Here is a 121,896-nt window from a genome sequence, read left to right on the forward strand (position 1 = left end):
TTCTGTATATATACACTGCAGAGTACCACTTCTCCTGTCCTGTATACTGGGTGTAATCCTCAGTACCTGTATTATTCTGTATATATACACTGCACAGTACCACTTCTCCTGTCCTGTATACTTTGTGTAATCCTCAGTATCTGTATTATTCTGTATATATACACTGCACAGTACCACTTCTCCTGTCCTCTATACTGGGTGTAATCTTCAGTGTCTGTATTATTCTGTATATATACACTGCACAGTACCACTTCTCCTGTCCTGTATACTGGGTGTAATCCTCACTATCTGTATTATTCTGTATATATACACTGCACAGTACCACTTCTCCTGTCCTGTATACTGGGTGTAATCCTCACTATCTGTATTATTCTGTATATATACACTGCACAGTATCACTTCTCCTGTCCTGTATACTGGGTGTAATCCTCAGTATCTGTATTATTCTGTATATACACTGCACAGTACCACTCCTCCTGTCCTGTATACTGAGTGCAATCCTCAGTATCTGTATTATTCTGTATATATACACTGCACAGTACCACTCCTCCTGTCCTGTATACTGGGTGTAATCCTCAGTATCTGTATTTTTCTGTATATATACACTGCACAGTACCACTCCTCCTGTCCTGTATACTGGGTGTAATCCTCAGTATCTGTATTATTCTGTATATATACACTGCACAGTACCACTTCTCCTGTCCTGTATACTGGGTGTAATCCTCAGTAGCTGTATTATTCTGTGTATATGTACACTGCACAGTACCACTTCTCCTGTCCTGTATACTGGGTGTAATCCTCAGTATCTGTATTATTCTGTATATATACACTGCACAGTACCACTTCTCCTGTCCTGTATACTGGGTGTAATCCTCAGTGTCTGTATTATTCTGTATATACACTGCACAGTACCACTTCTCCTGTCCTGTATACTGGGTGTAATCCTCAGTACCTGTATTATTCTGTATATATACACTGCACAGTACCACTCCTCCTGTCCTGTATACTGGGTGTAATCCTCAGTAGCTGTATTATTCTGTATATATACACTGCACAGTACCACTTCTCCTGTCCTCTATACTGGGTGTAATCCTCAGTATCTGTATTATTCTGTATATATACACTGCACAGTACCACTTCTCCTGTCCTGTATACTTCGTGTAATCCTCAGTATCTGTATTATTCTGTATATATGCACTGCACAGTACCACTTCTCCTGTCCTCTATACTGGGTGTAATCCTCAGTGTCTGTATTATTCTGTATATATACACTGCACAGTACCACTTCTTCTGTCCTGTATACTGGGTGTAATCCTCAGTAGCTGTATTATTCTGTGTATATGTACACTGCACAGTACCACTTCTCCTGTCCTCTATACTGGGTGTAATCCTCAGTATCTGTATTATTCTGTATATACACTGCACAGTACCACTTCTCCTGTCCTGTATACTGGGTGTAATCCTCAGTATCTGTATTATTCTGTATATATACACTGCACAGTACCACTTCTCCTGTCCTGTATACTGGGTGTAATCCTCAGTATCTGTATTATTCTGTATATACACACTGCACAGTACCACTTCTCCTGTCCTGTATACTGGGTATAATCCTCAGTATCTGTATTATTCTGTATATATACACTGCACAGTACCACTTCTCCTGTCCTGTATACTGGGTGTAATCCTCAGTATCTGTATTATTCTGTATATATACACTGCACAGTACCACTTCTCCTGTCCTGTATACTGGGTGTAATCCTCAGTATCTGTATTATTCTGTATATATACACTGCACAGTATCACTTCTCCTGCCCTGTATACTGGGTGTAATCCTCAGTATGTGTATTATTCTGTATATATACACTGCACAGTACCACTTCTCCTGTCCTGTATACTGGGTGTTATCCTCAGTATCTGTATTATTCTGTATATATACACTGCACAGTACCACTTCTCCTGTCCTGTATACTGGGTGTAATCCTCAGTAGCTGTATTATTCTGTATATATACACTGCACAGTACCACTTCTCCTGTCCTGTATACTGGGTGTAATCCTCAGTATCTGTATTATTCTGTATATATACACTGCACAGTACCACTTCTCCTGTCCTGTATACTGGGTGTAATCCTCAGTATCTGTATTATTCTGTATATATACACTGCACAGTACCACGTCTCCTGTCCTGTATACTGGGTGTAATCCTCAGTATCTGTATTATTCTGTATATATACACTGCACAGTACCACTTCTCCTGTCCTGTATACTGTGTGTAATCCTCAGTATCTGTATTATTCTGTATATATACACTGCACAGTACCACTTCTCCTGTCCTGTATACTGTGTGTAATCCGCAGTATCTGTATTATTCTGTATATATACACTGCACAGTACCACTTCTCCTGCCCTGTATACTGGGTGTAATGCTCACAGTATCTTTATTATTCTGTATATATACACTGCACAGTACCACTTCTCCTGCCCTGTATACTGGGTGTAATCCTCAGTACCTGTATTATTCTGTATATATACTCTGCACAATACCACTTCTCCTGTGCTGTATACTGGGTGTAATCCTCAGTACCTGTATTATTCTGCATATATACACTGCACAGTACCACTTCTCCTGTCCTGTATACTGGGTGTAATCCTCAGTACTTGTATTATTCTGTATATATACACTGCACAGTACCACTTCTCCTGTCCTGTATACTGGGTGTAATCCTCAGTACCTGTATTATTCTGTATATATACACTGCACAGTGCCACTTCTCCTGTCCTGTATACTGGGTGTAATCCTCAGTACCTGTATTATTCTGTATATATACACTGCACAGTACCACTTCTCCTGTCCTGTATACTGGGTGTAATCCTCAGTATCTGTATTATTCTGTATATATACACTGCACAGTACCACTTCTCCTGTCCTGTATACTGGGTGTAATCCTCAGTATCTGTATTATTCTGTATATATACACTGCACAGTACCACTTCTCCTGTCCTGTATACTGGGTGTAATCCTCAGTGTCTGTATTATTCTGTATATATACACTGCACAGTACCACTCCTCCTGTCCTGTATACTGGGTGTAATCCTCAGTACCTGTATTATTCTGTATATATACACTGCACAGTACCACTTCTCCTGTCCTGTATACTGGGTGTAATCCTCAGTATCTGTATTATTCTGTATATATACACTGCACAGTACCACTTCTCCTGTCCTGTATACTGGGTGTAATCCTCAGTGTCTGTATTATTCTGTATATATACACTGCACATTACCACTCCTCCTGTCCTGTATACTGGGTGTAATCCTCAGTACCTGTATTATTCTGTATATATACACTGCACAGTACCACTTCTCCTGTCCTGTATACTGGGTGTAATCCTCAGTATCTGTATTATTCTGTATATATACACTGCACAGTACCACTTCTCCTGTCCTGTATACTGGGTGTAATCCTCAGTGTCTGTATTATTCTGTATATATACACTGCACATTACCACTCCTCCTGTCCTGTATACTGGGTGTAATCCTCAGTACCTGTATTATTCTGTAAATATACACTGCACAGTACCACTTCTCCTGTCCTGTATACTGGGTGTAATCCTCAGTATCTGTATTATTCTGTATATATACACTGCACAGTACCACTTCTCCTCTCCTGTATACTGGGTGTAATCCTCAGTATCTGTATTATTCTGTATATATACACTGCACAGTACCACTTCTCCTGTCCTGTATACTGGGTGTAATCCTCAGTATCTGTATTATTCTGTATATATACACTGCACAGTACCACTTCTCCTGTCCTGTATACTGGGTATAATCCTCAGTATCTGTATTATTCTGTATATATACACTGCAGAGTACCACTTCTCCTGTCCTGTATACTGGGTGTAATCCTCAGTATCTGTATTATTCTGTATATATACACTGCACAGTACCACTTCTCCTGTCCTGTATACTGGGTGTTATCCTCAGTATCTGTATTATTCTGTATATATACACTGCACAGTGCCACTTCTCCTGTCCTGTATACTGGGTGTAATCCACAGTATCTGTATTATTCTGTATATATACACTGCACAGTACCACTTCTCCTGTCCTGTATACTGGGTGTAATCCTCAGTATCTGTATTATTCTGTATATATACACTGCACAGTACCACTCCTCCTGTCCTGTATACTGGGTGTACTCCTCAGTATCTGTATTATTCTGTATATATACACTGCACAGTACCACTTCTCCTGTCCTGTATACTGGGTGTAATCCTCAGTATCTGTATTATTCTGTATATATACACTGCACAGTACCACTTCTCCTGTCCTGTATACTGGGTGTAATCCTCAGTATCTGTATTATTCTGTATATATACACTGCACAGTACCACTTCTCCTGTCCTGTATACTGGGTGTAATCCTCAGTACCTGTATTATTCTGTATACATACACTGCAGAGTACCACTTCTCCTGTCCTGTATACTGGGTGTAATCCTCAGTACCTGTATTATTCTGTATATATACACTGCACAGTACCACTTCTCCTGTCCTGTATACTGGGTGTATTCCTCAGTATCTGTATTATTCTGTATATATACACTGCACAGTACCACTTCTCCTGTCCTGTATACTGGGTATAATCCTCAGTATCTGTATTATTCTGTATATATACACTGCAGAGTACCACTTCTCCTGTCCTGTATACTGGGTGTAATCCTCAGTACCTGTATTATTCTGTATATATACACTGCACAGTACCACTTCTCCTGTCCTGTATACTGGGTGTAATCCTCAGTATCTGTATTATTCTGTATATATACACTGCACAGTACCACTTCTCCTGTCCTGTATACTGGGTGTAATCCTCAGTATCTGTACTATGCTGTATATATACACTGCACAGTACCACTTCTCCTGTCCTGTATACTGGGTGTAATCCTCAGTATCTGTACTATGCTGTATATATACACTGCACAGTACCACTTCTCCTGTCCTGTATACTGGGTGTAATCCTCAGTATCTGTACTATGCTGTATATATACACTGCACAGTACCACTTCTCCTGTCCTGTATACTGGGTGTAATCCTCAGTATCTGTATTATTCTGTATATATACACTGCACAGTACCACTTCTCCTGTCCTGTATACTCGGTGTAATCCTCAGTATCTGTATTATTCTGTATATATACACTGCACAGTACCACTTCTCCTGTCCTGTATACTGGGTGTAATCCTCAGTATCTGTATTATTCTGTATATATACACTGCACAGTACCACTTCTCCTGTCCTGTATACTGGGTGTAATCCTCAGTATCTGTACTATGCTGTATATATACACTGCACAGTACCACTTCTCCTGTCCTGTATACTCGGTGTAATCCTCAGTATCTGTAATATTCTGTATATATACACTGCACAGTACCACTTCTCCTGTCCTGTATACTGGGTGTAATCCTCAGTATCTGTATTATTCTGTATATATACACTGCACAGTACCACTCCTCCTGTCCTGTATACTGGGTGTAATCCTCAGTATCTGTATTATTCTGTATATATATATACACTGCACAGTACCACTTCTCCTGTCCTGTATACTGGGTGTAATCCTCAGTACCTGTATTATTCTGTATATATACACTGCACAGTACCACTTCTCCTGTCCTGTATACTGGGTGTAATCCTCAGTATCTGTATTATTCTGTATATATACACTGCACAGTACCACTTCTCCTGTCCTGTATACTCGGTGTAATCCTCAGTATCTGTATTATTCTGTATATATACACTGCACAGTACCACTTCTCCTGTCCTGTATACTGGGTGTGATCCTCAGTATCTGTATTATTCTGTATATATACACTGCACAGTACCACTTCTCCTGTCCTGTATACTGGGTGTAATCCTCAGTATCTGTATTATTCTGTATATATACACTGCACAGTACCACTTCTCCTGTCCTGTATACTGGGTGTAATCCTCAGTATCTGTATTATTCTGTATATATACACTGCACAGTACCACTTCTCCTGTCCTGTATACTGGGTGTAATCCTCAGTGTCTGTATTATTCTGTATATACACTGCACAGTACCACTCCTCCTGTCCTGTATACTGGGTGTAATCCTCAGTACCTGTATTATTCTGTATATATACACTGCACAGTACTACTTCTCCTGTCCTGTATACTGGGTGTAATCCTCAGTATCTGTATTATTCTGTATATATACACTGCACAGTACCACTTCTCCTGTCCTGTATACTGGGTGTAATCCTCAGTATCTGTATTATTCTGTATATACACTGCACAGTACCACTTCTCCTGTCCTGTATACTGGGTGTAATCCTCAGTATCTGTATTATTCTGTATATACACTGCACAGTACCACTTCTCCTGTCCTGTATACTGGGTGTAATCCTCAGTATCTGTATTATTCTGTATATATACACTGCACAGTGCCACTTCTCCTGTCCTGTATACTGGGTGTAATCCTCAGTATCTGTATTATTCTGTATATATACACTGCACAGTACCACTTCTCCTGTCCTGTATACTGGGTGTAATCCTCAGTATCTGTACTATGCTGTATATATACACTGCACAGTGCCACTTCTCCTGTCCTGTATACTGGGTGTAATCCTCAGTATCTGTATTATTCTGTATATATACACTGCACAGTACCACTTCTCCTGTCCTGTATACCGGGTGTAATCCTCAGTATCTGTATTATTCTGTATATATACACTGCACAGTGCCACTTCTCCTGTCCTGTATACTCGGTGTAATCCTCAGTATCTGTATTATTCTGTATATATACGCTGCACAGTACCACTTCTCCTGCCCTGTATACTGGATGTAATCCTCAGTATCTGTATTATTCTGTATATATACACTGCACAGTACCACTCCTCCTGTCCTGTATACTGGGTGTAATCCTCAGTACCTGTATTATTCTGTATATAGACACTGCACAGTACCACTTCTCCTGTCCTGTATACTGGGTGTAATCCTCAGTATCTGTATTATTCTGTATATATACACTGCACAGTACCACTTCTCCTGTCCTGTATACTGGGTGTAATCCTCAGTATCTGTATTATTCTGTATATATACACTGCACAGTGCCACTTCTCCTGTCCTGTATACTGGGTGTAATCCTCAGTATCTGTATTATTCTGTATATATACACTGCACAGTACCACTTCTCCTGTCCTGTATACTGGGTGTAATCCTCAGTATCTGTATTATTCTGTATATTTACACTGCACAGTACCACTTCTCCTGTCCTGTATACTGGGTGTAATCCTCAGTATCTGTATTATTCTGTATATATACACTGCACAGTGCCACTTCTCCTGTCCTGTATACTGGGTGTAATCCTCAGTATCTGTATTATTCTGTATATATACGCTGCACAGTACCACTTCTCCTGTCCTGTATACTGGGTGTAATCCTCAGTATCTGTATTATTCTGTATATATACACTGCACAGTACCACTTCTCCTGTCCTGTATACTGGGTGTAATCCTCAGTATCTGTATTATTCTGTATATATACACTGCACAGTAACACTTCTCCTGTCCTGTATACTCGGTGTAATCCTCAGTATCTGTATTATTCTGTATATACACTGCACAGTATCACTTCTCCTGTCCTTTATACTGGGTGTAATCCTCAGTGTCTGTATTATTCTGTATATATACACTGCACAGTACCACTTCTCCTGTCCTCTATACTGGGTGTAATCCTCAGTATCTGTATTATTCTGTATATATACACTGCACAGTACCACTTCTCCTGTCCTGTATACTGGGTGTAATCCTCAGTACCTGTATTATTCTGTATATATACACTGCACAGTACCACTTCTCCTGTCCTGTATACTGGGTGTAATCCTCAGTATCTGTATTATTCTGTATATATACACTGCACAGTACCACTTCTCCTGTCCTGTATACTGGGTGTAATCCTCAGTATCTGTATTATTCTGTATATATTCACTGCACAGTACCACTTCTCCTGTCCTGTATACTGGGTGTAATCCTCAGTATCTGTATTATTCTGTATATATACACTGCACAGTACCACTTCTCCTGTCCTGTATACTGGGTGTAATCCTCAGTATCTGTATTATTCTCTATATATACACTGCACAGTACCACTTCTCCTGTCCTGTATACTGGGTGTAATCCTCAGTATCTGTATTATTCTGTATATACACTGCACAGTACCACTCCTCCTGTCCTGTATACTGGGTGTAATCCTCAGTATCTGTATTATTCTGTATATATACACTGCACAGTGCCACTTCTCCTGTCCTGTATACTGGGTGTAATCCTAAGTATCTGTATTATTCTGTATATACACACTGCACAGTACCACTCCTCCTGTCCTGTATACTGGGTGTAATCCTCAGTGTCTGCATTATTCTGTATATATACACTGCACAGTACCACTTCTCCTGTCCTGTATACTGGGTGTAATCCTCAGTGTCTGTATTATTCTGTATATATACACTGCACAGTACCACTCCTCCTGTCCTGTGTACTGGGTGTAATCCGCAGTATCTGTATTATTCTGTATATATACACTGCACAGTGCCACTTCTCCTGTCCTGTATACTGGGTGTAATCCTCAGTACCTGTATTTTTCTGTATATATAGACTGCACAGTACCACTTCTCCTGTCCTGTATACTGGGTGTAATCCTCAGTATCTGTATTATTCTGTATATACACTGCACAGTACCACTCCTCCTGTCCTGTATACTGGGTGTAATCCTCAGTATCTGTATTATTCTGTATATATACACTGCACAGTACCACTTCTCCTGTCCTGTATACTGGGTGTAATCCTCAGTATCTGTATTATTCTGTATATATACACTGCACAGTGCCACTTCTCCTGTCCTGTATACTGGGTGTAATCCTAAGTATCTGTATTATTCTGTATATACACACTGCACAGTACCACTTCTCCTGTCCTCTATACTGGGTGTAATCCTCAGTGTCTGTATTATTCTGTATATATACACTGCACAGTACCACTTCTCCTGTCCTGTATACTGGGTGTAATCCTCAGTGTCTGTATTATTCTGTATATATACACTGCACAGTGCCACTTCTCCTGTCCTGTATACTGGGTGTAATCCTCAGTACCTGTATTTTTCTGTATATATACACTGCACAGTACCACTTCTCCTGTCCTGTATACTGGGTGTAATCCTCAGTATCTGTATTATTCTGTATATATACACTGCTCAGTACCACTTCTCCTGTCCTCTATACTGGGTGTAATCCTCAGTGTCTGTATTATTCTGTATATATACACTGCACAGTACCACTTCTCCTGTCCTCTATACTGGGTGTAATCCTCAGTATCTGTATTATTCTGTATATATACACTGCACAGTACCACTTCTCATGTCCTGTATACTGGGTGTAATCCTCAGTGTCTGTATTATTCTGTATATATACACTGCACAGTGCCACTTCTCCTGTCCTGTATACTGGGTGTAATCCTCAGTGTCTGTATTATTCTGTATATATACACTGCACAGTACCACTTCTCCTGTCCTGTATACTGGGTGTAATCCTCAGTACCTGTATTATTCTGTATATATACACTGCACAGTACCACTTCTCCTGTCCTGTATACTGGGTGTAATCCTCAGTATCTGTATTATTCTGTATATATACACTGCACAGTACCACTTCTCCTGTCCTGTATACTGGGTGTAATCCTCACTATCTGTATTATTCTGTATATATACACTGCACAGTACCACTTCTCCTGTCCTGTATACTGGGTGTAATCCTCAGTACCTGTATTATTCTGTATATATACACTGCACAGTACCACTTCTCCTGTCCTGTATACTGGGTGTAATCCTCAGTATCTGTATTATTCTGTATATATACACAGCACAGTACCACTTCTCCTGTCCTGTATACTGGGTGTAATCCTCAGTATCTGTATTATTCTGTATATATACACTGCACAGTACCACTTCTCCTGTCCTGTATACTGGGTGTAATCCTCAGTATCTGTATTATTCTGTACATATACACTGCACAGTACCACTTCTCCTGTCCTGTATACTGGGTGTAATCCTCACTATCTGTATTATTCTTTATATATACACTGCACAGTACCACTTCTCCTGTCCTGTATTCTGGGTGTAATCCTCAGTATCTGTATTATTCTGTATATACACTGCACAGTACCACTCCTCCTGTCCTGCATACTGGGTGTAATCCTCAGTAGCTGTATTATTCTGTGTATACACTGCACAGTACCACTTCTCCTGTCCTGTATACTGGGTGTGATCCTCAGTATCTGTATTATTCTGTATATATACACTGCACAGTACCACTTCTCCTGTCCTGTATACTGGGTGTAATCCTCAGTATCTTTATTATTCTGTATATATACACTGCACAGTACCACTTCTCCTGTCCTGTATACTGGGTGTAATCCTCAGTATCTGTATTATTCTGTATATATACACTGCACAGTACCACTTCTCCTGTCCTGTATACTGGGTGTAATCCTCAGTATCTGTATTATTCTGTATACATACACTGCACAGTACCACTCCTCCTGTCCTGTATACTGGGTGTAATCCTCAGTATCTGTATTATTCTGTATATATACACTGCACAGTACCACTTCTCCTGTCCTGTATACTGGGTGTAATCCTCAGTATCTGTATTATTCTGTATATATACACTGCACAGTATCACTTCTCCTGTCCTGTATACTGGGTGTAATCCTCAGTATCTGTATTATTCTGTATATATACACTGCACAGTACCACTTCTCCTGTCCTGTATACTGGGTGTAATCCTCACTATCTGTATTATTCTGTATATATACACTGCACAGTACCACTTCTCCTGTCCTGTATACTGGATGTAATCCTCAGTATCTGTATTATTCTGTATATATACACTGCACAGTGCCACTTCTCCTGTCCTGTATACTGGGTGTAATCCTCAGTATCTGTATTATTCTGTATATATACACTGCACAGTGCCACTTCTCCTGTCCTGTATACTGGGTGTAATCCTCAGTATCTGTATTATTCTGTATATACACTGCACAGTACCACTCCTCCTGTCCAGCAGAGTGAAGGCAGATAGCCGTAACGTACATGACTGAGGCAGTGATAGATCCAGGAAAGGGTTAAGGAGTAAGGGATGGGGGTTTTTACCTAAGGAATGTGGTGGTGGGCGAGCAGGAGGAGAGATGGGGGCAGGGGCCATATAAGAAATAGGTCCCATGTTAAGGTGTCATTCCTTTGTCCTGGACTCAAAGACTGAACCAGCAGTATGGATGCCTTGCTGAAGAGCGTTCAGGCCGCGGCTTTGACATGTAGGCCCGAATGGATTCAGGCCCAGCTAGACGAATTGCTGAAGAATGCCCGGGATACAGCATCTGTCCCTTCTGAACTTTCTGAACATCAAACTCTAAGAAGATCAAGACCTCCTGAGAGACTAACTTCTGAAATGGCCAATAGGACTCACAATAGGATCATAAGTCCTTCCGTTACTTCTAGGAAAAGAGCAAAGCGCAGCACGGCCTCTGATCCTGCTTACAAACCAGGAAGGAAACTACAGAACCAGAATAACAAGGGACAGAGAAAAGAGCCCGACCATCTAACCAGAGAGACACCAAGAAGTGCAAGGAGAAAGTCCAGCTCTACTGATGTGCCAGCCAGAGAAGCAGCCACACAAGCTACAACTGACGTGACCACAGCCCACCATGAATCCATAGAACTTCCTCAACAAACTTTGCATCATTCTAGAGGACATCATACGGCCTCACCCCAGGAAATAAACCAACACGGGGGGATGGGCTTAGGACACACAACATTTCCGGATCCGGGTTCTCATTACACGAGGAGTGGTAGGAATCCAAAAAGACAACTGCGCAAAAGTACTTTAACCAGACAAAGACTTCTTCGGCCGGCTCAGGATGTGAGTCCGGCAAGAAATCTACAGCTACAAGACTCAGAAGAGATTCCAGACAATGACTATGACACAGATAACGACTGCCCACTAGAGGGCAGCAGCACGCAGCACTTCAATAATGGAGGGGCTGTAGAGACTATAACTAATACGTCACGGACGGCTGGTCAACCTAGGACGCAGCCAGGTATTGGTGAGAACACTTTTTCTTGTCGTATATCTAGTGTAACAACACCTGTAATGAATCCAGTGGGCGCAGTTGGGGGTACAGGTCCCGGCAATGTAGGATGGGATCTTAATTCAGTAGTACAGCAATTAGTGTCCGGGGTTAAGGAGGCTTTGAGTCAGTCTAGCTTACCCATAACCTCTTCTCCTATTGCTGCATGGTGCGGGAATGGTCGCCGGACACCGGAGGTGGTAAGTCAGTCGTGTGCTGATCCAGACACACAGGAGGACGCAGTAATTTCACAAGGGGTTCCATTATCTGATGCAGCAAAAGGAGAATTATATGTATGTTTTGAGGGTCCTCTAGGAATTCATTTGAAACAGGAGGTTAGGGAGAAGATTTGGGCCGACGAATATGTGGAAATATTTTCATTATTGCCCTTAGAAAAATATAACTTGGATAGAGTAAGGTTTGATGAGAGGAAAAGAGAGGAACAAGAAAGACGGTATTGTCTCATCCCCCAAACATTTAGCAATTGGTTCCATGCCTTTGCCATATTAGCAAGTGTAATAGGCCAAAAAACTCCTGAACATTGCTCTGCCTTATTTTGTTACATGAATTCTATCGGGGAGGCGCACCGTGTGTATGGAGGTTTAGCATGGCTGCGCTATGATGAGCAGTTTCGCCAACGAAAGGCTGGTCGCCAAGGGATTCGTTGGGATCACAAAGATATTAGTTTATGGATGCGTCTCATGACAGCGCCACGTGGGGTTAATCAGCCCTTTTCAGGGCTATGTCGGCAGATCATCAGCAATCGGATTGTCGGCAGCAAACAGAAAAGGTTGCTGCTGGCAGTTCAATGATAGCCAGTGCAGATTCGGAAACACATGCAGGTACAAACATGAATGCAGCTTCTGTAGTGGAAACCATAGCCTATCAAAATGCTTTACACGAAATAAAACCCCAACAGCAGAGATTAACCAAAAAGGGGGAAACCCCAATTAGACTCGGGGAGATGGTGGGCTATCTAAGCAGGTACCCTGATAGAAAAGCAGCACAATTGCTGGGGGAGGGTTTCTCAGAAGGTTTTAAGATCCCATCTACTTCAGGCCCATTAACCTGTTCTCGTAACCTTGCTTCAGCTTATACATATTCTCACATTGTCTCCACAAAACTAAACAAAGAAATTGACCTGGGCCGCATGGCAGGCCCATTCCCCAAAATGCCAATAGAAAACTTAAGGGTCTCTCCATTGGGGGTGGTCCCAAAGAAGGAACCCAATAAGTTTAGGCTGATCCATCATCTGTCCTTCCCTCATGGAAGCTCAGTTAATGATGGAATCGATCAGGAACTTTGCACAGTCTCGTATACTTCATTTGATACAGCGATTGCATGGGTTCAGAAGTACGGCAGAGGAGCTTTAATGGCAAAAACAGACATTGAAGCTGCTTTTAGACTCTACCAGTCCATCCAGAAAGCTTCCATCTCTTGGGTTGTCAGTGGCAGGTTTTATGTAGACTTGTGTTTACCGATGGGCTGCTCCATCTCATGCTCCTTGTTTGAATCATTTAGCACATTTTTGGAGTGGGTAGTAAAGAAGGAAGCCGGCGTGCGTTCTGTCCTGCATTATCTAGATGATTTCCTATGTATTGGTCCACCAAAGTCATTTGTTTGTGCTTCATTATTGGCAGCGATTCAGTCGGTTTTTAAGTGTTTTGGAGTACCGTTAGCATCAGATAAAACAGAAGGCCCGTCTACACTTATCAAGTTTTTAGGAATTTTGATTGACAGTGAAGCAATGGAGTGCAGATTACCGGATGACAAGGTCAGTGATCTGCTGGAGGCAGTCAGAGAAGCTAGATCTCACCGTAAGATCAGATTAAAGGATCTACAATCGCTGTTAGGGAAAATGAACTTTGCGTGTCGCATTATTCCAATGGGTAGAGTTTTTTGTAGGCGCCTAGCTGCAGCTACCTCAGGCATAACCTTTCCACATCACTTTGTGCGGCTGGCTAGAACATTAAAGGACGATCTGGCGGTATGGGAACAGTTCTTAATAGAGTTTAATGGGAGGTCATTGTGGATCAGACCACCGGTTTCAAATTTTGATCTAGACATCCACACTGATGCAGCGGGGTCAACTGGTTTTGGTGCATATTGTTCGGGACAGTGGTGTGCAGATAGGTGGCCAGAGAGTTGGAGAAACAATGGGTTAACACGAAACTTAGTACTCCTTGAATTGTTCCCCATAGTGGTTGCTTGTGAAATTTGGTACAATATTTTCCAAAACCGAAAAGTGAGATTTCATTGTGATAACTTGGGAGTTGTAGAAGTCATCAACAAACAATCAGCGTCTTCCCTGCCTGTTGTTACGTTGCTGCGTCATCTAGTGCTGCGCTGTTTAAAGTCAAATTGTCAGATTACAGCTGTGCATGTCCCCGGTGTGTGCAATTCTGTGGCTGATGCTCTGTCTCGTTTTCAGTGGGACAGATTCCGTTCGTTAGCCCCGATGGCAGAGGTACAAGGCAAGAAGTGTCCGGATTTTCTGTGGTCACTGCCAGTGACACTGCATACGCTCTGATAGAACGGTCTGTGGGTGTAAGCACATGGCAGAGGTACCAGTCAGCATGGAGGGAATGGGAAGACTTGTGTGCTCTAGTGGGACATGATGCCAGGTTACATGACAATGTTTCCTTGTTGTTATTTTACATTAGCAGGGCCTTTGTGGATGGTTCTTCATTGTCCAGTATTGATAGTAAAATGTCTGGATTAGCTTTTTGGTTTAAGTTGCACGACTTCACTGATTACACAAAGCATTTTTTAGTTAAGCAGGCTCTAAAGGGTTACAGGAAAAGTTGTAAGAAGACCAGAGATAAACGGCGTCCGATTTCTTTCCAGTTATTGCAGCAGATGCTGAGTGTACTAGGCTGAGTCTGGAGCAGTCCCTTTGAAGTGTTTCTCTTTAGTTGTGCATTCACACTGGCCTTTTTTGGCGCTTTTAGAATCAGCGAGTTGGTGGCGAGTAGCTCCACCAGAAGTGGGGGTCTACAAGACGAGGACGTGCATCAGTACACAGACAGATTAGAATGTTTTCTGGCAAAGTCAAAAACTGATCAACAGGGTAGAGGAAAATGGATCACATTGTTTCCTTTAAGCGGGTCCAGGGCCTGCCCGGTCATCTGTTTTAGAAACTATGTCTCAAGAAGGCCAAATATCCAAGGTTCATTACTAATTCATGAGGATTGTAAGTCATTGTCACAATTTCAATTCACAGCAGTTCTTAAAAAATGCCTGACAATATTGGGAGAGTCTCCAAATGCATTCACTTCACACTCATTTAGGATAGGAGCAGCCACAGAAGCTGTAGATGGGGCTTAGAGCCTGACATAGTTAAAAAAATCGGGAGATGGGAATCGAGCAGATTTAAGAGTTACATTCGATTACATTTATTATAAATGGCGTACATGTATATATATATATATGTGTACATTGTGGTAATCTTATAGTAGTTGTGTCTTCATTTAGACAATTGTGTGATAATTGTGTTTTTGTTTTTTGTTTTAGCTGAACAGCAATGCCTGGTTTGGATCATGGGACATTCATTTGTTTTTTGGGGGGCCTTACGTGCAGCAGTCAGGCCTAATGGCAAACAGTTGGGGTTGCCCAGTTCCTTGGCACGGGTGACATGGATAGGAAAGAGGGGAATGCAGTGGCATCAGCTGTTAAAAGAAATCCAGTATCATGTGGAGTTCTACCGCCCCCCGGACGTCTTACTTATCCATTTAGGTGGTAATGATTTAGCAATAAGAACATCAAGACATTTAGTTAGGAACATAAAGCTTGATATGTTGAATTTATGGAGGTCTTACCCAGAAACAGTGGTGGTCTGGTCGGATATAGTAGCTAGATAAATGTGGAGAACAGCGCGATCAGTGGCTCGCATCAATAATACAAGGATAAAGGTTAATAAAAAAATAACAAAATTTGTGTTGGAAAACGGAGGGGTGGCCATACGTCACCAGATGCTGGAAAATACAAAGGAACATTTTTGGAGAGATGATAAGGTACATCTTAATGACATTGGCATTGATATATGGATGTTGGGAATACAAGAAGGAGTAGAACGAGCCATTAAGTTGTGGAGGAACTCACTCTTGTAAGGTGTCACAAGAGCGAGTCTTGGCGGGATGTGGTTGTTTAAACCCCCTCTTTGTTGGTTGGAGAATTATGTTTTTAATGGGGTCCCTGGGCCAGAGCTCAGCGGACAGTGGAATATGGGTCCCTGGGGAGGAGCTCAGTGGACAGTGGAATAGATGGGTCCCTGGGGAGGAGCTCAGCGGACACAAGGAAAATGATCAAGGGGTATACCCAGATTCCCCCTTGAGCTAGGTGTACACGGCGGAGGGGGATATGGGGCTGGGATTTATAACAACCACATCTCTGGGCCGATAATCTTGTTTTTTCTTATTGATGTTTTTTCTTATTAAAATAAAGGGCTGCTGTGGCCAAAATTTTAATCCATGTCACGCAGTGTGTGGTGTCTTATTTATTAGATTACCAGGAGCGCAATTCACTAGTCCATCAGTCAAGCAGAGTGAAGGCAGATAGCCGTAACGTACATGACTGAGGCAGTGATAGATCCAGGAAAGGGTTAAGGAGTAAGGGATGGGGGTTTTTACCTAAGGAATGTGGTGGTGGGCGAGCAGGAGGAGAGATGGGGGCAGGGGCCATATAAGAAATAGGTCCCATGTTAAGGTGTCATTCCTTTGTCCTGGACTTAAAGACTGAACAAGCAGTTATTCTGTATATATACACTGCACAGTACCACTTCTCCTGTCCTGTATACTGGGTGTAATCCTCAGTACCTGTATTATTCTGTATATATACACTGCACAGTACCACTCCTCCTGTCCTGTATACTGGGTGTTATCCTCAGTACCTGTATTATTCTGTATATATACACTGCACAGTACCACTTCTCCTGTCCTGTATACTGGGTGTAATCCTCAGTGTCTGTATTATTCTGTATATATACACTGCACAGTACCACTTCTCCTGTCCTGTATACTGGGTGTAATCCTCAGTATCTGTATTATTCTGTATATATACACTGCAGAGTACCACTTCTCCTGTCCTGTATACTGGGTGTAATCCTCAGTACCTGTATTATTCTGTATATATACACTGCACAGTACCACTTCTCCTGTCCTGTATACTGGGTGTAATCCTCAGTATCTGTATTATTCTGTATATATACACTGCACAGTACCACTTCTCCTGTCCTGTATACTGGGTGTAATCCTCAGTATCTGTATTATTCTGTATATACACTGCACAGTACCACTCCTCCTGTCCTGTATACTGGGTGTAATCCTCAGTAGCTGTATTATTCTGTGTACATGTACACTGCTCAGTACCACTTCTCCTGTCCTGTATACTGGGTGTAATCCTCAGTATCTGTATTATTCTGTATATATACACTGCACAGTACCACTTCTCCTGTCCTGTATACTGGGTGTAATCCTCAGTGTCTGTATTATTCTGTATATATACACTGCACAGTGCCACTTCTCCTGTCCTCTATACTGGGTGTAATCCTCAGTATCAGTATTATTCTGTATATATACACTGCACAGTACCACTTCTCCTGTCCTGTATACTGGGTGTAATCCTCAGTATCTGTATTATTCTGTATATATACACTGCACAGTATCACTTCTCCTGTCCTGTATACTGGGTGTAATCCTCAGTATCTGTATTATTCTGTATATATACACTGCACAGTACCACTTCTCCTGTCCTGTATACTGGGTGTAATCCTCAGTATCTGTATTATTCTGTATATATACACTGCACAGTATCACTTCTCCTGTCCTGTATACTGGGTGTAATCCTCAGTATCTGTATTATTCTGTATATATACACTGCACAGTACCACTTCTCCTGTCCTGTATACTGGGTGTAATCCTCAGTACCTGTATTTTTCTGTATATATACACTGCACAGTACCACTTCTCCTGTCCTGTATACTGGGTGTAATCCTCAGTATCTGTATTATTCTGTATATATACACTGCACAGTACCACTTCTCCTGTCCTGTATACTGGGTGTAATCCTCACTATCTGTATTATTCTGTATATATACACTGCACAGTACCACTTCTCCTGTCCTGTATTCTGGGTGTAATCCTCAGTATCTGTATTATTCTGTATATACACTGCACAGTACCACTCCTCCTGTCCTGTATACTGGGTGTAATCCTCAGTAGCTGTATTATTCTGTGTATATACACTGCACAGTACCACTTCTCCTGTCCTGTATACTGGGTGTAATCATCACTATCTGTATTATTCTGTATATATACACTGCACAGTACCACTTCTCCTGTCCTGTATACTGGGTGTAATCCTCAGTACCTGTATTATTCTGTATATATACACTGCACAGTACCACTTCTCCTGTCCTGTATACTGGGTGTAATCCTCACTATCTGTATTATTCTGTATATATACACTGCACAGTACCACTTCTCCTGTCCTGTATACTGGGTGTAATCCTCAGTACCTGTATTATTCTGTATATATACACTGCACAGTACCACTTCTCCTGTCCTGTATACTGGGTGTAATCCTCAGTATCTGTATTATTCTGTATATATACACTGCACAGTACCACTTCTCCTGTCCTGTATACTGGGTGTAATCCTCAGTATCTGTATTATTCTGTATATGTACACTGCACAGTACCACTTCTCCTGTCCTCTATACTGGGTGTAATCCTCAGTATCTGTAATATTCTGTATATATACACTGCACAGTACCACTTCTCCTGTCCTGTATACTGGGTGTAATCCTCAGTATCTGTATTATTCTGTATATATACACTGCACAGTACCACTTCTCCTGTCCTGTATACTGGGTGTAATCCTCAGTGTCTGTATTATTCTGTATATATACACTGCACAGTGCCACTTCCCCTGTATACTGGGTGTAATCCTCAGTGTCTGTATTATTCTGTATATATACACTGCACAGTACCACTTCTCCTGTCCTGTATACTGGGTGTAATCCTCAGTATCTGTATTATTCTGTATATATACACTGCACAGTACCACTTCTCCTGTCCTGTATACTGGGTGTAATCCTCAGTATCTGTATTATTCTGTATATATACACTGCACAGTACCACTTCTCCTGTCCTGTATACTGGGTGTAATCCTCAGTATCTGTATTATTCTCTATATATACACTGCACAGTACCACTTCTCCTGTCCTGTATACTGGGTGTAATCCTCAGTATCTGTATTATTCTGTATATACACTGCACAGTACCACTCCTCCTGTCCTGTATACTGGGTGTAATCCTCAGTATCTGTATTATTCTGTATATATACACTGCACAGTACCACTTCTCCTGTCCTGTATACTGGGTGTAATCCTCAGTATCTGTATTATTCTGTATATATACACTGCACAGTGCCACTTCTCCTGTCCTGTATACTGGGTGTAATCCTAAGTATCTGTATTATTCTGTATATACACACTGCACAGTACCACTTCTCCTGTCCTCTATACTGGGTGTAATCCTCAGTGTCTGTATTATTCTGTATATATACACTGCACAGTACCACTTCTCCTGTCCTGTATACTGGGTGTAATCCTCAGTATCTGTATTATTCTGTATATATACACTGCACAGTGCCACTTCTCCTGTCCTGTATACTGGGTGTAATCCTCAGTACCTGTATTTTTCTGTATATATACACTGCACAGTACCACTTCTCCTGTCCTGTATACTGGGTGTAATCCTCAGTATCTGTATTATTCTGTATATATACACTGCTCAGTACCACTTCTCCTGTCCTCTATACTGGGTGTAATCCTCAGTGTCTGTATTATTCTGTATATATACACTGCACAGTACCACTTCTCCTGTCCTCTATACTGGGTGTAATCCTCAGTATCTGTATTATTCTGTATATATACACTGCACAGTACCACTTCTCATGTCCTGTATACTGGGTGTAATCCTCAGTGTCTGTATTATTCTGTATATATACACTGCACAGTGCCACTTCTCCTGTCCTGTATACTGGGTGTAATCCTCAGTACCTGTATTATTCTGTATATATACACTGCACAGTACCACTTCTCCTGTCCTGTATACTGGGTGTAATCCTCAGTATCTGTATTATTCTGTATATATACACTGCACAGTACCACTTCTCCTGTCCTGTATACTGGGTGTAATCCTCACTATCTGTATTATTCTGTATATATACACTGCACAGTACCACTTCTCCTGTCCTGTATACTGGGTGTAATCCTCAGTACCTGTATTATTCTGTATATATACACTGCACAGTACCACTTCTCCTGTCCTGTATACTGGGTGTAATCCTCAGTATCTGTATTATTCTGTACATATACACTGCACAGTACCACTTCTCCTGTCCTGTATACTGGGTGTAATCCTCACTATCTGTATTATTCTTTATATATACACTGCACAGTACCACTTCTCCTGTCCTGTATTCTGGGTGTAATCCTCAGTATCTGTATTATTCTGTATATACACTGCACAGTACCACTCCTCCTGTCCTGTATACTGGGTGTAATCCTCAGTAGCTGTATTATTCTGTGTATACACTGCACAGTACCACTTCTCCTGTCCTGTATACTGGGTGTGATCCTCAGTATCTGTATTATTCTGTATATATACACTGCACAGTACCACTTCTCCTGTCCTGTATACTGGGTGTAATCCTCAGTATCTTTATTATTCTGTATATATACACTGCACAGTACCACTTCTCCTGTCCTGTATACTGGGTGTAATCCTCAGTATCTGTATTATTCTGTATATATACACTGCACAGTACCACTTCTCCTGTCCTGTATACTGGGTGTAATCCTCAGTATCTGTATTATTCTGTATACATACACTGCACAGTACCACTCCTCCTGTCCTGTATACTGGGTGTAATCCTCAGTAGCTGTATTATTCTGTATATATACACTGCACAGTACCACTTCTCCTGTCCTCTATACTGGGTGTAATCCTCAGTGTCTGTATTATTCTGTATATATACACTGCACAGTACCACTTCTCCTGTCCTGTATACTGGGTGTAATCCTCACTATCTGTATTATTCTGTATATATACACTGCACAGTACCACTTCTCCTGTCCTGTATACTGGGTGTAATCCTCACTATCTGTATTATTCTGTATATATACACTGCACAGTACCACTTCTCCTGTCCTGTATACTGGGTGTAATCCTCACTATCTGTATTATTCTGTATATATACACTGCACAGTATCACTTCTCCTGTCCTGTATACTGGGTGTAATCCTCAGTATCTGTATTATTCTGTATATACACTGCACAGTACCACTCCTCCTGTCCTGTATACTGAGTGCAATCCTCAGTATCTGTATTATTCTGTATATATACACTGCACAGTACCACTCCTCCTGTCCTGTATACTGGGTGTAATCCTCAGTACCTGTATTTTTCTGTATATATACACTGCACAGTACCACTTCTCCTGTCCTGTATACTGGGTGTAATCCTCAGTGTCTGTATTATTCTGTATATATACACTGCACAGTACCACTCCTCCTGTCCTGTATACTGGGTGTAATCCTCACTATCTGTATTATTCTGTATATATACACTGCACAGTACCACTTCTCCTGTCCTGTATACTGGGTGTAATCCTCAGTATCTGTATTATTCTGTATATATACACTGCACAGTACCACTTCTCCTGTCCTGTATACTGGGTGTAATCCTCACTATCTGTATTATTCTGTATATATACACTGCACAGTACCACTTCTCCTGTCCTGTATTCTGGGTGTAATCCTCAGTATCTGTATTATTCTGTATATACACTGCACAGTACCACTCCTCCTGTCCTGTATACTGGGTGTAATCCTCAGTAGCTGTATTATTCTGTGTATATACACTGCACAGTACCACTTCTCCTGTCCTGTATACTGGGTGTAATCATCACTATCTGTATTATTCTGTATATATACACTGCACAGTACCACTTCTCCTGTCCTGTATACTGGGTGTAATCCTCAGTACCTGTATTATTCTGTATATATACACTGCACAGTACCACTTCTCCTGTCCTGTATACTGGGTGTAATCCTCACTATCTGTATTATTCTGTATATATACACTGCACAGTACCACTTCTCCTGTCCTGTATACTGGGTGTAATCCTCAGTACCTGTATTATTCTGTATATATACACTGCACAGTACCACTTCTCCTGTCCTGTATACTGGGTGTAATCCTCAGTATCTGTATTATTCTGTATATATACACTGCACAGTACCACTTCTCCTGTCCTGTATACTGGGTGTAATCCTCAGTATCTGTATTTTTCTGTATATATACACTGCACAGTACCACTCCTCCTGTCCTGTATACTGGGTGTAATCCTCAGTATCTGTATTATTCTGTATATATACACTGCACAGTACCACTTCTCCTGTCCTGTATACTGGGTGTAATCCTCAGTAGCTGTATTATTCTGTGTATATGTACACTGCACAGTACGACTTCTCCTATCCTCTATACTGGGTGTAATCCTCAGTGTCTGTATTCTGTATATATACACTGCACAGTACCACTTCCCCTGTCCTGTATACTGGGTGTAATCCTCAGTATCTGTATTATTCTGTATATACCCTGCACAGTACCACTTCTCCTGTCCTCTATACTGGGTGTAATCCTCAGTATCTGTATTATTCTGTATATATACACTGCACAGTACCACTTCTCCTGTCCTGTATACTGGGTGTAATCCTCAGTATCTGTATTATTCTGTATATATACACTGCACAGTACCACTTCTCCTGTCCTGTATACTGGGTGTAATCCTCAGTGTCTGTATTATTCTGTATATACACTGCACAGTACCACTTCTCCTGTCCTGTATACTGGGTGTAATCCTCAGTACCTGTATTATTCTGTATATATACACTGCACAGTACCACTCCTCCTGTCCTGTATACTGGGTGTAATCCTCAGTAGCTGTATTATTCTGTATATATACACTGCACAGTACCACTTCTCCTGTCCTCTATACTGGGTGTAATCCTCAGTATCTGTATTATTCTGTATATATACACTGCACAGTACCACTTCTCCTGTCCTGTATACTGGGTGTAATCCTCAGTACCTGTATTATTCTGTATATATACACTGCACAGTACCACTTCTCCTGTCCTGTATACTGGGTGTAATCCTCAGTATCTGTATTATTCTGTATATATACACTGCACAGTACCACTTCTCCTGTCCTGTATACTGGGTGTAATCCTCAGTACCTGTATTATTCTGTATATATACACTGCACAGTACCACTTCTCCTGTCCTGTATACTTCGTGTAATCCTCAGTATCTGTATTATTCTGTATATATACACTGCACAGTACCACTTCTCCTGTCCTGTATACTGGGTGTAATCCTCAGTACCTGTATTATTCTGTATATATACACTGCACAGTACCACTTCTCCTGTCCTGTATACTGGGTGTAATCCTCAGTATCTGTATTATTCTGTATATATACACTGCACAGTACCACTTCTCCTGTCCTGTATACTGGGTGTAATCCTCAGTGTCTGTATTATTCTGTATATACACTGCACAGTACCACTTCTCCTGTCCTGTATACTGGGTGTAATCCTCAGTACCTGTATTATTCTGTATATATACACTGCACAGTACCACTCCTCCTGTCCTGTATACTGGGTGTAATCCTCAGTAGCTGTATTATTCTGTATATATACACTGCACAGTACCATTTCTCCTGTCCTGTATACTGGGTGTAATCCTCAGTACCTGTATTATTCTGTATATATACACTGCACAGTACCACTTCTCCTGTCCTGTATACTGGGTGTAATCCTCAGTATCTGTATTATTCTGTATATATACACTGCACAGTACCACTTCTCCTGTCCTGTATACTGGGTGTAATCCTCAGTACCTGTATTATTCTGTATATATACACTGCACAGTACCACTTCTCCTGTCCTGTATACTTCGTGTAATCCTCAGTATCTGTATTATTCTGTATATATACACTGCACAGTGCCACTTCTCCTGTCCTGTATACTGGGTGTAATCCTCAGTACCTGTATTATTCTGTATATATACACTGCACAGTACCACTTCTCCTGTCCTCTATACTGGGTGTAATCTTCAGTGTCTGTATTATTCTGTATATATACACTGCACAGTACCACTTCTCCTGTCCTGTATACTGGGTGTAATCCTCACTATCTGTATTATTCTGTATATATACACTGCACAGTACCACTTCTCCTGTCCTGTATACTGGGTGTAATCCTCACTATCTGTATTATTCTGTATATATACACTGCACAGTACCACTTCTCCTGTCCTGTATACTGGGTGTATTCCTCACTATCTGTATTATTCTGTATATACACTGCACAGTACCACTCCTCCTGTCCTGTATACTGAGTGCAATCCTCAGTATCTGTATTATTCTGTATATATACACTGCACAGTACCCTTCCTCCTGTCCTGTATACTGGGTGTAATCCTCAGTATCTGTATTTTTCTGTATATATACACTGCACAGTACCACTTCTCCTGTCCTGTATACTGGGTGTAATCCTCAGTAGCTGTATTATTCTGTGTATATGTACACTGCACAGTACCACTTCTCCTGTCCTCTATACTGGGTGTAATCTTCAGTGTCTGTATTATTCTGTATATATACACTGCACAGTACCACTTCTCCTGTCCTGTATACTGGGTGTAATCCTCACTATCTGTATTATTCTGTATATATACACTGCACAGTACCACTTCTCCTGTCCTGTATACTGGGTGTAATCCTCACTATCTGTATTATTCTGTATATATACACTGCACAGTACCACTTCTCCTGTCCTGTATACTGGGTGTAATCCTCACTATCTGTATTATTCTGTATATACACTGCACAGTACCACTCCTCCTGTCCTGTATACTGAGTGCAATCCTCAGTATCTGTATTATTCTGTATATATACACTGCACAGTACCCTTCCTCCTGTCCTGTATACTGGGTGTAATCCTCAGTATCTGTATTTTTCTGTATATATACACTGCACAGTACCACTTCTCCTGTCCTGTATACTGGGTGTAATCCTCAGTATCTGTATTATTCTGTATACATACACTGCACAGTACCACTTCTCCTGTCCTGTATACCGGGTGTAATCCTCAGTATGTGTATTATTCTGTATATATACACTGCACAGTACCACTTCTCCTGTCCTGTATACTGGGTGTAATCCTCAGTATCTGTATTATTCTGTATATATACACTGCACAGTGCCTCTTCTCCTGTCCTGTATACTGGGTGTAATCCTCAGTATCTGTATTATTCTGTATATATACACTGCACAGTACCACTTCTCCTGTCCTGTATACTGGGTGTAATCCTCAGTACCTGTATTATTCTGTATATATACACTGCACAGTACCACTTCTTCTGTCCTGTATACTGGGTGTAATCCTCAGTATCTGTATTATTCTGTATATATACACTGCACAGTGCCTCTTCTCCTGTCCTGTATACTGGGTGTAATCCTCAGTATCTGTATTATTCTGTATATATACACTGCACAGTACCACTTCTCCTGTCCTGTATACTGGGTGTAATCCTCAGTATCTGTATTATTCTGTATATATACACTGCACAGTACCACTTCTCCTGTCCTGTATACTGGGTGTAATCCTCAGTATCTGTATTATTCTGTATATATACACTGCACAGTACCACTTCTCGCGTGTCCTTGGTATTTGGGAGGAGTCGGTGACTCAGCAGGAAATGAAGTTGTTGTATGGAAAGTATCAGAGAGGAGCTGTCAGGTCCAGAGACTGCAGGTCACAGACTCGGAGATTCCCGGAGAGCTGCGACTGAGAGAGGCACAAAGGAGCCTTGTGACGGTGACTGACTCCTGATCTCAGGTAAGACCGCTGCTGACAATCTCTGTTCTTCTGTCTTTTTTGTATTTTCAGGATGTCGGTGACACAAAACTGACACTCTGCTATGTACCGGCGACCCGAGCACAGAGGAAACCTGATAGTGCTATGTACACTGCAGAAATGTATATATATATACTATGTATACATACACTGTGTGCATAATTTTATATACATATACAGAATATAATAATATGGCCACCTTTCCCCTCAATGTGATATAGTAATATATACTAGAAGGTGGCCGGATTCTACGCATCGGGTATTCTAGAATTTACGTATTGTGTAGTTAATGTATGATTTTTGTTATATATACGGTATATATAGATGTTGTTGTGTGTAGTTACCAAGTGTTTGTGTAGGGGCTGTACATGTTCTGGGTGTTGTCTGGGTGTGGCGGGGGGGTGAGAGCGGTGTTGTTTGTGTGTTGAGTTGTGTGTGTTGCGTTGTTTGTGGAGCGCTGTGTGTCTGTAGCGTTGTGTGGGGTGTGTGTGTGTGTGTTTTGGGGGGAGGTATGTTTTGTGCAATGTGTGTGTTGTGCGGTATGTGCGTATATTTATGTATGCCGCGGTGTTTGTGTGTTGGGTGTTGTGTGTGTGCGGCGTTGTCTGTGTGTGTGGGTATCTGTGTAGGGCGGGGTTTGTGTTTCCCAGTGTGTGTGGTGTGTTGTGCAGTGCGTGTGTGGCGGTGTGTGTGTGTGTGTGTGTTTGTGTGTGTTTTGGGGGGAGGTGTGCACCCCCCATCGTGCTCCATCCCCCATGCTGCGCACCCCCCATCGTGCTCCATCCCCCATGCTGCGCACCCCCCATCGTGCTCCATCCCTCATGCTGCGCACCCCCCATCGTGCTCCATCCCTCATGCTGCGCACCCCCCATCGTGCTCCATCCCCCATGCTGCGCACCCCCCATCGTGCTCCATCCCCCATGCTGCGCACCCCCCATCGTGCTCCATCCCCCATGCTGTGCACCCCCCATCGTGCTCCATCCTCCATGCTGCGCACTCCCCATTGTGCTCCATCCCCCATGCTGCGCACTCCCCATCGTGCTCCATCTCCCAAGCTGCGCACTCCCAAACGTGCTCCATCCCAGATGCTGCGCACTCCCAAACGTGCTCCATCCCCCATGCTGCGCACTCCCCATCGTGCTCCATCCCCCATGCTGCGCACTCCCCATCGTGCTCCATCCCCCATGCTGCGTACCCCCCATCGTGCTGCATCCCCCATGCTGCGCACCCCCCATCGTGCTGCATCCCCCATGCTGCGCACCCCCGATCGTGCTCCATCCCCCATGCTGCGCACTCCCCATCGTGCTCCATCCCCCATGCTGTGCACCCCCCATCGTGCTCCACAGTCACACATCAGACAGTATACACGCACACATGTGATCGCATACACTCACACCCCACTTCTGCCTGTGCTCTCCGGTGTGCGGTCCCAGCAGCTGTGCTGCACGCAGTGCTCCTCTGCCTTCTGCCGACACGCACACACCCGATCGCATACACGCACACACCCGATCACATACACGCACACACACATTGACGATATTGCACATACGCGCTCACACTCACAACATCCGGAGATACCACATGCTTCCGGCCATGTGATCCTCCGGCAGGTCCTGGAAGGTCACTGCACGCACAGTATCACCGACGAGAAGCAAGCGATATCACTGGATGTTGTGTGTGGATGCGATCTGATGTGTGTGTGAGGTGTGTGTGAGAGTGAGTGTGATCTGATGTGTGTGTGTGTGTCTGTTCTTATGTGTGTGTGTGTGTGTTCCGCCGCTGCAGGACCTTGATGCGCTCACCTGGGAGCGGGTGTACGCTGGTAACCATGCTACACAATATTACTCGATGTGTACCATGGTTACCAGCGTTGCCCGCGCCCCGCTCGCACGGGAGCCCACACCAGCGTACGCCGGCAACCTTAGCAATGCGAGGGTATGTGTCGGCTGGGTTGCCGGCGTACGCTGATGTGGGCTCCCGGGGGTACAGCACTCACCTGGGAGTCGGGGCTCCGTGTCGGTTCGGGGAATGCGTGCGGGGGGCGGAGCCAGAGTGAGCGTGCAATGCGTGAGGGGGGCGGGGCGTGGCCGAGTTGCCAATGCGTGCAGGGGGCCGGGGCAAGAGGCCAATCCGTGTGGGGAGCGGAGCCTGGGCGAGCGGCCAATCCGTGCGGGGGGGCGGAGCCGAGGCGAGCGGCCAATCGGTGTGGAGGGCGGAGGCGAGCTGAGCGGCCAATGAGACGCTTGTCGCGGTAAGGACAGAATTTTGGAGCAAGACAGACAGACAGAATAAGGCAATTATATATATAGATATATAGTAATATGGCCGCTCTTCTCCTCAGTGTGATATAGTAATATATATATAGTAATATGGCCGCTCTTCTCCTCAGTGTGATATAGTAATATATATATAGTAATATGGCCGCTCTTCTCCTCAGTGTGATATAAAAAAAATTGTTTAAAAGAACAGAGAGTCCTCAGTGGTTGATACCTTTTAATGGCTAACTGAAAAGATGGTAATAATTGCAAGCTTTCGAGACTACTCAGGTCTCTTCATCAGGCAGTGTGATATAGTAATATATACAGTTAGGTCCAGAAATATTTGGACAGTGACACAAGTTTTGTTATTTTAGCTGTTTACAAAAACATGTTCAGAAATACAATTATATATATAATATGGGCTGAAAGTGCACACTCCCAGCTGCAATATGAGAGTTTTCACATCCAAATCGGAGAAAGGGTTTAGGAATCATAGCTCTGTAATGCATAGCCTCCTCTTTTTCAAGGGACCAAAAGTAATTGGACAAGGGACTCTAAGGGCTGCAATTAACTCTGAAGGTGTCTCCCTCGTTAACCTGTAATCAATGAAGTAGTTAAAAGGTCTGGGGTTTATTACAGGTGTGTGGTTTTGCATTTGGAAGCTGTTGCTGTGACCAGACAACATGCGGTCTAAGGAACTCTCAATTGAGGTGAAGAAGAACATCCTGAGGCTGAAAAAAAAGAAAAAATCCATCAGAGAGATAGCAGACATGCTTGGAGTAGCAAAATCAACAGTCGGGTACATTCTGAGAAAAAAGGAATTGACTGGTGAGCTTGGGAACTCAAAAAGGCCTGGGCGTCCACGGATGACAACAGTGGTGGATGATCGCCACATACTTTCTTTGGTGAAGAAGAACCCGTTCACAACATCAACTGAAGTCCAGAACACTCTCAGTGAAGTAGGTGTATCTGTCTCTAAGTCAACAGTAAAGAGAAGACTCCATGAAAGTAAATACAAAGGGTTCACATCTAGATGCAAACCATTCATCAATTCCAAAAATAGACAGGCCAGAGTTACATTTGCTGAAAAACACCTCATGAAGCCAGCTCAGTTCTGGAAAAGTATTCTATGGACAGATGAGACCAAGATCAACCTGTACCAGAATGATGGGAAGAAAAAAGTGTGGAGAAGAAAGGGAACGGCACATGATCCAAGGCACACCACATCCTCTGTAAAACATGGTGGAGGCAACGTGATGGCATGGGCATGCATGGCTTTCAATGGCACTGGGTCACTTGTGTTTATTGATGACATAACAGCAGACAAGAGTAGCCGGATGAATTCTGAAGTGTACCGGGATATACTTTCAGCCCAGATTCAGCCAAATGCCGCAAAGTTGATCGGACGGCGCTTCATAGTACAGATGGACAATGACCCAAAGCATACAGCCAAAGCTACCCAGGAGTTCATGAGTGCAAAAAAGTGGAACATTCTGCAATGGCCAAGTCAATCACCAGATCTTAACCCAATTGAGCATGCATTTCACTTGCTCAAATCCAGACTTAAGACGGAAAGACCCACAAACAAGCAAGACCTGAAGGCTGTGGCTGTAAAGGCCTGGCAAAGCATTAAGAAGGAGGAAACCCAGCGTTTGGTGATGTCCATGGGTTCCAGACTTAAGGCGGTGATTGCCTCCAAAGGATTCGCAACAAAATATTGAAAATAAAAATATTTTGTTTGGGTTTGGTTTATTTGTCCAATTACTTTTGACCTCCTAAAATGTGGAGTGTTTGTAAAGAAATGTGACATTTCCTACAATTTCTATCAGATATTTTTGTTCAATCCTTCAAATTAAACGTTACAATCTGCACTTGAATTCTGTTGTAGAGGTTTCATTTCAAATCCAATGTGGTGGCATGCAGAGCCCAACTCGCGGAAATTGTGTCACTGTCCAAAGATTTCTGGACCTAACTGTATATATAGTAATATGGCCGCTCTTCTCCTCAGTGTGATATAGTAATATATATAGTAATATGGCCGCTCTTCTCCTCAGTGTGATATAGTAATATATATATATAGTAATATGGCCACTCTTCTCCTCAGTGTGATATAGTAATATATATATATAGTAATATGGCCGCTCTTCATCTCAGTGTGATATAGTAATATATATATAGTAATATGGCCGCTCTTCTCAGTGTGATATAGTAATATATATATATAGTAATATGGCCGCTCTTCTCCTCAGTGTGATATAGTAATATATATATTTATATATATATATATATATATATATATATATATATATATATAGTAATATGGCCGCTCTTCTCCTCAGTGTGATATAGTAATATATATATAGTAATATGGCCGCTCTTCTCCTCAGTGTGATATAGTAATATATATATAGTAATATGGCCGCTCTTCTCCTCAGTGTGATATAGTAATATATATATACAGTTAGGTCCAGAAATATTTGGCCAGTGACACAATTTTCGCGAGTTGGGCTCTGCATGCCACCACATTGGATTTGAAATGAAATCTCTACAACAGAATTCAAGTGCAGATTGTAACGTTTAATTTGAAGGTTTGAACAATAATATCTGATAGAAATTGTAGGAATTGTACACATTTCTTTACAAACACTCCACATTTTAGGAGGTCAAAAGTAATTGGACAAATAAACCAAACCCAAACAAAATATTTTTATTTTCAATATTTTGTTGCAAATCCTTTGGAGGCAATCACTGCCTTAAGTCTGGAACCCATGGACATCACCAAACGCTGGGTTTCCTCCTTCTTAATGCTTTGCCAGGCCTTTACAGCCGCAGCCTTCAGGTCTTGCTTGTTTGTGGGTCTTTCCGTCTTAAGTCTGGATTTGAGCAAGTGAAATGCATGCTCAATTGGGTTAAGATCTGGTGATTGACTTGGCCATTGCAGAATGTTCCACTTTTTTGCACTCATGAACTCCTGGGTAGCTTTGGCTGTATGCTTGGGGTCATTGTCCATCTGTACTATGAAGCGCTGTCCGATCAACTTTGCGGCATTTGGCTGAATCTGGGCTGAAAGTATATCCCGGTACACTTCAGAATTCATCCGGCTACTCTTGTCTGCTGTTATGTCATCAATAAACACAAGTGACCCAGTGCCATTGAAAGCCATGCATGCCCATGCCATCACGTTGCCTCCACCATGTTTTACAGAGGATGTGGTGTGCCTTGGATCATGTGCCGTTCCCTTTCTTCTCCAAACTTTTTTCTTCCCATCATTCTGGTACAGGTTGATCTTGGTCTCATCTGTCCATAGAATACTTTTCCAGAACTGAGCTGGCTTCATGAGGTGTTTTTCAGCAAATTTAACTCTGGCCTGTCTATTTTTGGAATTGATGAATGGTTTGCATCTAGATGTGAACCCTTTGTATTTACTTTCATGGAGTCTTCTCTTTACTGTTGACTTAGAGACAGATACACCTACTTCACTGAGAGTGTTCTGGACTTCAGTTGATGTTGTGAACGGGTTCTTCTTCACCAAAGAAAGTATGCGGCGATCATCCACCACTGTTGTCATCCGTGGACGCCCAGGCCTTTTTGAGTTCCCAAGCTCACCAGTCAATTCCTTTTTTCTCAGAATGTATCCAACTGTTGATTTTGCTACTCCAAGCATGTCTGCTATCTCTCTGATGGATTTTTTTCTTTTTTTTCAGCCTCAGGATGTTCTGCTTCACCTCAATTGAGAGTTCCTTAGACCGCATGTTGTCTGGTCACAGCAACAGCTTCAAAATGCAAAACCACACACCTGTAATCAACCCCAGACCTTTTAACTACTTCATTGATTACAGGTTAACGAGGGAGACGCCTTCAGAGTTAATTGCAGCCCTTAGAGTCCCTTGTCCAATTACTTTTGGTCCCTTGAAAAAGAGGAGGCTATGCATTACAGAGCTATGATTCCTAAACCCTTTCTCCGATTTGGATGTGAAAACTCTCATATTGCAGCTGGGAGTGTGCACTTTCAGCCCATATTATATATATAATTGTATTTCTGAACATGTTTTTGTAAACAGCTAAAATAACAAAACTTGTGTCACTGTCCAAATATTTCTGGACCTAACTGTATATAGTATAATGGCCGCTCTTCTCCTCAGTGTGATATAGTAATATATATATAGTATAATGGCCGCTCTTCTCCTCAGTGTGATATAGTAATATATATATAGTAATATGGCCGCTCTTCTCCTCAGTGTGATATAGTAATATATATATATATATAGTATAATGGCCGCTCTTCTCCTCAGTGTGATATAGTAATATATATATAGTAATATGGCCGCTCTTCTCCTCAGTGTGATATAGTAATATATATAGTAATATGGCTGCTCTTCTCCTCAGTGTGATATAGTAATATATATAGTAATATGGCCGCTCTTCTCCTCAGTGTGATATAGTAATATATATAGTAATATGGCCGCCCTTCTCCTCAGTGTGATATAGTAATATATATATATAATAATATGGCCGCTCTTCTCCTCAGTGTGATATAGTAATATATATATAGTAATATGGCCGCTCTTCTCCTCAGTGTGATATAGTAATATATATAGTAATATGGCCGCTCTTCTCCTCAGTGTGATATAGTAATATATATATAGTAATATGGCCGCTCTTCTCCTCAGTGTAATATAGTAATATATATATAGTAATATGGCCGCTCTTCTCCTCAGTGTGATATAGTAATATATAGTAATATGGCCGCTCTTCTCCTCAGTGTGATATAGTAATATATATAGTAATATGGCCGCTGTTCTCCTCAGTGTGATATAGTAATATATATATAGTAATATGGCCGCTCTTCTCCTCAGTGTAATATAGTAATATATATATAGTAATATGGCCGCTCTTCTCCTCAGTGTGATATAGTAATATATATATAGTAATATGGCCGCTCTCCTCCTCAGTGTGATATAGTAATATATATAGTAATATGGCCGCTCTTCTCCTCAGTGTGATATAGTAATATATATAGTAATATGGCCGCTCTTCTCCTCAGTGTGATATAGTAATATATATATAGTAATATGGCCGCTCTTCTCCTCAGTGTGATATAGTAATATATATAGTAATATGGCCGCTCTTCATCTCAGTGTGATATAGTAATATATATATAGTAATATGGCCGCTCTTCTCCTCAGTGTGATATAGTAATATATATAGTAATATGGCCACTCTTCTCCTCAGTGTGATATAGTAATATATATAGTAATATGGCCGCTCTTCATCTCAGTGTGATATAGTAATATATATATAGTAATATGGCCGCTCTTCTCCTCAGTGTGATATAGTAATATATATAGTAATATGGCCGCTCTTCTCCTCAGTGTGATATAGTAATATATATATAGTAATATGGCCGCTCTTCTCCTCAGTGTGATATAGTAATATATATAGTAATATGGCCGCTCTTCATCTCAGTGTGATATAGTAATATATATATAGTAATATGGCCGCTCTTCTCCTCAGTGTGATATAGTAATATATATAGTAATATGGCCACTCTTCTCCTCAGTGTGATATAGTAATATATATAGTAATATGGCCGCTCTTCATCTCAGTGTGATATAGTAATATATATATAGTAATATGGCCGCTCTTCTCCTCAGTGTGATATAGTAATATATATAGTAATATGGCCGCTCTTCTCCTCAGTGTGATATAGTAATATATATAGTAATATGGCCGCTCTTCATCTCAGTGTGATATAGTAATATATATAGTAATATGGCCGCTCTTCTCCTCAGTGTGATATAGTAATATATATAGTAATATGGCCGCTCTTCATCTCAGTGTGATATAGTAATATATATAGTAATATGGCCGCTCTTCATCTCAGTGTGATATAGTAATATATATAGTAATATGGCCGCTCTTCTCCTCAGTGTGATATAGTAATATATATATAGTAATATGGCCGCTCTTCATCTCAGTGTGATATAGTAATATATATAGTAATATGGCCGCTCTTCTTCTCAGTGTAATATAGTAATATATATATAGTTATATGGCCGCTCTTCTCCTCAGTGTGATATAGTAATATATATATAGTAATATGGCCGCTCTTCTCCTCAGTGTGATATAGTAATATATATATAGTAATATGGCCGCTCTTCTCCTCAGTGTGATATAGTAATATATATATAGTAATATGGCCGCTCTTCTCCTCAGTGTGATATAGTAATATATATATATAGTAATATGGCCGCTCTTCTCCTCAGTGTGATATAGTAATATATATAGTAATATGGCCGCTCTTCTCCTCAGTGTGATATAGTAATATATATATAGTAATATGGCCGCTCTTCTCCTCAGTGTGATATAGTAATATATATAGTAATATGGCCGCTCTTCATCTCAGTGTGATATAGTAATATATATATAGTAATATGGCCGCTCTTCTCCTCAGTGTGATATAGTAATATATATAGTAATATGGCCGCTCTTCTCCTCAGTGTGATATAGTAATATATATATAGTAATATGGCCGCTCTTCTCCTCAGTGTGATATAGTAATATATATATAGTAATATGGCCGCTCTTCTCCTCAGTGTAATATAGTAATATATATATAGTAATATGGCCGCTCTTCTCCTCAGTGTGATATAGTAATATATATATATATAGTAATATGGCCGCTCTTCTCCTCAGTGTGATATAGTAATATATATATATATAGTAATATGGCCGCTCTTCTCCTCAGTGTGATATAGTAATATATATATATATAGTAATATGGCCGCTCTTCTCCTCAGTGTGATATAGTAATATATATATATATAGTAATATGGCCGCTCTTCTCCTCAGTGTGATATAGTAATATATATATATATAGTAATATGGCCGCTCTTCTCCTCAGTGTGATATAGTAATATATATAGTAATATGGCCGCTCTTCTCCTCAGTGTGATATAGTAATATATATATAGTAATATGGCCGCTCTTCTCCTCAGTGTGATATAGTAATATATATATATAGTAATATGGCCGCTCTTCTCCTCAGTGTGATATAGTAATATATATATAGTAATATGGCCGCTCTTCTCCTCAGTGTGATATAGTAATATATATAGTAATATGGCCGCTCTTCTCCTCAGTGTAATATAGTAATATATATATAGTAATATGGCCGCTCTCCTCCTCAGTGTGATATAGTAATATATATAGTAATATGGCCGCTCTTCTCCTCAGTGTAATATAGTAATATATATATAGTAATATGGCCGCTCTTCTCCTCAGTGTGATATAGTAATATATATATATAGTAATATGGCCGCTCTTCTCCTCAGTGTGATATAGCAATATACATATAGTAATATGGCCGCTCTTCTCCTCAGTGTGATATAGTAATATATATATAGTAATATGGCTGCTCTTCTGCTCAGTGTGATATAGGCTGAACGGAGCCAGGGCAGAGCTATGGGCGTAGTGACCCATGACTCACCTTTGCAGGGCAGCAAGGGGTTAATGTTTTTCTGTAGAAAGAGCGGGCTTTTGCGGGGTCAAGAGTTTAGGGGGGGTGGATCTATAGGGCCAGGGGAGGGGACAGGGTGGGGGCTGTATATATGTCCAGGGAGAAAGGGGGGGGGCACTACTTCGGCGCGAGGTACCATTACAGAAGGTCCCCGTGTCACCTCACCTTGTCTCCCCCTGATCTGATGGCATCGGTTGCAGGACTCCTGGAGCAGCTTCGGGCTGCTGCCGGCGGCGCAGATGGAGCGGCGATCAGGACAGCGTTGAGGGAGATCCTGGGAGGTCCGGATGCGGTGTCTGAAGCTGACCCCCCACCGCTCCGGAGTGGGCGCAGGGCGAGGGCACCGGAGAGGTTCTCGCCTGATGCTGCTCCTGGTCCTCAGCGGCGCCGTAGGAGCCCCTCCGGGGACCCTCCTCACCAGAAGAATCCACCTGCAGCAGCTAGCAGGAGCAGGCGAGGGAGGAATCCTGCTCGGCGTTCAGGACCTGCGGCGGTGGGCGGTCCCTCCAGGGGTCATGTGACCGGCTCAGCTGCCTCTACTGCTTCAGGCTACGACAAAATGGCGGCGGTCCTCCCTGGCGATGCTCCTGTCGGGGGGACTGCTAGACAGCATGGAGATGGAGTTTCTGCGGGGCCTCCGGGGCCGGGAGTGTGGAGTACGACCCTGCAAGGAGCGTCACCTGCCGAGCCCAGGATGGAGGCAGCTTCCAGGATGACAGCGCGCACTGGGTTCGAGGATACTGCCAGGAGTGGGGCATTGCAGCTGCAGAGATCATCGCCAGAGAGGAGGTCGCGGTCCAGGTTTCGGTCCCCTTCGACGCGGAGGAGCGGGTCGCCATCAGGGAGGTCAGCGACGGGGAGAAATTCGCCCGCACGGCAGGGGCCTGCGCCATCCCGATCGAGGTCGCGATCCAGGAGGAGGTCGCCTTCACGGTCGGCATCTGAGGGGAGTCATCCTGCATCTCATTATCCGGTTCGCTCCCGGGTCATCCGACCAAGGTCGAGCGCGGCGGGTTCCCAGGTCCCCCCTGGTCGAGCTGCCGAAGACGTTTCCGTGCTGGTCCATTCTGGAGGAGATCGTCGTCTGGAGTCAGGATTTTCGGCTGGTGGGTCTCATGTACCGACGCAGCTTGGTGAGTACTCCTCTATGTTGTGTGCGTCCTCACCTAGTTTAGTTTCCCCGGGAGTGAGCAGGGGCCAGGCGCAGGGCGTCATAGGGGGTCTGGGGGTCGCGGGGCCGAGCGCGGCGGGGTTTGATGTCGGTAGTCTGACCAATGTTTTGAAGGGTGTGCGTGATTTGTTGGCGCAGTTGGATAGGACGAGTCAGGGGGCGTCCGGGTCTCCTGTCCCAGCGTGGGTGCCGGATTCTGGGGCGGCAGCATCGGCTGTGGTTGTGGTACCAACGGGAAGCGAGGTGGTTGCTGGGGATAGTGTGGCGGATCCCGGGCAAAAGGAGAAGGAGAAGGATAAGGAGGGAGATAGGATTATTTTGGATGATAGGGCCAGAGGGGAGGTGTACGTTTGCTTTGAGGGCCCCCTGGGGGCGCATTTAAAGAAGGAAGTGAAGGAGAAGATTTGGAAGGATGAATACGTGGAAATTTTTTCCCTCCTTCCTTTGGAGAAGTTTAATTTGGATAAGAAAAAGAAGGATGATAGCAAGAAGGAGGAGGAAGAAAAGCGGAGGTGGCGGCTGATCCCTCAAACGTTTGTTAACTGGTTGCAGGCTTTTGCGATCCTAGCTAGCGTCATTGGCGAAAAGGCGCCGGATAATTGTTCTGGGCTATTCTGCTACATGGATGCTATAGCGGAAGCTCATAGGATTTATGGTGGGCAGACGTGGTTGCGGTACGATGAACAATTTAGGCAGCGGAAAGCCGTGCGACCCAGTATCCGTTGGGATCAGAAGGATATTGGTTTATGGTTAAAAGTCATGGCTCCGGCTCGTTATGGTCAGCCCTTTCACGGGGGGGCCGGGTCGGCCGGCCACACTACTGCTGGGGGTGCGGGGACCCAGGCAGGGGGTGTTGGAGCAAAGGCAGGTGTGTGCTGGCAGTTTAACGACAGCCAGTGCAAGTTTGGAAACTCCTGCAAGTTTAAGCATCAGTGCTCAGGTTGTGGAGGGTCCTCCCATGGAGCAGCTCGTTGCTTTAAGAAGGGTAGGCCCAAGGCAGGGGGAGATTTGGGAAAAGGGGGTGAGCCCGGTGAGGCTTCACGAGATGGCCCCTTATCTAGATAGATACCCCAAGCGGGATAAGGCGGTATTGTTGGAGGATGGTTTTCGTGTTGGTTTCAGGATCCCCCCCCCTCCTCATGTTGTTCCGTTTCAGTTAAAGAATTTGTTGTCGGCGCGGCGACACCCAGAGGTTGTGGCTAAAAAGCTTTTTGGGGAGGTTGCTTGTGGGCGGATGGCGGGTCCGTTTGCATCCCCCCCCATCCCCAATTTGGTAGTATCTCCGTTAGGGGTCGTCCCAAAGAAGGAGCCGAACAAATTTCGGCTCATTCAGCATTTGTCGTTCCCCAAGGGTTTGTCGGTGAATGATGGTATTGACCCAGACCTCTGTGCGGTGGTTTATACCTCGTTTGACGCAGCCGTCAGCTGGGTTCGGAAATGTGGTCGGGGAGCATTGTTAGCGAAGACTGACATCGAGTCGGCATTCCGCTTGCTGCCGGTGCATCCTGAGAGTATGCGACTGTTGGGTTGTTTTTGGGACGGTTCCTATTTTGTTGATCGTTGCTTACCAATGGGGTGTTCCATTTCTTGCGCTTATTTTGAAGCGTTTAGTTCCTTTTTAGAATGGGCAGTGTGTGATGTGGCGCAGCTCTCGTCGGCGATCCATTATCTTGACGATTTTTTGTTTATCGGCCCCGCTGAGTCGGCAGTGTGTCAGACGTTGTTGGGGACTATGGAGTGGTTGTCTGGCCGGTTCGGGGTCCCCTTGGCTCAGGATAAGACGGAAGGCCCGTGTACTTGTCTGAATTTTTTGGGTATCACTATTGATACTGTGTTGATGGAGTGCAGGCTGCCTGAAGAAAAGATCTCAGCTTTGCGGGCAGAGGTGGGATCGGCTGCGCGTCTTAGAAAAATCCAGTTGAGGGACCTCCAGTCTTTGTTGGGCAAGCTTAATTTTGCTTGCCGCATCATGCCCATGGGCCGCGTTTTCTCAAGAAGGTTGGCGTCGGCGACCGCTGGAGTGCGCTCCCCAAGGCATTACATAAGGTTGACTCGGGACCTTAGGGAGGATTTGGCGGTATGGGGCAGTTTTTTAGAGAAGTACAATGGCCGGTCGCTAATGATTACGGAAGTCTTAGATGATTTTGATTGTGAGCTCTTCACCGATGCCGCGGGGGGTAAGGGCTTTGGAGCTTACTTCGGCGGCAGATGGTGCGTGGGAGAGTGGCCCGCGGCTTGGCATGAAGCAGGGTTTACACGGAATTTGACTTTGTTGGAGTTTTTTCCAATTGTGGTGGCGTTGTCCGTTTGGGGAGAGCATTTCAGCAACAGAAAAATTCGTTTTCACTGTGACAATATGTCAGTAGTCATGGCAATTAATAACCTGTCGGGCGCGTCTCCTCCGGTTGTCCGCTTGTTGCGGTACTTTGTGTTGCGGTGCCTTTGTCTTAATGCGTGGGTTGTGGCAGTGCATGTGCCGGGGGTTGAGAACGCCATTGCTGATTCCCTTTCTCGCTTGCAGTGGGATCGTTTTTGGAGCCTGGCACCGGAAGCGGAGTCCGCTGGCAGCATCTGGCCGGCGGAGCTCTTGGAATTGGTGTTCGAGAGGCGAGTTCGTTGATCAGAGCATCATTGGCCCCTGGCACGTGGGCTGCATATGAAGCAGCTTGGATGGAATGGACAAATTGGAGGCAGGAATTTGGGGCGGGGGAGTCTGCCGAGGATTCTGTAGGCGCTTTGCTTTGTTGGATGTGCCGGATGGCTTCCGGTAAGTGGTCTTTTTCCAGGGTTAATCGGTTTATGGCAGGGGTTGCGTTTGGTTGTAAATTGCGGGGGATGGTTGACATAACAAAGAATTTTTTGGTTCGACAAGCTGTGAGGGGCTTGAGGAAGGGGCTTCATAGACTGGACAGTCGGAGGCCGGTGTCATTCCAGCTGCTGGAAGAGCTGGGTGTGCAGCTGGAGCGAGTGTGTGTTTCCTATTTTGAATTGGTTTTGTTTCGGTTGGCGTTTCCTGGGCTTTCTTCGGAGCTACGAGGATAGGCGAATTGGTGTCCCCAGCGTCGTCCCGTGGGGGGGGCGTTTTGGGAGAAGACACAGTTGATTTGGGAGACTCTGTGGAATTTTGGATCCGGCGGTCTAAGACGGATCAACTTGGTCGGGGAAGAAGGGTCACTTTATGGGCATTGGCGGGGGCCTTGATGTGCCCTGTCTCTTGTTTTAAACAGTACTTAGAATTGGGGCCTGGCCGTATGGGCCCGTTGTTGAAGCATCAGGACGGATCGTTTTTGTCCAGGTACCAGTTTGTGGCAGTCTTTCGGAGATGCCTGGAGAGGTTGGGGTTGGAGGCGGACAAGTTTTCAGCCCACTCTTTTCGCATTGGGGCGGCGACGGAGGCAGATAGGTGGGGGCTTCCAGCGGAGACAGTGAAGAGGATAGGCAGGTGGGAGTCGAGGAGGTTCAGGCTGTACGTCCGCCCCCATTTGTTGTAAAAGTCGTGGCTAGTCTGGTGTAGTGGTGTATTTATATATAAAAAAAAAAAAAAAAAATTTGTAATGTTGTTCTCAAGTTAATGGCAGTTCCTGGAGTGTGTCTGACTTGTGGTTGTTGTACCCTCCCCCCCCCCCCCTCTTTTCTGGTTTTGTTTCCTTTTATAGGTGGTGCGCCCCTGGTCTGGATTTTCGGCCATTCATTTGTTTATTGGGGGGCACTGAGAGCTGATGTGCGGCGCAATGGTCGGCAGTTGGGTTGGTCCAGAGACGAGGTAATCGTACGTTGGATCGGGGTGAGGGGCATGCGCTGGCGGCAGGTGTTGGTTGATTTTCACCGGTTCGCTCGATTGGATCGCACCCCGGATGTGCTGGTGTTGCACATTGGGGGAAACGATTTAGGGGCCCGCCCCTGTCGGGAGTTGATTCGGGATATACGGTATGACCTGCTCCGCCTTTGGTCAGTTTGTCCTAAGCTGAGGGTGGTTTGGTCGGACATTGTTCCCAGAAAGGTTTGGCGGGGGGCTCGGTCCCTGGAGGGGATCGACAAGACCAGAATAAAGGTCAACAGGGTGGTTGGGAATTTTGTGGCCAGGAATGGAGGAGTTGTGGTTCGGCACAGGGACTTGGAGTCGGGGGAGGGGAATTTTTGGCGATCAGATGGTGTGCACCTGACTGCCGTGGGTATTGATTTGTGGGCCTTGGGCATTCAGGAAGGTGTGGAGCGGGCACTCATTTTGGTGGGGTGACTCGCATTATGAGGTGTCAGGTAATGCTCGTGGTGGCGGTGGCGAGGGGGGTTCTTGGAGTCGGTGGAAATTCGGGGTGGGGGTGGTACATCGGATAGATGGGGGACCACCCCCCTTTGTTTATTCTGGTATGGTAATTGCCTGGCGGACTTGGGGGGGCTCTCCAGGTGTGGGGTCCCCTGAGAGTCGGTTAGGGACACTGTTTTCCGGCAAAGGTGGTGCCCCCGAGCTTGTAGGCGCGGCTGGGGGCAAAATATGCCGGATGGTTTGGTAACAATATTTGGTGTCCGCCAGGTTTTGGGGCTCCAAGAACCGCCCTTGCATTGGCAAAATGGTTATTTATTATCTGTTATAATGTTTGTTAATAAACCGGGCCGATTTGGCCAATTTATCCAAAGAAGGGTGTTGTGTTTTTATTAGCGGTTGGGAAAAAGGGGGGTTTGGGGTGGGGGATTCTGCTGACAATATGAAGAAAGCCTCTGCAGTAGGGCAGTCAAGGCTGAACGGAGCCAGGGCAGAGCTATGGGCGTAGTGACCCATGACTCACCTTTGCAGGGCAGCAAGGGGTTAATGTTTTTCTGTAGAAAGAGCGGGCTTTTGCGGGGTCAAGAGTTTAGGGGGGGTGGATCTATAGGGCCAGGGGAGGGGACAGGGTGGGGGCTGTATATATGTCCAGGGAGAAAGGGGGGGGGCACTACTTCGGCGCGAGGTACCATTAGAGAAGGTCCCGCCCTCCCGCCCTATACATATATGTTTAATCTTTGTCGGAGAAGACGGTGGAGTCGAGGTTCATTTAATTTTATATTGGGGTTCGAGTCATTTCGGCGAGCGGTGGCGAGGGGGGTTCTTGGAGTCGGTGGAAATTCGGGGTGGGGGGTGGTACATCGGATAGATGGGGGACCACCCCCCTTTGTTTATTCTGGTATGGTAATTGCCTGGCGGACTTGGGGGGGCTCTCCAGGGGTGGGGTCCCCTGAGAGTCGGTTAGGGACACTGTTTTCCGGCAAAGGTGGTGCCCCCGAGCTTGTAGGCGCGGCTGGGGGCAAAATATGCCGGATGGTTTGGTAACAATATTTGGTGTCCGCCAGGTTTTGGGGCTCCAAGAACCGCCCTTGCATTGGCAAAATGGTTATTTATTATCTGTTATAATGTTTGTTAATAAACCGGGCCGATTTGGCCAATTTATCCAAAGAAGGGTGTTGTGTTTTTATTAGCGGTTGGGAAAAAGGGGGGTTTGGGGTGGGGGATTCTGCTGACAATATGAAGAAAGCCTCTGCAGTAGGGCAGTCAAGTAATATATATAGTAATATGGCCGCTCTTCTCCTCAGTGTGATATAGTAATATATATATAGTAATATGGCTGCTCTTCTGCTCAGTGTGATATAGTAATATATATAGTAATATGGCCGCTCTTCTCCTCAGTGTGATATAGTAATATATATATAGTAATATGGCTGCTCTTCTGCTCAGTGTGATATAGTAATATATATAGTAATATGGCCGCTCTTCTCCTCAGTGTGATATAGTAATATATATAGTAATATGGCCGCTCTTCTCCTCAGTGTGATATAGTAATATATATAGTAATATGGCCGCTCTTCTCCTCAGTGTGATATAGCAATATACATATAGTAATATGGCCGCTCTTCTCCTCAGTGTGATATAGTAATATGGCCGCTCTTCTCCTCAGTGTGATATAGTAATATATATAGTAATATGGCCGCTCTTCTCCTCAGTGTGATATAGTAATATATATAGTAATATGGCCGCCCTTCTCCTCAGTGTGATATAGTAATATATATATATAGTAATATGGCCGCTCTTCTCCCCAGTGTGATATAGTAATATATATATAGTAATATGGCCGCTCTTCTCCTCAGTGTGATATAGTAATATATATAGTAATATGGCCGCTCTTCTCCTCAGTGTGATATAGTAATATATATATAGTAATATGGCCGCCCTTCTCCTCAGTGTGATATAGTAATATATATATAGTAATATGGCCGCTCTTCTCCTCAGTGTGATATAGTAATATATATAGTAATATGGACGCTCTTCTCCTCAGTGTGATATAGTAATATATATATAGTAATATGGCCGCTCTTCTCCTCAGTGTGATATAGTAATATATATATAGTAATATGGCCGCTCTTCTCCTCAGTGTGATATAGTAATATATATATAGTAATATGGCCGCCCTTCTCCTCAGTGTGATATAGTAATATATATATAGTAATATGGCCGCTCTTCTCCTCAGTGTGATATAGTAATATATATATAGTAATATGGCCGCTCTTCTCCTCAGTGTGATATAGTAATATATATATATATAGTAATATGGCCGCTCTTCTCCTCAGTGTGATATAGTAATATATATAGTAATATGGCCGCTCTTCTCCTCAGTGTGATATAGTAATATATATAGTAATATGGCCGCTCTTCTCCTCAGTGTGATATAGTAATATATATATAGTAATATGGCCGCTCTTCTCCTCAGTGTGATATAGTAATATATATATAGTAATATGGCCACTCTTCTCCTCAGTGTAATATAGTAATATATATATATAGTAATATGGCCGCTCTTCTCCTCAGTGTGATATAGTAATATATATAGTAATATGGCCGCTCTTCTCCTCAGTGTGATATAGTAATATATATAGTAATATGGCCGCTCTTCTCCTCAGTGTGATATAGTAATATATATATAGTAATATGGCCGCTCTTCTCCTCAGTGTGATATAGTAATATATATATAGTAATATGGCCACTCTTCTCCTCAGTGTAATATAGTAATATATATATATATAGTAATATGGCCGCTCTTCTCCTCAGTGTGATATAGTAATATATATATATATATATAAAACAGGAGAAAAATGAGTAACTTGCTTCAAAAAATATGTATTTTATTTTTATTATTTATATTTCATATACTTAATTTTAGTAATATTGTTATTAAACAAGTACAAAATACATATAACCGTATATAGATCAATAAATTACAACAATTTAGATGGCCGAGAGGAGGGGTGTTAAAAAAGGCACAGATTGATCCTGCCAAGCTCAGAATAAATGATGCTTATCAATGACATAAAGAGATATTTTACATGAAAGTATCCACGTGTTCCCACGTGAAAAAGTAATTTATTACACCACATCAAAAAGAGTAAAATAGCAATTTCCCCACTGAGGATTGTGCAGAGGGCTCAATACGCATATTGCACACACTGCTGCTCACATTGGTAAATCATGATCAGAATATCCTAGTTAATATAACCCAATATCCAAAAAGAAGGACCAATCAGTGGAGCAGTGTCAGCATATGCCAGAGCAGAGCCCATGCACACCTTACTAGAAAGGACCCAACGCTGGGATTCTATGTCAGAACCCAAGGTCTCACCAGCAGGGGTTGTCAATATGTACAAAAAGTAGACGCCTATAACTATGTCAAAGGAAGGTTGTGCATGACGCTCCAATCAGAGATTGCACATAATGCTGACCAACTGAGTTATAGAAGGGCATGCAAGGTAATCACCCAGCCACGGTACAGCAATATTAGCACATATCCCAAAGAGAGCACCCGCACACCTCATTAAGGGGATTCCAATGCTGAAAATATGTTAATGGTGAAGACAGTCATGCAGAGGTCCCACCCGCATAGTACACAAAATGCTGCAGGGATAGTCACCACATACTCCTGCCATCCAGGTGTCAGTATGCTGTAACAATCATGTGCCTAAGAATCCAACACAGCAGTAAATGAGTACATGCAGATAAAGGACCAACTACATACCGTACAATGCTGATGTCACGTAGGGAACACAACGGCAGGCAGGAAAGTTAGATGAGGAGGGGATTACACCCAAACACAGACTCCAACGTACGTTTCACAAGGAATATAACCACGCTTCATCAGGGAGTGATTTGTCCCAGTGACCGGCAGGTTTAAGTAGCCGGAAACAGCCCGTAATCAGCTCACGGACGCGGATACGTAGCTCACGCGAGGTCAGGCCAATATAAATCAAGGGACACCCACAAACGGCATAATATATGACGTTTGAGGTGCCACATGACACATAATCTCTGATCTGAAACTCGCGTGTCCCGTCCGCTGATGAAAATACTGAACTCCGCAAGACATTGCTGCAGGCCAGGCAGTGGCCACATGGAAAGCAGCCCACACGAGGATTCCTCGAACCCAAGAAGCCAGATATTGGTGGAACATAATGACTTTTCACAAGTACGTCACGAAGATTGGCCGATCTTCTGGCCGTCATCATAGGGTAGTCTGAGAGCGAGCCCTTCAGAAGTGGGTCAGTACTCAAAATGGGCCAGTGTCGGTTCAGGATGGCTCTAATATTATGCCATTCATGATTAAAGGTAGTAATGAACCTGACCACTGAACCATCTGATACATCTTTATGTCTCGTCACGAGAAGTTGGGATCTTGGAGTATTTTTGGCCCTAAGGTAACCCTTCTTAATACTGCGATTGCTATACCCCCTTTCCCGGAAGCGCGACATGAGGTCGGCAGCCTGTTCCTCAAATTTCTGGTCCGAAGAGCAAATTCTTCTCATCCTCAGGAACTGTCCAGTAGGGACAGCGCGAATAGTAGACAAGTTGTGGGCAGACGAGGCATGAAGTAGAGCATTGACGGATGTTGATTTCCGAAAAACATCAGTTTGGATGAAGTTATCCTCATCCACCGTGATAAGTATATCCAGAAAGTCAATGCAGGTTTTATGATATTTATATGTCAATTTGATATTAAATACGTTCATGCCCAGTCTACCCACAAAAGACTCAAGCTGCTCCGCCGTACCCTGCCAAAAAATGTACTTAATACAAATAATGTCATAGTGTATTTCTGTATCTCATGGTTATTGAATTACTTCTATCGTTGGTAGTGTTTATATAGATGGGTTTTATCTAAACTATGTATTCCTGTGTATCCTGTAATACCTGTCATGGATGGTGCGCGTGCGTGTGCTGTGCCTCCGGCCCGTTCTTCTCCTGACCGTCTCTGACTGGCGTTGGCGCATGCTCGGGAGCTATGGCGACGCGTCCCCGCTCTCGCGCATGCGCCGTCTCCATGACAGCCGGTGAGATTTCTGGGATCTGGGAGCGCCGCGCGCGCATGCGCCGTGATGATCCTTTGACTTAACACAGCTGATTACGGGCTGTTTCCGGCTACTTAAACCTGCCGGTCACTGGGACAAATCACTCCCTGATGAAGCGTGGTTATATTCCTTGTGAAACGTACGTTGGAGTCTGTGTTTGGGTGTAATCCCCTCCTCATCTAACTTTCCTGCCTGCCGTTGTGTTCCCTACGTGACATCAGCATTGTACGGTATGTAGTTGGTCCTTTATCTGCATGTACTCATTTACTGCTGTGTTGGATTCTTAGGCACATGATTGTTACAGCATACTGACACCTGGATGGCAGGAGTATGTGGTGACTATCCCTGCAGCATTTTGTGTACTATGCGGGTGGGACCTCTGCATGACTGTCTTCACCATTAACATATTTTCAGCATTGGAATCCCCTTAATGAGGTGTGCGGGTGCTCTCTTTGGGATATGTGCTAATATTGCTGTACCGTGGCTGGGTGATTACCTTGCATGCCCTTCTATAACTCAGTTGGTCAGCATTATGTGCAATCTCTGATTGGAGCGTCATGCACAACCTTCCTTTGACATAGTTATAGGCGTCTACTTTTTGTACATATTGACAACCCCTGCTGGTGAGACCTTGGGTTCTGACATAGAATCCCAGCGTTGGGTCCTTTCTAGTAAGGTGTGCATGGGCTCTGCTCTGGCATATGCTGACACTGCTCCACTGATTGGTCCTTTCTAGTAAGGTGTGCATGGGCTCTGCTCTGGCATATGCTGACACTGCTCCACTGATTGGTCCTTCTTTTTGGATATTGGGTTATATTAACTAGGATATTCTGATCATGATTTACCAATGTGAGCAGCAGTGTGTGCAATATGCGTATTGAGCCCTCTGCACAATCCTCAGTGGGGAAATTGCTATTTTACTCTTTTTGATGTGGTGTAATAAATTACTTTTTCACGTGGGAACACGTGGATACTTTCATGTAAAATATCTCTTTATGTCATTGATAAGCATCATTTATTCTGAGCTTGCAGGATCAATCTGTGCCTTTTTTAACACCCCTCCTCTCGGCCATCTAAATTGTTGTAATTTATTGATCTATATACGGTTATATGTATTTTGTACTTGTTTAATAACAATATTACTAAAATTAAGTATATGAAATATAAATAATAAAAATAAAATACATATTTTTTGAAGCAAGTTACTCATTTTTCTCCTGTTTTATATTGCTATCTGAGTAGCTCTGCACAGTGTGTGATATCCCCTGTGGGATTCACACATCTGTGCTCCCTGTTATTGTTGGATCTTATGCATTTAATATATATATATATAGTAATATGGCCGCTCTTCTCCTCAGTGTGATATAGTAATATATATAGTAATATGGCCGCTCTTCTCCTCAGTGTGATATAGTAATATATATATAGTAATATGGCCGCTCTTCTCCTCAGTGTGATATAGTAATATATATATAGTAATATGGCCGCTCTTCTCAGTGTGATATAGTAATATATATATAGTAATATGGCCGCTCTTCTCCTCAGTGGGATATAGTAATATATATATAGTAATATGGCCGCTCTTCTCAGTGTGATATAGTAATATATATATAGTAATATGGCCGCTCTTCTCAGTGTGATATAGTAATATATATATAGTAATATGGCCGCTCTTCTCAGTGTGATATAGTAATATATATATAGTAATATGGCCGCTCTTCTCCTCAGTGTGATATAGTAATATATATATAGTAATATGGCCGCTCTTCTCCTCAGTGTGATATAGTAATATATATAGTAATATGGCCGCTCTTCTCCTCAGTGTGATATAGTAATATATATAGTAATATGGCCGCCCCTCTCCTCAGTGTGATATAGTAATATATATATATATATATATATATATATATATAGTAATATGGCCGCTCTTCTCCTCAGTGTGATATAGTAATATATATATAGTAATATGGCCACTCTTCTCCTCAGTGTGATATAGTAATATATATATAGTAATATGGCCGCTCTTCTCCTCAGTGTGATATAGTAATATATATAGTAATACGGCCGCTCTTCTCCTCAGTGTGATATAGTAATATATATAGTAATATGGCCGCTCTTCTCCTCAGTGTGATATAGTAATATATATAGTAATATGGCCGCTCTTCTCCTCAGTGTGATATAGTAATATATATATAGTAATATGGCCGCTCTTCTCCTCAGTGTGATATAGTAATATATATAGTAATATGGCCGCTCTTCTCCTCAGTGTGATATAGCAATATACATATAGTAATATGGCCACTCTTCTCCTCAGTGTGATATAGTAATATATATAGTAATATGGCCGCTCTTCTCCTCAGTGTGATATAGTAATATATATAGTAATATGGCCGCTCTTCTCCCCAGTGTGATATAGTAATATATATAGTAATATGGCCGCTCTTCTCCTCAGTGTGATATAGTAATATATATATAGTAATATGGCCGCTCTTCTCCTCAGTGTGATATAGTAATATATATAGTAATATGGCCGCTCTTCTCCTCAGTGTGATATAGTAATATATATAGTAATATGGCCGCTCTTCTCCTCAGTGTGATATAGTAATATATATAGTAATATGGCCGCCCTTCTCCTCAGTGTGATATAGTAATATACATATAGTAATATGGACGCTCTTCTCCTCAGTGTGATATAGTAATATATATAGTAATATGGCCGCTCTTCTCCTCAGTGTGATATAGCAATATACATATAGTAATATGGCCACTCTTCTCCTCAGTGTGATATAGTAATATATATAGTAATATGGCCGCTCTTCTCCCCAGTGTGATATAGTAATATATATAGTAATATGGCCGCTCTTCTCCTCAGTGTGATATAGCAATATACATATAGTAATATGGCCGCTCTTCTCCTCAGTGTGATATAGTAATATATATATAGTAATATGTCCGCTCTTCTCCTCAGTGTGATATAGTAATATATATAGTAATATGGCCGCTCTTCTCCTCAGTGTGATATAGTAATATATATATAGTAATATGTCCGCTCTTCTCCTCAGTGTGATATAGTAATATATATAGTAATATGGCCACTCTTCTCCTCAGTGTGATATAGTAATATATATAGTAATATGGCCGCTCTTCTCCTCAGTGTGATATAGTAATATATATAGTAATATGGCCGCTCTTCTCCTCAGTGTGATATAGTAATATATATAGTAATATGGCCGCTCTTCTCCTCAGTGTGATATAGTAATATATATATAGTAATATGGCCGCTCTTCTCCTCAGTGTGATATAGTAATATATATATAGTAATATGGCCGCTCTTCTCCTCAGTGTGATATAGTAATATATATAGTAATATGGCCGCTCTTCTCCTCAGTGTGATATAGCAATATACATATAGTAATATGGCCGCTCTTCTCCTCAGTGTGATATAGTAATATATATAGTAATATGGCCGCTCTTCTCCTCAGTGTGATATAGTAATATATATAGTAATATGGCCGCTCTTCTCCTCAGTGTGATATAGTAATATATATATAGTAATATGGCCGCTCTTCTCCTCAGTGTGATATAGTAATATATATAGTAATATGGCCGCTCTTCTCCTCAGTGTGATATAGTAATATATATATATATATAGTAATATGGACGCTCTTCTCCTCAGTGTGATATAGTAATATATATATATAGTAATATGGCCACTCTTCTCCTCAGTGTGATATAGTAATATATATATAGTAATATGGCCGCTCTTCTCCTCAGTGTAATATAGTAATATATATAAAGTAATATGGCCGCTCTTCTCCTCAGTGTGATATAGTAATATATATATAGTAATATGGACGCTCTTCTCCTCAGTGTGATATAGTAATATATATATAGTAATATGGACGCTCTTCTCCTCAGTGTAATATAGTAATATATATAAAGTAATATGGCCGCTCTTCTCCTCAGTGTGATATAGTAATATATATATAATAATATGGCCGCTCTTCTCCTCAGTGTGATATAGTAATATATATATAGTAATATGGACGCTCTTCTCCTCAGTGTGATATAGTAATATATATAGTAATATGGCCGCCCTTCTCCTCAGTGTGATATAGTAATATATATATATAGTAATATGGCCGCTCTTCTCCTCAGTGTGATATAGTAATATATATAGTAATATGGCCGCTCTTCTCCTCAGTGTGATATAGTAATATATATATAGTAATATGGCCGCTCTTCTCCTCAGTGTGATATAGTAATATATATAGTAATATGGCCGCTCTTCTCCTCAGTGTGATATAGTAATATATATATAATAATATGGCCGCTCTTCTCCCCAGTGTGATATAATAATATATATATAGTAATATGGCCGCTCTTCTCCTCAGTGTGATATAGTAATATATATATAGTAATATGGCCGCTCTTCTCCTCAGTGTGATATAGTAATATATATATAGTAATATGGCCACTCTTCTCCTCAGTGTGATATAGTAATATATATATAGTAATATGGCCGCTCTTCTCCTCAGTGTGATATAGTAATATATATATAGTAATATGGCCGCTCTTCTCCTCAGTGTGATATAGTAATATATATATAGTAATATGGCCACTCTTCTCCTCAGTGTAATATAGTAATATATATATAGTAATATGGCCGCTCTTCTCCTCAGTGTGATATAGTAATATATATATAGTAATATGGCCGCTCTTCTCCTCAGTGTGATATAGTAATATATATGTCGCGGGCGGGGAGGAGGGTGTCAGCACACCGCGCTCACCCCTTCTGCTCGGGTCCGGCTGCTCAGGTGGTGGCTCGAGCCGTGGGCCGGATCCCGGGGGTTTCTCGAGCGGCGCTCCTCGCCCGTGAGTGAAAGGGGTTTGTTGGGTGCGGGGATTGTTATAGTTCGTGACGCCACCCACGGTTGTGGTGATTTCACCACCGCTGCTCAATGCGGGGGTCCCGGGGATGGTGATGCGGAGCAGCCAGGTGTTGTGTTGCCCCTCCGTGGGCAGGGGTTGGTGATCCCGGGGCCCGGTGATGGTTTGTGAGGTGCGGGGCCTGGTGGGCGCAGGGACGCGGGGGCAGCGCTGTGCCTTGCGGCACTGTGGTACTCACTCAGCCTGAGACACGGACACAGTTTGTACGGTAAACCATACGGCTGGTAGGACGGTCCCACAGACGGCTGCACCTGCACTCCCGGTAGGTGACGGTGATGCCCCTCTTCCTTGCACCTATGGTTGACTTGTGGTAGCGGTGGATTCCCTCCGGTTACCCGCTCCCCGACTACAATCTGGGCCGGAGGAGCTCTACACTTTGCCCGCAGGCGCTGGCCCTGAGAAACTGGTGCCTTGGCGGTGGCGGTGTCTCTCTGCTTCAGGTTGAGCTGTTGCCTTCAATCGGGACTTGGTTGCTGGGGGATCTACGTCCCCTTCACTGACGGATTCGGCAAATTTGGCGACTCCTAGCCTTGCCGGGGTCCGAGAGGCCCCTGCCCTGGTGCTGACTGTCTTTCGGAACACTGCTCCAGACCACCGGGCACACAGCCAACGGGGTCCTTCCAGGAACTTCCAAACGGTCCCACTCCGGACAGTCACCGCCGTCGCTGACCTTGCTGTTCTGGCCCTACACAAAGCTGGACCCTTCAGGCTTTTCTTCCTTCTTGTCACCTCACTTGCTTTCCTCCTTTTCCACTTTCACTACTTGTTTACTCTTGCCCTCCTCGGGCTACTCTCTCCACTCCTTCCACTTCCTCCTCCCTGACTAGACTGCCTGGTACTTCCTGCCTCCAGAGCTGTGATCTCCTTGGTGGGCGGAGCCAACCGCCTGGCCCACCCCCTGGTGTGAATCATCAGCCTCTGGAGGAAGGCAACAAGGATTTGTAGTTTAGCTGTGATGTGCCTACCTGGAGTGTGGGGTGTGGTGGTGTTGTGACCTGTGACCCCTGGCTTGCCCAGGGCGTCACATTCCCCCTTAGCAAAATGCAGACCGTCCGCGGGCTGCCGTCCTACACCGGTTTTATTTTTCTGTAAAAAGGGGATAACAGGGTTAAACATAACATAAGACATTTTTAATAATCTTCCCTTACGGGAGGCACATTTACTTTAACGTTGCAACGGTTTACGGTTACGGTTTCCGCTCTCTCCCACCCAAGTAACCTGGCCCTGATGCTGCCCCTAAAGCCCAGGCAGCACCCCTTGACCCACAGTCCAGCACACGGTACCCGAGCAGGATCTGTCCTTGCCCTCCAGAGGGTAGCCACCGGTTCCTTTGGTGGCTGGGCCCTGGCCTGCTCTGCTCAGGGCCCTCCCTCCAACCTGCCTCTCCGGAGGCGGCCTGCGGAAAACGGTAACGGTAACCAACATATTTACAAGCCACTAACGTCTGTGGTTGCCCTGCAAGTTCACGGGCTTGTCCATGGATAGTTCCCATGCATTTTTAAACGGTCCCCACGGGGACAACGGTGCCGGCTCCGGCCGGTTCCAAATCACTATAGACAATCAGGTAACTTCTTCTTGGATCAATCATTTTCATTTTCAACTTTTAACAAACAAGCAGGTGGTCCCAACGGGGACGGTGCTGCGGGCATCCATTGTATTTTCGTCCTCCTCACCCGGCTCAGAGTGAAAGGACATGGGCACCAGCCCCTCCAGCGCATAGCAAGCACGGCGTGGAAGGATCGCCCGATACCCGTTGCCTCCGGCTCGGGAAACATAGGAGGCCTCCATGCCAGGCAGGGCAGCGACCCCCTCTTCTTCCTCTGACACGGGCTCAGTGTCAGGCCCGGAGTCGCTATCTTCTGCCCCCGCCACAGTCACAGAGGGGTGCACGCCCGACGGGCCAGGCTCGGTACAGCGCGCGAGCGAGTAGGACGGAGGTAACACAGGAGCCAGGGGCAGACCGGGTCCCTCAGCCGCAGCGGCCGGTCCCTCGGGGACACAGGGGCGTGGGTCATTCTCCTGCTCCTCCATCACGGCCTCCACTCCATACACTCGCGCCACCGCAACTAGGGCCTCCACCTCCGCGGCCCACTGCTCCATCAGCCCGCCGATCCGACTCTGGTAGTGACGGCAGATCCCCGCCGCCCGGGCCCTCAGCCAGGCCGCCGTTCCAGACACCCGCTCGGTAGTCTCTGCAGAGCTAGGTGGGGCGGACATTGTTCGTTAGGGTCGGCAGACCGGGGGCCTCAGGGTGTTGGCTTGCACCGCCACACTTACATGCGTCCAGCCGCCATCGCGTCCCCCTTAGCTCTTTCCGGCCCCTCCTCTCTCGGGGCGGGGTTTTGGCCTTCGCGCCTCTACTGCTCGAGAAGACGCTCGAGCGGGAACTTTTCGCGCCAAAGATGGCGGCTTCTGAAATTTTTCTGCCGGATACCTCCGGCGGTAACAAGGCGCACCTCTACCAGACGGCAGAGCGGTAAGATCCTGTTCGTGACGCCAAGTTGTCGCGGGCGGGGAGGAGGGTGTCAGCACACCGCGCTCACCCCTTCTGCTCGGGTCCGGCTGCTCAGTGGTGGCTCGAGCCGTGGGCCGGATCCCGGGGGTTTTTCGAGCGGCGCTCCTCACCCGTGAGTGAAAGGGGTTTGTTGGGTGCGGGGATTGTTATAGTTCGTGACGCCACCCACGGTTGTGGTGATTTCACCACCGCTGCTCAATGCGGGGGTCCCGGGGATGGTGATGCGGAGCAGCCAGGTGTTGTGTTGCCCCTCCGTGGGCAGGGGTTGGTGATCCCGGGGCCCGGTGATGGTTTGTGAGGTGCGGGGCCTGGTGGGCGCAGGGACGCGGGGGCAGCGCTGTGCCTTGCGGCACTGTGGTACTCACTCAGCCTGAGACACGGACACAGTTTGTACGGTAAACCATACGGCTGGTAGGACGGTCCCACAGACGGCTGCACCTGCACTCCCGGTAGGTGACGGTGATGCCCCTCTTCCTTGCACCTATGGTTGACTTGTGGTAGCGGTGGATTCCCTCTGGTTACCCGCTCCCCGACTACAATCTGGGCCGGAGGAGCTCTACACTTTGCCCGCAGGCGCTGGCCCTGAGAAACTGGTGCCTTGGCGGTGGCGGTGTCTCTCTGCTTCATGTTGAGCTGTTGCCTTCAATTGGGACTTGGTTGCTGGGGGATCTACGTCCCCTTCACTGACGGATTCGGCAAATTTGGCGACTCCTAGCCTTGCCGGGGTCCGAGAGGCCCCTGCCCTGGTGCTGACTGTCTTTCGGAACACTGCTCCAGACCACCGGGCACACAGCCAACGGGGTCCTTCCAGGAACTTCCAAACGGTCCCACTCCGGACAGTCACCGCCGTCGCTGACCTTGCTGTTCTGGCCCTACACAAAGCTGGACCCTTCAGGCTTTTGTTCCTTCTTGTCACCTCACTTGCTTTCCTCCTTTTCCACTTTTCCACTTTCACTACTTGTTTACTCTTGCCCTCCTCGGGCTACTCTCTCCACTCCTTCCACTTCCTCCTCCCTGACTAGACTGCCTGGTACTTCCTGCCTCCAGAGCTGTGATCTCCTTGGTGGGCGGAGCCAACCGCCTGGCCCACCCCCTGGTGTGAATCATCAGCCTCTGGAGGCAGGCAACAAGGATTTGTAGTTTAGCTGTGATGTGCCTACCTGGAGTGTGGGGTGTGGTGGTGTTGTGACCTGTGACCCCTGGCTTGCCCAGGGCGTCACATATATATATATAGTAATATGGCCGCTCTTCTCCTCAGTGTGATATAGTAATATATATATAGTAATATGGCCGCTCTTCTCCTCAGTGTGATATAGTAATATATATAGTAATATGGCCGCTCCTTCTCCTCAGTGTGATATAGTAATATATATATAGTAATATTGCCGCTTTTCTCAGTGTGATATAGTAATATATATATATATATAGTAATATGGCGCTCTTCTCCTCAGTGTGATATAGTAATATATATATAGTAATATGGCCGCTCTTCTCAGTGTGATATAGTAATATATATATATATATATATATATAGTAATATGGCCGCTCTTCTCCTCAGTGTGATATAGTAATATATATATAGTAATATGGCCGCTCTTCTCAGTGTGATATAGTAATATATATATATAGTAATATGGCCGCTCTTCTCCTCAGTGTGATATAGTAATATATATATAGTAATATGGCCGCTCTTCTCCTCAGTGTGATATAGTAATATATTATAGTAATATGGCCGCTCTTCTCCTCAGAGTGATATAGTAATATATATATAGTAATATGGCCGCTCTTCTCCTCAGTGTGATATAGTAATATATATATATATAGTAATATGGCCGCTCTTCTCCTCAGTGTGATATAGTAATATATATATAGTAATATGGCCGCTCTTCTCCTCAGTGTAATATAGTAATATATATGTAGTAATATGGCCGCTCTTCTCCTCAGTGTGATATAGTAATATATATATAATAATATGGCCGCTCTTCTCCTCAGAGTGATATAGTAATATATATATAGTAATATGGCCGCTCTTCTCCTCAGTGTGATATAGTAATTTATATAGTAATATGGCCGCTCTTCTCCTCAGTGTGATATAGTAATATATATAGTAATATGGCCGCTCTTCTCCTCAGTGTGATATAGTAATATATATATAGTAATATGGCCGCTCTTCTCCTCAGTGTAATATAGTAATATATATATAGTAATATGGCCGCTCTCCTCAGTGTGATATAGTAATATATATATAGTAATATGGCCACTCTTCTCCTCAGTGTGATATAGTAATATATATATAGTAATATGGCCGCTCTTCTCCTCAGTGTGATATAGTAATATATATAGTAATATGGCCGCCCGTCTCCTCAGTGTGATATAGTAATATATATATATAGTAATATGGCCGCCCTTCTCCTCAGTGTGATATAGTAATATATATATATAGTAATATGGCCGCTCTTCTCCTCAGTGTGATATAGTAATATATACAGTTAGGTCCAGAAATATTTGGACAGTGACACAATTTTGGCGAGTTGGGCTCTGCATGCCACCACATTGCATTTGAAATGAAACCTCTACAACAGAATTCAAGTGCAGATTGTAAAGTTTAATTTGAAGGTTTGAACAAAAATATCTGATAGAAATTGTAGGAATTGTCACATTCTTTACAAACACTCCACATTTTAGGAGGTCAAAAGTAATTGGACAAATAAACCAAACCCAAACAAAATATTTTTTATTTTCAATATTTGTTGCGAATCCTTTGGAGGCAATCACTGCCTTAAGTCTGGAACCCATGGACATCACCAAACGCTGGGTTTCCTCCTTCTTAATGCTTTGCCAGGCCTTTACAGCCGCAGCCTTCAGGTCTTGCTTGTTTGTGGGTCTTTCAGTCTTAAGTCTGGATTTGAACAAGTGAAATGCATGCTCAATTGGGTTAAGATCTGGTGATTGACTTGGCCATTGCAGAATGTTCCACTTTTTTGCACTCATGAACTCCTGGGTAGCTTTGGCTGTATGCTTGTGGGTCATTGTCCATCTGTACTATGAAGCGCCGTCCGATCAACTTTGCGGCATTTGGCTGAATCTGGGCTGAAAGTATATCCCGGTACACTTCAGAATTCATCCGGATACTCTTGTCTGCTGTTATGTCATCAATAAACACAAGTGACCCAGTGCCATTGAAAGCCATGCATGCCCATGCCATCATGTTGCCTCCACCATGTTTTACAGAGGATGTGGTGTGCCTTGGATCATGTGCCGTTCCCTTTCTTCTCCAAACTTTTTTCTTCCCATCATTCTGGTACAGGTTGATCTTTGTCTCATCTGTCCATAGAATACTTTTCCAGAACTGAGCTGGCTTCATGAGGTGTTTTTCAGCAAATCTAACTCTGGCCTATCTATTTTTGGAATTGATTAATGGTTTGCATCTAGATGTGAACCCTTTGTATTTACTTTCATGGAGTCTTCTCTTTACTGTTGACTTAGAGACAGATACACCTACTTCACTGAGAGTGTTCTGGACTTCAGTTGATGTTGTGAACGGGTTCTTCTTCACCAAAGAAAGTATGCGGCGATCATCCACCACTGTTGTTATCCATGGACGCCCAGGCCTTTTTGAGTTCCCAAGCTCACCAGTCAATTCCTTTTTTCTCAGAATGTACCCGGCTGTTGATTTTGCTACTCCAGCATGTCTGCTATCTCTCTGATGGATTTTTTCTTTTTTTTCAGCCTCAGGATGTTCTGCTTCACCTCAATTGAGAGTTCCTTAGACCGCATGTTGTCTGGTCCAAAGCAACAGCTTCCAAATGCAAAACCACACACCTGTAATCAACCCCAGACCTTTTAACTACTTCATTGATTACAGGTTAACGAGGGGAGACGCCTTCAGAGTTAATTGCAGCCCTTAGAGTCCCTTGTCAATTACTTTTGGTCCTTGAAAAAGAGGAGGCTATGGCATTACAGAGCTATGATTCCTAAACCCTTTCTCCGATATGGATGTGAAAACTCTCATATTGCAGCTGGGAGTGTGCACTTTCAGCCCATATTATATATATAATTGTATTTCTGAACATGTTTTTGTAAACAGCTAAAATAACAAAACTTGTGTCACTGTCCAAATATTTCTGGACCTAACTGTATATATAGTAATATGGCCGCTCTTCTCCTCAGTGTGATATAGTAATATATATATAGTAATATGGCCGCTCTTCTCCTCAGTGTGATATAGTAATATATATATAGTAATATGGCCGCTCTTCTCCTCAGTGTGATATAGTAATATATATATAGTAATATGGCCGCCCTTCTCCTCAGTGTGATATAGTAATATATATAGTTATATGGCCGCTCTTCTCCTCAGTGTGATATAGTAAATATATATATAGTAATATGGCCACTCTTCTCCCTCAGTGTGATATAGTAATATATATATAGTAATATGGCCGCTCTTGTCCTCAGTGTGATATAGTAATATATATAGTTATATGGCCGCTCTTCTCCTCAGTGTGATATAGTAAATATATATATATAGTTAATATGGCCACTCTTCTCCTCAGTGTGATATAGTAATATATATATAGTAATATGGCCGCTCTTCTCCTCAGTGTGATATAGTAATATAATATAGTAATATGGCAGCTCTTCTCTCAGTGTGATATAGTAATATATATATAGTAATATGGCCGCTCTCCTCCTCAGTGTGATATAGTAATATATATGTAGTAATATGGCCACTCTTCTCCTCAGTGTGATATAGTAATATATATATAGTAATATGGCCGCTCTTCTCCTCAGTGTGATATAGTAATATATATAGTAATATGGCCGCCGTCTCCTCAGTGTGATATAGTAATATATATATATAGTAATATGGCCGCCCTTCTCCTCAGTGTGATAATAGTAATATATATATATAGTAATATGGCCGCTCTTCCTCCTCAGTGTGATATAGTAATATATATATATAGTATATGGCCGCTCTTCTCCTCAGTGTGATATAGTAATATATATATTAGTAATATGGCCGCTCTTCTCCTCAGTGTGATATAGTAATATATATATATAGTAATATGGCCGCTCTTCTCCTCAGTGTGATATAGTAATATATATATAGTAATATGGCCGCTCTTCTCCTCAGTGTAATATAGTAATATATATATAGTAATATGGCTGCTCTTCTCCTCAGTGTGATATAGTAATATATATATAGTAATATGGCCGCTCTCTCCTCAGTGTGATATAGTAATATATATGTAGTAATATGGCCACTCTTCTCCTCAGTGTGATATAGTAATATATATATAGTAATATGGCCGCTCTTCTCTCAGTGTGATATAGTAATATATATAGTAATATGGCCGCCCGTCTCCTCAGTGTGATATAGTAATATATATATATAGTAATATGGCCGCCTCTCCTCAGTGTGATATAGTAATATATATTTATAGTAATATGGCCCGCTCTTCTCCTCAGTGTGATATAGTAATATATATATATAGTAAATATGGCCGCTCTTCTCCTCAGTGTGATATAGTAATATATATATAGTAATATGGCCGCTCTTCTCTTCAGTGTGATATAGTAATATATATATAGTAATATGGCCGCTCTTCTCAGTGTGATATAGTAATATATATATAGTAATATGGCCGCTCTCTCCTCAGTGTGATATAGTGCTCTTCTCCTCAGAGTGATATAGTAATATATATATAGTAATATGGCCGCTCTTCTCCTCAGTGTGATATAGTAATATATATATATAGTAATATGGCCGCTCTTCTCCTCAGTGTGATATAGTAATATATATATAGTAATATGGCCGCTCTTCTCCTCAGTGTAATATAGTAATATATATATAGTAATATGGCCGCTCTTCTCCTCAGTGTGATATAGTAATATATATATAATAATATGGCCGCTCTTCTCCTCAGAGTGATATAGTAATATATATATAGTAATATGGCCGCTCTTCTCCTCAGTGTGATATAGTAATATATATAGTAATATGGCCGCTCTTCTCCTCAGTGTGATATAGTAATATATATAGTAATATGGCCGCTCTTCTCCTCAGTGTGATATAGTAATATATATATAGTAATATGGCCGCTCTTCTCCTCAGTGTAATATAGTAATATATATATAGTAATATGGCCGCTCTCCTCCTCAGTGTGATATAGTAATATATATATAGTAATATGGCCGCTCTTCTCCTCAGTGTGATATAGTAATATATATATAGTAATATGGCCGCTCTTCTCCTCAGTGTGATATAGTAATATATATATAGTAATATGGCCGCACTTCTCCTCAGTGTGATATAGTAATATATATATATAGTAATATGGCCACTCTTCTCCTCAGTGTGATATAGTAATATATATATAGTAATATGGCCGCTCTTCTCCTCAGTGTGATATAGTAATATATATAGTAATATGGCCGCCCGTCTCCTCAGTGTGATATAGTAATATATATATATAGTAATATGGCCGCCCTTCTCCTCAGTGTGATATAGTAATATATATATAGTAATATGGCCGCTCTCCTCCTCAGTGTGATATAGTAATATATATATAGTAATATGGCCACTCTTCTCCTCAGTGGGATATAGTAATATATATATAGTAATATGGCCGCTCTTCTCCTCAGTGTAATATAGTAATATATATATAGTAATATGGCCGCTCTCCTCCTCAGTGTGATATAGTAATATATATATAGTAATATGGCCACTCTTCTCCTCAGTGTGATATAGTAATATATATATAGTAATATGGCCGCTCTTCTCCTCAGTGTGATATAGTAATATATATAGTAATATGGCCGCCCGTCTCCTCAGTGCGATATAGTAATATATATATATAGTAATATGGCCGCTCTTCTCCTCAGTGTGATATAGTAATATATATAGTAATATGGCCGCCCGTCTCCTCAGTGCGATATAGTAATATATATATATAGTAATATGGCCGCTCTTCTCCTCAGTGTGATATAGTAATATATATATAGTAATATGGCCGCTCTTCTCCTCAGTGTGATATAGTAATATATAATAGTAATATGGCCGCTCTTCTCCTCAGTGTGATATAGTAATATATATATAGTAATATGGCCGCTCTTCTCCTCAGTGTGATATAGTAATATATATATAGTAATATGGCCGCCCTTCACCTCAGTGTGATATAGTAATATATATAGTTATATGGCCGCTCTTCTCCTCAGTGTGATATAGTAATATATATATATAGTAATATGGCCACTCTTCTCCTCAGTGTGATATAGTAATATATATATAGTAATATGGCCGCTCTTGTCCTCAGTGTGATATAGTAATATATATAGTTATATGGCCGCTCTTCTCCTCAGTGTGATATAGTAATATATATATATAGTAATATGGCCGCTCTTCTCCTCAGTGTGATATAGTAATATATATATATAGTAATATGGCCGCTCTTCTCCTCAGTGTGATATAGTAATATATATATAGTAATATGGCCGCTCTTCTCCTCAGTGTGATATAGTAATATATATATAGTAATATGGCCGCTCTTCTCCTCAGTGTGATATAGTAATATATATATAGTAATATGGCCGCTCTTCTCCTCAGTGTGATATAGTAATATATATATAGTAATATGGCCGCCCTTCTCCTCAGTGTGATATAGTAATATATATAGTTATATGGCCGCTCTTCTCCTCAGTGTGATATAGTAATATATATATATAGTAATATGGCCACTCTTCTCCTCAGTGTGATATAGTAATATATATATAGTAATATGGCCGCTCTTGTCCTCAGTGTGATATAGTAATATATATAGTTATATGGCCGCTCTTCTCCTCAGTGTGATATAGTAATATATATATAGTAATATGGCCGCTCTTCTCCTCAGTGTGATATAGTAATATATATATAGTAATATGGCCACTCTTCTCCTCAGTGTGATATAGTAATATATATATAGTAATATGGCCGCTCTTCTCCTCAGTGTGATATAGTAATATATATAGTAATATGGCCGCTCTTCTCCTCAGTGTGATATAGTAATATATATATAGTAATATGGCCGCTCTTCTCCTCAGTGTAATATAGTAATATATATATAGTAATATGGCCGCTCTTCTCCTCAGTGTGATATAGTAATATATATATAGTAATATGGCCGCTCTCCTCCTCAGTGTGATATAGTAATATATATGTAGTAATATGGCCACTCTTCTCCTCAGTGTGATATAGTAATATATATATAGTAATATGGCCGCTCTTCTCCTCAGTGTGATATAGTAATATATATAGTAATATGGCCGCCCGTCTCCTCAGTGTGATATAGTAATATATATATATAGTAATATGGCCGCCCTTCTCCTCAGTGTGATATAGTAATATATATATATAGTAATATGGCCGCTCTTCTCCTCAGTGTGATATAGTAATATATATATATAGTAATATGGCCGCTCTTCTCCTCAGTGTGATATAGTAATATATATATAGTAATATGGCCGCTCTTCTCCTCAGTGTGATATAGTAATATATATATAGTAATATGGCCGCCCTTCTCCTCAGTGTGATATAGTAATATATATAGTTATATGGCCGCTCTTCTCCTCAGTGTGATATAGTAATATATATATATAGTAATATGGCCACTCTTCTCCTCAGTGTGATATAGTAATATATATATAGTAATATGGCCGCTCTTGTCCTCAGTGTGATATAGTAATATATATAGTAATATGGCCGCTCTTCTCCTCAGTGTGATATAGTAATATATATATAGTAATATGGCTTCTCTTCTCCTCAGTGTGATATAGTAATATATATATATATATAGTAATATGGCCGCTCTTCTCCTCAGGGTGATATACTAATATATATAGTAATATGGCCGCTCTTCTCCTCAGTGTGATATAGTAATATATATATATATAGTAATATGGCCGCTCTTCTCCCCAGTGTGATATAGTAATATATATAGTAATATGGCCGCTCTTCTCCTCAGTGTGATATAGTAATATATATATAGTAATATGGCCGCTCTTCTCCTCAGTGTGATATAGTAATATATATATAGTAATATGGCCGCTCTTCTCCTCAGTGTGATATAGTAATATATATAGTAATATGGCCGCCCTTCTCCTCAGTGTGATATAGTAATATATATATAGTAATATGGCCGCTCTTCTCCTCAGTGTGATATAGTAATATATATATATAGTAATATGGCCGCTCTTCTCCTCAGTGTGATATAGTAATATATATATATAGTAATATGGCCGCTCTTCTCCTCAGTGTGATATAGTAATATATATATAGTAATATGGCCGCTCTTCTCTTCAGTGTGATATAGTAATATATATATATAGTAATATGGCCGCTCTTCTCCTCAGTGTGATATAGTAATATATATATAGTAATATGGCCGCTCTTCTCCTCAGTGTGATATAGTAATATATATATAGTAATATGGCCGCTCTTCTCCTCAGTGTGATATAGTAATATATATATAGTAATATGGCCGCTCTCCTCCTCAGTGTGATATAGTGATATATATAGTAATATGGCCGCTCTTCTCCTCAGTGTGATATAGTAATATATATAGTAATATGGCCGCTCTTCTCAGTGTAATATAGTAATATATATATAGTAATATGGCCGCTCTTCTCCTCAGTGTGATATAGTAATATATATATAGTAATATGGCCGCTCTTCTCCTCAGTGTGATATAGTAATATATATATAGTAATATGGCCGCTCTTCTCCTCAGTGTGATATAGTAATATATATATAGTAATATGGCCGCTCTTCTCCTCAGTGTGATATAGTAATATATATATAGTAATATGGCTGCTCTTCTCCTCAGTGTGATATAGTAATATATTTATAGTAATATGGCCGCTCTTCTCCTCAGTGTGATATAGTAATATATATAGTAATATGGCCGCTCTTCTCCTCAGTGTGATATAGTAATATATATATAGTAATATGGCCGCTCTTCTCCTCAGTGTGATATAGTAATATATATAGTAATATGGCCGCTCTTCTCCTCAGTGTGATATAGTAATATATATATAGTAATATGGCCGCTCTTCTCCTCAGTGTAATATAGTAATATATATATAGTAATATGGCCGCTCTTCTCCTCAGTGTGATATAGTAATATATATATAGTAATATGGCCGCTCTTCTCCTCAGTGTGATATAGTAATATATATATAGTAATATGGCCGCTCTTTTCCTCAGTGTGATATAGTAATATATATAGTAATATGGCCGCTCTTCTCCTTAGTGTGATATAGTAATATATATATAATAATATGGCCGCTCTTCTCCTCAGTGTGATATAGTAATATATATATAGTAATATGGCCGCTCTTCTCCTCAGTGTGATATAGTAATATATATATAGTAATATGGCCGCTCTTCTCCTCAGTGTGATATAGTAATATATATATAGTAATATGGCCGCTCTTCTCCTCAGTGTGATATAGTAATATATATATAGTAATATGGCCGCTCTTCTCCTCAGTGTGATATAGTAATATATATAGTAATATGGCCGCTCTTCTCCTCAGTGTGATATAGTAATATATATATAATAATATGGCCGCTCTTCTCCTCAGTGTGATATAGTAATATATATATAGTAATATGGCCGCTCTTCTCCTCAGTGTGATATAGTAATATATATATAGTAATATGGCCGCTCTTCTCCTCAGTGTGATATAGTAATATATATATATATATATATATATATATATATAGTAATATGGCCGCTCTTCTCCTCAGTGTGATATAGTAATATATATATAGTAATATGGCCGCTCATCTCCTCAGTGTGATGTAGTAATATATATATAGTAATATGGCCGCTCTTCTCCTCAGTGTGATATAGTAATATATATATAGTAATATGGCCGCTCTTCTCCTCAGTGTGATGTAGTAATATATATATAGTAATATGGCCGCTCTTCTCCTCAGTGTGATATAGTAATATATATAGTAATATGGCCGCTCTTCTCCTCAGTGTGATGTAGTAATATATATATAGTAATATGGCCGCTCTTCTCCTCAGTGTGATATAGTAATATATATATAGTAATATGGCCGCTCTTCTCCTCAGTGTGATATAGTAATATATATATAATAATATGGCCGCTCTTCTCCTCAGTGTGATATAGTAATATATATATAGTAATATGGCCGCTCTTCTCCTCAGTGTGATATAGTAATATATATAGTAATATGGCCGCTCTTCTCCTCAGTGTGATATAGTAATATATATATAATAATATGGCCGCTCTTCTCCTCAGTGTGATATAGTAATATATATATAATAATATGGCCGCTGTTCTCCTCAGTGTGATATAGTAATATATATATAGTAATATGGCCACTCTTCTCCTCAGTGTGATATAGTAATATATATATAATAATATGGCCGCTCTTCTCCTCAGTGTGATATAGTAATATATATATATATAGTAATATGGCCACTCTTCTCCTCAGTGTGATATAGTAATATATATATATAATAATATGGCCACTCTTCTCCTCAGTGTGATATAGTAATATATATAGTAATATGGCCGCTCTTCTCCTCAGTGTGATATAGTAATATATATAGTAATATGGCCGCTCTTCTCCTCAGTGTAATATAGTAATATATATATAGTAATATGGCCGCTCTTCTCCTCAGTGTGATATAGTAATATATATATAGTAATATGGCCGCTCTTCTCCTCAGTGTGATATAGTAATATATATAGTAATATGGCCGCTCGTCTCCTCAGTGTGATATAGTAATATATATATAGTAATATGGCCGCTCTTCTCCTCAGTGTGATATAGTAATATATATATAATAATATGGCCACTCTTCTCCTCAGTGTGATATAGTAATATATATATAGTAATATGGCCGCTCTTCTCCTCAGTGTGATATAGTAATATATATATATATAGTAATATGGCCGCTCTTCACCTCAGTGTGATATAGTAATATATATATAATAATATGGCCGCTCTTCTCCTCAGTGTGATATAGTAATATATATATAGTAATATGGCCGCTCTTCTCCTCAGTGTGATATAGTAATATATATATATATAGTAATATGGCCACTCTTCTCCTCAGTGTGATATAGTAATATATATAGTAATATGGCCGCTCTTCTCCTCAGTGTGATATAGTAATATATATAGTAATATGGCCGCTCTTCTCCTCAGTGTGATATAGTAATATATATAGTAATATGGCTGCTCTTCTCCTCAGTGTGATATAGTAATATATATATATAATAATATGGCCGCTCTTCTCCTCAGTGTGATATAGTAATATATATATAGTAATATGGCCGCTCTTCTCCTCAGTGTGATATAGTAATATATATATATAATAATATGGCCGCTCTTCTCCTCAGTGTGATATAGTAATATATATAGTAATATGGCCGCTCTTCTCCTCAGTGTGATATAGTAATATATATAGTAATATGGTCGCTCTTCTCCTCAGTGTGATATAGTAATATATATAGTAATATGGCCGCTCTTCTCCTCAGTGTGATATAGTAATATATATATAGTAATATGGCCGCTCTTCTCCTCAGTGTGATATAGTAATATATATATATATATATAGTAATATGGCCGCTCTTCTCCTCAGTGTGATATAGTAATATATATATAGTAATATGGCCGCTCTTCTCCTCAGTGTGATATAGTAATATATATATATATATATAGTAATATGGCCGCTCTTCTCCTCAGTGTGATATAGTAATATATATATAGTAATATGGCCGCTCTTCTCCTCAGTGTGATATAGTAATATATATATAGTAATATGGCCGCTCTTCTCCTCAGTGTGATATAGTAATATATATATATATATATAGTAATATGGCCGCTCTTCTCCTCAGTGTGATATAGTAATATATATATAGTAATATGGCCGCTCTTCTCCTCAGTGTGATATAGTAATATATATATAGTAATATGGCCGCTCTTCTCCTCAGTGTGATATAGTAATATATATAGCAATATGGCCACTCTTCTCCTCAGTGTGATATAGTAATATATATATATAGTAATATGGCCGCTCTTCTCCTCAGTGTGATATAGTAATATATATATATATAGTAATATGGCCGCTCTTCTCCTCAGTGTGATATAGTAATATATATATATATAGTAATATGGCCGCTCTTCTCCTCAGTGTGATATAGTAATATATATATATATAGTAATATGGCCGCTCTTCTCCTCAGTGTGATATAGTAATATACAGTGCCTACAAGTAGTCTTCAACCCCCTGCAGATTTATCAGGTTTACACATTCGGAATAACTTGGCATTGTGACATTTGGACTGTAGATCAGCCTGGAAGTGTGAAATGCAGCAAAATAGAATGTTATTTCTTTTTTTATTTTTTTTTTTAAATTGTGAAAAGTTTATTCAGAGGGTCATTTATTATTCAACCCCTCAAACCACAAGAATTCTGTTTGGTTCCCCTAAAGTATTAAGAAGTATTTCAGGCACAAAGAACAATGAACTTCACATGTTTGGATTAATTATCTCTTTTTCCAGCCTTTTCTGACTAATTAAGACCCTCCCCAAACTTGTGAACAGCACTCATACTTGGTCAACATGGGAAAGACAAAGGAGCATTCCAAGGCCATCAGAGACAAGATCGTGGAGGGTCACAAGCCTGGCAAGGGGTACAAAACTCTTTCCAAGGAGTTGGGCCTACCTGTCTCCACTGTTGGGAGCATCATCCGAAAGTGGAAGGCTTATGGAACTACTGTTAGCCTTCCACGGCCTGGACAGCCTTTGAAAGTTTCCACCCGTGCCGAGGCCAGGCTTGTCCGAAGAGTCAAGGCTAACCCAAGGACAACAAGGAAGGAGCTCCGGGAAGATCTCATGGCAGTGGGGACATTGGTTTCAGTCAATACCATAAGTAACGTACTCCACCGCAATGGTCTCCGTTCCAGACGAGCCTGTAAGGTACCTTTACTTTCAAAGCGTCATGTCAAGGCTCGTCTACAGTTTGCTCATGATCACTTGGAGGACTCTGAGACAGACTGGTTCAAGGTTCTCTGGTCTGATGAGACCAAGATCGAGATCTTTGGTGCCAACCACACACGTGACGTTTGGAGACTGGATGGCACTGCATACGACCCCAAGAATACCATCCCTACAGTCAAGCATGGTGGTGGCAGCATCATGCTGTGGAGCTGTTTCTCAGCCAAGGGGCCTGGCCATCTGGTCCGCATCCATGGGAAGATGGATAGCACGGCCTACCTGGAGATTTTGGCCAAGAACCTCCGCTCCTCCATCAAGGATCTTAAGATGGGTCGTCATTTCATCTTCCAACAAGACAACGACCCAAAGCACACAGCCAAGAAAACCAAGGCCTGGTTCAAGAGGGAAAAAATCAAGGTGTTGCAGTGGCCTAGTCAGTCTCCTGACCTTAACCCAATTGAAAACTTGTGGAAGGAGCTCAAGATTAAAGTCCACATGAGACACCCAAAGAACCTAGATAACTTGGAGAAGATCTGCATGGAGGAGTGGGCCAAGATAACTCCAGAGACCTGTGCCGGCCTGATCAGGTCTTATAAAAGACGATTATTAGCTGTATTTGCAAACAAGGGTTATTTCACAAAATATTAAACCTAGGGGTTGAATAATAATTGACCCACACTTTTATGTTGAAAATTTATTAAAATTTAACTGAGCAACATAACTTGTTGGTTTGTAAGATTTATGCATCTGTTAATAAATCCTGCTCTTGTTTGAAGTTTGCAGGCTCTAACTTATTTGCATCTTATCAAACCTGCTAAATCTGCAGGGGGTTGAATACTACTTGTAGGCACTGTATATATAGTAATATGGCCGCTCTTCTCCTCAGTGTGATATAGTAATATATATAGTAATATGGCCGCTCTTCTCCTCAGTGTGATATAGTAATATATATATAGTAATATGGCCGCTCTTCACCTCAGTGTGATATAGTAATATATATATATAGTAATATGGCCGCTCTTCTCCTCAGTGTAATATAGTAATATATATATAGTAATATGGCCGCTCTTCTCCTCAGTGTGATATAGTAATATATATATAGTAATATGGCCGCCCTTCTCCTCAGTGTGATATAGTAATATATATAGTAATATGGCCGCTCTCCTCAGTGTGATATAGTAATATATATAGTAATATGGCCGCTCTTCTCCTCAGTGTGATATAGTAATATATATAGTAATATGGCCACTCTTCTCCTCAGTGTGATATAGTAATATATATATAGTAATATGGCCGCTCTTCTCCTCAGTGTGATATAGCAATATATATAGTAATATGGACGCTCTTCTCCTCAGTGTGATATAGTAATATATATATAGTAATATGGCCGCTCTTCTCCTCAGTGTGATATAGTAATATATATAGTAATATGGCCACTCTTCTCCTCAGTGTGATATAGTAATATATATATAGTAATATGGCCGCTCTCCTCAGTGTGATATAGTAATATATATATAGTAATATGGCCGCTCTTCTCCTCAGTGTGATATAGTAATATATATAGTAATATGGCCGCTCTTCTCCTCAGTGTGATATAGTAATATATATAGTAATATGGCCGCTCTTCTCCTCAGTTTGATATAGTAATATATATAGTAATATGGCCGCTCTCCTCAGTGTGATATAGTAATATATATATAGTAATATGGCCGCTCTTCTCCTCAGTGTGATATAGTAATATATATATATAGTAATATGGCCGCTCTTCTCCTCAGTGTGATATAGTAATATATATATAGTAATATGGCCGCTCTTCTCCTCAGTGTGATATAGTAATATATATATAGTAATATGGCCGTTCTTCTCCTCAGTGTGATATAGTAATATATATATAGTAATATGGCCGCTCTTCTCCTCAGTGTGATATAGTAATATATATATAGTAATATGGCCGCTCTTCTCCTCAGTGTGATATAGTAATATATATATATATAGTAATATGGCCGCTCTTCTCCTCAGTGTGATATAGTAATATATATATAGTAATATGGCCGCTCTTCTCCTCAGTGTGATATAGTAATATATATATAGTAATATGGCCTCTCTTCTCCTCAGTGTGATATAGTAATATATATATAGTAATATGGCCGCTCTTCTCCTCAGTGTGATATAGTAATATATATATAGTAATATGGCTTCCCTCGTCAGTCTGATATAGTAATATATATATATATACCGCCCTTAGCAGTATGTATTTTTGGGGCCCAATAGCGATATATATTAGTGGGGCAGCATAGCGGTATGTACAGGTGGTGCCCTATAGCAGTATGTATTAGTGGGGTTCTATAGCGGTATGCACAAGTGGGGCCTTTGAGCGGTATGTATTAGTGGGGCCCTATAGTGTAATATATTAGTGTGGCCCCATAGTGAAATGTATTAGTGGGGTCCTATAGTGAAATGTATTAGTGGGGTCCTATAGTGAAATGTATTAGTGAGGTCCTATGGCGGTATGTATTAGTGGGGCCTTATACCGGAATGTATTAGTTGGGCCTTGTGGCAGTATGTATTAGTGGGGCCCTATGGCGGTATGTATTAGTGGGGCCCTATGGCGGTATGTATTAGTGGGGCCCTAAGGCAGAATGTATTAGTGGGGCACCATGGCGGTATGTATTAGTGGGGCACTATAGTGGTATGTATTAGTGGGGCCCTATGGCGGTATGTATTAGTGGGGCCCTATGGCGGTATGTATTAGTGGGGCCCTATGGGGGTATGTATTAGTGGGGTCCTATGGCGGTATTTATTAGTGGGTCCCTATGGCGGTATGTATTAGTGGGTCCCTATGGCGGTATGTATTAGTGGGGCCCTATGGCGGTATGTATTAGTGGGGCCCTATGGCGGTATGTATTAGTGGGACCCTATGGCGGTATGTATTAGTGGGGCCTTATAGCGGTATGTAATAGTGGGGCCCTATAGCGGTATGTATTAGTAGGGCCCTATAGCGGTATGTATTAGTGGGGCCTTGTGGCAGTATGTATTAGTGGGGCCCTATAGCGGTATGTATTAGTGGGGCCTTGTGGCAGTATGTATTAGTGCGGCCCTATGGCGGTATGTATTAGTGGGGCCCTATGGCGGTATGTATTAGTGGGGCCCTATAGCGGAATGTATTAGTGGGGCCCTATGGCGGAATGTATTAGTGGGGCCTTATAGTAGTATGTATTAGTGGGGCCCTATAGTAGTATGTATTAGTGTGGCCCTATAATGAAATGTATTAGTGGGGCCTTATAGCGGTATGTATTAGTGGGGCCCTCTGTTCTCTTTTGTGTCTGTTCCCTGGAGGTAAAGTCTGACTTTTTTGTTGCCATCGGCCCCTCCAGGATGCCCCCGGGTGGTGATGTGGAGACCCTCTCATCCCTGTGCCTGCAGAACATTGCAGAGAATATGCAGAGCGTCTGGATGTCGGACTACACGGACAAGAACATGGAGGAGTACAACTTTCTATATATTGAGGGGCCCTTCAACCAGCTGAGTGAGTACGGGGGCTTCACCCCACAAACCAACACATACAAGGTGTACAGCCCATTACACCGACACGTCCAGAGGGTGCACCCCACACATCCAACACGTCCGAGGGTTGCCCCCCTTAATTCAACATACAGTACTAGATGGGGTAGATTCCTGCTGGGGTAGATCCATGGAATTTGGTGCCCCTTTAAACATGGCATGGCGCTCACTCTCACTCATAAGATACACTGTATCCAAGTCACTGCAGGAGTGGAGTGACCCTTCTCGCTCTCCGTCCTCCACAGCCGGGCCCCTGGTGCAGCAGCTCATTCGACTCCTTGGAGACTCTCATAAGTTGACTAAAGCCGGACTCCATCTGCTGCTCCAGCCTCACCTGACCGAACTGAGCCTGCGCCCTTGTGCCGGCCTAGTGAATAAAGCCATGGTCCAACTGGTGACTGTCCGCTGTAAGGTGAGTGTAATCACCCTCTTACCAGCAAACTTCCTATCCATTCAACCTTTGACCCTCTTGTCCCCCCTTCTCCTGTTCCCCAGTTTAAAACTCTCCTATCCTCCCGCTGCCCGGCCCGCGACCCTCCCGCTCCCCGGCCCGCTGCCCAGCCCGCGACCCTCCCGCTGCCCGGCCCGCTCCCCGGCCCGCTCCCCGGCCCGCTGCCCAGCCCGCGACCCTCCCGTAGCCCGGCCCGCGACCCTCCCACTCCCCTCTTGTTCTCTTGCCTGCTCATGACCCACTTTTCCTTTTGATTAAACCCGTATTTAAATCATTAAACCCATATTTCCCTTTTACCCGCATTATTTTACTTCTCCATTTACTGACACCTGTCCTCTGTTCCTCACAGTTGCTGACGTCGCTGGACTTGCACTCCTGTAACCGTGTCCCTGCCGCCTCCTTGGCCTCACTAGTGGAGCACTTGCCTCGCCTCCAGAAGCTCTACCTCTCAGATACTCAGAGTGATTCACTCGTCTTGGCCGCCATTGGCAGCTTTTGTCAGAGGCTTCGTGAGCTGGACTTATCACGATGTAAGAAGATCTCCGCTTCCTCCCTGTTGACCTTGGTCTATGATGTAAAGAATGGACGGTTCTGCTGCCAGGCTCTACGAGTTCTGCTCCTGCAGGATGTAATGCCGCACGGAAACCCTGAGCAGTGGGTCCATGCCATATGCTTTGTGTTACTGGCCCTTCCTTACCTTGAACAGTTTGCCAACCCCTCTATGGCAGACGCCATGCGTCTTCTTTACCTTGGGAAGTTGAGCCCTTCTGATTTTCCTCCTGAAAACTTTCCCTCATTGTCTGAGGTGGCCAAAACCAGGCCTGCCTTAGAGGACAAAAAGGAGAATACAAGGACTAGGGTACAAAACCACATGCTACACCTTAAGAAGCTTGAAGACCTCGATGAGGACGACGCATCTACACTGGGATCTTTGTGCCAAAGACTTGAAGAAGTGGCCATCGCCCTCAGGAGCCAAAATGAAGGGTCTTGGAGTCTTGTTCAGTGGCCAAACCTTACCCACCTGATCCTGCATTGCCCTGAATGTCCCCAGAGGAGGCTGGAGGAGATCCTAACCACCATCCATCCCATCAGTAAGAACCTGCGCCTCCTGTCACTGCAGAATCTGCTCTGGTGCCATGAGGAGTCCTTGTCCACCCTGGTAACCTGGTGCCCAAACCTGCAGAGCTTCCAGAGCCACCTCACTGTGCCCCGCCATACGGCTTCACATAATGGCCCTGAGCTTCCTCCGTGGCCGGGTGACCCTCTCTTGTTACCCCACTTGCACACCTTCAACTTGCTCCTGGAGGTAGAGGACGTCTTGCACCCCAACTTTGTACATAAACTTGGGGGGTTCTTGGTAGCTGTTTTGAAGGGATGTCCTAAACTGGAGTCTCTGTCGCTCTGTGGGATTCCTGCTCCTCTTGATGGGGTGTTTGAGGTTGTGTATGGGTCACATCAGCCTGAGCCTCTCCAGGGACTGCGGGAGGTGTCGCTCTGCAGCAGTAACATCACTCAGTGGGGGGTGTCCCTAATACTGAGGGCCAAAAACAACCTAAAGACTCTGGACTTATCTCATTGTAAGGACGTGATGTGCAGAGACTACCACAAGCTGCAGAAGATGGTGCGGCAGGACAAGAGGAGCGTGAGCATCACATGGCAGTGACGAGCATTGTATGGCCGTAATGCGTGCACGAAGGTGACATCACAAGAGCCGTGACATCATCCAGACAACACATTGCTGCTTATAGTCTGCAGTGGCCATGTACAGACCTCCACGATGTCTCAGGGTCCGGACGAAGCTCGATGAGGACAACACATCTACACTGCGACCCTAATAACAAAATTATAGAGGTTGTAGTGGCTGAGAAAAACATGGCTGCTTAATGCAGCGGAGCTGTAATACCAGACATAACAACCCGTGTATGGGGGGGCGCATTATCTGGAAGAGCCATATTTTTGTATTTCTCTACCATTCCCTTTAACATGTCCCTTGCGCTTTCCCCTGTATGGCCTCACATGTGAAGGGGAGCTCGCCAGGGTCCCATCCATGCTCCTCCGGTCCGTACTGCCTGCAGTGGAGATTGTAATGGGCCAAGCCTTCTTCATGGTGTGTTGTTTGGAGTCTCTGCTCTCTAAAGTGTAAGCTCTCTTGGTTCAGCAGCTCCATGGTGTCCTTATGTCTGTGTTATCTAGATTGTAAGCTCTTGTGTCCGGTCTGTACGATCCTTGTATTGCTTCTTTCTAGATTGTAAGCTCTTGTGGCTCAGGACTTCCATAATTTGTGAGATTATTATGCCTCTGATCACTTTATAAAATACACATATTTTTATTGATGATTTATGATATTTTTGGCTCTCGGGTACTGCACAGTTCTCTCTCCTTTTCTGGATATCTGTTCCATCAGTAAGGAGGCCAGTGACCTCCGGCCTCCCCTTCTCTTCAGCTCATGAAGAACCTCAAGGTTTCTGCTATTTTACTCCAAGAGACTTTCATCATTTCCCCAGTTAACTATTGAGATTAGTCGCTGACTCGCAGGCCTCCCAAAGTTTCTTGTTGATGGCCGGATCCTGAGTCTTCTCCGAAGGCCGCCCAATGGTGCAGTCACCCTGTATGTACTTTCCGTTCAGCCCCTCAGCCTCCTCTGATACGCAGCAGTAAATGGTGCTGGTGGCCCCCTCCTCCGCGGACTGAAACCAAGAAAAGGAAGAGCGGACATGGAGGGGGCAGGACATATGGGAAAGGGATGTGTAAGAAAGGGGACATAGAGATGTAAGGACATGGAGAGGGCAGGACATAAGGAGAAAGGGATGTGTAAGAAAGGGGTCATGGAGGGGGCAGGACATACGGGGAAAGGGATGTGTAAGAAAGGGGACATACAGATGTAAGGACATGGAGGGAGCAGGACATATACGGAGAAAGGGAAGTGTAAGAAAGGGGACATGAAGATGTAACGACATGGAGGGGCCAGGACATATACGGAGAAAGGGAAGTGTAAGAAAAGGGACATGGAGGGGGACGGACTTAAGGCGAAAGGGATGTGTAAGAAAGGGGATATGAAGATGTAACGACATGGAGGGGGCAGGACATACGGGGAAAGGATGTGTAAGAAAGGGGTCATGAAGATGTAAGGACATGGAGGGAGCAGGACGTATGGGGAAAGGGATGTGTAAGAAAGGGGTCATGAAGTTGTAAGGACATGGAGGGAGCAGGACGTATGGGGAAAGGGATGTGTAAGAAAGGGGACATGAAGATGTGGGGATATGAAGATGTAAGGACATGGAGGGGGCAGGACATACGGGAAAGGGATGTGTAAGAAAGGGGTCATGAAGATGTAAGGACATGGAGGGGGACAAACATAAGGAGGAAAAGATGAGATAAGAGGGAAACAGAAGGAAGACCTATAGATATGGACAGGATAGAACATTAGGAGGAAAAGATGAAAGAAGTAGAATGGAAGACAGGAATGTGGTGGAAGATGCGAGATGTAAGAAGCAGAAGAACAAACGTGATGGACACAAGATGTGATCACGATCTCACCTTAAAGAAGAACCAGCCGATAACATTGAAGATGAATCGTACCCAGAAGGGGTAATGTCTGACGGCACCGGTCATCGCAATCCCGGGGCTGACACTGTTCACTGCCACTCCTGAAGGTATAAAGATGATAGTCTTTAATAGCCTTTATCACGCTTCTCCTCATCTACTATGTCACATTATAGATCCCCATTCATGACAGTCATTCACACAGACACTCAGTGTGGGATCTTTGTAATTTGAGGGACATAAACAGTACGTTATGGAATGGGACTATTACATGAGGCTGATGACCGGGCAGTTGTGTATATCAGAGGCTGGACACCTCGGCCTCCCCATCCCGCCCTTGCTCTTACCTGTTCCTTCCAGCCTCTTGGCGAGCTCCTTGGCACAGATGGTGTTCATTAGCTTGGTGCAGTTGTAGGAGTCGTCCATGTAGTACCTTTCCATGTTCTTTCCCCATAGGTTGCTGGTGTCAATCTTGCCTTGTCCATGCATGATCGAGGTCAGAAAAACAATGCGGCTCGGTGCCGTTTTCTTCAGGATGTCTGAAGAGACAGAGAATTATGGCCACCATATATCCAATGCCCAAACGCATGCCCCTGAGAGAGCGCAGATTCCCCATGTCTCCTTATTAGGGGGACACCACTGTACAATGCCTGTGGAGAGGTCATGGACGATTCATCACTCTTATCACCATTTTCAGTGGCCAATTCTTATGATCAAATAAGACGTTTAAACTTTTGATGGCCAATGTCTCTCAGGTGACACGGGCTCATTGAGGATTCATATGTGTCAGCCGGGCTGTGTATGGCACAGGAGTGTAAAACAATCCACAGGGAGAAGTACTGATGGGAGGTACGTACCCAAAAGCAGGTGGGTCAGCAAGAACGGGCCCAAATGGTTGGTGGCAAATGTGACTTCTAGTCCCTCAGGAGTTATGGCGTACGGCAGTCCTGAAAACACACCATATAATGTACATTATAGCTTTATAGTCATCAGAGTACAGTCAGGTCCCAGAATGTTTGTCAGTGACCGAATCTTTGTGATTTCAGCTCTGCAGGCTGCTATTTTTATTTAAAATGAAACAACTGAGATGCAATTAAAGTGGAGACTTTCAGGTTTAATTAAAGTGGTTGAACATAAAGATCCTGAGAAACATTTAGGAATTGCAGCCATATTACTACAAAGTCTCCTCATTTCAGAGCTCAGAAGGGATTGGACAAATTTACTTTCCCATCAATAAAATGTTCATGTTTAATCCTTTGTAGAGAATCCTGTGCAGCAATGACAAGTCTTTTGGCCGTGGATGTCTCCATCACTGATCTCCTCCTTGTGAGACTTCCGGCCATGGACATCTCCATTGGTGGTCTCCTCCGGTGTGAGGCTTCCGGCTGTGGACGTCTCCATCACTGGTCTCCTCCTTGTGAGACTTCCAGCCATGGACATCTCCATCGCTGGTCTCTTCCAGTGTAAGGCTTCCAGCTGTGGATGTCTCCATTGTTTGTCTCTTCCGGTGTGAAGCTTCCATCTGTAGACGTCTCCATCGCTGGTCTCCTCCTCCTCCTCCTTCTGGCCCTGGATATCTCCATTGCTGGCCCCTCTGGTGTGAGGGTTCCAGCTGTGGACATCTCCATCGCTGATCACCTCTGGTGTGAGGCTTCCAGCTATGAACATCTCCATTGCTGATCTCCTCCGATGTGAGGCTTCCGGCTTTGGACGTCTCCATCGCTGGTCTCCTCTGGTGTGAGGGTTCCAGCTGTGGACGTCTCCATCGCTGGTCTCCTCTGGTGTGAGGCTTCCGGCCATGAACATCTCCATCGCTGGTCTCCGGTGTGAGGCTTTGCAGCCTTTATTGCGGTCACTTCAGTTGTTTTTTGTTTGTGGTTCTTTCTCAAGTTTTGTCTTAAGGGTGCTTTACACGCTGCGACATCGCTAGCGATCTCGTTAGCGATGTGACACGCCAGATCGCACATACGATTTGCCAAGATCGCACATGTGACCGGCGCTACAAAAATGACCTATGTGCGATCTCGGCAAATCTTATCTGCGATCTGGCATGTCACATCGCTAACGAGATCGCTAGCAATGTCGCAGTGTGTAAAGCACCCTTAAGTCCTGTGAAATTAACCACGATGAGGCCGAGATCTGGTGAGGTCTCGGCCATTACAGGATATTCCACTTCCTCACTTTTGCAGGATGTTTTGGGTCATTGTTCATCTGTCTGTGATGCGCCATCCGATCATTGCTGCATTTGGTTGAATCTGAGCAGAAAGTCTCTCCCTGTGCATTTCAGAATTCATCTCCTTGTGGTGACTCCTCTGTATTTGCACCTTGTGGTGACTCCTCTGTATTTGCACCTTGTGGTGACTCCTCTGTATTTGCTCCTTGTGGTGACTCCTCTGTATTTGCTCCTTGTGGTGACTCCTCTGTATTTGCACCTTGTGGTGACCCCTCTGTATTTGCACCTTGTTGTGACCCCTCTGTATTTGCACCTTGTGTTGACTCCTCTGTATTTGCACCTTGTGTTGACTCCTCTGTATTTGCACCTTGTGGTGACTCATCTGTATTTGCTCCTTGTGGTGACTCCTCTGTATTTGCCTTTTGTGGTGACTCCTCTGTATTTGCTCTTTGTGGTGACTCCTCTGTATATTTGCCGTTTGTGGTGACTCCTCTGTATTTGCTCCTTGTGGTGACTCCTCTGTATTTGCTCCTTGTGGTGACTCCTCTGTATTTGCCTCTTGTGGTGACTCCTCTGTATTTACTCCTTGTGGTGACTCCTCTGTATTTGCCCCTTGTGGTGACTCCTCTGTATTTGCTCCTTGTGGTGACTCCTCTGTATTTGCTCCTTGTGGTGACAACTCTGTATTTGCCTCTTGTGGTGACTCCTCTGTATTTACTCCTTGTGGTGACTCCTCTGTATTTGCTCCTTGTGGTGACTCCTCTGTATTTGCTCCTTGTGGTGACTCCTCTGTATTTGCCCCTTGTGGTGACTCCTCTGTATTTGCTCCTTGTGGTGACTCCTCTGTATTTGCTCCTTGTGGTGACTCTTCTGTATTTGCTCCTTGTGGTGACTCCTCTGTATTTGCCCCTTGTGGTGACTCCTCTGTATTTGCACCTTGTGGTGACTCCTCTGTATTTGCTCCTTGTGGTGACTCCTCTGTATTTGCTCCTTGTGGTGACTCCTCTGTATTTGCTCCTTGTGGTGACCCCTCTGTATTTGCACCTTGTTGTGACCCCTCTGTATTTGCACCTTGTGTTGACTCCTCTGTATTTGCACCTTGTGTTGACTCCTCTGTATTTGCACCTTGTGGTGACTCATCTGTATTTGCTCCTTGTGGTGACTCCTCTGTATTTGCTCCTTGTGGTGACTCCTCTGTATTTGCTCCTTGTGGTGACTCCTCTGTATTTGCTCCTTGTGGTGACTCCTCTGTATTTGCTCCTTGTGGTGACTCCTCTGTATTTGCCCCTTGTGGTGACTCCTCTGTATTTGCTCCTTGTGGTGACTCCTCTGTATTTGCTCCTTGTGGTGACTCTTCTGTATTTGCTCCTTGTGGTGACTCCTCTGTATTTGCCCCTTGTGGTGACTCCTCTGTATTTGCTCTTTGTGGTGACTCCTCTGTATTTGCCTTTTGTGGTGACTCCTCTGTATTTGCTCTTTGTGGTGACTCCTCTGTATTTGCCGTTTGTGGTGACTCCTCTGTATTTGCTCCTTGTGGTGACTCCTCTGTATTTGCTCCTTGTGGTGACTCCTCTGTATTTGCCTCTTGTGGTGACTCCTCTGTATTTACTCCTTGTGGTGACTCCTCTGTATTTGCCCCTTGTGGTGACTCCTCTGTATTTGCTCCTTGTGGTGACTCCTCTGTATTTGCTCCTTGTGGTGACTCCTCTGTATTTGCCTCTTGTGGTGACTCCTCTGTATTTACTCCTTGTGGTGACTCCTCTGTATTTGCCCCTTGTGGTGACTCCTCTGTATTTGCTCTTTGTGGTGACCCCTCTGTATTTGCTCCTTGTGGTGACTCCTCTGTATTTGCTCCTTGTGGTGACCCCTCTGTATTTCCTCCTTGTGGTGACCCCTCTGTATTTGCCCCTTGTGGTGACCCCTCTGCATTTTCTCCTTGTGGTGACTCCTCTGTATTTGTTCCTTGTGGTGACCCCTCTGTATTTGTTCCTTGTGGTGACTCCTCTGTATTTGCTCCTTGTGGTGACTCCTCTGTATTTGCTCCTTGTGGTGACCCCTCTGTATTTGCACCTTGTGGTGACTCCTCTGTATTTCCTCCTTGTGGTGACTCCTCTGTATTTGCTCCTTGTGGTGACTCCTCTGTATTTGCACCTTGTGATGACCCCTCTGTATTTGCACCTTGTGGTGACTCCTCTGTATTTGCTCCTTGTGGTGACTCCTCTGTATTTGCTCCTTGTGGTGACTCCTCTGTATTTGCCGTTTGTGGTGACTCCTCTGTATTTGCCGTTTGTGGTGACCCTTCTGTATTTGCTCCTTGTGGTGACTCCTCTGTATTTGCTCCTTGTGGTGACTCCTCTGTATTTGCACCTTGTGGTGACTCCTCTGTATTTGCTCCTTGTGGTGACTCCTCTGTATTTGCACCTTGTGTTGACCCCTCTGTATTTGCCCCTTGTGGTGACTCCTCTGTATTTGCCCCTTGTGGTGACTCCTCTGTATTTGCCCCTTGTGTTGACCCCTCTGTATTTGCCCCTTGTGGTGACTCCTCTGTATTTGCTCTCTTGATGTCTTCTCTATATGGTGGACTTAGATCTTGAAGCACCGACTTCTTGGAGAGTTGTCTTTAGTGGATGTTGTGAAGGTTTTCTTCACCATGGAAATGATTCTGCGATCATCCACCACTGGTGTCTTCCGGGGACGTCCCGGCCTTTTTGAGTTCTCAGAATGCATCAGTCTGTTGATTTGGCCGCTCCTCACATTTCTGCTCTCTGTTGGATTTTTTCTTCAGCCTAATGACGGTTGATTTGTCTTCCTCTGACCACATGTTGTGAGTTCACAGCAACAGCTCCAAATGCAAATGCCGCACCTGGAATCAGCTACAGACCTTTTACCTGATTGATTAATGATGGAGTTGTCTGCGCAGTCCTTTAAACAACGTCTGAGATAATTGTCCAATCACCTTTTTGTCCCTTGAAAAAGCGGCAGCGACATAACAAAGAGCCGTAATTCCTAAATCTTCCTCCAATTAGGATCTCAATCTCCTCAAATTAACGCTAAATTAGGTGGAAGATGAAAGGCGAACACCGCACCGCTGCCGACAGATGCAATAAAAACAGCATAAAATACTGATGTGATTTTCCTGAAGGAGATTGTATTCTCTGAAACGCGTGGATTAAATCCCGATCCGTCCAGCCTGATTTATTGCTTCTGTCGGCAGCGGTGCGGCGTTTACCCCTTCACCGTCTACCTCACTCACCTTGCCTTTCTGGGCACTGCGGCAGCTGTCTGCTTTATGTGTGACCCTTCACAATCCTTCCAGGTGAGCAATTCCATGGATTTGGCATTATCCTTTTTACCAAGGATAAGATCCTGTGTGCGCCATTTGATTTTCCAGGTATTACCTTCCTCAAATTAAAGCTGAGAGCCGGCAATTTAAGACCAGATTGATTATAAACTAACATCTGGGTTATGTCTTGGTAAAAACCTAAAATGCCGAAACTTGTGTCACTGTCCAAATATTTCTAGGCCTAACTGTAAATCGTACATCGCGTATGTCAAAGCGCAAGACCGGGCATCGCGTATGTCAGAGCGCAAGATCGGGGCATTACATATGTCAGAGCGCCGTACCGGGGCATCACGTATGTCAAAGCGCAAGACCGGGGCATCGCGTATGTCAGAGTGCAGGACCGGGGCGTCATGTATGTCAGAGCGCAGGACCGGGGCATCGCGTATGTCAGAGCGCCGTACCTAGGCATCGCGTATGTAAGAGCGCAAGACCGGGGCATCGCGTATGTAAGAGCGCAAGACCGGGGCATCACGTATGTAAGAGCGCAAGACCGGGACATTACATATGTCAGAGCGCAGGACCGGGGCGTCATATATGTCAGAGCGCAAGATCGGGGCATTACATATGTCAGAGCGCCGTACCGGGGCATCACGTATGTAAGAGCGCAAGACCGGGACATTACATATGTCAGAGCGCAGGACCGGGGCGTCATGTATGTCAGAGCGCAGGACCGGGGCATCGCATATGTCAGAGTGCCGTACCGGGCATCACGTATGTCAAAGCGCAAGACCGGGGCATTACATATGTCAGAGCGCAGGACCGGGGCGTCATGTATGTCAGAGCGCAGGACCGGGGCATCGCGTATGTCAGAGCGCCGTACCGGGGCATCGCGTATGTAAGAGCGCAAGACCGGGGCATCACGTATGTAAGAGCGCAAGACCGGGACATTACATATGTCAGAGCGCAGGACCGGGGCGTCATGTATGACAGAGCGCAGGACCGGGGCATCGTGTATGTCAGAGCACAGGACTGGGGCATTACATATGTCAGAGCGCAGGACTGGGGCATCGCGTATGTCAGAGCGCAGGACCGGGGCATCGTGTACGTAAGAGCGCAGGACTGGGCCATCATGTATGTCAGTGCACAGGACCGGGGCATCGCGTATGTCAGAGCACAGGACCGGGGCATCATGTATGTCACAGCGCAGGACCGGGGCATCGCGTATGTCAGAGCGCAGGACCGGGGCATCATGTACGTAAGAGCGCAGGACTGGGCCATCATGTATGTCAGAGCGCAGGACCGGGGCATTGCGTATGTCAGCGCGCAGGACCGGGGCATCATGTACGTAAGAGCGCAGGACTGGGCCATCATGTATGTCAGAGCGCCGTACCGGGGCATCGCGTATGTCAGAGCGCAGGACCGGGGCATCATGTATGTCAGAGCGCAGGACTGGGGCATCATGTATGTCAGAGCGCAGGACCGGGGCATCGCGTATGTCAGAGCGCAGGACCGGGGCATCATGTATGTCAGAGCGCAGGACCGGGGCATTGCGTATGTCAGAGCGCAGGACTGGGGCATTATGTATGTAAGAGCGCAGGACTGGGCCATCATGTATGTCAGAGCGCAGGACTGGGGCATCGCGTATGTCAGAGCGCAGGACCGGGGCATCGCGTATGTCAGAGCACAGGACCGGGGCATCGCGTATGTCAGAGCGCAGGACCGGGGCATCATGTATGTCAGAGCGCAGGACTGGGGCATCATGTATGTCAGAGCGCAGGACTGGGGCATCGCGTATGTCAGAGCGCAGGACTGGGGCATCATGTATGTCAGAGCGCAGGACTGGGGCATAGCGTATGTCAGAGCGCAGGACCGGGGCATCGCGTATGTCAGAGCGTAGGACTGGGCCATCATGTATGTCAGTGCACAGGACCGGGGCATCGCGTATGTCAGAGCGCAGGACCGGGGCATCATGTATGTCAGAGCGCAGGACCGGGGCATTGCGTATGTCAGAGCGCAGGACTGGGCCATCATGTATGTCAGAGCGCAGGACTGGGGCATCGCGTATGTCAGAGCGCAGGACCGGGGCATCATGTACGTAAGAGCGCAGGACTGGGCCATCATGTATGTCAGTGCACAGGACCGGGGCATCGCGTATGTCAGAGCGCAGGACCGGGGCATCATGTATGTCAGAGCGCAGGACTCGGCCATCATGCATGTCAGAGCGCAGGACTGGGGCATCGCGTATGTCAGAGCGCAGGACCGGGGCATCATGTACGTAAGAGCGCAGGACTGGGCCATCATGTATGTCAGTGCACAGGACCGGGGCATCGCGTATGTCAGAGCGCAGGACCGGGGCATCATGTATGTCAGAGCGCAAGACCGGGGCATCATGTATGTCAGTGCACAGGACCGGGGCATTGCGTATGTCAGAGCGCAGGACCGGGGCATCATGTATGTCAGAGCGCAGGACCGGGGCATCATGTATGTCAGTGCACAGGACCGGGGCATTGCGTATGTCAGAGCGCAGGACCGGGGCATCCCGTGTGTCAGTGCACAGGACCGAGCACCTGAGGCCCCGGCATTGTTGACCAGGATATCCAGTCTTCTCTCCTCCTTCAGGGTCCGTTCTGCGAAGCTTCGGACAGACGCCATGCTGCTGGTGTCCAGGACACTGAGGATGACATTCTTGTTTCCCGTCTTCCTCTTTATCTCATCCACAGCTTCCTGCCCTCGCTCACGGCTACGACATGCCAGGATCACACGGCCATTCCTCCTGGCAAAGTCCAAGGCCACATGTTTCCCGATACCTGAAAGAGGGATGAAATGGGAGCGGTGTTCTGCAAGGGAGCGCTTCACATACAAGTGAACCACACGTCACGTCTGTAATCTGAAGGGGCTGCCATCTGTCCTGGCTGCCATCTGTCCTGGCTGCCATCTGTCCTGGCTGCCATCTGTCCTGGCTGCCATCTGTCCTGGCTGTCATCTGTCCTGGCTGTCATCTGTCCTGGCTGCCATCTGTCCTGGCTGCCATCTGTCCTGGCTGCCATCTGTCCTGGCTGCCAATGATTACACAAGTGTTCTCCAATATCCAACAAGAAAGCAAACGTCTCCTCCTGCTCCGCATACGGACCTCAGAGATACTAAGATGACTCTGATGACCCTGTGTCACACTAGGCACGGGGAAGTGCGAAGTGAACGGCGAAAGGAAAGGGAAACCCTGTGTATAGGGAAGGGGGAGATGGTGACCCCTGACCAAGCCTATCGCTGGTGTAACGCTCTACTATGGGAGACACTGAAGCAAACAGGGAGTGTTGCTTCAGGGAGTAGTTAGCAGACCAACCACTAGGGGGCGATAGGGGAGTAAACAAGCCTCCACTAATGTAATGCTGCCCTGAAGGGAAGCATTGCAGCTTACCTAAATGAACAGTAAGCTGAAAAGCCCACTAGAGGGCAGTAGAGTAGTCAGCAATGCGGATCTGCAACAGGGGGTCTTGTCAATGAAGCAGGAGAAGGCAAAGCGTGGTCAGGTGATAGCCAAAAGGTCAGGAACCGGAAAGTCACGAAAACAGGCATGGGAAGGACGAGGACAGGAACGAAGACACAGGTCACAGGTCGGGCAAAAAGCAAAGGACGGCTGAACAAAGGAGGACAAGAGACCGGAGGAGAACAGAGGTAGAGACAAGGACAAGATGAGAGCTACAGGTCAGGTTGGGTCCGGTGGGAGAAAGAGAGGTCAGATCGGGTCAGGTGGAAGATGAAGGTCAGATCAGGTCAGGGAGGAAACGGAGGTCAGGACAGAACACAGGTCACTAACGGGAACGTACTAGAAATATCAAAAAACTGACCCGCACATCCAACAAATGTGAACAGGTGCTAACTGAAAAACCATAGTAACTATAAATGCATATACCGTAGTTGCACTCTGAAAAAGCCAAAAATGTACTAGGGAAAATATGGCACTGCATTACTGCAAAAGAGAGATATTTAGTTTATGTATTGGCCAATGCATGTAAGCCCGGACAATATCTCTCTTTTGCAGTAATGCAGTGCCATATTTTCCCTTGTACATTTTTGGCTTTTTCAGTGTGCAACTGTATGCATTTATAGTTACTAACGGGAACGTAACACCGCTGAGCCAAAAATATCACTGGCGATGCACAGGAGGTGCAGCGCCAAGATATAGCGGCCAGAAAATCATTGCAAGGCAGCAAGGAATAACCCCTCACAACCTGGAACCCTGAGAAGCAATACCAGCAATGACTCAGCAACTCTGAGTCAGGCATGGGACATGACAGATGGGCCCTGGCTTTCCTCACCACACTAGATTGGTTGCACACCTATGCGCCAAGGCGGATACCTGACCCTGAAATAGGCCCTAGGTAGGGAACAGATGGGATGAGTACTTAGTTAACCCTACTAAGCTCTGCAGAACACAGGGGATACAAACAGGGGGAGTGAATGAACAACTTCTTATCTCCAGATGACTAAGGGTTACTTCACACACAGCGAGATCGCTGCTGAGATCGCTGCTGAGTCTCGTGTTTTGTGACCTCATCAGCGATCTCGCTGTGTGTGACACTGGATCTGGCCCCTGCTGTGAGATCGCTGCTCGTTACACACAGCCCTGGTTCGTTTTTTTATTGTTGCTCTCCCGCTGATAAGCGCACATCGCTGTGTGTGACAGCGAGAGAGCAACAATCCTGAATGTGCAGGGAGCAGGAGCCGGCGTCTGACAGCCTGCGGTAAGCTGTAACCAAGGTGGTTACCCGATATTTACCTTCGTTACCAGCCTCCGCAGCTCTCACGCTGCCAGTGCCGGCTCCTGCTCCCTGCACACACTAAGCTAAGCGGTGTGCGCTGGTAACTAAGGTAAACATCGGGTAACCATACCCGATGTTTACCTTAGTTACCAGTGTCCGCAGCTTCCAGACGCCGGCTCCGTGCAAGCGCAGCGTCGCTTGCACGTCGCTGCTGGCTGGTCACTGGTCGCTGGTGAGATCTGCCTGTGTGACAGCTAACCAGCGACCATGTAGCGATGCAGCAGCGATCCTGACCAAGTCAGATTGCTGGTGGGATCGCTGCTGCATCGCTAAAGTGTGAAGGTACCCTTAGGGAGAAGAACTGCAACAACAACATTCTCCAGATGAATCCAAGCTGACTGCTTGCACTGAAGGTTTCTTAAGGGTCTTAGGGCGGCTTTGCACGTTGCAACATCACACATGCGATGTCGGTGGGGTCAAATCGAAAGTGACGCACATCCGGCGTCGCAGTCGATATCGCAACGTGTAAATCCTTTTTGATACGATGAATGAGCGCAAAAGCGTCGTTATCGTATCATCGGTGCATTCTCCCACATTTCCATAATGCCGGTGCAGCGACAGGTGCGATGTTGTTCCTCGTTCCTGCGGCAGCGCACATTGCTGTGTGTGAAGCCGCAGGAGCGAGGATCATCACCTTACCTGCCTCCCGGCTGCAATGAGAAGGAAGGAGGTGGGCGGGATGTTTACATCCTGCTCATCTCCGCCCCTCCGCTTTCATTGGCCGCCTGCCGTGTGACGTCGCTATGACGCCGCACGACCCGCCCCCTTAGGAAGGAGGCAGGTCGCCGGCCAGAGCGACGGTCGCAGGGCAGGTGAGTGCATGTGAAGCTGCCGTAGCGATAATTTTCGCTACGCCAGATATCACAAGATATCGTACCTGCGACGGGGGCGGGGACTATCGCACTCAACATCGCAGCATCGGCTTGCAATGTCATAATGTGCAAAGCCCGCCTTAGACCTATCACCAGCACAGACCAGAAGGGAATGAGGGTTTTTAAAGACACAAAGGGAAGTGCTGATGAAAACAGCTGAAAAGGTGAAGAACTCTGCAGGGTCCTAAAGGGAAAGAGATACATAATATAATATATACACCAAGCAGGAATAATAGAAGGTCAGGGAGAATTTTGCACAGCCAAACGCTGAGACCTTCTATAGCCAGACACCATAGGACTGTCTGTCAGCCGTGACACCCTGTCAGGACTACGGCTACTCTGATTACCTTTTGGGAAATTTTGCCCTCTTCCAAGATGGTGTCCCCTGCTTCATTTCTGTCCATGTGTTTTTGCCCTCCTGTCTTTATAAACCCCAGCCCAGTCTCTAGTCCTCTTTTTGCATATTCTGCCTGGTTTTCTGCTCCAAGTTCCTCTACCTGCTCCTGCAATTTCTGTGTGATGCTCCCATTGCTGCTCATCCGAGGTTCTGCTTTCATCACCTGCTGCCAGCCTGCCTGCTGCTTCCAGATGCTGATGCCTTGCCCTCTGCTGCTTCCAGCTGCTGATGCATTGCCCTCTGCTGCGGCTCTTGCTTGACCTGCCTTTGCTGACACGTAAGCTGGTTTGCTTAATTAAGTGCTCTGTTCCTTCCACGTTTGTATAGATGCAGTAGCAGAGCACGGGACTGTCCTGAACTTCAGTAATCTGCTCTGCATCTGGTTCTGGACTCTAGTAATCGGCTCTGTATCTGGTTCTGGACTCTAGTAATCGGCTCTGCATCTGGTTCTGGACTCTAGTAATTGGCTCTGCATCTGGTTCTGGACTCTAGTAATCGGCTCTGCATCTGGTTCTGGACTCTAGTAATTGGCTCTGCATCTGGTTCTGGACTCTAGTAATCGGCTCTGTATCTGGTTCTGGACTCTAGTAATTGGCTCTGCATCTGGTTCTGGACTCTAGTAATCGGCTCTGTATCTCGTTCTGGACTCTAGTAATCGGCTCTGCATCTGGTTCTGGACTCTAGTAATCGGCTCTGTATCTGGTTCTGGACTCTAGTAATCTGCTCTGCATCTGGTTCTGGACTCTAGTAATCGGCTCTGCATCTGGTTCTGGACTCTAGTAATCGGCTCTGTATCTCGTTCTGGACTCTAGTAATCGGCTCTGCATCTGGTTCTGGACTCTAGTAATCGGCTCTGTATCTGGTTCTGGACTCTAGTAATCTGCTCTGCATCTGGTTCTGGACTCTAGTAATCGGCTCTGCATCTGGTTCTGGACTCTAGTAATCGGCTCTGTATCTGGTTCTGGACTCTAGTAATCGGCTCTGCATCTGGTTCTGGACTCTAGTAATCGGCTCTGCATCTGGTTCTGGACTCTAGTAATCGGCTCTGTATCTGGTTCTGGACTCTAGTAATCGGCTCTGTATCTGGTTCTGGACTCTAGTAATCGGCTCTGCATCTGGTTCTGGACTCTAGTAATTGGCTCTGCATCTGGTTCTGGACTCCAGTAATTGGCTCTGCATCTGGTTCTGGACTCTAGTAATTGGCTCTGCATCTGGTTCTGGACTCTAGTAATTGGCTCTGCATCTGGTTCTGGACTCTAGTAATCGGCTCTGTATCTGGTTCTGGACTCTAGTAATCGGCTCTGCATCTGGTTCTGGACTCTAGTAATCGGCTCTGTATCTGGTTCTGAACTTTCAGAGACTTCCTTAAGTAGCTTTAAAGACTGCACTGCTTGAGGAGAGGCAGGGACAACGGGCAGCGTGGAAGGAGCCAGCCGCAGCGGTCAGTGACAGCACTTCCCTGCGGGAAGAGGAAATTAGGGACACAGTGTTACAAAATGACTCTGCTGACTACACCCTCTTATGGTAATAAGATTTCTCTGCCCCCCCCCTTATATGATAATGAGATGACACTGCTGACCCTGTCCTCTAAAGACAACGAGATAATTCTGTTGACCACTCCCAATGATGATAATGAGATGATTCTGCTGACCTCTCCTTTTGATGATAATGAGATAACTGATGGCCCCTCCCTCTGATAATGAGATAACTGATGGCCCCTCCCTTTGATAATGAGATAACTGATGACTCCTCCCTTTGACGATAATTGTGACGACTCCACTTTAATTTGGCCACTTGTGAGAGGTGAACTGTTCTTCATTATGCCAGACCTATTATTTTTTTTATTCGGTAAGTCAAGAGACATGAGCCATTGTTTCTTGTTAGACTGTCCGGAGCCCCCTTTTTTCTGCTAATTTGTGAAATGCCTGCTGGTTGTGGATTGCCTCAGCCCCTTTAGACTACATCATTCAGAGGAGAATTATGCAGCTGGATTGAACTAGTGACCAAAGAGGGAACAGCCATCTCCCACCGATCTTCTAAGAAACAATACCCTGAAATGGTAACTCAGGATTATAAAAATGTCATGCGCCTGTTACCATCATCATTCTACGGGACTTGTTGTTCACGAGTCATCCTGGTCGAACACTCCTAGTCCAGCATCATGTCATCATAGGGGCAGTCACTCCACTCAGACAACCTGCTTACTGGGTGACAGATCCGGTGTTGGTGTGATGCCCTGGCCTATCAGGTCGTCACAGGGCATTGTGCAATCTGCCCTTATGTGAAATATCCACCTCCTCCTTGGTTACGGGTTCCCTAACTAATGGTGTTGCCAAAAAACAGCTAATCAAAATCCTAGGAACATTCTGCATCACACCCACCAGACACACCAGTGGACGGCCTGAGTGGAATAGGGTCGCCCACGTGGGGGGTTGGTTAAGGGGAGGTCAGGAGTCAGTCAGTCTGAGAAGAGGAGAGTGTAGTGTTGGAGGTGAAAGAGAGAGGAGGTCAGGAGCTGGGCTCCTTGGAAGTACTAGGTAGCAGACGTTGGTCTGGGCCTGGTAGGAGCTGGACCCCCAGTCGCAGGGGATCGTGTGACAGGGGGCACGGTATTGTTGTGGAGGACAGCCGGCGGCCTTGTACCATCGCCGGGCTGGGACCAGGGCACAACGGTGCACGTGGACCCTAGGTCAGGGAGTAGCTTCATGCAACCTGACAATTTACCCGACGAGAACGGAGCCTTCAAGATTCGCTCTCCACCCGCTCCAAAATTGGGTTACTAGCGCAACGAGGGGGATAGGATTTTCCACACTTACGGTCCAGAAAATCCCAAGCATGAACCCTGAGAGCAAGCTCCCTCAGTTATCCACACTGGGGAGCGGGACCCGATTAGTTTCAGGCTACATGGACCAACCAGAAGAGAACAAAGTGCCAAGGGAAAGGTCACACCAGTCAACACCAGCAGGAACGGGACCCAGGCGTGCTCCCCCCAGCGGCAGCGGTGTCCAGAACTTTGGTTTACTAAAGTTGTCGGTGTCAGCGTTATTGGACTGAGTGAGTACACAAGTGACCCTTACCTCCCCAACGGCACATCCCAGTCACCCTCACTGAGTCCCGGGGCATTCCCCCCTACCCGTGGAGGGGTTAAACACCTGGCTGCCTACTCCATCACCACCAGGTAATGCCAACTGCAGTGGTGGTACTCCACCTTACCACACACCACGGGTGGCGTCCCGAACTCTCAAATACACCGACCCCTGTAAATATCCCCTTGATTGGAGTGGCCGCACGACCCCCGGGTCCGGACGCCCCTCGAGCCACCGCGGATTTATTTTCATTTATCTTATTTTTGATGATTCACATTAATCATTATTATTGATGTTTCGTTTTTCCTTCATATTCTCTGTATTTACAAAAGTATTCCTTTTTTCCTTGTTTTTTCAACTTGAATTGGATCCTGGGATTTGAGTTTAATTAATATGTTAATTGTTAATTGGGATATATTTGATTATGCAAATGAGAAGGGTGTTTATCCCTACCAGATCCATGAACCTTTGATATTTAGAGTGGGAGTTCTGATGCAGTAATCATCTTTTATTTGAGAAAGGCTTTTGCCGAAACGCGTTCATAATATTGTGACGCCTGGACATGGAATTCTACAATTAAAAGAATTTATATTCATAAAGAAGGAGTGCCGGTCTTTTTTTCGTTTTGGATTATGGATGCCTTCCATAGACCTGAGCACCATTCATCTCTGAGTGCCGCCCCGGATCTTTCTTCCTTTAGCCCGGCTGCTGACGCGCGGGGGCGGCACACCGGAAATTAAGAAGACCGAGGTGGATGACATGTTGAATATGGGAGTGATAGTTCCTTCCCATAGCCCATGGGCTGCCAGTGTGGTGTAGTTGCCGAAAAAGGACAAGAGTACTCGCTTCTGTGTAGACTATAGGCAACTCAATGAGTTCACTGTCATGGATACCTACGCCATGCCCCGGGAGGATGAACTACCAGACAGGTTAGGGGGGTTTCGATTCATATCTACCCCCATCTGAGCAAGGGATACTAAGAGATCCATGTCACAAAAAAGGCTCAAGAGAAGTTCATGTTCACCACCCATGTTGGTCTGTATGAGTTAACCAACATGCCATTTGGGATGAAGAACGCCCTAGCTACCTTCCAAAGGATGGTGGACCAGTTACTAGAGGGATGTTAGGGATATGCCAAGGTCTATCTCGATGACATTGTGATCTTCAGCGACACCTGGGAAAAGCATCTTCAGCACGTGTCCCAGGTACTGTAGAAGATAACCGAAGTCCAACTCACCATCCGACCTAACTACTGCCCAATAGAGATGGTCGAGGTGCTATATCTGGGACATCAGGTGGGAGGTGGGTGCATTCAACCTGAACCCGCAAAACTAGAAGTCATTACCCTGTGGTCCTGCCCGGTCAACCAAAAACAAGTCCTTGCATTCTTAGGAGCCGCAAATTGTTATTCAATGTTCATCCCCAATTACAGTACAATAGCCAAGCCTCTCTCACTGCCCTGACCACTAAAAGGTATGCCTGCAACGTCATGTGGACCCCAGAATGCGAGTCTGCATTCCTCCATCTAAAACTCCAGCTAGCCCAAAGCCAACTTCTGACTGCTCCCGACTTCTGCCGCTGGTTCAATGTCCAAACAGACACATCAGATAACGGACTGGGAGCCATAGTCAAGTGGGGACCGACAGTCAGGAACACCTAATATAGCCTATATCTCCTCAAACCTGTTGTACTGGGAGAGGGCATACACCACAATTGAAACAGAAGGCGTTACCGCTGAAAAAAATTGCATTGCATCCATACCTCTACGGCAAGGAGCTCATGGTCCTAACCAACCACAATCCCTTAAGTTGCTGGTCCTGTAGATGAATTCGGCACAGGTGCCACTGGTCCTGTGGATGGGGCAGGCACAGGTGGCACTGGTGCTGGGGACGGGGCAGGCACAGGTGGCACTGGTCCTGGGGATAGGACGGGCAGAGGTTCCACTGGTCCTGTGGATGGGGAAAGCTAAACAGGGCTGGTCCTGTACATGAGGAAGGCACAGAGGGGAACTGATCCGGTGGATGGGCCGGGCATAAGGGGCTCTGGTCCTGTGGATAGAGCAGGCACAGGCGGCACTGGTCCTGTGGATGGGCCAGGCACTGGTCCTGTGGATGTACTGGGCACAGAGGGAACTAGTCATGTGACTGGGCAGGGACTACGGGGCACTGGCACTGCGGATGGGCCAAGCACAGGGGGCACTGATCATGTGGATGGGCCGGGCACACGGGTGTTTACTGTTATCTGTCCCACGTCTGATCTTTTCGAAGGACTGGTGGCCTCTCCTTACTGGGCCTCTCTAATCTCCACCGTGATGGCCTCACCCACTGGGGGTCACTGAACTCTGCACAATATGTGAGGTAGTGGACAATACACTTGCAGGTGGGTGATACAGTGTGGAGCAGTGAGCGGGTCAGCAGCGAGGCTGCTGTGATAACATGTATCAGTCACTGCAATGTGTAGCTCCACCATCTGTAGCCAACTGTCACGTCGTCTCCCTGTTTTTGGAGACTGGTGACGGTCTCTCATCTCTATTGGGTTATCCTCATTTAAGTGTGGTTTTGTTTACTTCAATACTTTGATGGTTTATGTCAGTTTTCTGCTGGTAGCTTCTCCAGCAGTCTCTGCTGCAGTTCAGGTCAGCTGCACCTGCTTTGTAGACACACCCCCTTGTGCTTAAATAGCCAGGTCTCCCAGCACGCTTTGCTGACTATACCAACCATTTTTATATAAGCTGCCTTGAAAGGAGCTGCTGTGGATTCAACTGAAGTTGTATCCTCTCTATTTTGTTTATTTATTCCCTTTTTGTCTCTCCTACCCTCTTGTCTCTTTAGTGCAGCGGTGGGTCTAGTGAACTTCACTCGTCTCTCACTAATCAGGGCCTCTATAGGGTTTCTTAGAGACCCAGGGTGCTGCTCGGTGACCGTTGCGGAGACTGTATAGGAACTGGCTAGGAGAGTGGAGACAGCTCAGGTGAGGTTAGGAGGTGACCATCTATCCTCTCTAGTCCCAGGACCCACTATGGTTATTGTGTCCCTGGTTTTAACCCCTTGTCTGTGGTGTTTTTTTTTTTTTTTCCAAAACGTTTTTTATTGATTTTTCAAATTTGTAAAAACATGACAAGTATCATTGCAAAAGAAGAACATTCGTCTGACAAAATGTGACATAGAGGTGGGTGATACCCCAATTTGGAGTTCCATGTTGCTGTTCGATTTAAGATAGTATACAGTAACATTAAACCAAAACATAGGTAATGAAATATAATATAACATATGCAATACAATTCGTTAAATCTCTGTGTCGTCCCTGAATGATTTCAATTTTGCTAGCGTGTCTTGGTATTCCCAACCGTCTCGTCTCCCCCTCCCGCCAGACCCCCCTCCTAGGTGATTCTCAGTTTACCCAGGCTGTCCTGGATATCGCTCAGGATATACCACTCCGAGTGAACAAAAGGTGCCATCAGGTTAATTATTTCTCCCTGTGTGAATTGGCTTTCAATAAAATGTCTCCATCTCACAAAAAACTTGGCTGCCAACCCATCTTTATCCCTCTCCGCTTCTAGTTTTTCCCACTTCAGAAGGTTGTGTAGTTCGCCCACAACCTCCTTTATGGATGGGCCCTCCCTTTGAATCCAGTGTTTTAAGATGCAACGCTTAGCTATCATGGCTATGTCATGCATTATTGCGTATTTCCTCTTTTCCTGCGTGCTCGGTCCTCCTCCTACTCCTCCCTCAAAGGAGTGGAAAATCCACACCATTAAGTCTAGTTTGCTGAAAATTCCCCATGTTGACTGGGCAAATAGTCTGACTTGGTTCCAGAACCTAGCGATTGTCTCACATTCCCATAGCCCATGCAGCATATCCGTTTTTTCTTTTTGACACTTAGGACACCACCTATCCCTACCTGGTATGTTGAAACCTATAATGGCCCTATGTAGAATTCTGAATTGAGTGTCTCTCCATCTCTCATTGGTAATATGTTTCCGCACTTGTACCCATCCTCTCAGTATATCATCCACCACTTCTTCCCTTCCCAATTGTTTCCCCCACGCTTTTAAAGTCCGACTATCCTCCCGTGAGATAAGCACCCCCCTTAGCGATCGATAAATTTTAGAGACATTTATACTTGTTACATCACATTCCAGTAACTCATCAATCGAACTTCTGTTCAGCTCTCTTCCAACCACACCCAGGTCTCCTATTATTCCATGTTTCAATTGTTCATACTGGATGACATGTGAGCTATTAAGGTTGTACTTATCCAACACTTCCCGACCTGTCATCCACCTCCTGTCCTCCACATTCATAACATCTATCATTCTCCTGACTCCCCTCTCTTTCCATCTAGTAAATAGCTTGTTTTCTCGTCCCAGGGGAAAATTTGGGAATGCCCAGGGGTTCAAGTACTTGGACACTTTCCATGAGAGCCCCAGTTTTTTCCTTACCGACTTCCATGTTAGCATGGTGTCTCGGAATATAATTGAGTTCCTTATGTGCCCTTCAACCCTGGATAGTGGGGAGTGCAGAATGGACGTCAGATCCCACGGTGACGCATATTTAGTTTCCATCGCATGATCTGAGTGCCTACTCGTTCCTCTCACCCAATCAATTACATGCCTCATGATACATACAAGATTATACCCTTGGACATCTGGAAAGTTTAGACCTCCCTCCTCTGCTGACTTCATCAGCGTACGCAGCTTTATTCTGGGTTTCCTTCCCCTCCACAGAAATTCTGTATACGCGGAGTTGAGCTTATTCACATCCTTTAGTTTTAGCAATAGCGGGATTGTCTGGAAGGGATACAGCAGCCTAGGAAAGCTCATCATTTTTATCAGGTGGCATCTTGCCAGTAATGGAAGTGGCAGACCTTTCCATCCCTTTAATTGAACTATAATTTTCCTGATTAGCGGTCCATAATTCAAGTTATAGATTGTTTCCACCGATCTTCCTATATGCACTCCCAGGTATTTAATTGAAGATTGTGCTATAGGAATTCCACATAGACAGCCATCCCTTATTTGTCCCCCCATTGTCCCATGATGCCCCTTTAGGAACATGATCTCGCATTTTTTTTTGTTCAGTTTGAAACCGGAGAATGAGCCAAATTTTTCAATCAAGGCAAGAGTCTGTGGCAAATCCGCACCGGGGTCCCCCATATAAAGTATGATGTCATCAGCAAAAAGCGCTGTCTTTACTTCTGAACCCCTTATCTTGATTCCTTTAAAGCTATTTTGTCCCTGTAGTATTCTTGACAACGGCTCGATTGCCAGGTTGAATAAAAGAGGAGATAATGGGCAGCCCTGTCTTGTTCCCTTCATCAAAGGGAACACGTCTGATAGAAAGCCCGGAGTGTGTACCCTAGCTCCCGAGTTGGCATAAAGGTTTCTAATGTAAAGTCTCATCTTGCCTACAATCCCTATGGCCTCCATTACCCTGTCTAACCACCCCCAATTTACATTATCAAACGCTTTTTCTGCGTCAAGTGTAACTAGGGCAGGTCTAGCCCCTCCCTCAGTGAGACCCAGTCTAACCGCGTCTACCACTAGAATTGTCTTTCGGATATTGGTAACGGCATTTCTCCCCTTGATAAACCCCACCTGGTGATTCGTAATGATCCTAGGTAAGATCTCGGCCAGTCTATTAGCCATGATCTTGGACATAATTTTTAAATCCTGATTTATGAGCGATATAGGTCTATAACTAGAGGGATCATCCAGGTCCTTGGTTCCCTTGGGGAGTAATTTAATATATGCTATGTTGGAATTTTTGGGTATTTCCGCCCCTCCCAGGAAAGCATTAAAGACTGAGGTTAGATCCGGCGAGATCAGATCCTTCAGAGCCTTATAGAATTCACTATTGAAACCGTCAGGTCCCGGTGCCTTGTTGGTGTTAAGCTCCCCAATTGTTCTCGTCACCTCCTCTACTGTGATATCTGCGTTTAAGGCACTCAAATCTTCCTCCGTCAAGCTAGGCATTTGGGCTTGTCTTAGCCACTCTGCCTCATCAGTCATGTCGTTATTCCCTGACCCATATAGTTTTCTATAGTAATCTCCCAACAGTTTATTAATGTCCTTAGGATCCGTAGTCACCTCTCCCCCCTTTGTTTTCAGTTTAGAGATCACTGTCATCTTTCTGCTGCCCCTTGCCAGATTGGCCAACATCCTTCCCGCCTTGTTGCCAAACCTATGTAAGTCAACCTCCTTGTGCGACCAGAATAGTTGTTCCTTTTTTTTGGCCCATTCGTCAAATCCCTCTTTTGCCTCCAACCATCTGCCTTTTGTCATGGGAGATCTATTTGTCACATAATTTGTATATGCTACCCGTACTGCTTCACTATGGAAATTATAATTCTCATTGGTTTTCCGTTTGATCATGGCTGCGTACCCCACCAGACGGCCCCTTAGGACCGCTTTTGCCGTTTCCCAAAATATCACTGGGGACTCTCTATGTTCCTTATTGTCCTCTGCGAATTCTCCCCACCACTCCTGTAGCACCTTATGGAAATTATCTTGCCTGAGAAGGAACGATGGGAATCTCCATATGATATCTGTACCTCTCCTGAATTTCTCTCTAATGCCCAATCTCACCGGACTATGATCAGAGATCACCATATTCTCTATCACACAATCTTGCGTTCCACTCAGTAAGTCTTGCGAGATCCAGAACTGATCAATACGTGACCAGCTATCATGAGGGTGAGAGAAGTGTGTATACTCTCTGTCATGTGGGTGAGTTAGTCTCCAGATGTCTTTCAGTCCTACGTCTTCTAATGTTACATCCCTATTGTCTAAACTCCTGCCCACATTAGCTGTCCCCTCCTCGCCCCTCCTCCTATCTTCAGCTGAGTCTGGGACGGTGTTAAAATCGCCTCCCACTATAATGTTAGCCTCCCCATCTGCTAATATGGTGGCCTTTATGTCATCATGAAATGTGATTTGTTGTGAATTTGGGCCATAGACATTATAAATACTGAGTTTACCCGCTGGACTAACGATTGTTAAGTGCTGCCACCTTCCATGGTCGTCTGCCTCATGTGCCACTACCTCATGACTGAATTGTTTATTTATTAGAATCATAGTGCCCGCTTTTCTACCTTGTGCCGCTGCCCCGTAAACGGTGCCCACCCAATGTTTCTTCATGCGGAAAAAGTCCTCCCCCCCCAAGTGGGTTTCCTGTAATAAGGCAATGTCTGTCTTTAGTCTTTTCAGATGTCTCAATATCATTGCTCGTTTGTTAGGTGATCTCAGCCCTTTAACATTCCACGTAGTTATCTGTATCATGTTTACCTGTGTATTCTGCTTTTACTACTCCCTCCCCTATGGGCCCCTGCATCAAGGAAGACGAGATGTTCGACACTAGAATCACAGTTGGTACCACAAAATCGACACTCCCTTTCCCCACCTTGCAAATATAACAAATACAACAAAAAGCATGTAACTGTAAAACATATTTTCCCTTCCGAGAAATCCACGGCGCTTCCCGCCACGTTGGTGAGCTCCCCTATTCCTAGCCAAAATATGTAGCTCCCTAATCACCCCCCAAAAAATATATGTTCTATCCCCGGACTAACTTGAATAAGCCTTTGAAAATTATGCAAAAATTAGCACAGTATGTCAAAACCTCAGCAAGATTCTCCAGTCCTACTTATCTCTGACTCCAGGTAGCCATCAGTCCGCCCAGAACAGGCCCACTTCATTTGAATTTGGATGATGTTCCTGGACAAAGGAGAAAAAGAAAAAAAGAAAAAAAAAAGACCAAGGGGAGAGAAGATGGAGAAAGAAAGGAGAAGAACAAAAAAAAAAAAAAAAAAAAGAGAGGGGGGGGGAAGAGGACCCAGACTTTGGGATGTTTTCCTCTCTTTTCTCCCTTCCCCCTCCTCCTCTCACCTCCCCAACCCTCTCTCCGTAATGCATCCTCCTCAACGCCTCTCCCTGTTTGGGAAGAGAGAAAAAAAAAAAAAAAAAAACAGGCAAAAAAAGGAAAAACAATGAGCGAGTTCCAGTTCAGGTATCATGGTTTCTCTCCAAGGGTTGGTTCCTGTGTTCCAGGCGAGAATTATGCTGTCGACCCAGGCTTGGCCTCCTTTCCTCCCTGGTCTCGACTTGCTTTTGTCCCCCAAGACGTCCCACATCTCTTCCTGAGCTTGTGGGGGATCTTCTTCTATTATTCCCTTCTCCACTAGCTCCTTTTTCTTGCCTTTCTGACCTAGTCTTGTCGAGCTCTGCCATGAGAATGTTTTCTGCTTCTTTGTAGTCCTTGTAGTATACAAACGAGCCATTGGGGTTTCTAACTTTCAGTGTAGCAGGGTATAATAGCTGGCACTTTACTTTTTTGTTGTACAGAAATGAGCAAATTTTGGTAAATTCTTTTCTCCTTCTGGATACTTCCGCTGAATAATCCCCAAAAATTAGCAGTCTGTTGCCTTGATATTGTAGTGGACGCTTTCGTTCTCTAAAGGCCCTCAATATTTCCTCCTTATGCTTATAATCAAGGTATTTGACAATCACCTGCCTGGCTCTTATCGGGGTATTCTTGTTTGAGTTTTGGCCCTCTCCCTTATTCGCCTCCTGGTGTCTCAGTGGACCCACTCTGTGGGCTCTTTCAACTCTGAATTTCGCCTTTATGCCCAGGGCCTGCGGTAGCTCCAACTCGCATATATTATCCAACCGTCCAATCGACACAGACTCTGGCAACCCGACTATACGTAAGTTGTTTCGTCTCGATCTGTTTTCCAAATCGTCCGCTTTATCCTTCAAGTATTCATTAGATTTTGCTAGAGCTGCTATTTGTGCCTGCATAGCCAGTATTGTCTCCTCGGAGTCAGATATTCTCTGCTCTGATTCTGCCAGTCTAGATGCATGGGCATTTATCTGTTTTTGCATATTAGCTAATGATGTTTGTATGGCTGCCTCAATAGCCACTTTAACCTCTTTTGACAAGTGTGATGTCACTTCTTCAGCCAGTTTTTTATAGTCCACATTAAGCTTTTGTGTGTACTTGTCTTGGCCTGCAGGTGGTGCTGTTTTCTTAGTTCTCTTTGTCTGGACTGGGCCACCACCTCCATCCCCCAATAGCTTGCAGGCTTGTGATGTTGGTGTAGGAAGCTGCTTTTTGTTTCCTTTGGAAGGGGTACTATGAATTCTTGCATTTGACTTCCTGTGAGTCTGAGTGGGATTAATCTCCCTGTGCTGTTTGTCAGTTTCATCCTCCAACACTGCTGTGTCTCTGAGCTGCCCTGCTTTGTCTGCATCTTCTCTCCCCTCTGCCTCCATATCTCCTTCATCCTCCCATTGCGATCCACCATCATCAGTCCCCTGCATCCACCTCTCTCCTGCTGTGTCCTCCTGTGACTCCTTGCTCATATCTTCCTTATCTCCTGTCTCCTCGCTCATATCTCCCTTATCTCTCCCCTTCCAGCTCTGTGTTTGCTTTTCTGTGTCTCTCACCATGCGTTCAGGCTCCTCCCCCATCAGGCTCGGCGCCATTATCTTATCTTCTCCCCTGTCCATATCAAAGCTTCTCCAGGCTGACTCACCACTCCCAGAGCTTCTCAGGAGGTACCGTTCCATAGCTGTCTGCTTTAGGTAACCTCCTGTGCTGCTCTCTGTTTGGTGGCTCGTCCGGGGGGTCTGTTTTTAGTCGGTTTCTGTGAGGGGTGGCAGGAGATTCTCCTCTAAGCTTCCACCTCAGCCAGGACAGGAACAGGAAGTACCGTCTGTGGTGTTTTTTAGATGTATTTTTTTGTTGTGCGTCAGACTTCGGTGGGCCATATCACCTCCTCACTGGTTACCAGGCTATACTACCCTTTCTTCACTAGTCACCATGCCACACCATCACCTCCTCACTGGTCACCAGGCCATAACACTTCCTTCTCATTGACCACTGTGCCATACAACCCCCTGCAAGCTGGTCACCGGGCCATACCACCCCTTCCAAACTGGTCACCAAGCCTGGTCTCTTGGCTATAGTATCACCTCCTCACTTGTCACTGGGCCATACAACCCCCTCCAAACTGGTCACCGGTCCATACTATCCTCTTATCACTGGTCACAGGGCCATACAACCCCCTCTTCACTGGGCCGGGCCAAACCACCCTCTCCAAACTGGTCACTGGACATGCTACACCCTTCTTACTGGTCAAAGGGTCATACTATCCTCTCCTCACTAGTAATAAGGTCATACTACTCGCCCTCACTGGTCACCGGGCTGGGCAAACCACCATCTCCAAATTGCTCACTGGACCATACTACACTCTCCTTACTGGTCACATTACTAAAATTGAGGAATCTCAACATACAATTTATAACAAACAACACCAAGAGTGTGAGTGTCATACCAGCCCAGGAACAAGTTAGCGTACATGGGAGCACATGGGCTCCCCATCGCTGTGCCCTGAACTGGTGGAAGAACCTCCCATCAAACATAAAAACGTTATGCTTCAATATGAATTCAAAGAGGTCAACGATGAACTTATTATGTGCTGCAAAATGTGCACCTCTTGTGCTCAGGAAATACCCAACAGCTTCAGTGCCTAGTTCATGTGGTATGGAACTATATAATGTCTCCACATCAATTGATGCAAAACTGACATTGTCAATTGACACATCCTCTAACTTCATCAACAGGTCTGATGTATCACGTAGATAAGAGGGAAGTGTACAGACAAATTTCCTTAGGACCTTATCCACTTAGATGCTACTCTTCTGCGTAAGAGTCGACTCCGGGCACAATGGGTCGTCACCGCAGGGGCTTCACCCCTTTGCAAACCTTTGGTAGTGAATAGAAAACCGGCGTGACTGGAAACCTCGAGACCATAAAATCATTCTCATTTTTTTAAATCAACCCCTGATCAAAGGCCTCCGTTAGTAATGCAAGCAGGTTCTTATTATATTCCATAGTAGGATCTTTCTTAACAACCCTATTGGTGTCCATATTGTTCAAAATGTCAAGAGACATTTTTCTGTACTGACTATGGTCCATCGCTACCAAGTTACTGCCTTTATCAGACGGTTTTATGACAATTGCATTATCCTTGGCGACTGTAGATCTGGATTTTGGCTTTGGGGGTCAAGCAATGTGTGGTTGGGGTGATGAGCGGCCTCCTGCAGATATCCTCCTAGGAAATGATGTGGAGATCTACAATGCCGATTTGTGGGTGCAGTAAACACAGTTTGAGTGAAGGAGGACACAAAGGGAAGCTTGTCCTTCCAACCCTATCACTGTACAAGGGACTATCCACAGCTGAGCAACATGGACTTAAGTGAGGTGGCCAGAGGTCTGTGTAGACCTCATGGCGTACTCACTTATTAAGAAGGAGGGAGAGGTTGTGATTGTGGAATATGGGGGGTTGTGTATAATTTTGTGTAGGTTCATATTTTAGGCGTGGTGCTCTGTCAATTCTGTGTATTCCTTGTGTGTACATTTCCCTGTTTGCAGGTTAATCACCCCCTGCTGGGCTTTTGTCCCTAAGTCGGGGGGAGGGGGGCCTGGGATACACCCAAACTCTCTGCTTACATGGGGGATTATCCATTTTGGCTGAGAAAGACAAGAGAGAAGGAGTAAGATTGATCCTCTGAGGGAGAAGCTGACACCCCAGAGAGACTATGAGAAACCCCGATTTCCCTGGAAAAGGACTGCTGGAGGATTATGTCTAACTTCGTGGGACTTTTATCCCATTACTGGACTACTTTACCCTCTGTGTGGTGGATTATATTATGGACATTCTGATTTGCTGGAATAAATGTTCTTTGCATTGTTCACCCTTCGCCCGCTCTGTTGATTGTGTGATATCGGAGAAGGAGCCCGTGACACCAGCATTGACCCATTGCTGTTTGACTACTCTGACGTTTAGTTTGTCGACCTCTGTTGGGCTTCTGTAGTATTACACTCAGGTTAGTTTTCCTGCCTGAGTGTCAGCGCCACCTAGCGGTAGTCTGACAACATCGTGGCAAAATGTTTCAAATATAATAATGAATTCTTTTAATAGAAAAGGAAACTCTAAAATGTAAAGACGCAGGTTCCAAGGGTGTGAGATTGTCTCTTGTACAAGCATTCGTTTTCTTCTTACAAGTATCCTTGGAGGTTAAGGTTGGTCTTATTTTTACGCTGGCATTTGTGGATTCAGGTTCTGCCTTGAATCTAATGGATCATGATTTCGCTGTATACTGCGGTTATGACTTATCTTCTCTCGGCCATTGAAGTGTCAGTGATTGATAACTCCTCGCTTTCACAACGTCACATTACTATTTTAAAAAACTGCTACTCCTTAAATGCTATTTCCCTTATTGTTCCGGAGTTTCTCTTAATTTTTCCTTCTACATACTGAATCCATTTCATTCATGGTTCTTCCTTCTTTACCTGTTAGTGTTCGGCATGCCCTGGGTAGTTAACCACAATCCTGTAATCACTTGAGACCCATGAGGTTAGGTCATGTGGTGACCTTTGAGATCTTTGGCTTCCGTGAGGACTCGACTTTCAGGACTTCTGTGTTTCCTTCTCAGACTGAGTGTGATGTTCCTCTGCCGCATAGAACATGTGATTGTGCTGTAGACTTCATGCCAGGAGCTAATTGCCTAAATCTCATCTGTTTAACCTCTCTCTTCCAGAGAGGAAGGTCTTGAAGGATTATATTCATAAGAGTGTGGCTAAGGGGCATATGTGGTCATTCACCTCTCCAGTCACCGCAGCTTTGGATTTGCTTGGATTTTAGAGAGATTAGTAAAATCACGGTTCGTAATCCTTCCCTTTTGCCCATCATACCTGACCTTTCTAACCAATTATTTGAAGCTAATTGGTTTTCCAAACTTGACTTGAGAGGGACGTATAAACTTATACGTGTTCGTCAGGGTGATGAATGGAAGACCGCATTCAATACGCCTGAAGGTCATTTTGAAAATTTGGTGATGCCATTTGAGTTAACCAACGCTCTGGCAGTGTTTCACAATTTCATAAATGACAATTTTCACTCTCTGGTGGGTAAATTTATGGTCATTTACTTGTATGACATATTGATTTACTCGCGCACTCCGGAGGAACATTGTGACCATGTCACAGGTTCTCCAGGTTTTATGTGACAACCGTTCATTTGGTAAATTAGAGAAATGTCAATCTGAAGTACAGGAGAGACAATTCTTTGGACATTTGGTTTCTGCATTGGGGTTTTAGATGGACTCTGTTAGGCTATGTGCACACGGTGCGTTTTTCTCGGCGTTTTTGCGCGTTTTTCGGGTGCGTTTTTGGCCTCAAAACTGCATGACTTTGCTTCCCCAGCAAAGTCTATGAGTTTTCATTTTTGCTGTCCCCACACAGCGTTTTTTTTCAGCTGCGTTTTTGTGGTGACCACAAAAACGCAGCATGTCAATTATTCCCGCGTTTTTCACTGCGCTTTTCATCCATTGAGTTCAATGGGATGTTGAAAGACGCAATGAGAAACGCAAATAGCTGCGTTTTGGTGCGTTTCTAAGACCAAAAACGCAGCTATAAGCGCAGGAGGAGGGTACTACAGTGACGTGTACAGGAAGAGGATTCCTTCTGTCAGTATAGACAGAAGCATGAATCCTCCCGGTACCGTCACCGCTGCTTCCACCTCCCGTCCTGTGCATGTCTGCTGCCGTGCGGCGCCATGTACAGGCAGGAGGTGGAAGCGGCTGCGAAAACAAAAGTTAACAGTAGAATAAAAAAAAAAAAAGTTATACTCACCTGTCTGCAGCCTCGCGGTGCCATGCCCGCTCCCAGCTCCTGTCACGGTATCGCCGCTCCCGCTCCGGCTGTGTGCAGTCTCCCCGGGGCAGGACCTTGCTTGCAGGACCTGGCGATGGATCACCTGATGCAGTCACCTGACGCATCAGCTGATCGAGTCTCGGGCTGACGCGGGCGCCCGGCCGGTATCAGCGGATGCGTCAGGAGACTTCATCCCTGATTACCGGCAGCTGCTGCAGCGATCGGACAGGATCAGACTCCCGCCCCATCGCTCCGGGAGCTGCCGGTAATCAGCACATAAGTGAGTATTATTTTTTTTTTTTTCTACTGATGCATCAGCTGATTGTATAATCGGCTTTTATACAATCAGCTGATGTGTGATGGGATTCACATCCTTGAACCTGACAGATCAACTGATCGGTATGCTTTCCAGCAAACCGATCAGATGATATTGGATCCTGATTGGACGGCGCGGGACCCTGACCCAGGATTACTGCGGAGGGGGGTTTATTTCAATAAAGATGGAGTCACTAATTGTGTTGTGTTTTATTTCTAATAAAAATATTTTTCTGTGTTGTGTTTTTTTTTTATCTTTACTAGAAATTCATGGTGGCCATGTCTAATATTGGCGTGACACCATGAATTTCGGGCTTAGGGCTAGCTGATAATATACAGCTAGCCCTAACTCCATTATTACCTGGCTAGCCACCCGGCATCAGGGCAGCCGGAAGAGTTGGATACAGCGCCAGAAGATGGCGCTTCTATGAAAGCGCCATTTTCTGGGGTGGCTGCGGGACTGCAATTCACAGCGGGGGTGCCCAGAAAGCATGGGCACCCTGCACTGTGGATTCCAATCCCCAGCTGCCTAGTTGTACCCGGCTGGACTCAAAAATGGGGCGAAGCTCACGTCATTTTTTTTTTTAAATTATTTCATGAAATTCATGAAATAATTTAAAAAAAAAAGGGCTTCCCTATATTTTTGGTTCCCAGCCGGGTACAAATAGGCAGCTGGGGGTTGGGGGCAGCCCGTACCTGCCTGCTGTACCCGGCTAGCATACAAAAATATGGCGAAGCCCACGTCATTTTTTTTTTTTGGGGGGGCAAAGAAATCCTGCATACAGTCCTGGAAGGAGGATGCTGAGCCTTGTAGTTCGACAGCTGCTGTCTGCTCTCCTGCATACACTATTGGATGGAGGATGCTGAGCCTTGTAGTTCGACAGCTGCTGTCTGCTCTCCTGCATACACTATTGGATCGAGGATGCTGAGCCTTGTAGTTCTGCAGCTGTCTGCTCTTCTGCATACACTAGTGGAGAATGAAGAACACATTGAAGAAGGAAATGACATCAGACCTTTTTTTTTTGTTCACTGATAAAAAACGCATAAGGACGCAGTGAGCAAAAACGCAGCAAAACGCAGCAAAAAAACGCACCAAATCGCGGCAAAACGCGTGCGTTTTTTGCCGCGTTTTTTCGACGCAGGTGCGTTTTTGTGCGTTTTTAGCGGCCAAAAACGCACAAAAACGCAGCGTCAAAAAAACGCAGCGTGTGCACATAGCCTTACACTGATGACACATAGCACAGTAAATCTATCTGTATAAACAGCTTGTAAAGTCCTACAAACAATGCCAAACCCCGTGGTCCCCCGGGACCTGCACAAGACTCATACCTGAACCATCCGAATCCTTCACTCACATTTAACTATTTAGGGCATGACTTAGTTCTTAAAGATTGAAACATTGAGCTGCTCATTTAGACCCCTAGGAGATGTTGATAACAACCAGAAGATCCAATGTGTCTCACATTGTAAGATTTTTCTGTCCCAGTCCCCCAAACGTATTGATGGAGGGATGATGTCAATAGCCCTAAAAGACGCAGACCCTAAATCCCCATTGTGAGAGCTACTCATATGTATGGGGGTGTCCCGGTTATTTCTGGTGTCCTCTAAGTGCTCTCCCACTCATAACTGTCTCTTTGTTTCCCCACATAATCCATGGGGCATGGACAAGTACAGGGATAGACCACCCCACAGCGGTACAGTGGGTAAAGCTCCTATTCCTACGTTCTCCCCGTCACTACGCTCGTGAACTCTTTGGAAAGTGTTATGTATTTACAATAAGAGCAGGATTCACATCTGAACGTTCCAACCTTCCTCCGAGTAAACCATGTGCCTTCTCTGGTTGGGGGGGGGGACATAAAAACGTTAGACCCCACCCCGTTATAAAAAGTTATTTCAGTTTTCATACCTATGACAACCTCTACAGGTAGGACAGGCTGGGATGCACATGTGGAGGAGATATACACTCCCAGGCTGTAATCCTCCACACAACCTGGGGTTAGACGTTTTTCCAATTGGTTTTTTTAGTTTAAGTACAGAAGGACAGGCACCAACAAAATGACCCTTGTGAACACAAAAGAAACAAACACACGGCCCAGGCAAGGAGAGACCCCTCTAACTGCATGGGTTCATCCAAACCATGGAGAACTTTCACCCCCAAGGAGTTCTACAGACAAAAGGGATCAACACAGGTCTATCTCTGAGAGGTCCATCAATCTGGATGGCTAAAGCCATGGCGGCTTCTAAAGAGACCAGAGCTTATACAGAGCCAGGGTCTTTCAGCAAGCCCTGACGAAAATTACTCCTAAGGTGGGGTCATTCCATCTGCAGAACTCTGAACAAAAATCTTCTGCTGACCGATCCCTCTGCCGAAGTCTACGTAACTTGGACTCAGTAAGGGACACTCGGTCTGGATCATCAAAATGGAGTCCCAGAGATCCAAAAAAAACGTGTCTATCAACCGAACAGACTGAAGATCACTTGGAAGAGTGAAGGTCAAGGACTGGAGATCCCCTTGCAGGAGTAAGACAACAATCTCCACCTACTGTTCCTCATTTCCTGAGAAACGAGGACAAAGCCTAAAATAAAGTTTACAAGCTTCTCTGAACACCACAAATGTATCCCTCCCACCCCAGAAACCTGTTCGAGAAGGCTATCCTGGGCTCTGGCTGAGTCTGACTGCATGCCGAGAAAAGCAGAATTCGCTGTCTGCTGCAGCTGCTGCACAACCTGTGACCGCAGATCCGTCACTTCCAGAGATAAACTCTGAATCTGTTGTGCAAGAGCCGTGACAGGATTCCTATTTGAATCCTGGAAAAAAAATTCAGTCATAACAACACGCCGAAATGTCGAGCAAAGGGAAGGGAAACAGGTAAAAGGAGGCCTTGGCGATATGGAGAGGGAGGTGTGGGTGACACTTAAACACTCACCTGAGACTGGACTCTGCACTTCTTATTGTCCCTAGATGAGTCCTTCCCCCCATGCACGATAACATGTCTAAGCCATTGCTGACCCTGGGCTAGCTCTGGCTAGAGAGCAGGGTAGCAAGACACTAGTCTTACTACTACAATAAGGTAACAAAAGGGAATAAACAAAAAAATGGAATCCACAGCTTCCACAAAGAGAACTTCTCCTTGGAAGTCAGCATAGATGAACTATCACTGGCATATGGGAGAGCCAGGAATGAGTTTAAATAATCAAGGGGAGTGGCATTAGGGTGCAGCAGCTGAGATTAGAGATGAATGGAATCTCTGCAGAATCAAAAAGGAACTCTTAAGGTCCAGTCACACTAAGCAACTTACCAGCGATCCCAACAACGATAGGGATCGCTGGTAAGTTGCTAGGAGGTTGCTGGTGAGCTGTCACACTGCGACGCTCCAGCGATCCCACCAGCAACCTGACCTGGCAGGGATCGCTGGAGCGTGGCTACACGAGTTGCTGGTGAGCTCACCAGCAACCAGTGACCAGCCCCCAGTCTCCTGGTTACAGCACACATCAGGTTAATTAACCCGATGTGTGCTGCAGCTAAATGTGCACAGAGCAGGGAGCAGCGCACAATGCTTAGCGCTGGCTCCTTGCTCTCCTAGTTACAGCACACATCGGGTTAATTACCTGATGTGTGCTGCAGCTACATGTGCACAGAGCAGGAGCCGGCACTGACAGTGAGAGTGGAGGAGGCTGGTATCAAAGGTAAATATCGGGTAACCAAGGACAGGGCTTCTTGGTTACCCGATGTTTACATTGGTTACCAGCCTCAGCAGAAGCCGGCTCCTGCTGCCTGCACATTTAGTTGTTGCTGTCTCTCTGTCACACACAGCGATCTGTGCTTCACAGCGGGACAGCAACAACTAAAAAATGGCCCAGGACATTCAGCAACAACCAACGACCTCACAGCAGGGGCCAGGTTGTTGCTGGATGTCACACACAGCAACATCGCTAGCAACGTCACAAAAGTTGTTCGTTACCAGCGATGTTGCTAGCGATGTTGCTTAGTGTGACGGGGCCTTTAACCCCTTCAGCACCAGATGAAGTTAAATCCACTCATGTTAAAGAGAACCTACGATCTGCTAATTGCTGTGACCTTCCAATTATACAGTGTGTCCACCCCTATCCTGTTTACCGCCATTAACTTGAGAACGGTGGCAGCTATAGGCATAGAAGTGGTGTCTAGGTATAGTAAAGTAGCCATGCGCTACGCAATGAAACCATCTCTAGCGCCACCTGGTGGAAAACAACAGAGTTAGCATTTTAATTTAGAAAACGGAACGAGATAGAGAAAAAAAGTGAATTACAAAGTTGTAGGGCATCATCAATTCAATACAAAATGACACCTAATCAGGGATTTAGGAAAGTCTATTAAGATTGTTACGCCACCTGTGTTACGCAGCCAGGGATGGGGGCCACCACTGCAGGGTCTCTCACTGGGGTAGATGTCGGGTGCAGCCGGGATGGTGTCGCTCCCCACAGGTGGAGCGGGATTACCCCGGGAGGATGGCGGGGTGATGGCAGTCCCCGTTGGCACCGCAGCGCCGGTAAAGGAGAGGCAGAGACAGGGGCTGCGGTTCCAGGTCTTTCAAGCGCTGCCCAGGGTACTGTTCTCTGCCATGATGGGCTCCAGCCGATCCCGGATCCGTGGAAGGTCAGGTCCGGTGTGTGTGTCAGCCTGTGATCACTTTCTCCTTTGATGCGCTAAGTATCAGACCCCCGTGGCATGAAGCACTTTAGGGTCCCGGTGTCAGTAAAGTGTCCAGTTCTGTATGCTGATAGCGTGATTCCGTTATGAGGCCGGTCCTCAACCCCGGATCCTATGCGCTATTTACTGCAGACTCGTGGGACGGGTCCAGTGACTTTTCGTAGCCGTTCCACACGACCCTTGCAGAGTAGGTAGACAACATGAAGTATATCTGCCCTAGGATTCTGTATCCCGACAGCGGTGGTCCTGTGGAAGCGGCTACCTGCTTCTCCCCAGCGACTGTCTTGAACGCCTTGGCCCACAGAGCCGCTCACAGCTAGTCCGCTCTGCTCTGTGTCTGAAGCTGAACTCTCTGTTGTAGTTGTGTTGTGTGTTTTGAGCTGTTGCCCCCAGTCGCTGCCATCGGCTGGTTCACTATTCTTACTAGGTCAACCTGCTCTTCCCACTGTGTGCTCCTGACTCCCCCTGGTGGTTGCTTCTCCCTGACCCTGAGTCCCCAGTCTAGTGGATCTGGGGAGCCCTGGTGCGGTGGTGTCCTGTAAACCCATCGCTGTAGTGACCCCCTACTGTGATCCGACCCTGGCCCGGTCCCCATTGGGGAGAGCAACCCACTGACTGTATGTTTGTGTATGTGTAAACCGGCCTCAACCTTCCTCGGACCCAGGATGAGTACTACACCCTATGGGTGCAGTACCTAGTGGCGCCTAAAGCTGCAGGGTGCCACATATATGTGCTAGATATAGTTTATGATATTACTATTATTGCTTCACCCCACAATATGTACTACTGGCTCACCACAGCGAGGACTGTAGAAGAGGACAGAGGAGTTTTGAGGAGAGGACAGAGGAGTCTAGAAAAAAAACAAAACCTGCAGAGGCGTTTCCTTTCCTTTTGGCCAGTTCTCTTCAAACACCTCTGACATCATCACTCAAGACCTTATATGGTCATCACAGGCAGACATGTTGGCTGAGTACTGAGGCTGCATTGCTCACAGAAATCTTGTGCTTGTCAGAAGATGCTTTAGTTTTTACCTACCTGAAGCTTCCGTCAGCTGCCTTATTATTTCTTGCTACTCCTGGCTTCCATTCACATACCAGTGCTTATTCCAAACCCTGTCCAGGTTACCTAGGCGTAGTCCACACCTATCGCTGCAATTAAGTTTCCTGATTACTAATTGTTCTCGAGAGCTATTTACACCTCGGTCTCTGCAATCAAGATAATGCCTCACAGAAAGCTATTTTTCAGTTTGCCTTTATTTTTCTCTCATTTCTTTGTGAACCTGACTTCTACGAGTAAGAATAGTTTGCCCCTTCTTCACTGCTATCCTGCAGTTAACCATTTCCTTGCTACACATTCCTGTCTGCAACTCTGCATACATCTTGGCTACAAACCATAAGTGCAGGCACGATTACTGCTATCATGAATTAACGATTTTGTTGCTGCTTGTTCCTGATAGTCTATAGATCTGTCACAGTGAGAGTCTACAAATTTGGCTCAGTTTAATCCAGTGCCTCTGGTTCCTCTTGTCTGTCTGCTGCCCATCATAGGGTGTTGCCCATGGAATGGGGTACTCGGTCATGGGCAGTGTATCACTGGGGAATGTCACTTTGGTGGCCGTTGCCTGGTCCTGTGCCCTGGGTGCATTTTAATGGGGAGTATTTACAGGGGAGGTTAAAGTCATTTGTGTGACGCCACCTGCGGGTTACGGTTAAGATGATGGAACCACCGCTGCGGAGTTGATTATTCCCCCAGGGCTGGTGGTAATGGCAGCTGTGGTGGTAGGCCTCCGCAGGTAGGGCTGAGCCTGGGAGATGTATGATGGGGTAATAAGGGAAGCCACACCGTGGGTTGTAGTTAACAGTCTCTACTCACTCTTGACCCTTGGACGGCTGGTTCAGGTCCCTGTATTTCCAGTGCCAGTTGATGACTCGGTTGCTCTGTCCCCGGCACCCTCAGTGTGGTTGGTTCCCCGTAGGGTGGAGCGTTTGGGCCCGACTGTCCCCTTTTGGTGGCAGTCTCCTTGTTCGTACGGTGGCAGTGTGGAACCTGTAGGGCTGGTCTGTGTCCCGAACCCTGATCCTTGCTTTACTACTGGTGCACCCGGATCTGTGGGTCAGTGAGGTCCGTGAAGGTCCCCTCACTGTGCAGGTATTTGCCAAGCCGTCTGAAACTGTCGCCTGACCTAGGGCCCTGTGCCCCGTGCGTGCTCTGGTCCCAGTGGTACTCGGGTGTAACTGCCCTGGAGACTACTCTCTTGTGCCCCCGGGCCACTGTTACACGACCAAGCTCTAGGCACGTCTTTCCACCTTCATTCACTACTACTCAACTGTGTAGCCTGACTGCTGTCCCCTCCCACCAGGTTGTCTAGTCCCTCTGGTCTGGCTCTGCCCTCTAGGTGGCCATCCCCTTGTGTCTGACTAGCCAATTACCCCTGGTGTGGAGTGGTAACTAGGATTTCTGTGTGTCTAGGTGTTGCTGCCACTGGTGTTCCAGGTCCCTGGGGATAGGCCCTGCATCCCCGTGAGGATGCAGTTCCCTGTAGTGCCCTGAGTGGCTCAGGGGCGCTACAATAGCCCTTTGTCCTGCTCCTTATTGAAGCACACGCCATCTGGAAAAAATTACTATGCTACTCCAGCAGTTTAGGAGAGAGGAGAAGAAGAGTACATTGGAAAGGACACAAGTCAGGAGAAGAGAATAGAGGACTCTGTAGGGGACAGAGTTGGAGGATGAGCAGAGAAGACGTGGAGGGGATGGACGAGGAGTACACAGGAATGTGGAAGAGACTTGCAGAGGCCTCTTGAGGTGTAGGACATAGGAGTATTGAGGAAGTATACGGAGAAGTCTGGAGGGGTTGTAGAGAGGAATCTGGAGGGAGAGTATGTAGGACGCTGCATGTGTGGTACAGAGAGGTCTGGTAGAAGCTACAGAGGAATCCGGAGGCGAGAATAGAGGATACTGACAGGGACCGAGAATCTGAAGGAAGACACAGAGAAATCTGGAGAAGAAGATAGAGGATTCTACAGGGAAAGTAGAGGTGTGCGAAAGAGGGATACTGAAGAGAGCAGGAGACAGGCCCGAAACAGGAGGATCAGGGAACAAGATTATCACTGCCTGGTCTACCGCTCCCGTGACTGCCAGCCCGACCAAGCCCCCGCCCTGGTAAGCAGCTTATCACTGCCTGGTCTACCGCTCCCGTGACTGCCAGCCCGACCAAGCCCCCGCCCTGGTAAGCAGCTTATCACTGCCTGGTCTACCGCTCCCGTGACTGCCAGCCCGACCAAGCCCCCGCCCTGGTAAGCAGCTTATCACTGCCTGGTCTACCGCTCCCGTGACTGCCAGCCCGACCAAGCCCCCGCCCTGGTAAGCAGCTTATCACTGCCTGGTCTACCGCTCCCGTGACTGTCAGCCCGACCAAGCCCCCGCCCTGGTAAGCAGCTTATCACTGCCTGGTCTACCGCTCCCGTGACTGCCAACCCGACCAAGCCCCCGCCCTGGTAAGCAGCTTATCACTGCCTGGTCTACCGCTCCCGTGACTGCCAGCCCGACCAAGCCCCCGCCCTGGTAAGCAGCTTATCACTGCCTGGTCTACCGCTCCCGTGACTGCCAGCCCGACCAAGCCCCCGCCCTGGTAAGCAGCTTAGGCGACTTTCACACTTCAGTTGTTTCAAATCCATCAGGTCAGTCGTTACTGTTGTATGTGTGTGGTTTTGCTAAGGTACCGTCACTTAACCCCCTCCTAACCCGGAATGGATATTACCCCTTAATGGAGGTGTAATACCTTGTGGCGCCTGAAGCCTCAGGGGTGCCACAACCAAATATTGAGGATAGAGGCGACGGGTGGTCACCGAATACTGAGGATGGAGGTGACGGACGATCACTGAATACTGAGGACGGAGGAGACGGGCAGTCACTGAATACTGAGGACGGAGGAGACGGGCGGTCACTGAATACTGAGGACGGAGGAGACGGGCGGTCACTGAATACTGAGGACGGAATAGACGGGCGGTCACTGAATACTGAGGACAGAGGAGACGGGCGGTCACTGGATACTGGGGATGGAGGTGACAGACGATCAAAGAATATAAAGGATGGAGGAGACTGGCAGTCACCGAATACTGAGTATGGAAGAGACGGGCGGCCACTGAATACTGAGGATGGAGGAGACGGGCGGCCACTGAATACTGAGAACGGAGGAGACGGGCGGTCACTGAATACTGAGAACGGAGGAGACAGGCAGTCACTGAATACTGAGGATGGAGGTGACGGACGATCACTGAATACTGAGGACGGAGGAGACGGGCAGTCACTGAATACTGAGGATGGAGGAGACGGGCGGCCACTGAATACTGAGGATGGAGGAGACGGGCGGCCACTGAATACTGAGAACGGAGGAGACGGGCGGTCACTGAATACTGAGAACGGAGGAGACAGGCAGTCACTGAATACTGAGGATGGAGGTGACGGACGATCACTGAATACTGAGGACGGAGGAGACGGGCAGTCACTGAATACTGAGGACGGAGGAGACGGGCGGTCACTGAATACTGAGGACGGAGGAGACGGGCGGTCACTGAATACTGAGGACAGAGGAGACGGGCGGTCACTGGATACTGGGGATGGAGGTGACAGACGATCAAAGAATATAAAGGATGGAGGAGACTGGCAGTCACCGAATACTGAGTATGGAAGAGACGGGCGGCCACTGAATACTGAGGATGGAGGAGACGGGCGGCCACTGAATACTGAGAACGGAGGAGACGGGCGGTCACTGAATACTGAGAACGGAGAAGACAGGCAGTCACTGAATACTGAGGATGGAGGTGACGGACGATCACTGAATACTGAGGACGGAGGAGACGGGCAGTCACTGAATACTGAGGACGGAGGAGACGGGCGGTCACTGAATACTGAGGACGGAGGAGACGGGCAGTCACTGAATACTGAGAACGGAGGAGACGGGCAGTCACTGAATACTGAGAACGGAGGAGACAGGCAGTCACTGAATACTGAGGACGGAGGAGACGGGCGGTCACTGAATACTGAGGACGGAGGAGACGGGCAGTCACTGAATACTGAGGACAGAGGAGATGGGCGGTCACTGGATACTGAGGACAGAGGAGACGGGCGGTCACTGAATACTGAGGACGGAGGAGACGGGCAGTCACTGAATACTGAGGACGGAGGAGACAGGCAGTCACTGAATACTGAGGACAGAGGAGACGGGCGGTCACTGGATACTGAGGACAGAGGAGACGGGCGGTCACTGAATACTGAGGACGGAGGAGACGGGCGGTCACTGAATACTGAGGACAGAGGAGACAGGCGGTCACTGAATACTGAGGACGGAGGAGACGGGCGGTCACTGAATACTGAGAACGGAGGAGACGGGCGGTCACTGAATACTGAGGACAGAGGAGACGGGCGGTCACTGAATACTGAGGACGGAGGAGACGGGAGGTCACTGAATACTGAGGACGGAGGAGACGAGCGGTCACTGAATACTGAGGATAGAGGAGACGGGCGGTCACTGAATACTGAGGATGGAGGAGACGGGCGGTCACTGAATACGGAGGAGACGGGCGGTCACTGAATACTGAGGATGCAGGAGACGGGCGGTCACTGAATACTGAGGATGCAGGAGACGGGCGGTCACTGAATACTGAGGACGGAGGAGACGGGCGGTCACTGAATACGGAGGATGGAGGAGACGGGCGGTCACTGAATACTGAGGACGGAGGAGACGGGCGGTCACTGAATACAGAGGACGGAGGAGACGGGCGGTCCCTGAATACTGAGGATGGAGGAGACGGGCGGTCACTGAATACTGAGGACGGAGGAGACGGGCGGTCACTGAATACTGAGGATGGAGGAGACGGGCGGTCACTGAATACTGAGGACGGAGGAGATGGGCAGTCACTGAATACTGAGGATGCAGGAGACGGGCGGTCACTGAATACTGAGGATGGAGGAGACGGGCGGTCACTGAATACTGAGGATGGAGGAGACGGGCGGTCACTGAATACTGAGGATGGAGGAGACGGGCGGTCACTGAATACTGAGGACGGAGGAGACGGGCGGTCACTGAATACTGAGGATAGAGGAGACGAGCGGTCACTGAATACTGAGGATAGAGGAGACGGGCGGTCACTGAATACTGAGGATGGAGGAGACGGGCGGTCACTGAATACGGAGGAGACGGGCGGTCACTGAATACTGAGGATGCAGGAGACGGGCGGTCACTGAATACTGAGGATGCAGGAGACGGGCGGTCACTGAATACTGAGGACGGAGGAGACGGGCGGTCACTGAATACTGAGGACGGAGGAGACGGGCGGTCACTGAATACTGAGGACGGAGGAGACGGGCGGTCACTGAATACTGAGGATAGAGGAGACGAGCGGTCACTGAACACTGAGGATGGAGGAGACGAGCGGTCACTGAATACTGAGGATGGAGGAGACGGGCGGTCACTGAATACTGAGGACGGAGGAGACGGGCGGTCACTGAATACGGAGGATGGAGGAGACGGGAGGTCACTGAATACTGAGGACGGAGGAGACGGGCGGTCACTGAATACTGAGGACGGAGGAGACGGGCGGTCACTGAATACTGAGGACGGAGGAGACGGGCGGTCACTGAATACTGAGGATGGAGGAGACGGGCGGTCACTGAATACTGAGGACGGAGGAGATTGGCAGTCACTGAATACTGAGGATGCAGGAGACGGGCGGTCACTGAATACTGAGGATGGAGGAGACGGGCGGTCACTGAATACTGAGGATGGAGGAGACGGGCGGTCACTGAATACTGAGGATGGAGGAGACGGGCGGTCACTGAATACTGAGGATGGAGGAGACGGGCATTCACTGAATACTGAGGACGGAGGAGACGGGCGGTCACTGAATACGGAGGAGACGGGCGGTCACTGAATACTGAGGACGGAGGAGACGGGCGGTCACTGAATACTAAGGATGCAGGAGACGGGCGGTCACTGAATACTGAGGACGGAGGAGACGGGCGGTCACTGAATACTGAGGACGGAGGAGACGGGCGGTCACTGAATACGGAGGATGGAGGAGACGGGCGGTCACTGAATACTGAGGATGGAGGAGACGGGCGGCCACTGAATACTGAGAACGGAGGAGACGGGCGGTCACTGAATACTGAGAACGGAGGAGACAGGCAGTCACTGAATACTGAGGATGGAGGTGACGGACGATCACTGAATACTGAGGACGGAGGAGACGGGCAGTCACTGAATACTGAGGACGGAGGAGACGGGCGGTCACTGAATACTGAGGACGGAGGAGACGGGCGGTCACTGAATACTGAGGACAGAGGAGACGGGCGGTCACTGGATACTGGGGATGGAGGTGACAGACGATCAAAGAATATAAAGGATGGAGGAGACTGGCAGTCACCGAATACTGAGTATGGAAGAGACGGGCGGCCACTGAATACTGAGGATGGAGGAGACGGGCGGCCACTGAATACTGAGAACGGAGGAGACGGGCGGTCACTGAATACTGAGAACGGAGAAGACAGGCAGTCACTGAATACTGAGGATGGAGGTGACGGACGATCACTGAATACTGAGGACGGAGGAGACGGGCAGTCACTGAATACTGAGGACGGAGGAGACGGGCGGTCACTGAATACTGAGGACGGAGGAGACGGGCAGTCACTGAATACTGAGAACGGAGGAGACGGGCAGTCACTGAATACTGAGAACGGAGGAGACAGGCAGTCACTGAATACTGAGGACGGAGGAGACGGGCGGTCACTGAATACTGAGGACGGAGGAGACGGGCAGTCACTGAATACTGAGGACAGAGGAGATGGGCGGTCACTGGATACTGAGGACAGAGGAGACGGGCGGTCACTGAATACTGAGGACGGAGGAGACGGGCAGTCACTGAATACTGAGGACGGAGGAGACAGGCAGTCACTGAATACTGAGGACAGAGGAGACGGGCGGTCACTGGATACTGAGGACAGAGGAGACGGGCGGTCACTGAATACTGAGGACGGAGGAGACGGGCGGTCACTGAATACTGAGGATAGAGGAGACGGGCGGTCACTGAATACTGAGGATAGAGGAGACGGGCGGTCACTGAATACTGAGGACGGAGGAGACGGGCGGTCACTGAATACTGAGGACAGAGGAGACAGGCGGTCACTGAATACTGAGGACGGAGGAGACGGGCGGTCACTGAATACTGAGAACGGAGGAGACGGGCGGTCACTGAATACTGAGGACAGAGGAGACGGGCGGTCACTGAATACTGAGGACGGAGGAGACGGGCGGTCACTGAATACTGAGGACGGAGGAGACGAGCGGTCACTGAATACTGAGGATAGAGGAGACGGGCGGTCACTGAATACTGAGGATGGAGGAGACGGGCGGTCACTGAATACGGAGGAGACGGGCGGTCACTGAATACTGAGGATGCAGGAGACGGGCGGTCACTGAATACTGAGGATGCAGGAGACGGGCGGTCACTGAATACTGAGGACGGAGGAGACGGGCGGTCACTGAATACGGAGGATGGAGGAGACGGGCGGTCACTGAATACTGAGGACGGAGGAGACGGGCGGTCACTGAATACAGAGGACGGAGGAGACGGGCGGTCCCTGAATACTGAGGATGGAGGAGACGGGCGGTCACTGAATACTGAGGACGGAGGAGACGGGCGGTCACTGAATACTGAGGATGGAGGAGACGGGCGGTCACTGAATACTGAGGACGGAGGAGATGGGCAGTCACTGAATACTGAGGATGCAGGAGACGGGCGGTCACTGAATACTGAGGATGGAGGAGACGGGCGGTCACTGAATACTGAGGATGGAGGAGACGGGCGGTCACTGAATACTGAGGACGGAGGAGACGGGCGGTCACTGAATACTGAGGATAGAGGAGACGAGCGGTCACTGAATACTGAGGATAGAGGAGACGGGCGGTCACTGAATACTGAGGATGGAGGAGACGGGCGGTCACTGAATACGGAGGAGACGGGCGGTCACTGAATACTGAGGATGCAGGAGACGGGCGGTCACTGAATACTGAGGATGCAGGAGACGGGCGGTCACTGAATACTGAGGACGGAGGAGACGGGCGGTCACTGAATACTGAGGACGGAGGAGACGGGCGGTCACTGAATACTGAGGACGGAGGAGACGGGCGGTCACTGAATACTGAGGACGGAGGAGACGGGCGGTCACTGAATACTGAGGATAGAGGAGACGAGCGGTCACTGAACACTGAGGATGGAGGAGACGAGCGGTCACTGAATACTGAGGATGGAGGAGACGGGCGGTCACTGAATACTGAGGACGGAGGAGACGGGCGGTCACTGAATACGGAGGATGGAGGAGACGGGCGGTCACTGAATACTGAGGACGGAGGAGACGGGCGGTCACTGAATACTGAGGACGGAGGAGACGGGCGGTCACTGAATACTGAGGACGGAGGAGACGGGCGGTCACTGAATACTGAGGATGGAGGAGACGGGCGGTCACTGAATACTGAGGACGGAGGAGATTGGCAGTCACTGAATACTGAGGATGCAGGAGACGGGCGGTCACTGAATACTGAGGATGGAGGAGACGGGCGGTCACTGAATACTGAGGATGGAGGAGACGGGCGGTCACTGAATACTGAGGATGGAGGAGACGGGCGGTCACTGAATACTGAGGATGGAGGAGACGGGCATTCACTGAATACTGAGGACGGAGGAGACGGGCGGTCACTGAATACGGAGGAGACGGGCGGTCACTGAATACTGAGGACGGAGGAGACGGGCGGTCACTGAATACTAAGGATGCAGGAGACGGGCGGTCACTGAATACTGAGGACGGAGGAGACGGGCGGTCACTGAATACTGAGGACGGAGGAGACGGGCGGTCACTGAATACTGAGGATAGAGGAGACGAGCGGTCACTGAACACTGAGGATGGAGGAGACGAGCGGTCACTGAATACTGAGGATGGAGGAGACGGGCGGTCACTGAATACTGAGGACGGAGGAGACGGGCGGTCACTGAATACGGAGGATGGAGGAGACGGGCGGTCACTGAATACTGAGGACGGAGGAGACGGGCGGTCACTGAATACTGAGGACGGAGGAGACGGGCGGTCACTGAATACTGAGGATGGAGGAGACGGGCGGTCACTGAATACTGAGGACGGAGGAGACGGGCGGTCACTGAATACTGAGGACGGAGGAGACGGGCGGTCACTGAATACTGAGGACGGAGGAGACGGGCGGTCACTGAATACTGAGGATGGAGGAGACGGGCGGTCACTGAATACTGAGGACGGAGGAGACGGGCGGTCACTGAATACTGAGGATGGAGGAGACGGGCGGTCACTGAATACTGAGGACGGAGGAGATGGGCAGTCACTGAATACTGAGGATGCAGGAGACGGGCGGTCACTGAATACTGAGGATGGAGGAGACGGGCATTCACTGAATACTGAGGATGGAGGAGACAGGCGGTCACTGAATACGGAGGAGACGGGCGGTCACTGAATACTGAGGACGGAGGAGACGGGCGGTCACTGAATACTAAGGATGCAGGAGACGGGCGGTCACTGAATACTGAGGACGGAGGAGACGGGCGGTCACTGAATACTGAGGACGGAGGAGACGGGCGGTCACTGAATACTGAGGATAGAGGAGACGAGCGGTCACTGAACACTGAGGATGGAGGAGACGAGCGGTCACTGAATTCTGAAGATGGAGGAGATGGGCGGTCACTGAATACTGAGGATGGAGGAGACGGGCGATCACTGAATACTGAGGACGGAGGAGACGGGCGATCACTGAATACTGAGGACGGAGGAGACGGGCGATCACTGAATACTGAGGACGGAGGAGACGGGCGGTCACTGAATACTGAGGATGGAGGAGACGGGCGATCACTGAATACTGAGGACGGAGGAGACGGGCGATCACTGAATACTGAGGACGGAGGAGACGGGCGATCACTGAATACTGAGGACGGAGGAGACGGGCGATCACTGAATACTGAGGACGGAGGAGACGGGCGATCACTGAATACTGAGGACGGAGGAGACAGGCGATCACTGAATACTGAGAACGAAGGAGGAGGAGACGGGCGGTCACTGAATACTGAGGACGGAGGAGACGGGCGGTCACTGAATACTGAGGACGGAGGAGACGGGCGGTCACTGAATACTGAGGAGACGGGCGGTCACTAAATACTGAGGACGGAGGAGACGGGCGGTCACTGAATACTGAGGATAGAGGAGACGAGCGGTCACTGAACACTGAGGATGGAGGAGACGGGCGGTCACTGAATACTGAGGACGGAGGAGACGGGCGGTCACTGAATACTGAGGACGGAGGAGACGGGCGGTCACTGAATACTGAGGAGACGGGCGGTCACTGAATACTGAGGGGATTTACATTTCTATTTTTTCTGTTATTTTGGATGATAGGTTACTTTATCATCTTGTCCATCTATGACGCCCCTCACACTCCGTCATTTTCCCCCACACATCACCGACCATCACTCCCATATATCGCCACCGTACTCCACAGCGGTGTATGTTTTCGGCTTTTACTCACCGGTGTTGGCTCCAGTCACTATGGCGGTTTTCCCTGTCAGGTCAGCGTGGCATTTCCGTGGCTCCCAGCCTCGCTTTTTCTGCAGGCGCAGCACCACGGCCAGGACCACAGCGCACAGGAACCAGGCCGGGTGACTGAGGACTGACAGCAGCTCCATGACTGTCAGCTGCCGACTGCTGGCACTAGTGCACTGCACAAGATACTTTGCCCTCTGTACCTGCAGCGTCGCTGGGTCCTAAAGCCAATACTGACAGTGTACCTGCGCTGGCTGCTTTATCAGGTGTGGGCAGTGTCCCCCACCTCCTCACAAGGTCCACCGCCTGCCTACACAGCAGCATTAACTCTGTGCTGTCCACAGCCACCGCTACTGTGCGGAGCAGCTCCACACGTGCAGCATGGACAGGAGCCAACATCATGAGTGCTGGGGAGGTAAGAACCGCAGACGTGACAGCACAGCACAGAATGGCAGCTGCTTGCTGGCAGTGAATGAGAACACCCTGGTCTATATTCAGTACAAGTCTACACCGTGTGCAGAATTATTAGGCAAGTTGTATTTTACAGGATTTTTTTTTTATTGATCAACAACTATGTTCTCAATCACCCAAAAGACTCATAAATATCAGCGCTTAATATTTTTGGCAGTTGGAGGGGTTTAGATTTGGTTTCTTAGCAGAATCTGTTTGTGCAGGTGACTATTACTGTGCAGAATTATTAGGCATCTTAATAAAAACCAAATCTATTCCCATCTCACTTGTTTATTGTCACCAGGAAACCAATATAACTGCACACAATATAGAAATAAACATTCCTGACATAAAAACAAAACCCAAAAATGAGTGCCCAATATATATATATATAGCCCCCTTTCTTTTTGATGACCCTCAGCAGCCTCCATCCATAGATTCTGTCATTGCTTGATCTGTTTACCATCAACATTGCGTGCAGCAGCCACCACAGCCTCCAGCCACCACAGCCTCCAGCCACCGCAGCCTCCAGACACCACAGCCTCCAGACACCACAGCCTCCAGCCACCACAGCCTCCAGACACCACACACTGCTCCCAGAGGTGTACTGTTTTCCCTCCCTGTAGAGCTCACATTTTATGAGGGACCACAGGTTCTCTATGGGGTTCAGATCAGGTGAACAAGGGGGCCATGTCATTATTTTTTCATCTTTTAGACCTTTACTGGCCAGCCACGCTGTGGAGTAGTTGGATGCATGTGATGGAGCATTGTCCTGCATGAAAATCATGTTTTTCTTGAACGATACCGACTTCTTCCTGTACCACTGCTTGAAGTTGTCTTCCAGAAACTGGCAGTAGGTCTGGGAGTTGAGCTTCACTCCATCCTCAACCTGAAAAGGTCCCAGAAGTTGATCTTTGCTGATCCCAGCCCATACCAGTGCCCACCTCCACCTT

At 45.6% G+C, this 121,896-nt stretch overlaps 2 protein-coding genes across 2 annotated transcripts; one reads left to right on the forward strand and one right to left on the reverse strand.

Annotated features, from left to right (window-relative positions):
* Positions 1 to 26,025: 26,025 nt before the first annotated feature.
* On the forward strand, positions 26,026 to 74,359 carry LOC142303765 (uncharacterized). The gene is made up of 4 exons (XM_075345465.1): positions 26,026 to 26,158; positions 71,352 to 71,503; positions 71,784 to 71,950; positions 72,339 to 74,359. Exons 2-4 carry the CDS (start codon positions 71,353 to 71,355, stop codon positions 73,650 to 73,652), a joined length of 1,632 nt encoding a protein of 543 aa, XP_075201580.1. The 5' UTR covers positions 26,026 to 26,158; position 71,352; the 3' UTR covers positions 73,653 to 74,359.
* Positions 74,291 to 120,709, reverse strand: LOC142303796 (retinol dehydrogenase 14-like). Its single transcript, XM_075345519.1, has 6 exons — positions 120,480 to 120,709; positions 83,556 to 83,795; positions 76,390 to 76,479; positions 75,880 to 76,071; positions 75,527 to 75,636; positions 74,291 to 74,676 (listed from the first exon to the last, which is right to left on the reverse strand). Exons 1-6 carry the CDS (start codon positions 120,634 to 120,636, stop codon positions 74,494 to 74,496), a joined length of 972 nt encoding a protein of 323 aa, XP_075201634.1. The 5' UTR covers positions 120,637 to 120,709; the 3' UTR covers positions 74,291 to 74,493.
* Between the last annotated feature and the right edge of the window lie 1,187 nt (positions 120,710 to 121,896).

This window comes from Anomaloglossus baeobatrachus, chromosome 1, assembly GCF_048569485.1.
Source record: "Anomaloglossus baeobatrachus isolate aAnoBae1 chromosome 1, aAnoBae1.hap1, whole genome shotgun sequence".
NCBI classification, from domain to species: domain Eukaryota; kingdom Metazoa; phylum Chordata; class Amphibia; order Anura; family Aromobatidae; genus Anomaloglossus; species Anomaloglossus baeobatrachus.

What these genes read in the sequence shown, in the direction of transcription:
- LOC142303765 (XM_075345465.1), top strand. Translation starts at nt 71,353, where the DNA reads ATGCCCCCGGGTGGTGATGTGGAGACCCTCTCATCCCTGTGCCTGCAG. An exon ending in GGGGCCCTTCAACCAGCTGA is followed by an intron (nt 71,504 to 71,783) that starts GTGAGTACGGGG and finishes CGTCCTCCACAG; the next exon opens with CCGGGCCCCTGGTGCAGCAG. An exon ending in TGGTGACTGTCCGCTGTAAG is followed by an intron (nt 71,951 to 72,338) that starts GTGAGTGTAATC and finishes TGTTCCTCACAG; the next exon opens with TTGCTGACGTCGCTGGACTT.
- LOC142303796 (XM_075345519.1), bottom strand. Translation starts at nt 120,636, where the DNA reads ATGGAGCTGCTGTCAGTCCTCAGTCACCCGGCCTGGTTCCTGTGCGCT. An exon ending in AGTGACTGGAGCCAACACCG is followed by an intron (nt 83,796 to 120,479) that starts GTGAGTAAAAGC and finishes TCCCTCTTTCAG; the next exon opens with GTATCGGGAAACATGTGGCC. An exon ending in CAACAATGCCGGGGCCTCAG is followed by an intron (nt 76,480 to 83,555) that starts GTGCTCGGTCCT and finishes GTGTGTTTTCAG; the next exon opens with GACTGCCGTACGCCATAACT.